This window comes from Cotesia glomerata, linkage group LG1 (genome assembly GCF_020080835.1).
Source record: "Cotesia glomerata isolate CgM1 linkage group LG1, MPM_Cglom_v2.3, whole genome shotgun sequence".
NCBI classification, from domain to species: Eukaryota; Metazoa; Arthropoda; class Insecta; order Hymenoptera; family Braconidae; genus Cotesia; species Cotesia glomerata.
In genome coordinates, this window is record NC_058158.1 from 6730487 (window position 1) to 6846043 (window position 115557).

Sequence of the window (115557 nt, forward strand, 5' to 3'; positions counted from 1 at the left end):
TTGACCGTACCACCGGAATTACTCGTATTCTCAGTTGATACCGCTACTTTAGACTCTCTGCCAGATCCACTTCAAACTAAAGTCTCTTCTTGTCTTCTTTTTTCATTAACCGGATATGTAACCCTTCGATTCGCATTACCAATTGCCACGTTCGACACGAATGGGGTTGGATACCACGTCTCATCTATTTGTTTTAAATCTTATTCATACTGTTTTTATTTCTTTCAATAAAATTAAAAAAAAAAAAAATCCTTAAGACTTTCGACGGACTCTGGGATGTCCACGACGCATGCTTTCGTAATTACTTCAGGGGGTGTAATCAGAACGAAAATCATTTTACATTTGGATTTTAAAAGCTAGTGAGGGATAGTTGGTTTAAAACGAGTACAAATGGGCTAACGATAAAGGGGTAGTAAAAAGTAATGCTGATGGAGAATATTTAAATGGGTATTGTTATTGTTATTAGTTATGGCACTATGTACATACGTATATTAGACGTAACATATATTAGATAACATTTATTGAACGACTAAGCTATCTATAGAGAACGGTTTCTCATGGGCAAGACTAGGTGGTAGGCGAGAGATAATGAAATATGGGAAAGCTTTTAGCTTTTAGCGAATGTCTGATATTGCCCAGAGTACGTAGGTCATTTACTTCCGTTAGCCAATATGTCGCATTACCACCCATTATAAACAATAAACAGCACTCTCACTTCTAAAAAATTTCGCTGAATAATTTATATGCTTTGTTTTATTTTTTATGATGTTAATCTTTGATTCCGTTATCTGTCAAGTTAGTTCTTCTACGAAGAAACAAGGGTTGCAGACTTGTCAATGTTTAGTAGATTATATTTGATCCGAAATTGATAATTGTTAATTTGTTAAAAAAAATTTTTACTGCAATGAGTCTATTTAAATCAACTTACTAATAAAAAAAAATATTACAGAAGATACTCGAGAAAAAAAAAATAAAAATTTTTGACATGGTAATTAATTTTCAAAATTATTTTTTCCATTAAAAATTATTTTATTTTTTATTAAGACTCAATAATTTTAATTATTAATTTAATTTTACCATTTTATCGGTATTGGGTTAATTTTTTTTTAATTCCTCATTCATTTATCTCGTTATTTAAAAAAAAAAAATACTAATCAAGTATCTAAAAGCTTTTATCAATCACCAATCTATTTAATTAATAAATTTTACATTTTATCCAAATGAATAACCATCAAGGGTAATCGAAATGTTAAATTTGTTATTTATGTCGATCTAGAAATTTCAGCATCACTACAACCGTCCACTTGGTTTAACACTTAACCCGAGTGCATCATCGAGTGCATTATCGTGTTCAAAACTTTCGGGGTTTCCGTACTCTATCCTACGGATACGCCTGTACATTAGTAGCGATCTCTTATACTTAATAAAATAAAATTACCATCAGCTCTATTACCTCTATTACTCATGGATATAATTTTACTCATATATTTAATTCATCATAATCCTTGTATCGCATGTCAAATCATTAAAATTTATCGACGTGAAGAATAGAAAAACAAATAGAAATAATAATAATTGGTCACTGAAAAATAAAAAGCGATTTCGACCTGAATTACATAATACTGTACATTATCCATAATAATGATAATAATAACAGCAATAAAAATACATATAGTTGACATTGCAAGTGAGTCATCGTTGTCGAAGTAATATAAAGGGAATAAAAGCGGTATAATATAAGGTGAACAACGGTGCTCGCGTGACGATCGACAAGATCGCTGGCTAGCTCGGAATATAACTGATACCAGTTATTGTTGTCACTCAATTATTCATCGACGTTTCGTCATATACATATGTATATGTAATTCCTGAGTATTTTTTTCCCTTATGTTTTCAGTCCGGGGTACACTGTACACTTATATTAATTTTTTTAACCCTGCACTTGCGTGAGTGCATGAATTATAAGATGCCCAGACTATTAATTTATTTGTCTACGACAAGTATTTTATTTTTATCTCTTTCTTCCACCAAATAAAATTTTTTTTTAAACAATAAAAATTAATAAATCATTTATAATGGACAAATATTTCCATCTGAACTGGTAAAAGCTTTTATGCAATTTAAATGTAATGATAATGATAATTATAGGGATAATAATGGTTAAAAGCCCATAAATTTAAATAAGGAATAGTTTGGACGTTAATGCGCTTGAATACAAAAATCCACATATAATTCCCGTATTTTTTTTTTCTAATAAAATAAATTTACTACCACTTGGAGCTTTTTCTCTTTTTCCCCTTGCCCGGTTAGGCATTTTGCTCTTGCACGTCAACAGTATATACATAGGTGGATTTTTTTCTGGCGGGCGCTCTCGTTTTGCTCCTTACCCACGAAATACGGCACTAATGTGGGTAGTGGGTGCGAGAGTCGAGGAGCGTGTGTCGTTAGATTTATACCTGGCTGGTGAACTCGAGACTTTTGTTCGAGTTAACTGGCGACCTCAAAAGAATTTAATGAAAATACCGTTTGTATAATGGGGTGAAAAGGCATCTACGTGATGATACTTACCTTTTTTGCTTGATATTTGTACTAATAATTTTTATTGCTGTTAGGTGTTGAGTTTATAGTTTATTTGAAGTTTTTAAATGCTTCAGATCAGAGTTAGAATTTATTTTTCTAGTTTCTGTTACTCTAAACTAAATATTTCTGTAATTTAAATAACATATTAATTTATGAAAAAATTTTCTGTTCATTTCTAGTCAAATCAACTACTGAATCATTTTTTGTTTAACATAACAAATTATTTGAAGTATACATTTTTAGAAAACATAAAAAATTATGATTAATTATTTTTTTACTCTTATACAAAACTTGTTATTGTCATATACTTAATTGCAAAATGGCGTTAAATTATGTCTACAATTACTTAAATTTTTCATCTAAAAAATTTGTTACATTTTCTATTGTCACTTTTATTTTTTTAAGTTTACCTACTCAAGTAGTTATAAGGGGATTGATGTAATCCGAATGTTATTTAATTTTTTTTTTTTTTTTTTTCGTTATCTAGTCATTACGAAAATAATTTTAAGAACAATTACTCTGTTAAGATTATTAACCCTGTTAATGGCTGCAACTGTTGAGTTTGGTTGTTTATAAATAAATATATATAACCTGATGGATATATTAAAAAAATTTTTTTACGGTTAGTTATTCTAGCTATTACTTATTCGGCTGAACCCTAAGATTAATATTGATTGTACGTGTAATCAAAAAATCTCAATCTCTTAAATGAATAATATAATTTAAAAAAAGAAAAAAAAGAAATATTAATGACGATAATAACAAGATAAAATTCTTGGACTCGGTTCCCTCTATTCTTGAGTAGAAAAAGAAATAATATAAGTTGGGGCTCGAAATCAGGGTCTGAGTACACAGAGGGTTAGAACTCCGAAGGTAGCAAAGGCACACGTACATCACTAATCCGTCACTAACGAGCCGCCTGATGGGGGCTGCATTGGCGTATTTTCATCCCCGTGTCTCGATAAAATTTTTCTTTCCCTTCAGACTCCGTCGGCTTGTTTCCAATGACGTCAAAAGCTCTATTAACACTCGATTTGAGTCGTTGCTAATAATTGGGCACGGGAGAAGCGTTTCTCTAAATTGAATGGTTAAAATAAGAAGAGTAAGGAATAAAAAAATTGGGAGCCGAGACTCAAAAAATGATGCCCACGGAAGACTACGCCAGTGAGAACCAATCTAAACCAATCCAATCTACACTCTACACTGCGGGTCTGTGGGGCAGAAGGGTGTGTCGAGGGGTTAGCGCCCCTAATTGGCCCCACAGCCACTATCCGTCCATTCCTTACCTTAGTTCATTCCCTTTTCAACCCCTTGTCTTCCTCCTCAGTCTCAGTCACTCGCGACTCTTAACTCTAGTCTCGCGTACACACAAAATCACCGAGATAGAGAGTACAAACGGCTGAGGCGAGCTTATACTCTAACGAGCTCCAAAGTCTGTGGTAGTGCAAACTTACTTTTAGATTTGAGCTTAAATATTCCCCAAAATTATCCCTTGGATTCGTCATAGAATAAAATCAAATTTTTTTTATTTTTTAAACATAGATCTGAAAGTTAAATCTTCAAATTTACATTCCTTTTTATTTTTAATATTATTTTGTTATTATTTTTATCGGTGATTATTTTTTTTCTGAAAATTTACGTGTATGTCGACGAAAAAATTTATAACGATTAATTATTTGTACTTGTTAAATAGATTTATTTAAATATCGAACTATTTTAACCGGTCTTATATCGTAATTTGAAAAAAATTTTTATACAATATGTTTTGTTTTGTCAACTTGAAAATTCATAAATTTCATTTTATGTCATCAAAAATTTAAGAGTGTGTTCTATCTTACGGCTGCCCAATTTTAAAACACAGCAAAATTTTTATACCTAATTTTTTTTAGTATTACTGCATTTCTTATAACTTTTAGACCTTAATTTCGAGTATTTTTTCTTAAAAATATTTATATTCAAGTATTTTCGATTCATAAATTAAATTTTTTATCAATTTGACGCGCAAACTTTTTTTTAATAAGAAAAATTTTTAAAAATCTTGAAATTGTGAGTTACTGTGTTTTAAAATTGGGCAGCCACTTAGCTCCCATGAATTATTTTATTAAATTTAGAAAAAAATTAAAAAGTAAAAATTCTATAATATCAATTACAAGTAATTCGATATATTATCTCTTTAAATGTGAGCCTGTCAATAATAGCAAAATTTTATTTATCATGATAAATTATTTTTTCAAATACATCGACGGGTATGACTTATGAAAAAACAGTTATGATTTTTAATCTCACTTTAATAAAGTTTAATTACAATAGAAATTATGGATCTTCGAAAAACTTATAATCTAATTTATTCCAGATACCAGAAATAAAAAATATCGGTAAGTTTAATTGTAAATAATACCAAAATTGATGTTTAAAAAAAATAAATAAAAAGATCAGGATATTTGACACACAATTCAATAGATTATTCTTTTTATTTTTTTATTTAGCGAAATTCCTCTGGTGAGATCGAGTAGAGACCGAATAAGCGATCGGGGCACGCGCTAACACAATGTCCAACCCTTTTGACCTCTCGTTGTGGCGGCTGCCCCATCGCCACAGCAGTTCCTATCCGCTAGCAGAGCTCGAGCACCAGACCCACGCGCGCTTAACTCCCCCGAGGGTTCTGTGACCCTCATTCACTATACACTGACTCTTTTCTACTATCCTGTCGATATGTGTATTGGTATCGAAGGACGATCGATTCTCACCAATTATTAGTTGGCTAACTGGTTCCGATTGGAAGAATAGGCTTGATAGAAATGCGGCTCTATAGGAAATTAACTCTCATCGATAGTTCGGGGCTCGGTGTCACGTTTTCCACAGTCAGGACATTTTTGTTTCCTAGTCGCTCCGTAAAAACTCTTTCTCTTCTTCCCTCTTAACCCTCGGCACCCCGCGTCCAAAACCTTATATTTTACAGCGTGGTCTATGCTACATACTCCTGCAAACAATCATTCTCTATACACTGTGTCATTTTTGGCTTCTGTTTGTATTTTTTTGTCCAGTTGCCGAAACAAATACCTGATATGATGACTATTATATTGACTTTAACTTTCAATAAAATCCACTTTTTTTTTTCAAATGTAAAAATACGTTGTCACCCATTCTATAAATTTACTTTTTTTGCCTTTGGCTATTTCATATTTTTTATTATCTATTTTGTTTGGTGTTTCAAAAATTGTACCATCGGTTACATTCTGGGAAATTGGAAAAATTATTCTCGCCAATAAAAATTTAAAATAAATCACACACAGTACAATTGATAATAATTATAAATGTTCCAAATTTTCTAACATAAAAAAAAAAATTTATAATATTTTCAAGCGTAATCGAAAATTAGTAAAAATTTTAGTTCAATAATCAATACTTAGTTTCCTCTTAAAAATTGAATAACAATAATTTCAAACAAATACAATTTATATTGCTATCTCTGACTTAAGACAAGTGTATTAAAAATTAAACCACGAAATTACACTCCAAACAAAGTTTAAAATTAAAATATTGATAAAAACAACGGACACTATTTTCTAAATAACTAATTCCATTCATCCATTAAAAATAGCAGTAAAAAAAAAGCAAACAAATTTAGCTAGAGCATAAAAGAGTAATAAAAAAGTAGGAGAAAGTGTCTCCCTAATCCGCGGTAACAGCAGACAAATTGGAGGCATTCTCACCATCAAAGGCCGGCCTTTATCCGGATTTTTTTCCGTATTTTTTTAACACCGCGTATCCTCACATCGCCATTACACCATCATTGACTTGACTTTACAGTTTCGTCGGTGTCTTCTTCTCTCTCTTTCACCCTTTGGTCACACAACTGAGCTGGTAATACGCCAGTCTAACAAGCGTAATGTTCATTAAATCGTGGGCTCTCTGTGTCTTCATATTCACAGCTTCATTTTTTTCTTTTTCTCGACAGCCGTCTCTTTCTCCGTTCTTTGCCGAAACTTTCTCTCGCTTTACTTATTACTCTTTACCCTTGTCTCTGTCTTGATCGTACACATTCATATGCATTCATCTACGAACACATGTATATATGGTCAGAGAAGGTCCTGGAAAATAAGCGGATGAACAAGAGGCATTTGCACACTATTCCTGTACTATACATATGTAGATCTAAAAGGGACATTATTATATTAATCCAGTTCGTTAGTTTGACAGTAATTATCACAACTATGTCCAAAGAGGGTTGACTACTCTTTTAAATATTTGCATTACTCATTTCCTAGGTAATTTTATAATATAAACAATAATAATTATTTAAATTGCTGTACAGAAATAAACATAATTATTTAATTAATTGTATTTATTAAAAATTTTATTAAAGTTGAAGTCTTTGTTTTGGTGTCATTATGCAACTATTTATTTAATTGAGATTTAATTTTTCATTAATAATTTTCAGAAAAATTTCGAATCATTGTCATTTTTGGATATAAAAATTGTCAATTAATCAATGTAAAAAATAAATTAAAAATCAATGCATTGCATAAATATTAAAGCTATTTAAATGTAAATTTTTTTTTAGTTTTTTAAGTGAATTTCTTGAAAATCAATAAAGTTATCAGAAATTGAAATAAAATTTTGAATCATTAATAAAATGATGAAAAAAATAAAAAATTATTATTTATTGAATTTATATTAATATTACTGATAAAGTTTGCGTCAATTAAAAATTTACAACAAATAACCATTAAATTTTGCGCTTAATATATTTTTCTCCATGTCATGTCTAATAAAATAAACTAAACTATAAATATTTCTTATACATGTAGAATTGTAGAAAATAGAGAGAAGTAAAAATATATAAATAAATTTAAGAAATGTCAGGAAGGAGAAACAAGTTTCCGGACGTTAGGTTCCTCCAGGGAAAGCTCGTGTAGGACCGAGTGGACTTAATACGCCTAGTATGTATAGTATAGTGAACTGCTGTACTAGACTACATGCAGATACGGGATAGAGCGAGCGGGAAACTGGAAAAGAAGATATAGTTCGCGGAGATAACGATGTCCAACAAGATCTGGACGGACGACCGCGTCCTGTTATTTCTTTTTGCAATGTGGCCCACGGTATTTTCAAACAATGCCAGTACGGCTGGCTGTTATAATTTGCTTGGACGACTGCTCGGTATAACTGGTGACTTCTCTTCCTTATATTCCAGCCAGCAGATCTCTTAGGAAAATAGTAATGAGCAAGGTAAGGCGATCCGGAGCTGGATTTTCCAATTCCGTATGCGGAAAAGTCCTTCGTGTGTTGTATCATGGAATTTATGTACGACAAACAAATCCATTGGGCATAAAGAGAGTTTTATTTTTAACGACGCAGGTGGAAGATTGTTCTGATGCTGTTTTTTCAATTGAAAATTTTTATTCACGAATATAATAAAATACTCTTGTTCTTTTATTTTATTTCCTTAATATATAAGTAAAGTTAGGACGATAATTAGTAAATTGAAGCAACTGTAAGGACGATAACTTGTGAGAGATGCCCGACGTTTGCGCCCTCTAGCACGTCGGATTCAAACTAACAAAAAAAAATTTTAGAGAAAATAAAAAGGATAATAACTTGTCAGGTAGTTCTGCGTAATCAGCTAGTACACTCGAGTATAAATAAGCAGGAAATAAATATGCAGTAATGATAGAAGTAGGGAATAGATGTTGATGTTGCTGATGGTGTCGAGATACATTATGTCGTGTTTGTAAAAACGTGACGAGGCTTTATAGGTAATAATAAACTGGGGTGAGTTATTGGGGTTGAGGGTAGAAAGAGCTGCCCTGTGCAGCCCTACCAAATGAGAGTGAGATAAGCACGGGGGAGGAAAGTGGCTGAGACGCTCAGATATTGGGACGTAAACGGCCGGGGTCAAAACGGTGGCGAGTCGAGGTAAAATGGGATAGAGACACGAAACTAGCAGCAGCTTCGGACTATTAAGCGCACGCTACTTGGCAATACGAAAAAGATTAAACCACCATGGGGAATAAATCTGAATCGAAATCGAGAGCCCGGCTGGCAAACTTGGGTTGACTGACCTCACTTACTCTGTTTTGTAACTAATGCTTCTTATATACTTTTACTACTATGACTTCCTTCTTTCACTGCTCCGGTTATTTTTATGTTTATTTTATTTTAATAATATGTATTGGTCGATGAAATTCTATTATAATTATTGATATCAGAAAAAAGTTTCAGGATAGTTTTAATTTGTGGAAAATTTATTTATATATCAGGTAAAAAAACAATAATTTCCGTGAAAATATTTTTATACATGGCCTGACATGGTTTTATGTAGCCATTTTTGGCTACTTTTAAAAATAAAAAAATAATTGATTACAAAATAATATATTAACATGTCGTATTAAATAAAAATTAGTTTAGTAGTTGATTAAGCTAAAATCAATGTCAGACAAGCTCCTTAGGAAAATAAAAAAATTAGTTTTATTAGGTCAATACTAAAAAATTCAAATTTATTTTTTAAATTATGATGAGTTTATGAAATATTTTGATTGATCATTTTCTGAACTCAATACAAGATTTAAAAACTTATTTTTAAAGTTTGTTAAATAAAAAAATAACAATTCATAACAAGTTGAAAAAAAGGAAGTGTCGAGAGAAATGCAGCGTCATTGTATAAAAAGACAAATAACAATTTTGAGTGCGGTACTTTTATTTCTCGAGCACGCACGCACTCGGCGCTCGAATTGGCAAAACTTAGTAAATTTATCATGCAACACGTATAAACGTGGGAACATACCGACTATTTGATTTGCATTATCGGATTTATCCAAGCATAGATAATGATACATGGGGTTCGCGTTCCGAGAGAACCTCGGCCTATTCTGTTATACTCCATTCTGTCAGTTTGACAGTCAAATTATACACACATGCATGCAATGCAGGCAGCTTGTCATTGTACTTTGTATCACTAACAAACTGTTTTTTTGTATTCTAGTCAGTTCATTTCATTTAATTAGATTAATTGCTTCTAATCTCTGTCGAAGGTTAGGATCCAAATAATTTATTCTTTCTCTAATTGAAATAAATTTCTCCGGGCATTGTTATCTCCCCTGAAAAACATTCAAATCAAAAGTAAAAGTTTATTTCGTAGAGGGAATAATTTTTTTATTTTTTTAAATTTCAATTGTAGCGGAGAGTAATCAAATAGTCGTTAAAAGAGAGCGGAACAGAAGTAAAGAGCGATCTACTAGTTTTATGTCTCTGGAGAGCAAGCTAAGGGGTTGTTAGCTGACCGTGTAACAGGCCTCTGAGGGATTATCTTCCTCGACACCGTCCCAGACTCTTCTTTTACCCGCAAGGCCAGGGGTAGAAACTACCCCATACTATGCCTCTTTACCTCCTTGACCGTCTAGCCCTTGTGAATCCTTCCCTTGATCGTTCTGTTTTCTACGCGTCAATGCCTACCAAGCATTATTAATTTATTATAATATTAACTGTCAGTTAAGGAGACTAAGGGAAGCTATTATATTGCAGAACCACGATAAGCTACACGTAGAAAAAATTTTGTTAAGATAACTTAAGATATGTTATGGTAACAAATGAATTTGTTAACATACACGGAGAAAAAAATTTTGCTATAGGAACTCTATAGTAGATAGTTAGTTGTAAAAAGTTCCAGTAGGTTAACGTATTCTTATAGTAACAATACCGTTTGGCTCCTGCAACTCTACATCGTTGAGCTCTGAGAGCTAAACGCTATTTACCTCTCACAACTCTACAGGATCGTTCTGAGACTATAACAAATTTTTGGAAGTCTGCTTCATAGATTTTTTTTTACGATTTAGCATTGACAATTTAATAAATACATGCAGCAGAATGAATTTATATTGCCAACAATAATTGTATATGACAAATAAGAATAGTATTATAATAGAAATAAAATAATAATAGAACTTATATTACAAATAAAAATTATTTATAAAATAAAAATATGGTCGTCACAAAATTATCTTATTTTCTTAATTATATCAATAAATATTGGACATAAAATCATTACCGTATATGCACGAGAAAAGATAAATAAATTAAAACAAATTTTATTTTGTGTTAAATTGGGTCTTTTTAATGTATTCCGATAACTTATCACTTATCACAATATATTCAACTAATAAATTAAATTAATAGTCACTGCAAATGAACCTTGAAAAACCATAAATACAAAACTGTTCTAACGAAATTCAATTTGACAAAAAAAAACCTATTTCCTTAAATAAATAAATTGGGAACTTAATTGTCCTCATATATTTTTAATAATATAGATTAGTAACAAAATAATTATGTTTGGCATTTTAGAAGGTTATGAAATATGTCAGCGCACTCTATACTGCGCAACGTAGAGCGCTCTCAACTATACCGTTTGGCTCTGAGAACAATCCCGTAGAGCTCTGAGAGCTCAACAACATTGAGTTATCAGAACTAAATAACATTTTGTTACTGTAACTCTACAACGAACAGTAAACTGTGTATAGTTGTGGTAACTCTAAAGTTACGTTATCAGAACGAAATTTTTTTTTCCGTGTAGGGATAACAAATCATATGTTAAAATAACAAAATTTAGGTTATGACAAATTATTCATATGTTATAAAAACAAAACAGTTTTGTTACTATACTAAAATTTACATAATTATTTAAATAATATTTACTACTATCGAGTTCAGTTAATAGATTTTACCATAACTAGATAGTAAACTCTACTATAAAATTTTCTCCGTGTAGGTATCGCAAGTAATTGTTTCGTCCATGGGATTACTTCGATAATGTATGCAACCTCGAGTTTATTGTTGTTATGGAGCAATTTTCGATAAACAGTACTTAACAGTAAATTTTTTCTGTCACGCTACTTTTATCACGTTTGTTGAATTACTTCTTATTTATTATCACTTTTAAAATAATTATTTAACTTATAGTAAGGTAAACAAATATTTATCAATTTTATTAAGACAACATATATTATTGTTCTGTTATAAATCGTCAGAGATGTAGAGTATCCATGAAGATTATTGATTTACAGATCAGAGTTGTGACAGATGCTTACATAATTTTTTTTTATATTTAATTTTTAATTAATCAGCCAAAATAATTGTTTTGTTAATCAGTTTTTTAATAGACAATTTCACGAAATTAATTAATGAATTTTATTGAAAATTTTAACATATTAAAAATATAACTAATGAATTTTTTTTCTATTTAAAATTTTTCTGTTTTAAAAAAAAATAAATTTTAAAAATTTAATCATTTTATTTTAAACAAATAATATACCTTAATGATCAGTTATCAAAAAGTTTGATCATTTGAATGATAATTATTATCAATTTTATTCGAAATAAAAATAAAAAAATTTTTGAATTAAATAATTTGAAAAAATATTATGAAGTGAAGACTATTAAAATTTTACTTTAACTTCAATTTGATAAGCTTGATATCAATTGATAAATAATAAAATAATTTATTTTAAAAATTCGCCAGGGTCTCAAATGATACCGGAATAATATCCAGCAGTCTTACTTAATTGGGGACAGTCGACCGTTACGTCAACTTATAATGAGTCGTACTTGTAGCGTACGAGAAGAGTGAGTTCGGTCGGGGGCGCCAAAGCCAAGGATACTTGGTGTGAGTTATCCACCGACTCAGCAAAGGGAGCAAGCGGGTGCGTTATACAACTCAAAATCCCGGTTAGTCGCGCTCGCTTTACTTGTATCGCCGAGTACGAGGACAGATATAATATATATATATATATATATATAAGTACCGCTGAGAATACGAGATAATGAGAGAGCAAGAGGTCGCCCGAGATGAATTAAACAGTTGCAAACGATCTCCATTAACGAGGACCCTGTTATGTGGCCCGACTTCTACATTGCGCCAAAAACTCTTTCACCGGTTCGTCGTAAGCTCAAAACCTTTAATGATATCGAGTGTTTCTTTTAATCATTAAAAATTCTCTGTACTTTGAAGTAATATAATTGCTGAACTGTAGTAGTGTCGGATGAAGAGAGAGAGAGAGGGGTTACTGATTCTATTTGAGTGTTAGGTACCTTGGGTAACTAAAATATTATTTAGAGTATTTGTACATATAGAAAATTTCTCTCATCTATTTTTTTAATAAAATATTTTTTTTCGTGAGAGTAATTTGTACACTGATAAAAAATTTAATTTGACTCAAGAGCAAGAATCTTGAACCAAGAACACTATTTTGAAGAAATTGAATTTCTTGAGCCAATAGGAAAAGTTCTTGAGTCAAGAGGAAAAATTCTCAAGTCGAGAAAATTTTTTTGGTTTAAGAATTTTTCTTCTTGCTTCAAAAAATTCATTTTCTACAAAATTGTGTTCTTGGTTAAAGATTCTTGCTCTTGAGACAAGTTAAATTTTCACGAAAAAAAGAAACAGGAATAATTACAGTATAAAATGTAAAATTGGTCCCGTTGTAATCAAAAATAGAAAAATTACAGTTAGAAATAACATTTTTCTAAATTCAATTTTTTATATTCAGAGCTTTCAATGTAAATATTAAATTCTACAATGTAATTCTTATAAAATCTGTAATAATTACAATCTGAAACTGTAATTTTTCCAGTTTTCATCACGGAGCGCCACGTTGCATTATATACTGTAATTTTTCGAGTTTTCTTTTTTTTCCGTGATTTTATCAGTATATTTGAAAGAAAACGGAATAAATTTGATCATTAGTCGGTGGATCAATTTGTTCTCATCTGTTCTGTTACCAAATCCCAAACTACGATATATAATTACACGAGAGTTGGTTGTTACCAAACTATGAAGCGAGATATTCACCGGTCAATAAATTATAACTCGTAAGCCGTTACTGGGTTCTATAAATGCATTTACCGTAGCAGAATCTAGTCTGGTGTTCAAATAGATATGATCATAATAGATATACAGGACATTGTAAAATAGTTTAGCACATACCATTGGTTTAACTCGAGAATTTGGCTCTCTTTATCCCTCACCAGTTACTATCTCATCACTAATATATTTTATCCAACCCTCATATTATCCTTCTCAAATCGGATGTACTGGAGAATCTGCATTATACATTGTAGACATAGATGTAGATATCTATCGTTTCGTTTCATTTTCTCACCCCGATATCTTTCTCATCTTCTCAACTGTGCTCTATAGATAGATCCTGCTCGTTCCAATGTCCGTTATTGCCATCATTATTTAACCAAGCTATAGACTACAATCAAAACTCCTACCACCTCCGCTCGTGAGTGGATTTGGTGGGTATGGCTACGGCTAAATAGTTGTTACTTAACGGTGAAGCTATTCGCACGATAGTTGCATAGAAGCTTTAATTGCATGAGAGATTATGCCACGTGGAATTTTGACTCGACTTGGGGTACGACTAAGCTGTAAACGAACACGATTAGCCGGCGATCTCTCGATCGGGCGTAAGCCGCTGAGTTCGGAGGGTGGAGGACCAGATATAATGCTGAGGAGACTAGAGAGAGGCTTTGAGATCATTATTTAGTTTGTATTCTGGCCCGATGAACAGAGTCCAGGTTCCGGGTAATGGCGAGAGCCAACTTCTTGGACTTGTGCGCAGCATAATGGCTGCTAAGAGAATTATTAGCAAATCTATAAGCAAAAACACCCGAGCCGAGTGCCCGGGAACATAAACTGTAGAAGTATGTTGTGCGAGATATGGCCGGTTGTTAATGGCCAGATGCTTTGAAATTTATAGCATAACCGTTATTAAAGGCTTTGTAGTGGATGATAGTGGAGTTTATGTTTCGGCCTAGGGTCTAACTTGATGCTTCGATCTCAAAATGATGATATTTTTTAGTAACTTTAAGCTTTTAAATTTGGAAAGGTATTAAAGACCTTTTGTAAAGAATATATAAAGCTGGCATTGAAACAATTCAAAAAAATTTTTGAACCAAAAGAAATATTTTGAAAAGCTTAATTGTCTTAAATCAAGACCAAAAATTCTTTAAATAAAATTTCTTAGTTCAAGAATTTTTTTTTTAGTGTTAATTTTTTGTTTTTATAAAAATTTTATTGCTTGATTATCTTACGAAATATTAATAAAAATCCTGGACTGTGATAAGATTAATTATACAGCTGTCAGTATTTTTTATGGAATGAAAAATATAATAATTTTTATTTAAAGAAAATTTAAATGAACGTTTTATTAAATACTCTATGCAACGTCATTAACTACGACTATTTCAAAAGCAAGAATAAAAATAACCATCAGTGGAATATGTGTTGCTAAAAAAATATTTTTTTTTCTATTTAAATTTTATTGTTTTACGCCCGGGAATACATAAAATTTAGTACAAAGCCGAGCTAAAAGTCAGTTCACTAAAAACCAAAAAGCTGAAGCCAAACGAAAAAATAATGGTGCACAGCAGATAGCAGTAGACATTCAAAAATGAAACCCGATATATTTATAAATATTATTTTAATAAAGAACAATTTTGTCAATTGTTACGGCATGGCGGTATTAATAAATGTACGAGGCATCAACGCGTAAAACAAATTGGTATAACGATCACAATATTCAGCCATACGGTCCTAGCGAACCTACCATATCAGCTTTTCTTCATTTTGTGCTCCATTTTAAAAACTGTCTCACATCGTTGTTACTACTCATATTAATACGAAAAAATATTTAACGACATTTCAAATTGAAATAATGCGGTAAATTTTTTTTATGAATCATCGCCTTCATTTAAAAAAAAATGTTTTTCTACTTTTGGTATCACGAGTAAAATTAATTAATTATTTTGTATTTAAAAAAAAACAAAAACAATTTAATGTACGTCTGTGTAATTAAAAATATAAAAACCTAAGCCAAATAGTTTTCTTATTAATTCAGAAAATATTTGCTAATTGCACGGTATTATTGGTCATTATCTCCATCAACGTGACTATTCATAAATATATAGCTGAATACAGATACCATGCATATCTATATAGACAAAGTTTATTCTCATCTGAACTCTCCTCGTTACAACCGTACAACTTGTCTGTTTTTCAACGAACCGTACTCGCTAATGAGTGCCCATTGATTTGAAACAATGAGCACCAACTTTTCATTGTGCTTAATTTGTACAAAGCTTTAATATATTTTCAAATATTATTAATTAGTGTTGTAAACTTCAACTCATTTCAAATATTTTTAAATGTTATTTTAATTAGTTAATTATCTTTATCATTTTTTTCTCTAGCACAAAATAATGAATAACCTCAATAATAAACAACAAAAAAATTTTAATTTTTAATGGAATAAATTTTTCTGAATAAAAATTTGACTTCGAGCAAAATTTATTTAATTTATTTTTTATCAAAAATTTTTCAACTCTCAGATGAATAAAAAATGACAAACTCTTGCGTGCTTACAAACTGTTGAGATCAAAACTCTTATTCATGCATACACACGCGTCTCCAACGAATATCAGTGCATGTATGAAGAGTTTGCGTGCAGGAAAAGGGACTACACATATAACACAAGTATATAAACTAGAAGGCCAGCATTGGACTTAAATTCTCTAGAGCCAATTTGTTCGTAAATAATGAGTTGCGTTGCTAATTGGCTGCGATACTCATTAGAATCATGTTCATTGAGAGCTTTAACCATTAGAGTACATTAATTCATCTAGTTTGATTTAAGAGCTTGTATAATTACTTGTCTGGTGATATTTACCCGAATTTTTTTCACAATGCTTCGTAATAAAAAATTTTACTTATTGTATCTCATTTTTTACTATAGATACATTTTTATTTCAAATAAAAGTAATTGTAAAATGAAATATAATAAATTTTTCCATCAGTGTATCATTAATAATCCTCCACCTTGCGATCTAGTAGCTCACCAGTTCTCTAATTAATTACATTAATTACTAACACTGTTTTACGTAATCAAAAGTCTGAATATTTGCACACTCGAATTATTCAAAAGCTGATACTTGAGATTTTTTCTTCAAAGTAAAGGTCGATGGGTAATTTCAGCGGAATGAGCTTTTTCGAAAAATTAACCGTACAAACAACTTCATCCGGTCAATAATTATAAACCGACCCCGCAGTATGCACACATAAGCCCTTAAGAAAATGAAAAAAATTTTCTTAGCATTGGAATTGCAATGGCGGCTTTCTTCAACCCTTTCAGCAATCGCAAGCGCACTCGAGGACTATTTTACGGTGGTATTACGAGTACGTCGACGGACAACTATTTTTAACTGAATTATGCCGATGCGAGTGCCACTTAGCTTAGAAGTCAAAAATTTTATAATCTTTTAAACGTTGTATTTGCCTCTTTATGTATATTTTATTTTCTATTAAGATTAATATTGATATTGATATTAATTATAGAATAAAATAATCTAATAGGATAAAACGTTTTGTCGAAAAAAGACTTTTTGAACAATAGTTTGGATATTGAGCGGCTTTTAATTCTGTTTTTGTGGACAGAAGACATAAGCAGACGGCGTTTATGTTTATTGCGTCATTGAAATATTAATTCGTGTCTGGGGATGAAGAAATGAATGTTTGCGCAGACCGGCGTAAACGTTAAGGAAAAGTCACGCAAGACTGCATTATTGAATGTTTGTCGGAACGATGAATTTTTTAATTTTACGAGCATGAGATGAAAGTGCTATAAAATGTCAAAGTGGTTATCGCAGTTGACGGTTTCGCTGCATAATTAATGCGCACGTTTATAATATGAGATGCTTTTTTTAACACAACCTCCCATCTGCTAGTGCAAAAAGGGACACTTGGTTTTATTAAAAATAATCGAGGAATTTTAAGAGATTTAATATTAAAATGGGTTATAAAATATTTAAGAGCTTATTTTTAAAAAAATTAAAAAATTTTTTTCAAACTATCCCGAGTTGAAAAAATTAACTTAACTGCTATACTAAAACAATTGATGTAAGCTCATATAAGTTCATTTTTTCGACTCGGGATTCTTTACAAAAAACAGAAATAAAATTTTATTCACAGCATAGAAATAATATTCCGTGAAAAAATAGTCTAATCTAGTCATATATGCTCAAAAAATTAGGAAAATGGTTGATCCTGAAGGCCATCCCTGCAACTTCCCGCTACTTTCGTAATTAAGCGCTCAAAATTGCACTTATTACGTTTTTGAGCTCTTCGAGCTTATAAATATAATTTTCGTGTAGTTTAATAAAACACTATTTTTTGAATTTTCAAACCGCAATAACTTTTGAATGAATGAACCGATTTTCACGTGGTTGGCGGCATTCGACGCAGTTTTTTAAATTCTATGATATACTTTCAAACACAAATTGATCAAACTGAAAATTTCGGTGTAATTCGAAAAAAAAAAACACTTTTTTTCGATTTCTTTCGTCAACGATAACTCACGAACGAATCAACCGATTTCGACCGGCTTGGTGGCGATCGACATGGTTTTTTGATGTTAAGAGCTGATAAGTTTTTGAAATTGATCAGTCAAGCCGTTTGAAGGTTATTAAAAAAAAACTACATTTGAAAAAATTTTTTTTTATCGTTTTTTTGAGATTTCTCAAAATCTACCGGTCCGAATCAGTCCAAACTATATTCAGAATCTAAGTTCAGTCAAGCCCTTTCGAATGGCGCCAACCACGATGAAATCGGTCAAGTTGTTCAAAAGTTATGAGAGGTTTACATACATCCACACATACATACATACGAACACAAACACAAACACACACACACACACACACACACACACACACACACACACACACACACACACATAAACACACACACACACATACATACATACATACATACATACAGACATACAGACACCATCGCGGGAATAGTCAGGGAAGCTTCTTAGGACCTCAAAACGTCGAGATCTGATGAAAACTCGATTTTCGAAAAACGTGGTAATAGTATATTACACTATCAGAGCAGAAAGTTTGAGATTTCTGCACTGCGCACCATGATGCCCGAGGCGTAGCCGAGGGCATCACGGCGCGCAGTTCAGAGCTCTCAAACTTCTGCCCGTGTAGTGTATACTATTTTTCTTTATAGCCGGTTGAAAGTACGTAAAATATTTCATGTACTGTATCGAAAAAAAATTGATGCCTGCCCCCGACATTTGCGGCATGAGCGAAGCGAGTGCTGCTGGTCGGGGGGGAGGGGGGGGGGGCAGGCATCAAATAAAAAAAAATTAATTCAACAAACATAATAAAGATTATTCTCGGTTAAAAATAGAAAAAACGAGCATATTATCTGAAAATTAACAATAATTAATAAAAATCAAATTAAATTGTTGTTACTGCGTACATTTTTCTAAATAGTTCATTAATTAAATAAAGTTGATTCATTTTACACACGTCACTGTCAAACTGAATCTCAGTACAGTACAACCTGGTTATAAAGTTACATCGGATGATCTACTCACTCTTACGACAGTTATATTTTTATCTATATCTCTATCTATATATGAAATATTTCATGTAAGTAGAAGAAAGCAAGAAATATAACCAAGTTGTATTGTACCATCAATCGTAAATGATCAGCGTAAACAAAACATAGTTAGTAACAAATGACTAATGTCAGTCGCGGCAGCGAAAGCATTTGCTTCCGCTGTTATAGAAGGCGAATGTGTAGCTTAATCAATGCACGAATCTTTAACTTTCTGCCGCGAAATAGGTACAAAAGATGCGTACTTTCAACCGAGGTATAAAGAAAAAACAATAACTTCCCGATTTTTGAAAATTTTAAATTTTCTCAGCGGAAAGTTAAAAAAACTAAATACTAAAATTGACGAAACAAAAACTATCTAAATAGTTGTCTATAAAAAAGAATCGATAGCTCACCAGAATAGTGTTGAAATAATTAATGAGTTATTCTACGCACGTGCTCTATTTGAAATCACCGTGAATGAACATTGGTCTTAATCAGATCATAATTCTGTGGGTAATTCCCCGAGATTCCAGGGACAATTTAGGATTCCTAATTTACCCCAGACTCGCCTACTCCCAACTCCGAGGTCGAACAACTGAAGTGCGATCCATAATTTAGTTCGACTCATTCCCTTTTGTAGTCGATGTGACTCGTTCCTCTCTTCATACCATTCTCCATATCTATCGCAACTATCTGTAGCAGCACCGCCGCGACATCACACGTCACGGAGACTAACTCAGGCCTTCTATTACAATCTTTTACACCCCGAGTCGAGTAGAGCAAGGTACCTAACCCCTTCTAGGCTCCTGGCAATACGTGACCGCAGCTACAGCCGTCCCTGCTGAATTTCGCTACCCACATCCCTTTCCAGCCTCTAATTTATCCGCATCCTCATGCGCCATCAGATCATCACCAGTCTGTCTCTATCTCTCTCTTTTTTCTCTCTCTCTAGTCACCATTACCTCTCTTTTCATCCCTCCCATTCGCGTGTACAGTTTTCGTGCAATCAGTTCTCGTAATGCCGCGATTCAGGGTTCATCAGGGTAACCATTTTCTAACACCCCTTATTACCGACATTTTGTTGTCGCTATCGAAAATTTATTTCTTCCATATATTTTTACACTCCTCCCTTCCTCTTTATCGTTTTATTTTTCGTTATAGAAAAAATTTTTTTTAACTTTAAATTGAATTTTAATTTTAAAATAAAACAAAAAATGAATATTTCTTTTACAAAAAATATTTAAAAAAAAATATTAACATGCACTAAAAATTTTTAATTAAATTAAAAAAAAAAAATTTTTTTTTTTAATTTTCACTTATTAATTTATTGCTTTATTGAAATTATTTATCTCGTAAATTTTATCAAAAATCATTGCAATTTTTTAAAATTGATAGAAATTTAAAAAAGTTATAATTTTAAACTGACCAAAATAAAATTTCTGTCAGATGAATTAAAATGTTTAAACCGACATTTAACAGATGAATTTAGTGAATAGTATTAGTGATTAGTACAGGTGCTGACTAGGACTTTGAAACTTTTAAGAACAGATGACAGAATCTGATGTCGTCGACTCAATATATGATAAAGACCAATGCGTTTAACGATGCATTGTTTGCCGTGATAGTACGTAGCTGACTGCGCGGTTCACCGACTGCAGAGTGACAAGTGAGTCAGCATGCGATAGTTTAAGATGATTGTTGATTTGCTGATGAAATCTAGCCGTCTATTAGCTCGACATTGTTCCATTTGTCTAACCAGAATCTAAATCTCCATCTGAAACTCAAAGCTCCCGATTAATCGACAGATAAAGAATGTCAAGAAGTTTATTACGTGAGAATGATAGAGACTTAACTTTTATTTATGGTGAGTGGTTACAAATCTCAAGGAAAATTACCGGACAAATCTAGATCCTAATGCTCTTGTAATCCTGTGAGATCACCGACAAAAACATCTTCTACTTCTTTATCTTTTTATATAATATGTAATAATAATAAAATAAAATGAACTTAATAAGTGATCTTCTGTCTTAACTTTATTTATTTATTTATTTATTTCTAAGGTATTTTTTTTTTTTTTATTAAGACACAAAAATTGTATCTACTAGCTGGCAGTAATTTTTAAAATAAATGGAGATTACAGAAGAGTATTTAATTTGAGCTTCTGAAATAAATTAAATAGACCAGAAAACGAAATGACCAACGGCAATTCAAGCATTTTAAAGTTTAAAATTAAATTTACAATTGTACTCGGTATTGCGGGGTGTCTTGGAGAACTGAGTAAAGACACGACAAAAACCCAATAAAGTGAAATGAAAATAGGGGTTTTCACGAGAGCGAGACCGAGAGGAAAGAAGAAGGTATAGTAGTTGTGCAGAGGCAGCCTCGCGGGAACGGTTTATTTAAGCGACCTACGGTTTAACGGGCCGTCGTTCACCCCATGGAGTGGCATAACAACATGCAGATTGGCTCAACGAAATTAGAAAGATAGATGCAAATTCGCAGGCCACCACCCGTTGAGCCGACACTCCCGAGGAGACATCACAATACGCATAAAGATAAATTAAGAATTAACCGACGGAAAACTAACCCGCCAACCTTTAGTCCACTTTCTTTATAGTTTTTTTTTCTTTTTTTATAATACAAATTAATAATATACACTGCTAGAAAAATTTATTAATTTAAAAAAAAATTAATTTATTGAGAGTAAATTTTTTTATTTATACAAATATTTATTAAATCACTTAACGTTCAAAATCATTTATTAACAGTTAATGAAGGTTATTAATTATAAATAAATCCTTCTATCAGTATAGAATTTGAATGATTATTAATAATTTTATTTTTAATACTACATAGATCATAACAGTCTTATGAAAGATAGCTCTCTGTTAAAATAAAATGAATAGAATAGTTAGAATTGTAATCTCGGTATAGGAAATCAAATTTTATCGAAGTGAACACACAACACTCAGGTTTACACGCGGGAAAAGAGATAGGCATAGAAAACTATTGTGCGAATTTCATGTCAACTGATAAACGAGTCTACTAAATTGAGTCATTCCAACGCCTACACTCTGCTTCGTACATACATCCGCTCTGGGTATTATATTATATAACTCTAGGTATTATATAGTGTGCATACACGTATAGTCATGCATGTATGGAAGAATATAGACAAAGAGTGATGTTGGTTATTTTTTCTCGGCTTAATATTTGATTCACTCTTTCTATTTATTATTTTTGTTTTCATTGTCATTCCTTTTTTTTTTATTTCTATTTACTATTTGAAATACTAGATAGAGAATCATGACTGGTGTGATTTTATTAAACAATAGAAATATAAACTTTCTGTGGGAGTATTGGCAGAAAAGAGCTTATGAATTTTCGATCTGGATCGCGGTTGGATTACAGACTCAATATTATTATTATTATTATTATTTCTTTATTCATCGACCATGAAGTCGAAACTTCCATTGGTTTGGGCAGTCCGATAGATAAGCCATAATTTATAGCTAAATTTGTCATTAAAGACAAATTTTGGGAACTGGGGAAATGAAGGATAAAGGGGGGGGGGACACCTTACTCAGTAGGAATTTTCGGTAACCGAAAAAAATAATTCGGACTGCCTAGACCGGGACTCGAACCCGGATCGTTTGGTTACGCGCCAAAGGCTCTACCAGTTAAGCTATCCGAGACATTGTCCGTAACTACCATTCAGTCACGAAATAGGTATAAATAAAAAACATCCATAAAAGGATGACACGCAAAATCGTGAAGCGTTCCACATTTTTACAAATATAAATAATGCTGTGAAGCAGGAAAGAATAGGAGTTACGGTAATGATTACGGGAAGCATTCCACATTCACGTAACAGGATATTGGTAGGAAAGGATTCAGAAAGAAATGTGGAGAGGATCATCTTAATGTGTTTATAGAATATGCGAGAAAAAATTATTAGATAGCTCGGACTGGGATTCGAACCCAGAACCTTCCGAAGACATGTCGGCTACTCTACCATTTGAGCTATCCAGTCTATACTAAATTTCCTTTCGCTTATTCTATATACATTAAATCACACCGTCCATGTTTATATCTTTATATCCAATTCATCTGTGTTATTGAAAAAATTATATTACATTTATTTCATACTAATTAAGTTAACAATTTATCTAATTTATTTTATTGAAAATTGATTTTTGTAATAGTGACGCACTCTGCAAATTTTTTAGACAAACTAATTTAATTTAAAAAAAAAAAATAATAATAAAGTGGACTTTAAGAATTTCTTTGATTTCAAAATTAAAACAAATGTTGTTTAATATTTATTTATTTTCTGAATTTATCGGTACTTTACTTTATTCATATTTTTTATGTGTTTATTCCTTGAGTCAGCTATAAAAAAGATACAAATCCCGTTTGCGATAGGCGGAGTATTCGATTGCAAACGGGAATAAGTTGAAAGAAGTGTACACGTTTTAATCCAAGTCTTGAATAACATTAGACAAGGACGAAGATAAAAACTAAAGAGAGAATTCGGTATAGAGATATAAACAACAGCGAAAATCTGGTGCAGCAATTTCAGCTCTGCTCTGTTCTGTTTCTCTCGAGATGGGAAACGTAGTAAGGCACCGAACCAGTACAGAAGTACTGAGCTGAGCCAGTAGAGACGATCCAGAGGAAAAAGCGAATCCTGGCGTATTCTGTTCTATAGGCAGAGTAGGTTCAATGGAAAGGGGATTGAGAAACAGTCACTAACAATTCGCGAGGTTTATGCGGGACTGACGTTGGAATGAGATTTACAGAGAAGGACAGCCGAGTTGATAGGGGCCACCCTTATTTAGTGCCGAGTGTACACTTGGTGATAAATTACCCGAGCTTTACTCCAAGCCCTCAACCCTCTAGATGAGACTTAAATGGGCCAAGGGATATATATTTATACATAAATATACAACTACTTTCTCTTCTTTTTTATTTTTTATTATTTATTCCAAGGACATCGCTCCTATCAAATTTTTACTCTAATTACCATAAGTACTTACTTATTATTTATTTATTTATCTCTGCATTTTAATAATACAGTGTCATATATTTTTAATATTTAATATCAACTGTCATCACATTTTTTCTCTAAAATTGATAATAAAAGACAGAAAATTTTTATTTTTAAAATTCGAAAATTAATATTCATTTTTTGAACAACAATTAAAAGTTAAGACATTTTTTGGTAGTTTTTTATGAATTATTTTTATCAATCGGATACTCTGAATTTGTAATTTTAATTATGCAGACAAAACTACCTTAAGTAAAAATTACAAATGTAAATATTTTAAATAACAATTGTATAAACAAAAAATTTTAAAAAATATTTAATATTTAATATTAAAAAAAAACTGAATATTAAAATAAAAATAAATAAAACACAATAATAAAAATTTTACCATTGAATTAAGGAAGATTTGCATTATCAGCACTGGCAATAATAATAAAATAAAATGACAGAGTCCAACATATCTATGGAGTAATCAAGGATAGTTTTAGTGTTTTTATTTTAAGGAGCTGCTACCTCTCTAACAGGAAAGCGTACACATATCGGATCCCCATTTGCCAGATGATCACAGCGCATTTATCCGGATAGGTGAAAGCTCCAAACGGGTAATTTTGTCTGTGGAGTAACGGCTCTTGACGTCAGCAAGTCGTCGGATCACGAAAAGTACCGTAAAGTAGTCGTAGTCCTCTTTGGTATTAGAATCGGAGCAAAAAGTTCAGATATAGAAAGAGCACAGAGCTGAGGAGTAGAAGCACAGTAAGTGTATAAAAGGACCGTTAATACTCGAAATCCGGCGTAGAGAGAACAGAGTAGAGGAAACGCGTGGCATCGGAGCCATAAAAAGGGGTGGAATTTTTTATCTCACTCTCGTTATCTCTCCAATCATCATCACAATCTCCCTCGGCGAGTCGTATTATCCAACGACTTTTGTTAGTCTTGTCGCGGTTTTTTGGCTTCTCGTTCTCGATAAAAAAAAAATCCGATGTCCTACGTCCTACGTCCTGTGGGGCTGTTTTTTATTTTTTACGTTCACCAGAACGAACGTTTCTTGCAAACGGGCGCAGCGACCACGCCTGTCTTGTGTTCTCCGTCGATAGATTGTCTCATCGGATCATTCCAGATTCGATCTACCGAATCCGGCTAAAAAATACAGATCTTTCGCCCCCTGAGCAATCTACTTGGCTTTTCATTCTTCACTACCATCATTTACGTTGTACTCATGAGACAAATTCTAACCGCTGATTTTATCACTCCGTTTTTTTCTCCGTTCTATATGTGAGTTTTATCCACCCCAAGGACTTATAAATGTCTGTCAACATTTTATCATCTATTTTATTTTTATTGAACCTTTGAGTAATCGATCACACTACACTGCATTACAACAATTTCTTGACTCTTAATAAATTCATGTATTAACTCTATAATTTTGCATAATGAAAAATAAGTAACGTACCTGATCTAATGGAATTTTCTAGTGAAGTTATAGGGTAGGAAAAAGTGTCAAAGTTAAATTTTTATGCACACTTTTTATTCAAGGACTCAAACAAACATTTATTAAAAAATAATAAATATTTTTTTAACTATTAACAAATATGTATTGATTGTTAATCAACATTTATTAAACCACTTTTAATGTTAACACTTAATTATTTTTTTTTTTTAATTGAAATAATTAATAAAATTGAAGAAAATGAATCTTTCACTTAAAAAGTATTGAAATTCCATAAAAACATAAAACGGGTAAACAAAAATTAGTTTATCAAAGTTGATATCAGTATGGTTATTGATAAAAATAAAGCCCGGAAGCTTTGGTTGCCGAAGCTTGCACTGCACACTGAAATCGAATCTACGGCTCGTTGAAATTACGTTCAGAATTGACTTTGTGATACGAGAGTGGAAGGAGTGAGAGGCGCGGATGTGATATGTTTGAACGTGTGATTAACGAGGAAACCGCGATGAAAGCTTGGACGAAATACAGACATCAAAACTGCCGGCTAACGAGCGACAGACGATATCGTTCATCTTTCGGTGCGCTTTAATTATCTTGCACTAATTATTGCAGAGCACAGCCCAGTAATTATGCTTTCTGGGCTCGTGTTATCGGAGACTGTTGTCCTGGGAGATAACAATCGTCTCTTGCCATCACAATACCCAGACTATACCGTGTGATATTTAAAACTATCGGAATACATTATTATTAGAGGTGTTAATAATTATCGGTCATTATTAATTATTCATTTTTTTTTTTACACTGTAAGAAATTTTCAAAATGATCAACGGAGAAATATTTTATTTATATTAGTAATGAAAAAAAATCCGCGGGGTGAAATCTTTATTTTTTTTATTGAATAAAAATAAAAAAATGGGTTCTTTTTTTAGAAATTTTAAAATTAATATTTTTTCTTAGTTTGATGGAACAAATAAATTAAATTATTTAAAAAAAATTACATCAATATTTTTCTTTATTTCAATATGTATTATTTTTTGATACATTTTTTTATATAAAACAAAATTACCTTTATAAAAATTTTGTTTGATGCTCCAAAAAGTCAAATTTTTTTGAAAAATATAATTGCTGTTTTCAAATTGAAACTTGACATAAATTTTTTAAAGTATTTGTTAGTAATTTATCATATGAAAAGAAATTTTGCATGTTTATAATTCTGGCTTTTAATCAAAATTTCGCCTAAAAAAAAAAAATATCACGAAATCAATGACAATCTTTTTTGTAAAAATTTGAAATATCCGTAAAAAAATTTCATATAATTTTTTTTCTTCTCAATATTGCCTCAAAAATTCACATACTCGAAAAATTACAAATCGTAGCGTTCAAAATTTTTTAGCAAATCATTTACACCACACCAATACCAAAAAGTTCTCCAATGCATCAGATAATTTTTATCGGGCGTAAGTAATTTGTTCGGGGAGAAAAAGGTTGTTTCAATCAATCAAGCCGGATTGAGGCAACTTCTCCTCAAAAAGTATGAATGGGTAGTCGCGATCGAGGTAAATTTTTATAAATTTAACGATAAAAACCTGGCAATTAATTAGAACGGTCTTTGGATAATTGCTTTTTCTCCCTCGATATCCTCCGGTGGGGAAGCTTCGGGGGAGGAGTGCGGGTGCTGGTGATCGACTAGCTTCTGGGGTAAATCAGAGGTCTATGGCATTTCTACCGGGCGGGCATTGTGGGGAAATCGTGTACGGATATATCAGAAGCGAAAAAAATAAAAAATATGCCCGGGTAAATTGAATGTCGGTTAAATGGATGTACTCTGACGCTAAAAAATCACATGACGAACCAAATTAATTTGGCTGCCGAGATATTAATAATTTTTTTAAATTTACAATTGAGTATAATTTAATTAAATAAAAAATAAAATCTGTTTTTTTTTTTTTTGGATGTACAGTAAGAGATTACATTTAAATATTCTATTGATTGATGTATCGAATGAACTCGGCGGCGTTTAATTTATAAAATGAATTTATTTCAGCCAAGTAAATGGAGGTTGTGGTGAATTAAAGTTAATTTATAGTTATATTGATTGAATGATATTCAGTAATAGTATTTTCATTGGGAATGATGAAGGTTTAGTTCTATTTAGAAAATAGATATCAATTTTTTATTGAAAGTGAATTTTGTCACGGTATTCTCGGAACTGCTATTATAGTACCAGAACACTCGATCGAGTAGTCAAAAAAGAATTTAAGCGCTTGCAATTTTAGATTTCATTAAACTTTCACAAGATAATTCCATTTTTAATACTCAAATATTCGATCGAATTATTCCCGAATATTCAATCGTAAATTTCATTTATTTTTAAGTGACTGAGCTTTTAAGCGTGAAATTTATTTTCGATTAATCATAAATATTGAAGTATTAAAGAGCTAGGATTGTAATTTATAAAGAAGAAATTTTTTTGTAAATTATCCTATTGAATATAATGCAAAATTTAAAATTGATTATTTTATTTTTCGCAAGCAAATGAACGAATGAAAAATATGATGAGTAAATTTATAAATAATGATGCGGGATTTTCCGATTAATATAAAATAGCGGAGCCAGCGTTAATTGAAAAAGACACTGAAGAATGTCACGACAGATGATATGTAGGACTCGAATGCATTTCATAATTATGATACGTGACCCAATGTGTACACACATAACTGTAGTCTCTGTCCCACGCAACATGCTCTCGCTGATGTTGATGGATTGTGCTGCGTTAACGTCGTATTTTATCATTACTTATACCAGCGTGCGTGACACAAAGCATTTGCTAAATAAATCATCATCTTCATTTATTACCGGCCACCAAAGTTATTCATTAATATATATATATAATCATAATTATAATTATCTTTGCTTAGTATGAATCAAATCTCTGCACTGTTAATAATATAAAATCATTTTTTAATTGTTTAATATTGAAAAATAATTAATAGGATTTACTGGTAAAAGGTTTTGAATTATTATTACTACAATAAAATTCTCTATAATAATATTTATATAAGCTTCAAATCTTTTAATCGCTTTTTAACAAGCTATCTCTCAAGTAATATCAACATAAAATTTTATTTCTATATTTTTCATAATACAATAACATCAAGATCGTTTTTAAAGTATGTCTTTATTTTTAATGAATACTTGAAAAATAATGAACTTTTTTATAGATGATTATAATTTTTCAATTTTTTTAAATTGCTGTACATTGATAGTTTGTAGTTATTAGTATAAAAAATTAAAGTCAAGTAGGACTTAACATTTTTAAGGTAAGACTTTATTTTCAACATAATTTTTTACACACAAAAATTGACCCAGAAAAAAGTTTATTTAAATCAAGAAAATTTTAAGGAAAACTGAAGTCACACGGAAAAAAGTAAACTGTAATAAATAACAGCCGATTTATAATAAGTAATGATCAACTGTTAAAAATTACCATTTCAAACAGTAAAATCGTGATTTTACTATTCACTTTATAATATTTACCATTTAAACGTTCCAATTTACTCTTTACATGGAAGAAAATACTATTTCAAACAGTAATATTCGCTATGTAAATGTCTAAAATGTTAAAATATAATTAAGAATTCAGACTTTGATATTCATCATTTTGTACCTAAAAAATGATCTTATGATATGTAAAAAGTATAAAATAAAGTTAGTAAATTTGTAATACAAGCAACGTCAATATTTAAAAAGTAAAATGGTAAATTTTAAACGCAACGCTAAAAATCAAACTGTAATTATTGACTTGCTTGGACTGGTAAAATGTATATTTTAAAAGTATAATTTTTACTGTTTCAAATGTTAAATTCTCCCAGAGTGAGACCCCCTTCTCTTTCATCTAAGTTCCCCTTCTCCTCATAATATGGACTATATATTGAAATGGCAATTTTTACTGTTTGAAACTGTAATTTTTTAAGATGAAAGAGTCGTTATTTACTATAGTGACAGCTACTAATCACTTGTTTTGGATATTAAATTATAAATTGTGGCTTTTATACTTTCTACATTAAGTTCTGTAATATTTATATTTTGCCACCCCGATGTCCGCTTTACTGTTTGAAACTATAAAAATTAACCGGAATCCGAGTGAATATTACATTTTACTTTTTTCTGTGCATTTTGGAGCAAGAAAAAATTTTATTTAAATAAATTTTTGTTTTAAATATTTCCTTAAATCATAAAAAATTATTCTATAGGTAATTATTTTTTTTTCTGTGTACTTATAAGTATAATAGGTCATATAATTTTTTATTTTTTTTCTTTAAAAAATTGACGATTGTAAAAAAGTAAAAAATTAATTTTATCAACATATCAAAAATTCTTCGACTATCATTTAAATAATAACAAATATTTTATTGGAAAAAAATTTTAACATTCAAAATCTCATGCATTTTTCAAAAAATTTGGCTGGTTGAATTTCAGAAAAAATATTAAAGAATTTTTTGTTTAAATTAAAATCAAAATTATTTACCCCGAATTCTATAATTATTCATCAACAGCTAATAGCTGAATAAATAACAACGTGGATATTAGAATTCTTAAGCTAAATCTCGAATGCGAGCTGTGTTTCAAACATAATCTGGGAGTTTTCTGTAGCTGAAACGAGGAACAGACGTAGTGTATTTCACCCTTACTAATGTTCGAGTGGAGATGCATTAGAGCAATTGCAGAGTGGTCCTGAGAGGATAGCCAATATTAGGTGGCGAAGAGAGAAAGAGATACAACATTAATACATCCGTTATACACTCACTATCCTAGCAAATAGCAGCCGACAGAAATAGTAATAGTAGTAGTAGTACTCTTCTCTGCTTAGACCACTTTGCCATTCCACTTCTTTATTATGTATGTCCTTTTACGGATGAAAGGTCACCTTGCAGAATATTTTAGATTGCTTTTACCTTCTTCATGACAAATGGACAATGTTTTATGTCCACTGTCTCATACATCCAATATATTTTTAAAATATACATTTTCTTATTTTCAAGTTTCCTATACAATAAACCGATTCATAAATATAAAACATGAACATAAGTATTAATAATAATCCGGTGTAATTGTTTTAGACAGAGCTGCCATCTCTGATGTCTGACGAAAGTCCGTTCTCTATAATTTCTTCTCAAGTTGAATCAAAAATTTCCGAGTTGAGCCAACGTCGATAAGAGCGCAGCAGTCTTAACCTACAGAAGAAAGTTCCAGCGTTTGATATTCTGGGATTTCCGGGATTGTATTATATCTGCGGAGTATGTTAAAATAACGTGTGCCGTCAGTTGTACAAAAAATTCTCTCATCATAGTTATATTTGTCAGTAAATCCATCGAAGACAAAAGCTGTGATTTTTGGTAGTAGAGTTAAAGTTAACTGTAATAATTGTAAGTATGCTGATTACGATACGACAATTAAGTATCTTGGCGTGTTAATTGATAGCACTCTCACTTGGGAAAATCAGGTTATGAGTGTTAGTAATAGGGCAATGCGGGTTCTGGCGCAGTTGAAGATTAATAATGAAATATTCAACGAAAAACTGCGTATAAAGCTTGTCACCACGTTAATATTCCCAGTGTTTGATTATTGTTGTGTGGCTTACTGCAATATTACTAATTACTCGCAAATGCGATTACAGCGCAAAATGAATTGCTGTGTTCGCTATATCTATAAAATTGCGAGGGCTGAACACATTACTCCGTACTTTAAGAGGCTGCGTTGGTTAAAGCTGAGTGACAGAAGAAACTACTTTATAGCATGCCTATTTCACAAAAAAATATATTTAAATTATCGTCAGCTATTTAAATGTCACTTAGAATTTTTGCCGGTTGCGTTGCGTAGAGGTGATGTAAGGGAAGATTATCTGCGGCTACCTAGATCTAATTGTTGTATGTATGATAACTCGTTTCTTGTTCGTGGTATACGTATCTGGAATGCGCTGCCAGCTTAAATTACAAAAGCCGAAAGTTTCGAAATATTCCGTAGACTGTGCTATGATTATTATTTCCAAAATTATTGATCTGCTATATTGAACGTTTATTACTGCTATTGAAGGTTGTTGAGCTTTGTATAACACAAATATTATTTATAAGCATGATTAACATGTTATTACTGTTAATTACTATATTTATTTTGATTTTATTTTTATGTATCTAAAACTCTGTACATCATACACTAATTATAAATGTATATTTGATGATGGTTCTGAGGGAGCCTAGGCTCCAGAATCCAATAAAATTATTATCTATCTATCTATCTATCTATCTATCTAAATCAAAAAGAGTACTAAGTGCTCAATCTTTGAATTTCCTACAAATTGTAAAATTGCTCTGTGAAATTTATTTTAAGACTTAAGATTGCCTGATTGAAGAAATGGTTAAAGATAAAATCAGAGCGAGTTGAGATTGAAATAAAGACATAAAACTAATAGTAGATTGTCCCCTCGTAAAGTTTTTCACCAATTACACTAATCATATCGCATCAATTTATTCATATCAGAATATCTTTCAGCCAGCATACCAGTAGTAGGGCCTATCAACATAATGACCGTTGTTATTACATCCTATTTGTCTGTTAATTCTCTATACTCTTTATTTAATACCATATACATGTAGTATGCAGCGTAACGTAGTACGTAGTTGTAACTGGGGACGTGTTTGAGGAACTTACTGTTTGAGATTTATATTACAAAGAGCATTGTCAGTCGTGTCAGTTGTCAAGATTCGTTTAGTTATTTCTCTTCCGCAGTAATGTCTCAATCTATATTGTTCCTCTGAAAATTTATCTCAGTAATAAAATTACCTTTTTCTTGAAATTACTTGCAAGGATTTTGAAATGACTTCAGTGAATAACAACTTCTTCGCCTTCGATTTCAAACAGTAGTGATAGTTAAATTTTGTAACATAATATTTTTTAAGTCATTGATTTGTATTGAAAATGGCAAAAGATGACGTTCAAGTACGTGAAGACAACAAAAAGACCCCAAACCGCGGCACGTGGGCGAGTAAAACTGAATTTCTACTCTCGTGTGCTGGATACGCGATTGGTTTAGGAAATGTTTGGAGGTTTCCATATCTCTGTTATCGCAACGGTGGAGGTAAGTTGTAATTTTTAGTTACAAATAATTTAAACTTGAAATTTTTTTCCCGGGTAAAAAAAATTTTTTTTTTAAATCTGTCATCGCTGAATTATGATTGTGTAAAATAAATGTCGGAATATTTATACGTTATTATTATGCGAATTTTCAGGATTATCTCACACTGTATTTAAATTAATGTGATACTATTTTTGACGAAATAAAATTTAATTTATTGAAATTTATTTCACGTACAAGAAAATCAACAATAACAAAATTATTCAAATTAAACCATGTAAATTTTTCAATAGAATATATATTTATCTTGTCACGTCAAGCTAAATATTAATAACAACGTGGTGAAAGTAACGAGTTGCCCATTCATAGGATGTATTTATTATTATTATTACTGTTTTCATTATTATACCCAGAAAATGATTTCCTGTTCAGTTGGGGAGATATTATTAGATGTGATTTATTTATTTTATTAAATAATCTACACTGTTTTATTTTTGGTCTCCACTTGGAGTAACAACTCATTGTTTTTGCTCCACAATAATAACAATAAAAAAATACTGGGCAATAATAAATATAGTGTCGTATAAGTATTTTTAGATTTAAAATAGTCCAATTGAGATCAAGGCTGTAACTGATTATAATTCCCCTTAGGTGCCTTTCTTGTGCCCTACTTACTGATGCTCTTCACATGCGGGATACCCCTGTTCTTCATGGAGTCGTCCTTAGGACAATTCGCGGGAACTGGTTGCATTACTGTTTTTCGTATCAGCCCGATTTTCAAAGGTAAAACCGCAACAATCAAAATTTTATAAATTAATTTCATTAATTTATTTTTTAAAAATACAGGAGCAGGGTTTGCTGTTGTTATTGTTAATGTTATATGCACAATGTACTACAATGTTGTTATAGCCTACCCAATAATGTTTTTGATAATGTCTTTAAGGAGTAAACTGCCTTGGGAAGATTGTGATAATCCTTGGAACACGCCCAATTGCATAAAAGTATTCTTTTAATATTTTTATAGACAATAAAGCGATCCTTAAACGCAGCGCGTTTGGGTGAGCTCTGTTTTCTTACTCAAGGACTATAGATCTTTCAAATAAGATTCGTTTAAAATTTCTGTTTTTGATAATTATTTCAATTTTAAGGGTCAAATTTTTGGAATAATTTAGACAAGGATCTATAATCCTAATAAAATTTTTTTATATTACTTTGATAATTAAATTATAGAAATTTATTTATAGATCAACGATGCTCAGTTTAGGAATACATCAAAAATTACTGGGATACTAAAAAAAGTCAAAACTCCAGCTGAAGAGTTTTTTAAGTAAATTTTTATTTTTTATTTTTCTTTAAATTAATATGTTAATAAAATATTTAACTTACAATTATTTTTAGTTTACAAATACTTCAAATATCATCAGGAGTCCACGAAATGGGTGGAATAGTTTGGCCACTATTTACTGCTAACGCCGTGTCCTGGATAATAGTATTCCTCTGTATCTGTAATGGTGTAAAAAGCGTCGGAAAGGTTGTCTATTTTACAGCAACATTTCCTTTTATAATTTTATTTATTCTGCTAGTAAGAGGTGTCACACTACCCGGAGCGATGGATGGAATACTGTTTTACATCATGCCTAAATGGTCGGAGCTGACAAACTTAAGAGTAAAATTCATTCTAATTACATATTAATAGTTGATTTTGTCATTTTTAAATTTTAATTTATTGAATACAATAAAAAAAATTTTTTGATAGGTATGGGCAGATGCTGCAATACAAATATTTTTTTCTCTTGGCCCAGGATGGGGGGGAATCGTCAATATGGCTAGTTACAACAAGTTCAAGAACGACAATCGTTAGTAAGTGAATAATCAACTATTTTCGCAAAATTTAAACGAATTAAAAAAAATATTATTGACATTCTAGCGATTCCGTTTGGATCCCGATTTTGAACTGTGGTACGAGTATTTTTGCCGGTTTTGTCGTCTTTTCCGTGCTAGGATTCATGTCTTACAGTACAGGTCTTCCGATCCAAGAAGTCGCTACAGGTGGTCCTTCTTTAGCGTTCGAAACTTACCCAGAAGCTTTAACAATGCTTCCGATTCCGCAGTTTTGGTCGATATTGTTTTTCTCGATGCTGTATTTTCTCGGGATGGACAGTTGTGTAAGAAAATAAATTTTTAAAGTAACAAATAATGTAATTTTTATAGACAAAATTACTATATCTTGACTAATAATTTTTCTAAATTTTCAGTTTGTACAAATTGAAGCCATCATATCGAGTATCACAGATGCTTATCCAAAATGCCAAAAACACAAACTCTTAGTTACCATGACATCATTATTTATTTTGTTCCTCGGATCGATCATGTTTGTTACAAATGTAAATTTTTAATTTTTATAAAACAAGAAAGTAATAAATATTTTTTTTGCTCGACGGGCAGAAAGCGTCAACTTTCGGCCCGCTGCGCTAAACGAAGTTGCCGCTTTCTGCCTTCGTCGAGCAAAAAAATAGTATACACTCCACGGGAAGTAAAAAAGAAAGCCTCAGATCACATGTTTGTCAACCTCGGCTTCGCCTCGGCCGACAATTACATGTGATCTGAGACATTTCTTACTTTACTTCCCTAGGTGTGTAATATACTATTCTTACTACGCTGGTTGAAAGTACGGGGTTCCCGCTGCGATTTCACGGCAGAAAGCCTCAGTTTTATGCCGTGATCAAGTCGCGCATGCGCCCCACGACGGGGAGCCGAAATAATGTATTCATGCACTGACAACGAGACACGAGGCGGCAGAAAGTCCGAAAGTCGGTAGTCGCGCTCACTCTATTACTTATGTTTATAAACCTAACCTTACTTGTGATTGTTATGAATGTATCTGTCTTGTTATGTGTCGATGATTTTAGGTTGAAACTAAGTTAATTAGAGAAAATAAATATTTATTTTAATGAAATGAGACTTATTAAATATTTAAATTACAAAAAAAACGAGAAATATTTTTATTCTGATAGACATTTTTTGCCCTCCGGGCAGGAAAGTGACAACTTTCATCCCGCTGCGCTAAACTAAGTTGCCGCTTTCCGCCTTCGTCGGACAAATAGTATATTACACACCTGTGGCAGAAAATGAGAAATGTCTCAGAACACATATATGTTGCCCGAGGCGAAGCCGAGGTCGACATATATGTGATCTGAATATTTATTATTTTCCTGCCATAGGTTTGTATACTATTTTCTGTCCGACAGAGGCGGAAAGCGCAGCACGCGCAGCGGCAGACCGCCACTTTCCGCCTGGGCGCAGAAAAAAATATTATACACTCCACGGGAGTAAATAAAGAAGCCTCAGATCACATGTTTGTTGACCTCGGCTTCGCCTCGGCCAACAATTACATGTGATCTGAGGCTTATTCTACTTTACTTCCCCTAGGTGTGTAATATACTATTCAAATAAATAAATTCATTATTGAACAAATAATTATTTAAAAAAATGCACAAACAGATTTTTTTCTATGCATTTTACGATTATTATTCCATTTTTTTGTTTTTTTCTATTCTTAAAATCAGAGTTAATTTATAATATATTTATAACTTTAAATTTATTAAATTAAATTAAGATCTTTTCTCAAAAGAAAGTAGTAATATGATAGATTATAAATTAATATCTTTATTGACAGGTGTATTTCATGCCTGCCCCCTCGACCAGCAGCACTCGCTTCGTTCGTGCCGCAAATGTCGGGGGCAGGCATCAATTTTTTTTCAAAGCAATTTTTTGCGTACTTTCGATCGGATAGCAAGAAAACTAGTATACACTACACGTCAGAAATTTGAGAGAATCTCCACTTTCTGCCCTTGTAGTGTAATATACTATTATTACTAACTTTTTTTTTATAAATCAATTTTCCAGGGTGGAATGTATCTGCTGCAAGTGTTTGACTGGTATGCAGCTTCAATTTCCGTAATATCTATTTGTCTCGCTGAAGTAATAATCGTCGGATGGATCTACGGTAATATAAATATATAAATTAATTAAATTCAAGTTTTTTGCGCCTATTGGTCAAGTGACTAGTAAATCTAATTGAAGCCAACAGGTGGACATTCCATCTTTCCTATTGGTCAAGAGACATCCTCTCTTTACATAAGTTCGATGGGGATCCATCGAACTTGAATACTAGTAAAGCTAGACCAATAGGGAAGATGGAATGTCCATTTAATAATTTAAATAATGCTGTGAAGCGGGAAAGAATAGGAGTTACGGTAATTATTACGTGAAGCGTTCCACATTCACGTAACAGGATAATTGGTAGGAAAGGATTGAGAAAGGAATGTGGAGAGGATCATCTTAATGTGAGTTTATAGAATATGCGAGAAAAAATTATTAGATAGCTAGGACTGGGATTCGAACCCAGAACCTTCCGAAGACATGTCGGCTACTCTACTTTTTTGATTTGATTTGAAAAAGGTTATTTATTTTTAAAATATTCTCATTTTACATGGTTAAGTAATAAATACCTTATAAAAACTTAATAATTAATTTTGTTTATAAATATTCAAGTGGTCTTCTTATTGAAGCATCTCTCCTGAAAACTGTTAATTTAAAAATAGAAAGTTTAAATTAAATTATTATTATCAAGTAACGATCTTTTAAATAGATAATGATGGTAAAAAAAATAAAATTTTAAATATAAAAAAACCATCTCACAGTTTTATGCAAAGTCGGCTACTCTACCATTTGAGCTATCCGGTCTATATTAAATTTCACTTTCGCTTATTCTATATACATTAAGCCACACTGTCCATCTTATGACAAGCATTTTTACAAATTTAAATAATGCTGTGAAGCGGGAAAGAATAGGAGTTACGGTAATTATTACGTGAAGCGTTCATCTGTTGGCTTGAATTTGATTTACTAGTCACTTGACCAATAGGCGCAAAAACTTTCATTTATATATACAAGCGGTCGAAAAAATAATTGTTAATATAAATTAATATTTTTTTCAATTTTATAATTTTTTAACGAATGCCGTTTTTTATTACCTTAGTATAAAATATTAATTGAAGTTTATTTCCTTCATCAGGCTGCGACAACTTCGTCCGAGATCTCGAATTTATGCTCGGTAAAAAAATACATCCTTGGTGGCCTTTCGCGTGGAAATATGTCACGCCAATAATTTTATCTGTAAGTCAATATATAATAAAGAAGTATTAATTCCCCGATTCCCGACTCGAAGCATGTGATCTGACTTATAAACAAAAATCAATCTAACCTAACCTTGTAATGAAATTTGAGCAATAAACCAAAACTCGTCACATGAAACCCTCATTGCAATGATTTTATTTTTATTTCTAGTTCATTTTCGCAACGACGATAATATTCAACACCCGAATCACGTACCGTGGCGTCCCGTATCCAGAATGGGCAGTTTATATCGGGTGGTGCTCTTGTATGGCCAGCATGCTCTGCATCCCCGGATATGCAATTTATCATTTCATCACCGCCAAGGTATCTATAACTTTTAAATTTAAAAATTCATTAGTTCCCGCTGGATCAATTTTCGATCTATGATTTTGTAATTAGTTACAAAATTAGCGCATACATACATACATAGATACATAGATTGAATCGATTAAAAAGTTATGAGTTATAAATTAGTTCGGTAGTAGCTTAGATCAAAGTGAATATTTCTGCCGAATTAAACTGTTTAATTATTTCCTGTAATTAGGGAACCTTCAAAGAAAGATTCGAGGCCGGCATAAGTCCGACTCCCGAGTGGGGACCTCGAGAAAAGCTCGACTTCGACGAATGGAAAAAATTCATCTCCAGGAGCCAAGATAATCCCTCTCAGCTAGCGGACATCAATGTTAATGTCTACAAAGTCACGAATCTCTAATTCAATTATTCACCAGCCAAAATTTAATAATTTTTCGATCTATTAATTAATTTAAGCTGCTTCTTTAAAAAAAAAAAAACATCTGACACGTCAATTTTTTTATTGTTTATTGTTTCGTTTATTTATAGACCGATCCCATTTTCCTCGGCAATTAATTTGTTTGTTTATTAGATAAATTTCTGTTTAATTATAAACTTATCCAATATTTCTAATATTTAAAACTTTCAACAGTCATTATTGCGTTTTTTACAAAATGTCAGAGCTTGAATTTACAGTGCAGAAAAAAAATAAATCTATATTCAGTTCGAGTGTTGATTTATACGACAGACCTTTGAGGTGGTGGGAGAAAAAACCTATTAAATATGCGTAAGTGAATGAAAAAATTTAAATAAAAAATTATCGTGAGTTACCTTAAAGTAGGTAGTACATTTAAAGAAGTTATTCTTTGAAAATTGAATTTACTTTATTAAGTGATGATGAAGTTAATTGAATTGAAGTATCACTATAAGTTATGAAAATTATTACAGAGTATTAAAGTTTATCTGTGATTTAAAAATTTAGTGTGATTAATTTTTGAACACGTCAATCAGTAGGCAGAAAATTGCCGAGATATCACGGTCACGGAAGGCTTTTATTTATGTATAAGATCTAGATATAGATATGCATGAGAGCTTAAGCTTCAAGTCATACTATTAACTATTAGGAGTTTAATTCTCTCGTGCTGTACTGTGCTACTGGCTGCATTCACGAGTTAAGTGTAAACGATAAATATAGAGTATGAGGCGACTACAACTACGACATCACAGACGAAAACGGAAAGTACGAGTGAAGAGGCGCGAGTAGGAGTTAAGCTTGCATGGAATATTATTCATACCTCCACTCTGTGAATCGATGATATCCTACCTATACTCGGATTTTCCCGACAATACTTCATTTATTCACTACTGTAGCATATATTATACCAAATGCACATTTTCAAGTTTGTTGGCTTTAAATTAATCACGCGAACCTTTTTATTGCAAAAAACTCGCGTTCTTGAGTGGCTTAAGGACTTCCTTAAGTTCTTACGTTTTAGTAATTTAGACTATTTACGTTCATTTAATAAAACACTTGTATGTCCATCACTTTGATTTTATTTCGCATTAATTAATTAGTTTTTTATTCTATAATAAAATTAATAAAAATTTATTTTTCTTACAGAATTTTTGAATCAAGAGACTTTTTCTGTTAAAACTGGATGCAGAAAATTAAGTTTTAATTATTTCAGCTCCAAAATTTGTCAGAAAATTTTTTTCCTTGAACAAAGTTTAAAAAATAAATGTTTTTTATGTTCACTGATAAAAATATTATTTTATAAAGCTAATTCTTATGAAATATTAACAAATTCTTTAATCAGTGCATGAAAAAACAAATTAATTCAACTAGGGTTCGATCCTTGGACCTCTGAAAATTTTTTATTGAACTTAAATACCCAAATATTAGAATTCTAAATATGAGAATTGTAGCCACCTAGCGGAGACTTTTTGAACTAGCTGATATATGAATTTATCGAATCATCCAACATTAAAATATTATTTATTAACAATAAATGAAGTTTATTAAAATTATTTTAAAATCCTTTTATCAGTACACTGAAAAAAAAATTAAGTTAATTCAAGAGAAAAATTCTTGAACCAAGAATATAATTTTGAAGAGGGTAATTGTCTTGAATAGAGACGAAAAATTCTTGAATCAAGTAAAATTTTCTTAAATCAAGAATTTTTCTACTCAAATCAAGAATATTAAGTTCTTCGAAATTATACACTGAAAAAAAAGTTTTTTTCTACCAAGGAAATGTTTCCTTATGGATAAAAAATTGGTATTCTTATGATTAGAATACGAAAGTTTTTTAACTATAAGAATACAGTTTTCTCACTGTCAAAAAACTAGCTTTATAATACAACGTGGTATTTTAAGGTTAAGAATACCTGTTTTTTTAAACCAAGAAAACTCGAGTAAAAAAAATTTAGTATTCTAGGTGGAAAAATTTTTTTTTTTCAGTGCACTGAAAAAAATTTTTCGTGATTTTATTAAGTGTAAAAATGTTTGTGTAGAATTTAACATTTTAGTATATTGATTCAACACAATAGAGTGTTGATTCAACACAGATTGTGTAAAAGAAGTCATCAACACAAATTTTTGTGTTAAATTTGACGAAAAATTTTTTACTGTGTGTATGCTTGATTCAAGAACATTTTTTATTTTCTGTGTATGCACAATAATAATAAGTTTCTTATCTTAAGACCAAAAAAAAAAAAAATAAAATAAAATATAGCGTATATTGTAGTTTTTAAATACTGCTCTTTTATTCAAACTTTTTGAAGTAACCGTGGCAAAGAAACATTTGTTATAAAAAAATATTGCTATGGCCCGTCTTGTGGTATCGAAATTTGAAATTTTGCCACGCGATTCTAAACCGACTTGGGTGTTATTCAACCACTTTCATACGAATATAAATCTACGTATATCGATTATACATCTGAATAAGAAAATAGTAATTCACAGCATAGGTATATGCGAGCACGCAGAGATTGTGCAAAATGACAAGCACAATCGCGTGCCGTGACCGGTTGTCATGTCGAGTCTTCTCTGTCTGTATCACATCTATACCATTAGTGATATAGTGACTATTATATCTACCCATCTTCTTATCTATCTACACGTATATGTGCGTGACAGCGAGAGTAATAGTTGTAGCTGTAGTTGTAGTGGTAGTTTAGTGACTAGATTGTAGGCTCATTGCTGTGAATTGCCTGTCGAGGGAGTTGCCTGTTTCTAAAGTCTCACTTCTGATTGCTTTGTTGTGGGTGTGATTATTTGTGAGTCAGGGGCTTGCTGTTGTAGTGGTAATAGTCGAACCAGTTCACCGAAATTTCAAAACTTGTTGTCTTACTCGTAAGCTCACTCTCGTGCTTCTCATTCACTGTACTCGTCATTATTCTCTCTGGAATTGAATTTTAATTTAATTACTCTAATTCGGATCATTTTTATCGGTTATATGATTATTATTATTATTTTTGTTGTTTAGTTTTTAGAATGTGGTGAAAATTTTAGTGAAATAAATTTTTTTTGTCGGAAAAATGAATCAAACTTTCGGAGAGGGGTTTTGGGCGACTGTTGAACTGCTCGTGAGCGATATAAAAGACAGTGGAACTGTTAGTCCATTTAATGATGATATTGAAGAGTGGTTGGATACGATGGCTCATAAAGTCAAGCAGCAGCGCGAACGGGCCAGAAGAAAACAGGAAAATAAATCGAATTTTAGTGATGATACTAGTAGTCTTGATTACGGATCTTTGATTGAATGCAGGTAGTTTTTTTTGGTAATAAATTTTTGATTTTTTTTTTTAATGATAAATTATAGAAAAATCTATTTTAAAATTAAATTTTTTTTTAATGAATTTATTGGATGAAAAAAAATGTGAAAATTTTTTAATAAATAATTGACAAATTAAATATTTTTTACATGATCAATAAATAAATTTATTCATTAATAAATTAATAAATAGTTGACAAAAAAAAATAATTTTATGAAAAAGAAAAGAAACAATTAAATTATTTCTCCACCAATTTTATAGTAAAAAAAATTCCAGTACTGTAAATAACTTTTTTTTTTAACTAGATTAAATAATAAAAAAAAAAAAAAATTTTTATTAAAAAATTTTTTTAATTAATTGCTTACTGATTAAATAATATAATTAATTTTTGATTAATATTAAAATCATTGAAGGTACAATGAAATTTTGGCAGACGAAAAAAAATTATTAAGTGGAAACATCGGCTGTTTAGTCAGACATCTACCGCGCAAAAAATCTACTTTACCGAATAGAACCTACACAAAAAGAGAACTTCCCTTTCCTCTAGTTATCTTGAGATGACAAATATATTCAGCTAAATTTATCATTTCCTCTGTCCTGGTGAAATGAGTTGAATGACTGAGGTCATTGTCTATCGGTGTAGCAAAAAGTAACTAAACACTTAACTCTGTCTCACAAAATTTTTCACATAAAATCTTCCTCCGCAGTCAATGACTTCCAGATGAGTAATGGTGCACGAAAAATATTCAAACATATAATATTCATTCATAGAATATTCATACGGAGAATTTAACTCCCTGAAAATTTATCTTTGTCCTTCCAGATCATTCACTCCCTGATAATAATTGTAATAATAGAAATTTCATTACAGTTTGACAACCGAGAAAGGGTAAGTATTCGTCTTTGTGTTTGTATTTACGTAAATAAAGTCAAACCCCGAAATTGATCGATGGATAATTTTCTTTATTGACAAAAATACATCCATATTTTATTTTTAACAAAAAATCAATCGTAATAAAAATTTGAAGCCAGTCCCATGGCTAAGCGGTATAATGCTTGTCATGCTTGCTTGGGACTGGTGAGGCGTGGGTTCGAATCCCGGTGTGAGCTGAAATTTAATTTTCAGTGAACATCGGTGCTCGTAACTCACGCCGGGCTGTACAGGTTTGGGTTTTTCGATGGTTTCCCCAAGCCCTGTGCTACCGGTGGGGCACAGGCAAATGCGTGCAGTTTCCCCAAAGTCGGCCCATCGCCGCATTACTCTCCAGGCTGAAAATGTATGTAATACCGCCAAAACTTATTCTGCCAAAACTTAATGTACCGATCAGCCTGGAGTCCCCTTCCGGTCTCGGCCGGACCCCCATCGAGACAGAAGTCTGAAAAGCGGGGTTAAAAAAAAAAAAAAAAAATAAAAATTTGATGTTAGAAAATTTATTGAAAAAACAATAAATGAAATAAAATTCGTTGGCTAAATTAAAAGTGACAATTTTCATGACATAAAAAGCACATAATCCAGGTTAATACTAGTAACATTGAAACATAACATTTTTACGTCTAGTTCGTACAGTGAAAATCCAGTAAATGTCAGCTTGCTTTTTCAGTAAATTAACCTCCTGCCCACTCAACTTCGCTTTACTTCCCAGATTCTCTGGATAGGATCGCAGACGTAATATACATTATCCCCAACAGTTCTATTCTATTGATCAAAAAATACTTCCTTCAAACGAAAGCAATAAATAAATAAATAAATATTAATTATAACAAGTTCGATAAATTTTGCGGTGAATATTAACACAAAAAGTTGAATTGCTTTTTCAAATCTTAAGATCCACTTTGTCACTTATTATTTGTTCATTGATCTTTAATTATTCATAAATCACGGCGCTTCCTTCCTAACCCCAGTGGTTTTTTTTTTTTATGAAGATTACAGAGATAAAAAAAGATTCCTACAGACTTATAGTTGATGACTTGCGATATTTATAGTTTACTTTATTATTTCTTTCACCACGGACCATACCACCACACGCTGTAATAATATATTTATTGATCAAATGATACACACGGGAAAGTTTCAGTTTGCGGGGGTGAATAACTTTTACACTTAATGTGATATTTTATCATGGGATTTTTTACAAATTTTTAACATGACAATAATCTTATTGTCTCTTTCGTTTTTATGAACTATAAAAATTTTCTAATGTTTTATCTTATTATAAAACACGTAAAAAATCTTTGGTAAATCCAAATGTGCATACCTTAACTTAAGCGTTCATATTATACGTAAGCTTTTCAAAGTAGTTTAAATATAATAAAAATAATAATAGTCATAAAACAAAAGTTATCTCAGTAAATTTTCATTAAAATTAACTTTTAATGATTGTTTTAATCTTTCTGCGAGTTGAACGCCCCCATGAATAGTAACAGTTTATTACAAATTACAGGAAAACACCTGCGCACATTGGCTCCATAAGAAACTCTATTTACAAAAAATATAATAACAAATGATGATAGATAATTAGAATATAAACGTAAATAAAAACGGTATTGATCTTTAGATATATATGAACTTGAATATAACAATGATAATAACAATATCAATGGAATCATTAGAAATTCAAAGGCTAGTATATTTATTTCATATTAAAATAATGTATTTAGATCCGTTAAGTGTTTCACTTGTTGAGTGTCATAATAATAATGATAATATCAGGAATTATAATCTCGAAATATAAACTACGATTTATTCAAAATGTTCTCATTATCATCTATTAAGAGTAAATTTATTTTCGTATAATGTTATACTGTTTTAAATTTTTTTATAAAAAAAAAAAAAAAACAATTGTATCTTGACTTTACGAATCGAATATTCAATGAACGAAAGTTAAAAAGAAGAATGTTTATACTTTTTCCTTTACATTCAATCAATCTAAAAAAATCACTGACTAATGATATTTTCGGATTATTACGAAAAAAGTTTTGTATAATGATATATAAATGTACATAATGCCTATCGACTTTTCATTGTTCGCGAAGCGGGCAAGTTCTGCTAGTCTATAGACTATTATAATATTTATAATATAAAAAAAAAAAAAGAGAACTTTAACTTGGGCTCCCACGTTCTGCAGTCATAAAGCGAAGGTAAATTATGCGAAGAAATGAAATTTGTGACGTACTTTACGAGGAAGATACATAGTACTACGCACATATTCCACAGGTGCCATTCCCTTCCGTATGTAATGCCACTAAATAAAAGTAACTATCGTCATTACTAGGATACGTAGGATACGGCACGTGGAATCGATATTCAATTCCCCATGGCACTTACCCTCTATCATACCCCGCAGTTTGTGGCTCTACATCTACACCTATATCCACTTTCCATTTATAGTTTACGGCCGCCATGCACTTTTCACATAAACTAATTTACATAAATTAAGTGCATCCATTTAGTTATTTAGCTTTATAGAAATAACTGTATTTATTATATATTTCCTTTATTAATCATTACTTAACAGTATCCTTGATTCTATTCAGATATATTTAAAATTTTTCGATTTTTCCAAATTGAATAAAATTAAATTATTAATTAAAATACTTCTCTCGTTATAAAACTTCAATAACTTCACTACAAGGACAATTTAACTGTCCAATTATCACAAATTTCAAGGAATTCAAATTACATAACTTTTTATATAACATGAACCTTGAATTTAATTTTATTAGTACGTCAAATTGTCAGTAATTATCATTGATTGAATCTCATTCAAGGCTTTATTACATTTAAAAAAAGCTTATCTCTTCAAAATTTTATTATATTATTAGAAAAAGAAAACAATTTTGTAATTTATTTCAACCACTGTTTTAAAATTAATTTTATTTTCTTTATATTTTTATAAGAAAATTATTAATGTACTTGACCTAATTGAAGTTTCTAGTGAAGTTATTGGGTTACAGAAAGTGTTTCTCCAGAGAAGAGAAAATTGCTGATGAAGAGTAAAGAAGGAATAATTTATTTTAAATTATAACATTCAAAGATCTTATCAATTTGTATATTTTTCAAGTACACTTTTATTATGTGTAATGCAAAAACAATAAAAATTGTCTGTCCTGAATCTTAATTTTGTGCTGTATAGAAAACATCAACGTAAAATTATTATACTCACTTTTAATTCAAGGGTATCAACAAATATTTATTAATTGCAATTAACAAATAATTCATTAACTGTTTCTAAATATTTAGTAAGTAATCTAATATTAAAAAATAATTTATTAACAGTTTATAAAGTTAATCAAATAATGCAAAATTTGATTTTTTTGTTAAATCTATTTCAGAAAAAATAAATTGCGATCACATGCCCCCATTTTGATCTTTCTACACAAAAACTTGATACCTAATATCAGTATATATATTTTTATCTTTTGTCACACTCGCAAAGGAATGCAGTGAGAGACATCGTGCCTCTCCTCAGTTGGTTCCACCTAGTTTACCACCACCCTCACCCCAACTATTACTACAACTACATCAGAAATCCTACAAATTCTCCGTTTAGATTTTTCAATTTTTTTTTATTACTTTTGTAAGCCCGATACGACTTTTTCCAGTTGTTACTGTTGTCATTGCTGATATTTGTCGAGCGGTATTTTGTATGCAGCCTTACATGACTGTTGGAGTAAACGCAAATAAAAAATTCAGTTTTACGGAGTTCATATCAACGTTTGCATCATGGTCGATTTACACGACTTTCTATGTCTAACCTGGTGGTACGCTTTAAATTATCAGTGGTCCTTCTTCTATTTTAAAATAATTAAAATAATCCAATTACTCGATAAATAATTAATTGAAAATAATGCTTAAAAAAGAATAAAAAATATGACTATTAAAATATTCCGCGACTCGTTAAAAAATAAATTATTTATTCAATTAAAAATTTTAAAAAAAATGTGATGTATTGACGTGAAAATTTATTTTTAAAATTTTTTAATTGGAAAAAATATATTAATTTCCTGTCCACTCAAATAATTTCTGTCATCGACATGTGATAAATTTTTAACGTCAATTAAACAAACAACCCAGTTCACTATTTTATTGAACGATGAACTTCACCTGACATCCAATCACTAACTTTAATTATCTTTCATACTTGAAAGTTGTTAATCGAGAATTTAAAAAACACAAAACTAACGAATAAAAGTATCATACCCACATGTTTAATCTTATTTGACGTACCAGACGGGTAATTACTTCATTTAACACAAGTTAATCTCAATAAATTGTTGTCTGAGCGTTTAATTCGCGACTTAAAGCAATTAAACTTTAGAATTAACACTCCCGCGACTTTTACGTACCTCAAAATTTTTAAACGTCTCAATTTTTTGTCATTAAAAAATCTACATTTATTATTTATACTTAAAATTATAAATATAAATTATTGACTCTTGCTTGCTCCAGAAATCCCTTCAAGAAGTTGTGATGTCTTGGTATAAACTGTAACGTCAGTCACGAAACGTTGTTTTCGGTGGATTTATATCCGACCCTTATACGATTCAGTCAAGCTTGGTAGTTCATCCGATCAAGACTATTGATAATATAAACATATAAATACGTATAATACTTCAGTAGTGTGCAAAAAATGTGTGCTTTGTGTTTTTATATTAATTGTTAATGTTTATTTAATTTTATATTTAATTGTTAATCGATTTTTGTATTTTTTTAATCGTTGATTTTTATTTGTTTCATAGCTTCAGCAGCCCACAAGTCAGGTCTCGCCTGGAGTTGTTGATGGGAAGCAATGTTGTTCGGTTGACTGATCGTAAGTATATGCTCAGGCTGATGGCTAAATTACGACAGGATTTTGAAAGCAAACAACTCTATCGCATTGAAGAGAGAAAGGTAAATAAATCTGCTCAATTATTCACAAATAAGTTAAACTTGAAATTTTTGTCTCTCGGACTTTCGTTTTAAAAGTTGTATTGTTATATCAATACTTTAAAAACTTCAATAAAGTTTTTTTTTTAGAAAAAAAATTAAAATAAAATAAGTGAATAAGAAAAATATTTCTTTAGAAAATTATTTTGTTACTGCATTATTGCTCAAAAAATTTTTTAACATTTTACTTCAATCTAGGTTTTAAATTTATTAATATTGTTTTAATAACAAAATAAATTATTTAAAGCACTTATAATTTAGAAAAATTAATATTAATTTAAACATAATTAATTTTTATTGCCAAAATAAAATTAAAAAATTATTATTTACACTTTTTAGACAATAATTATTTTACAACTAAATCTAACAACTAATTTTCGTTTTACCATATTTGTTTTTTTTTTTTTTTTTATTTTTACGTAAACATGATCCCTTGTATTAAAAAATATTCAAAAATTTTTTTCAGTCAAACTCAAGAAAAAATTTTCGGCTTTTCGTCAAAAAAATAATTTTTAAAAATATGAATAAGTATTCTTCAATTGCAGCAATGCATAAACAGAAATAATTTAAAAAAAGTAATATTTAATATTAAAAAAAAATTTTCTTTTTAAATTTCTTTAAAAAAGAAACAGTAAAATATTTTCAAAGGTCAAATAGAAGAATAAATAAAATAAATTATTATTCCTATAAATCGATACCCAGTTATCTAAAAAGCAAGCATGCATATAAGAAGCCACTGGATTTGTGGAGCAGTAAAATTTGAATTTAAAAAGAAAAAGTAAATAAAAATTTAAATTGCATGAGTTAGGGCCATTTTCTCGCGTTTTGTGCCCCATCAACAAGGCCTTGACTACAACCGTCATTTCGTTGCATCGCGCAATCTCGCGAGTATGTGGCCAATGCGATGTATATGCAAGCAAAATTGTTCGAAAGCTAATATAAGCACATAGATTAATGCTCTATAATACCGTACGAAGAGTACATAATGTACATAATACAGTACATAATAAACAATTCATTGGAATAGGAAATAAGGTATCTGAATAATCGCGTGTCGTTATCAACACGAAGGCTGCGTGAATCGGTCGCGCGACCAAAAATCGACATTTAGCTTGTATATTGTATTGGAACTCGCGGGTGCAGCTCAACTATCATCTCATGCTTATCAGTTATCAGAAACTCTGGTTTTGTTTATCTACCAATAAATAAAACAGCCAACACACACAAGATATAATTCCGTCACCAATTTATCCTATTATTGAGGTACATGTACATGATTATTTTTTATGCACGAATATTACTCAGAGCAGTAATAATCTACACGATTGTAATACAATATCTGATGGTAGGCGATAATATAATCACATAATATCGTTACAAATTCGTTTTAGTGTTCAGACAATTTACAAATTTAATTTCAACATGCAACTGATGATTCTTCTAACTTTATACTCAAATTCATATGTACCAATGCGTTATATCACCAAATACAGTATTTTTTTTTTTTTCAAGGACCATTTATTTTTTTTTTATACCGTAACTTGATGAGCTGAGTCTCTTGTCTTTAGTATGAAGTAACAATTGATAAAAATAGCCGGTAAATTGCATGAGTAACGCCACTCATTGATCTACGACTGGATTATTCGTGTTAGAGAAGACAAGTACTTCTTTTACTGATATTTTATAAGGGATTTATTCAACTGGCGCGTCTGACCGGCGCTATTTTTTTAAATTAAAATTAGAATTGGCGAGTTGGAATGAAGAAATACTATTTTTTTATAAAGGAAAGTCTATTATACAAAAAAATATTGTTTTAGATTTAAAATTTAGATTTTTAAATATTTAAATTACAGAATGAATATTATATTTAAATAAGTACAATTATACTTACACATCAGAAAAAACCAATTGTGAGAGAGACAAAAATTTTGTTTCATTCAAAATAAATTATTCTAATCAAGAATTTCTATTTCTATGTATAAAAATTTTTTTTTTCACTGAATTAAAAATTTTCATTAACATAATAAATAAATAAATTTTTTTTTTATTCAGAATAATGAATTGATGCGAACAAAGATGATGATTCTAAACCGTTTGATATCTGTGAATGAAGCTCCGGCTGAAATACGTCAATATCCACTATTTCAATTGTACCTCTACTGTGATGCTATTGTGGAGCAAAAACGGATGAAGGTATTAACTATTTATATCAAATATACATTTATCATTTATCGTCCTACTGATAAACAGCTAATAAAGATTCATAGCTATTCTTTAAATATTTTATCTATTCTAAATATATTAATAAAATTTCTCATTCCCTAAACCTATTTTCAGCATTCGTACAAAAAACGTAAAATAGCGTCATCCTTGTACCACATTCTCTATCCTGACGCAAAGACCGAAAAAAAAATTAGCGATGATGAGAAAGAAGTCTACATGAAGCGGGTTTATGTCGACGGAGTTCCTGAATTGGTAAAAAATTTTTTCATTCTTTAAATCAGAAAAATGTTTTCGTGTTTAATTATTATCGCCTTACATAAATAATTCAAAATTACAGAAAATTATTTTTGTATATAAAACTAATTATAGTTGGCAAATTATCAACTTAATGGTGTTTAATTATGTGCAATCGCTACAACTTTTATAATTATTATTATTATTTCTTTTTATTTTTATCAATTCTATTATTTTTTGTTTTGGTTTGCAATTGCTAACACATCAATGGTATACTCATTTAGCAATCCATCTATTAAATTAATGTTCTATTTATAAGTCATCTTGTTATACATTATAAAGTTTTTTTTTTTTTTTTTATACTAACTATTATAACTATTAACCCTGTTAATGGCGTAAGCAGTTGGATTTATTTGTTTAAATAAATAAATAAATAAATAAATAAATAAATAATTAGTTAATTTTCAATAATTAAATTACAAGGTGCCAATGACTGAAGAAGAAGTCGTAGCAGCGAAGCTCGAGTTGGAAACCATTAAAGATATTGAAGAGGGATACGCACTAACGCAAAAAGAATACGATCGACTTCATTACGAAACCGATGCAATAAAGGAGCTTCGAAAGACGCAGGTACATTTACGTCACTGCGTACAAAACTATTTGCTGCTTGTAATTCAAATAAACGAGTACTGGCCAGTAGTTCAATTAATTAATTTACTACTTGCGTTGGTGGCACTGTTAACATTTTGTATACTTAGTATTGATTTTATAATTTCATTTACTTCGTAGTAGTATTTGTTTATTGATATTACATAATTTGATCGATAAAATCAAAAGTTTTAGTCTGAAGAATTTAACATTGAATCTGTCGATATTAATAAAAATTTGATTCACACAGAAAGTCGAAGAAATGTACGCGAAAGCCCACGATATTCTCGGTATTCTCTACTCGTATGTGGACGATGGTCGATATGACATAGAAGATCAAGTTAATAAGGTGTCAGACTCGTCAGCAACGACAAACCAATTAGACGACCTACCAGATGAAGATAAACATCAAGATTAAATTCGCTATTTATTAAATCAAGAAAATGCCTGGAAATATTAGACAGCGCTTTAAAGGGATACATATTTCTTAATTAATTTTATACATGACTTTCTGAGGAGCATCAAGCATCAGTTAAGCCAGAACCTCATTAATTTTTTTTGTAAGAAATTTGGTTGATTAACACGTCATTTAAGTTGTTATTATTTACGTGTAAATAATGTGTTTGGATTACAATTTTAATTTAAATTTATTAAAAAAATTTTTTTAGCTTTTCTTTTGGACGATTTTGTCTTGTTTAGTTCAGATTATAATAATTACACTTATAATAATTATCCTGTGAAAATTTATAATAAAAAATTATTCATTTTTGTATAATTGATTTATTTAGACAAAAATTTTTTTATTTATTAAAATTTAGGTTTTTTAATTTAAAAAATTAAATTGATTAATCTAGTATACAAACTTGTTTCAATAAACACTATATTTGATATAAAATATTAATTAAAGTAACTTATTTCTCAGTATGTTAAAATTTTTCAGTGATTAATTAATTAATATTTGAATAAGTTATTTTAAGATCAAGAGAAAATATTGTGTTGATTTTTATATTTAACTAGACGACCCGGTGAACTTCGTATCACCTACATATATTTGTGAAAAGTATAGTCAAAATTTAATACAAAATTCTTATTTACATTCAATGCAACATAGTTATACACTTAATCAATTTAAAGCTTTTTGATGGACTACATTTTTTATCTATTTTTGCGGTGCGTAAATATATAAAGATGATGGCTTTACGATTCACGAACACAGGACGTATAATTTCCCATGCACGAAATAGGGAAACTCCGATTTGATTCCGTAAATTTTCAACGACTGGCCTGGCGATTTATTTATGATCGTCAGTGCGGTTTGAACGTGAGATAGCTCGTCCCACATCTCATTAACTGGCATGACCTTAGTCAGGTTGTCTTCTCCTTGGTATTTTGAAACAATAACAATCAAAAAGTTCTTACGCACTGACAAACTGATAATAGATAAATAGATTTTATTAATCGGCTTGAAATTAATAATCAAGTGTTTGAAAAATGCATTCATTTTCAACCGTTACATTTCCGCAATCATAAAATCAATTAATTAGTTATGTGATTAGCAAAAATAACATGTATAAAAAATTCTTAGTCCGTTGACGGAATAACTACATGTCATGTTAAGTTTTGAAAACCTTACAATGACTTTTTCCCCGCTGCCAAAGAGACGATTATTCTAAGGAAATTTTTATTAAATGTTATTGAAGTTTAATAGATATGTCCTTAATTTCATGTCTCAAAAAGTCTTAGTTTATGAACAAAAATATTTCTTACATTCTACTCACCACTCTGACACAACCTACATATCAATTGAATTATTACGAAATTCGTTTTTGGTTGAAATCTAATCATTGACTAAGAAAAATATTTAAATCGGTTGACCTTGAAGGCCATCCCTGTAATTTCCTGTATTTCTTGAGATTCTTTAAATTTTATATCTGTAGGAACTGTATTTGAAGAATATGAATTTTTTGACAATTATCACTTCCGCACTCTTATGCGGGGGAAGAATTTCATAAGATCCTATTCGAGATGATGTCTACATTGTAAATAAAAGATTCCAACAAAACTTCGAGTCCATAAAAACTATCGATCGGAAATGAGAAATTTTCATGGCTAACGCCCCCGCAATCCCTTTTGAGGTTAGAATTTGATGAAATCCACTCTTAGCTGAACTTAACATCATACACGAAGATTCCTACTAAATTTGGAGTCTGTAGAAGTTACAGTTTGAAAATGAAAACTTAACATTCTAACACCCACCCCCGTAATCCTTATTAGGGGTGGGTTGTAAAATCCGCTCTTAGATCATTTCCGCATCACATATGAAAGACTCTACCTAAATTTGACGTCTGTAGGATCTACAATTTGAAAGTTAAAAATTTTCATTGTCAATATCCACCCCCGCAACTCCCTGTGGAGCGAGCTATCGTAAAATTCGTTCATAGATTATTTCTATATCTCTTACAAAAGATTCCTACCAAATTTGGGAACTATAGGAGCTATAGTTCAAAAACCGGAATAATTCATTGTTAACGCTCCCGCAATCCCCTTTGGGGGAAAATTTTTTAAGAATTTTTTTACATACAAACCTTCTCCTAACAATTCTGACGATAACAAAAAAAAATTTAGCTCAATCGGTCCAGCCATTCTCAAGTGATGCGTGGACATACATGCGGCATTTTATTTTTATTTATATAGATTAAAAAAATGAAGAGATTGGAATAAATTTAAATACAAATAAATTTCTTTTTAATAAACAAGATTCTTTGAGGTCGTAGAAATTTATATATACCTTACAAAATTGTAAAGAGAAAAAAGCTGTTACCAGCAAAAATATTAATGAATAAATAATTTACATTAATTAATTAAAATTTAAAATTTATTCTCGAAGAAAAATGCAAGAGACAATATTATCATACGCAATAGATACAAAATCATAATTATCGTAAATTAATTGAAATGTCACTGTTATTGGCGCAAATGGTAACCATACGCTAATTACCCCACAGCAGCGTTGAAATATTATGTGAAGTCTCGTAGGTGTAATTGATGTACAGTTTCAACAAATCATATTCACATTTTGTATTCCGTTTAATTTATTCCATGATAATTTTACATTTCATTTTAATTCTAAAATAGTAACAAGTAATTTATATGTAATTGTCATGTTAATTTTGTCGGCAATATATATAGCCACAAAATAATACTCAATTTGGAATAAAAAATTTTTAAAACTTTTATTAATTTTATTTTTAAAAAAGTTATTTCTCATTGCCTAATTAATTATTAATATTTGTTAAATTATTTACACATGATCTAATTATTGTAACGCATGAATGATCACGAAGTTATTGTTGCATAACTTCATTGTTTTATACGTAAATTATTTAATACTTAATCAGATACTCTGAATAATTGAAAACTGTTGATTAGTTAAAATTATTTTAACCCGCTTAGTTAACGTGTAATATAAAATTTTTCGAAAAAAATTAGTTTGATTACGGTAGTATTGCACTAAATTTTTTTGGGGTGTTTAATCTTCAATAATTAGATTAATTAGGACGTTATATTAGCTTAGTATTATTTATATTTATCTAGTGCTAGAAATTTGAATAGCGCGCTACGCGCGCGCCTAAATTTTAACCATTAATGAATCGTGGCCCGTTTTTTGCGAGTTTCGACCTTTGACTAACTTAGGTATTATTTCTAAGCTTGTGATTCTTAATTTAATTACTTTTATCGAAAAATTTATGTATTTTAAGTGGAAGTAGATTTCTTTCAACTAAACTTTTTGAATTTTCAAGCAGTCAACTTCAAACTATGATTGAAGGGGTAAAAATTAAAAGTAAAAAATCTAACAATCTTATCAGCTTTACAGCGAAATTCCTTATAATAATTTTATTTTTATAAATTAAGTTAATTTTTTCATCAATGTAGAAATTAAGAAAAATATTAATTTTTGTTTTCAAAAAAAAACTTAGTAAGATTTTAATAATTTATCTGGAAATATTTTAATAATTATTTATTTATTTATATTAGATTATATTTAGATGATATATTAAAGGGTTGGAAAATGTAAATATAATTTCTGATAATAAAAAAAGTTACATTACGCATGATTTACGTTTACGTGTTAACCCATGGAATATCTGCGGTCTTCTCCCCCAACCCCTACAGAGGGTTGTATGGATACGCTATATAAAGCGTCGCGACGCTGACAGAACGTCAGAAATTCAACATACCTCAACTGAGTCGGTTAATATTTGTGAATAGTCTCTATTTATACGAGAAAATATCTAATAATTACTTGCAAAAGTTATTTGATATAAAATATAGTTTCAAAATAATTTGGTGAACTATTTTATTAATAAACAATTCAGTGAGTGTTCATCAACTATCACTTCTTTGGTTTGATTCTTATTCAAGGTAAATTTAATTTTGATATTTGATCACTAAAGTTTACTCTCATTACATATTATTAATATCAAATTGCTAATAATCCGCTTTAACATCTTAAATAACGTCCAGTGATAAATTATATAGTCCAGCGATATTATATAGTTCTCGAGCAACAAGTTTCCGATCAGTGTAATAGAAACCCGATAAACGTTTCTGCAAGTTGTAGAAGAGTTTGCACTCAATTAATTTATTTTTTTTGCTACTACTTTTTCTTCATTTATTTTTATTGCTTAATTAAGAATTAAAACTTATTTTATTTAAATATAATTAAAGCTAGAAAAAATTTTTAATTCATGTTTAAAGTGTGAAAAAAATTCTTATTCATAATCATCGTGAAGATTAAAATTGTTATGAATATTTTCGTTCGTGGTTACTTCAATTACAAAAATATAACATTATATTTTTATTATATTGAAAAATCCATTTTATGTGATTTAAAAATTAATAACTTCATTACAAAGTTCAATTTTTAATAGTTTCTTTTTTTTTTTAAATCGTATGTTATCTTTTATCAGTTTGAATTTATCTGAAATGTTTTTGTTTGTGTGAAAAATAAATTGACCAAAAAGTTTCTATCAAAATCAATTATTAAATTTCAAAAATCTTAAACATTTTAATAATTTTTTACATTTATGTTCATTATATTTTTAATAATTTTTAATTTTAAAAAATTCTTATGAAATAAAAAAAAACAATCGATTGAAAAATTTCGTTCAATTTATGAAAAAAAAAAAAAAATATTTTTTTAATAAAATTTTATTTAATAATTCTATAAATTTTGCATTTTTTGTACTAAAATAAAATGACATTAAAAAGATATGATCTAAATAAAATCTAAAAATAATTCAATAAATAATCAAACAAAAAAAAAAGCTAGCAACAGAAATTAAAAAACAGTAAACAATGAAATTACAATAGATAGAGAGATAAATCTGGATCAAGGTCCACCAACGGAATCAGATACAGAAGGACATTTGAGTTGGAACGATCAATGGACTATCTTCGCTACCCTCTTCTCGGCAATTGCCAGTCAATCTAGCCGTCGAATCCCACAATCTGACCCTCACACACAATAAATGTCACCACAAAATTCTCGGAGTTAGTTAAATGTTCAGTAATGAAATTTTGTGTTTCAGATGTGGCTTAGTTTCTCTCTGCTCGCGACTCTAATAAACGTAGGAGTATCGTTAAGCGAATCTGCGGAGTACGAGCAAAACGAGCTGTTATCACCTTCAGTGAATAGAAACCAAAACAATGCGTTCATAAATAATAAAAATGAATTGCCTACAAAACTCAAACAAAGAGCTTTTGAAAAAATAAAGGATCATTCAAACTGGGACAAATTTAATTATAAAGTTGATCAAAACCTTCGGAGCATCCCTGCTAATACAGAACCACTCGATGACACAATATTCGATTATTTAGGTATGTAAAAGTTTAACTCACTCTTAAAGAAACTTGGACGCGTTATTAGTACAAACTATTATTATAAAATATTTCGATGTAAGAAATTCAATTTTTTTACTCGGCTTTTGTGCAGTATTAAATTTTAAACTCACTATAAAAATTTAGTAAACTTTCTTGAGCATTTTTACATATCATACACTGATAGAAGGATTTATTTGTATTAAAAAATATTTGTTAATAGTTAACAAATCATTTATTAGAGACCACTTTTTAATATTAAACAAATATTTCTTAATATTTAAAATGATTTATTTGTATTTAATAAATCTGATATCCATTTATTAAATATTAATAAATCTTTTTAAATACTAAGAAATATTTGTTAAGAACTAAAAAGTGGCCTCTAATAAATGATTTGTTAAATACTAACAAATATTTTTAACTATAAACAAATCCTTTTATCAGTGTACTATAATCTTCAACGTACAAACAATAAACATGGAAGTTGGAATTATTCATTATTATATTTTAAAATTTAGACATTTAAGTATTTATTATTATTTGAATAGTATTTATTATAAATCAATTATTATTCAGTTTAGTTTAGTTTTTTCCGTGTACGGACATCCACGGAGAACTTTTTTTTTATTCATTTTTTATTTCCTGTAAAAAAGTTGAGGTTAAATGTCAAATATTTCAAAGAAAAGTATATTGTGTTTATGACCCAAGCTGCGGGAAGAACGATAAATCCTGCAGCCGCATAAAATATAATAACAAGCGTCGGGTAGTAACGTTCATTCAAGAGACTTAAAAACACAATACGAGCTTCAAGCCTGATGGTAACCTTATTGACAGAGCTTTAATGGTCCCTTTGATAAGCTTTCATTGATGTAATATCCTGCTAGAAATATCCTGCTTCGCTCTAAATAGCTGAGTACGCACTATCAAAGATGTGTACTTTTATGATAATTAATTAAAATATTTAAATTGCTAGCGATGAGTGTTTTAATGAAGCCACGTATTTTTGATGAGAGAAATCCTTTAGAAAAATTAATGGGAAAAATTTTTTTCCAATTACGCCCTTTTGGTTTTAAAAAAAAAAAAATTTTTAAGCCCAAAGGGCGTATATAAAAAAAATTTTATTTATATTTTCTGGCTTTCTGCTAAAAAAATTAAACTTCTGGTTATAAACTTTTTGAACTTCCGGTTATAAAATGATTTTTTTTTTTTAATTCAATTGGGCGTAGCTTAAAAAAATTGTATTTCTCGTTTTTTCGAAGAATAAATCTTTCTTTTTTTTTATTTCTATATTTATTGATATTGTATAGATTTTTTGCACGCCTCATAGCGCGAAGCGCGTGAGGTTGTGCTTTATACTCGACTAGTCAAGGTCAAGCAATTTTGTGATCTTTAAATGCCTCTATCCCAATCATATTACACTTATACAATGATATAAGTAGATGTACACCGGAAAAACACTTAAATTAAACCATCTTTTACTTTCTAAAATCATTTCATGTTGCTATTTTGGAAAAAAAAAACGTTTTGAAAAAAATTTTACATGAACGTCCAGATGTCACCCCATTTAGGATGTACCAACGATTACTCCCGAACAAATTGATATTTCAAGACCGGACCTTTTTTATTAGTTTAAGAATTCGATTAACTGGGTCCGTATTTCATATCAGTGGTCTAGTTTATGTATTTTTTTTTTAATTGAATTTTTATTAAAATTCACTATCACTACGCGATACAACCGTACAAAGCCAAACGAACTTTTCTTATTTGTCACGTGGAAACTATGGCGCCACTTGATCAAGCTAGATTTTTTTAGACTGCGTGCGCATATGACAAGAAAAAAGGGCGCCGATATTTAAAAAAAAAATATAAAATACTCTGTAAGAAACTACTTAATTATAATTTTTTTTTTTTTAATCAATTACACAATTAATTTTTTTCTTAAAAAATGAATGAGCGTCATGAGGCGTGCACTTTTGGATTTTCCAAACTTTTTTTTTAATTTATCTAATTTATCGATTTAATAATATCCACAGAGTAGTATTGATAATACTGATGAATAATTATTTATTTTTCATTACTGCAGATGAATTACAAACAGACGAGCTGGATGAGGCGACATTAAATCAACTGTCAAACTATCTGTCATCACTTCTTTCCCAGCCGATATGGAACACACCGTTAGTTATCGTTGAGGACCCGCTGCTGCTTGACGAGGCAGAAGACTCAAGTGAGCTTGACATGATGCCTTCTGTTAACAAGAGATCAAGATATTATCGCCGCTATCCGTGGAAGCGTCAACACTCGAGGTAATTTATTGTTATTACTGAACAAATAAAAAAAAATACACTGTTAAAAAAAAAAAAAATTAACAGGCCTGGAAATTCACTCGACTACGAATCATTGCACCTATGCACACCCTCCCGAAACGATATCTATCAACTGTTGGTAGCTCTTCACCAAGTACGCAACGGAGAAAAACAAGCGACTGTTAACTTCTGCAAACGCCGTCGACCTGTCAGCAAAGTCTTCACCAGCATTCGATTCCTCGGACGAAGGAAGTAATTGGTTTATCTATTATTGATTAATTTAATCAGAAAAGTAAACTCTTCTCTTAGCTCGATAATCGCAGCTCAAATTGTCCGTTTATTTAACTTTAATAATCTTTTTATTTATTTTTAAATAAAAGTATACCTAACAGCAGAGACAAATCAATTTTATTTATTTTTAATAATTATTAATTAGTTGTTTATTCATTTATTTATTATTATTATTATTATTATTATTATTATTATTATTATTATTATACTGTGCAATAACAAATATTTTTGTAAACTTCTACATTAAATTTTACACTGGATTTTATCATTGATAAATCTATAGTGTATGTCTGAAATAATTCTATCTGAAATAAAAAAATATCTTCACAGACAATGAAATAATTATTTAAAATGGTTATAATAAAATGATGATATTTAATATAAATAATCCGTACCTCTGTAAATGTGCCAATAAGTGTTAAGTAATGAAAATATGATAATTGATCGAAATAACTAATTATTTATTTATATAAATCTCAAAAAACTAATATAATTATTTATCTTTATGTAATTAAATAATAAACGTTAATGGCATTATTGAATTTTTGATTAGTTTCATTTATTTATTACAATTATAACAATAATTAAGTATAAAATAAGTTTTAAAAAAATATAAACTCTTAATTGCACGGAAAAACGCTTGAAAAATTACAGTTTTAAATGATTTTATAAATTTTAAGTTTAATTTAATTTTCAATGTATTTTTTTATTAAAACTCAAACTATATTAATTCACTAGGTACTATAATTTTCTCCGCATTTTCCATATTCAAGTTTAATAATATTAATAACGACAGAGTATATATTTGATTATCATGCCAATTAATTGACACATTGATTATCCAAGCGTACATGAAACTTGTGAGAATGCGATGTTAAAGCCTCTTGCTGTACCATATGAATCCGTGACGAATCTTACGTCAATTATGTCGCTACGTGGAAAACTCAGGAGCGCTAAAAATACAATTTTATTATTTAATTATAATAAATACAATTTACCATTGTTACTGTAATTGTTCTTATTTATTTAATATTAAAGTGGATCGGATATTACGACAATGTAAAAATGAAAAGCTGCATTTCTATTACGTTGTTAATCGATACTAAGTACATATGAAATAATTATTAAGAAATAAAATCTAACGAAGAGTTTTTGAAGAATTAATTATTAAAAATTAGACATTTAATATGCAGTCTTTAATAAATGCTAGCCGAATACATTAATTATATAAAATTTCATCGAATTTACTAGAGATAAAAAATTAAAAAACTTTTATTTACATTAATCGCTTCTCGTGAATTTTTTTCAAAATTAAAAAAAAATATTCTGACGGAGATCTTGATTAAATTTTTAATAAAAAAAATTTTCTTACTTTTGCTTCCAGCAACAGATCGTCCGCAATATCTAGTGAATTGGTTTCCAAAAATCACGAAATCTTTGATGCAATTGAGACTGTTCTCCAAATCAAAGTCTAAAATAGACATCTGAAGTCTGCAGTGGTTTGGCGCGCGGACAAATCGGTAGCAAACGTTCAAATTATTTTGATAATCCGACGGGTACAGCGGTGACGATATTATTCCCTCTTTAAAACTAACTAGCTTGCATTTCCCAGAGGGGGCTCCGTTTCCTGAGTTTGGATAATTTGGGACCACTGGCACTGGCGGTACGTCGATATTTTCATTATTGTTCGGATAATTTGGTCCTGGGGGCAAATATCCGGGATTTGTCGGTGGATTTATGGGCCCAGGTAAATTGTTCGTCGGTAAACAATTAATATTCGCGGGCAAACAATTATTTTGTGGCAAGCAATTGTTATTCGGTGGCAAACAATTATTATTTTGAGGCAAACAATTATTATTCGGAGGCAAGCAACCATTATTTCCGCCATTCGGATCCAATACCACCCCGGGAAGTCCATTTCCATTGTTCCAAAAACATCTAGCTCCTCTTGCATAAACTTCTTTGCTCGCTACCGTCCAGCTCGCGAAATTTAACGCCAAACAAGCTACATGAGACACAAATCCGTGGACAACATTGTCTATTTCTCGGTGACCTGGTACGTGTTCATTGAAAACAATGTTTGGCTTTGGGTAAAAGTACCCCAACTCCCGCTTCGTCCTTCCTATGCTCAAAATTTCTGTTTTCGTCAAATTTTCCGCGGACTTTTTGCTACGGGACAAGTATGGGTAATTATTGTAAGGCCCTGAAGAAAATTCCTGCGTGACTTCAAGGACAAACCCACCAAATTTGGTCCTTGGATACCCGCTGTAGTGCACGCGAATAAATTTAGGCTGATAATTGAAGACATTAATCACTAAAGACAATCCCGTTTTGCAGCCGCAGTATTTTCTACCGTCAATTTCGACGAATCCATTTGCGCAATAAGCCTCATCGAGTCCATGGTTGAAATACTTAAAGTTAATTCGCAATCTGCATGCATTAGGTAGTGGGTTTATTGTGTAAATACAATCGTAGTAATTAGACGAGTAGAACGTTGACGGAAAACCGGGGCTTGTTATCAGAAACCTTGGGGAGTTGTACTGGTTGTTGCAGCATTGACGAACTTCTGGCGCGCCCACGATGTTTGTTGACGGAATGAAATTGTTATTATTATTGTTATTGATATTACTATTAATAATATTAACATTATCGTCAAAGTTTGGTCGTGGAGTAATTAAAAATGGGTCACGGAAGCCGTTATCGTTGTAATTAATGTCAGTGGGGTTGAACGGGACATTAGCAATCGGTGGTGGCGGAATTGGTGATCCAGGAGCGCCATAAGTTGTCGCAGGATACGAATTTATTCCCGGTGAAACAACACTAGGATAATTGTCGTCAAATACAGGTGGGTTGTCAAACGGCTGTTCAGATAATGGGTTTCCAATATTGGGAATATTTACTTTACCATCGCAATCAATATTATCTCTTTCTATTTCTGACACTTCACCCGTCTGAATTTGCGCCGGCGAGAAGCCCGGCAATGGCGCGTAGGGCTTTCCCGCTGGTACACCGTATGAATTGTATGGCACTATCAACTTTTCATTAACTTTTCTGTTATTATCAACACTGCTTTTTGACTTTGTCAACTTGGTTAAGTTCTGTATGTTTGTATAATACGCACTTTCTGGCTTTGGAAGCGACTCGAGGGTGGATGGTGTCAATTTTTCACTCCTATCACCGGAGTATAATTCCGGAGCTTCGTAAAAGTAGGCGGTTACTTTTGGAGATACTCCTATATTATTGATTGATTTAACATCTTTCGTACTGAACACGTTGTTTGATCGGTAAACTGGGTACACTTTTTCGTAATCGATGCTCGGGTGGTTGGTAACAGATTCCGCAAATTTGGTCGTAGGTTGTTTAGGCGTGACTTTGTGCAGAGAATTTGGAGATGTTAAACATGGCAATGTTGTGATGAGCAGCTTGAATCCCTTGTCAGAGCCGTTGTCACTATGGAATCGAAGTTTCAGAGTGTTATTTTTGCTGGAGAAACTCTTAACTCCCATGACACTGCCGCAAAAAAAGCTGCGGTCGTCAATGCTGAGATAATCTTGCTGGCAATTTTTGGACGAACGCAGGGTGAAGTTCAAAAACTGCACGTGAAATATTTGATTGCACTTGGCGAACGGGCTGCCGTGTAACTCGTAAACACAGTCTTGATTCTCTGAGTAATTATTAGGGTAATTTGGACTTGTTATGGTGTACTGGTACCCGGTAAACTCTCCTCCGCAAGTGTCAAAATTCTCTAATCGCGACAGAATAACTTCGGACGCGTGTATATTATTGATTAAGAAAATTAATGAGAGGAATATCAACAATGATAGATTGAATATCTTTTTTCTCGGTGACATTTTTAAGAACTCGGTCTGATCACGAGGAACGAAAAAACGGCACTGAATCTAAATGCAGTCGACTCGCTCTTAAGTCTTGTGCTTATGACATCTCAGTATTTGTGGCAGTCAAATATTTTCAAGTTTCACTTTGGCTTAGACGTGTGATGATGTTTGTAGAGTGATGAGTCGCCGTGTTAAAACGGGCGTGTCAAAGGATGTATGTAGAAATCGGGCGTGGACAAAAAACAAATTCCATATGAATTGGGACATAAGGTATAGTATTATGAGTTATAGGTTTTTTTCTTTAGGCTTAAGTGATTCATTTTTTTATTTTTCCTGCCGTTATTATTCTAAGCAGAGTATAAGTAACGTTTAATTTATTTGAGTTTACGTTTATCGTGGCTCAGAAGTATTGAAATTATTTTTTAGCTTACTTATTGTTATAGTTTTTATATTAGATAATTAAAATATAATTTTTTGTCAAAAAGAATTGGCACTCAAAATTTTGCTTCATTAAAAAAATTCTGTTTTATGAAGCTTAATTTTTGATACAATATTATTTTATAAATAATTAATGCAGGTAAATTTTTTCAATAAAATAATATTATAAATTAAGCTTCATAATTTATAATACCAGCAAAATTTTGTTCTTTTCAAATAAATCGACTTGAATTTAATTGTACCCGAATTTACCATAAAGATCTTATCGGTGATTACCGTAATCAGATTTAAATTATCAGTAAAGATTTTTTCCAACTTTTATATGAGATTAATTTTTTTAGAACACAATAAGAAAGTAATATTTACATCCTGCTATCTCTAAATAAAGAGTTATGTTATCAGTAATGAAAATAAAAAAAATGAAGTGAACAATTATATATTCAAATGATAGCAAAGTGATCTATTCACTCGGAAACAAAGGTCTAAATAAATCCCAGACTAAAAAATGATCGAACAATCAATTTAATGCAATTACATAATTAAGTCTGGTTTCCGAATAATCCAATTGCAGACGAGGAAGATTAAGTTCAACAGATACAATTGTTGAAATGTAATGAGCATGATTTTGATAGTTCCTCGATCTTACATAACGTTGTTTCATAATCAAAGACCGGTCAAATCTCAAAAGGAAGTGGTTAAAATATTACAGCCAAGTTATTAACACTAGCTCGATATTAATTATTATCATAAATATTTATTATCACACATAAGCTTAATAATTAAAATACATTCACATATGATTCAGAAAATACTGCACTTACAACTAAAACAATTTCTATTTTACCACTCTGTCAATACCATAAAAGAGTGTACAAATATCCGTTGTTACCCAAGAGGTATTTAAATAAATAAAAAAAGTATTGTAGAAAAGTTATAACACTCTTCAAACAGGTATTTCCATGATATGATTCCTCTCTACTCCTTTCCGGAAACGTGGGCTCTCTCACATCTTCTCTTTGTGTTGTATTTTTTTGTCGAAAACTCGATTTTTAATGTTTTACATCACATAACATTAGACTTCACTGACTAGAGCCTTGAGGTAAGATCTTTTCTATTGAGTTGCGCATAAATAATTCCCGAGGGCTTGTCAACTGGCAGATACACTTCTTTGTTCTCTCCGTCCACCAGCTTCGGAAATTTGCTCATGTCAAGATCAAAATAATGTTTATTCGGCATTCGCATTTCAATGCTCTTGATCTGCAAATATTCAAGTAATCGTCATATTATGCAAATTATCAATAACAGTAACTTATTAATTTAACAATAATTTATATAAATTAATTCAATTTTGTATTTTTTTCTGTTTATTTCCGTAAAAATGTTTTAATTAATTAGAAACTTATTTTCAAGAAACGTAATGAAATTTAATAAAAAATTAATATAACAAGCCAAAAAAAAAAAATTTTTTTCAATGTAGACTCACTGCAATATTTTATAACTACAAGATTAAAAAGTATTACAATAATTATTTAGATAAAAATATTAATTTTATAATGATACAAATCAAAAATTAATTTTTAAATTTAAATTAAAAGTTGAATATTTTATTGAAAAATCAATGTAAAAAATCTCTATGAAAATACAATTTCGAATTAATTAAAATTTTTATGGTTGATTATAAAAAATTGACAATTGAAACAAACGTATTAATTATTCGATTATATTGACAATTATTTTTTAAATCTATTAAAAAAACAATTACCTGATCAACCTTGTCTAAAATAGATTTTTCGGCTAAATAGAGAGTGTTTTGCACACTGGGTGACGAAATTCCCGTCAAAGGAGACCCTGCAAATTTTTCCAAAATAGAATCTTTGACAGTAGTCCAAACACTGTCAAAATTAACGTCTATGGCAGTCGAAAAGTCCCAAGACGCCGTGACAACTGTGCTAAATATTCTGTCATTGGCATCGGGAAGAGTTCGATAGTCATCTTGTATGAAATCAACGAATGAACTCTGCGTTGTTTTCAACACTCGCATGTTTTTCAAGCCACCGCGGATTCTAGGCGACTCTAAATTAAATAATACCAAGTTAAAAAGTGAAATCTCGGTCACGAACTATCTTACTACGAAGGAGGAAACAAGGAACCTAAAAAAAGTTAAGTAAACAATAAAAGTGTTTTACCATTTCTGAGTTGTGTAACGTGACAATATCTCGTGGCTAAAGGATTGAAAATGAAAGCGTGGTTGTGGGGAACTCCATTAACAGCATGACGCATCCACGGGTACTCTTCAATGTTTACATGAACCTCCTCGACGTGCTTGTAAGTGTAGAGGTAATGGGCGCACAGTAAAATTCCAAACTCTTCTGGGGATTTTATTCCGTACTTTTTTGCGAGTATGTACACAGTATTTTTTTGGCTGTCTGTCGCTATTATGTCACGATTGTCCCCCTCTAAATAGTCTTTTTGACTTCCCAATCGCAGGTGAGTGTCAACTTCATACTCGCGGATCTCATGGCGGTATGCGTTTTCGCGTTTTACGTATAATAATTTGACGTTGTTTTTTCCGTAACCGTAAGCTCCGATTTCATATTTGTCACTGAAAAATAAGATTATTAACTAACTCTGCATTGATAGAAGGATTTTTTTAATATTTAATAAGCTATATTCACTGTTAATAAACAATTTTTTAACATTTGACGATTTAATAAATTTTTATTAACAGTCAATTAATATTTATTCAGGCTGTTGAATGAAAAGTGAGCATAAAAATTTTATTTTGATGCTTTTTATAACCCCATAACTTCAATGAAAATTCTATCAGATCGGAAAAATTAATTATTTTTTAAAAAAAGGTAAAAAAAATAAAATTAATATTAAAATAATGGTTGTAATTAACTATAGAATTTTTTTCAGTGGAAATTATCAGCGTATCACACTTTTACTATAAAAAATTATTTGTTTATGAATGATCTTTACAACGCACTGATGTAAATAAACAAGACTTATTTACTCCAAAAAAATATTGATTAAATTAAAAAAAAAAAATATTATTTTTTGCTTAACAAATCAATAAATTGTTTCCAGCACAATTAATTTACTAATAATTAATAATTTCTTCTATTAATGTGATTTTAATTTAACTTGAAACAATTTTCAGTAAATAAATTTGAAATACTCACAAATTGTCATCGTGCTTGGAGACAGGATTCAATTGAACACCAGCCCAAGCGTTTGAATTATTTTTAATTTTATTAGAATCAATAACTTTTTTTTTCGAAACAGGGTTACTATAAATCTTGATCCCGTCCATTATCGACAATGAATTGTCGGCTAAAGCTCCCAATTTGCTCATTGTTGTTTAAATTAATTTAATTGACTGCCTGTCTATTAAACACTTAATATATAAATAACGAGAAAACTTTAATGCGGTACTTTAATTTTATTAGAGTATTTATTGGTGTAATGAACGGAGCTCTAGTTGTTAGCTAATTTTCGAATAGACAATAAGTCCTTTGGGTAAAACAAGGGGTTTAAATGTATATATAAACGTGCGATTATCCCTTCTTTATATAAATTAATGACCCCAAATAATGACGATAGATTCAATCGAGACGACATATTGACCCCGGAACATACTCTTCGTATCTATCGTTTTTATGTAAAAGTTTTTTTCTTGCACTTTTTATATTATAAGATAGTATTCTCGCAAGTTGCGGCGTTCTGCTGGCTGTAATAATAGACGATTGATTAGAATTAGATGCTGCAAAATGCGTTATCAGTTAACTTATATATACTTTGTATAGTTGTAACAATTCTAAGTGATAATTTATTATTAATAGTATATAATCAATAAAGGTTTTATAAATAATACACGAACAAAGTTCGTATACGCTCGGCACGCGCACACGATAAATTAATCATTGTTTAATAAAGTTAAAAATTTGATAATCTGAGAAATAACCGGTTATTACTAGTTTGTATTTATTTAAACATGAAGATTATTTAATTTAAGTCATACATTTTAAGAAATTTATCGTAATGTTTATTAATTTTTTTTTTCATATTTTTACTAACGGAAGTAATTTTATCGTACAATTTATTTTGAAACTTTAGTTAAAATTATTATCTTAAATATTGTACGGAGTATTATTGTGACTAAAAATTAACTTAAAAATAATTATTGCTGCTAGATGAGCTTAGAGTTATTGCAAAAATTAATAGTTTTGTAAAAAAATAATTTTTACTGTGATAATAAATTAATTTCTTCGAAGTTTATATATAAATAAGTTCTCTGTAAATTCAATGTCATAAAAATACACTATTTTATGACGCGATTATTATGTATATGAAGTAAGTAAACATTTCTCGGATCTACTTATTTTTATAAGTGACGTACAATTGCGTGTAATTATTTGAGATAAAAATTTAAAAAGTTGTCTACGACGAAAATGACACGCAATGAGACAATAATAAAAAAATTTATTTATCTGTCTATTAATAATAATAAATAATAATTAAGTTATCATGGAACTTTATTTAAATATTTCAATGAATGTTGAAATTTACTAGAGATTTATATAGTAAATATTTTTGTTTGTCAATAAATTTTTTTCTAATTAATTTTTTTGTGTTATTTGTTATCAATACCCGTGCAAAAATGGATTGATAAATAATTGATCTCTACGTTTAATAATGATAAAATGTTTAATTTGTTTGAAAACAATTTATTAATTCACATTAAAAACTGTGAATTTCTAAATTTGTTAATCGTTTATTTAAATAACTTCGCTTTATAAGTTAAATTTCAAATTTATAAGTAAAAGTGGTTTTACTTAGATAATATACTAGCCGTTTCCCACCCGCTTCGCTGGGCGAATTAAAAAAGGAAATGAATTGAATCTTATGTTTCATGTTTATTTTTTTTTTTTATATTTTTATTATTCTCCTTTTTTTTTTATTTTTGTATGAACATAAATATGCCCCGCGGATAGAACTGTAAGCATTGATATTGTTTAGACTTGCACAAATTCCAAATTCCATCGAATTAGTCTGTATCTTTCATCCATGTGATTTTTCTATCTAATATTCATTGTAACTTTCAATGTGCAATCATTATAACATTTTCGTGGCTTTCTTTCAAGAATTAATAATAATTGACACGAAGAAAAAAATTTGAAATGAGTATTGAAAGTTTTAGTTAAAGTCATTGCAAGTCTCATATGTGAAGTTGAAATCTGTCTAAGTTCAAGTGCGACGAATTTTCTGTTAAATAAAATTTTCTCCGTGACATCAATTTTTTATAGAAAATTAATTGTTCATGTTTTTTATGAATTTTATTGGAATAAGTAGCTAAATTTCTTTTCCACATCTCAAGTGCTTGGAAAATGCATTCATTTTAATCTGCACTGATAGAAGGATTTATTTGTATTAAAAAATATTTGTTAATAGTTAACAAATCATTTATTAGAGACCATTTTTTAGTATTAAGCAAATATTTCTTAGTATTTAAAATCATTCGTTTGTATTTAATAAATCTGATATTCATTTATTAAATATTAATAAATCTTTTTAAATACTAAAAAATATTTGTTAAGGACTAAAAAGTGGTCTCTAATAAATGATTTGTTAAATATTAACAAATATTTTTAACTATAAACAAATCCTTCTATCAGTGTGTTACATTTCCGCGATCCCGCAATAAAAGAATTCATCGGTTATGTGATCTGCAATCGTAAAATGAATGTAAAATTCTTAGTCCGTTCATTGGATAGCTACATGTAAAGTTAAGTTTTGGAAACCTCTCAATGACTTTTTCTCCGCTGCCAAAGAGACGATTGTTGTAAGAAAATACAGTAATATCCCCACATACACGAAGAGCCTCACCAAATTTGGAGTCTGTAGAAGTTACAGGTTGGAAATTAAAATTTTAGATATTAACACCCAGCCCCGCAATTCCTGTCGGAAGTAGACTTTATTGAAATCCAGTTTGAGATGATCTTTACATGAATAATAAAAAATTCGTACCATATTTAGAATTTTTAGAAGCTATATTTTGAAATTAAAATTTTTTATTAACACCCACCCCCGCGAACCTTATTGGAGGTGATTCATTGTAAAATCCGCTCTTAGATCATAACTATGTTACATATAGAAGACTCTTACTAAATTGGGAGTCTGTAGGAGCTATAGTTTGGAAATTGAAAATTTTTATTGTTAACGCCCTCGCAATCTTCTTTGGGGTGGGATATCGTAAAATTCTTTCATAAATCATTTTTACATCACTCATAGAAAATTCCTACAAAATTTGGAGCCTGTAGGAGCTTTAGCTGGAGAATTAAAAATTTTAATTGTTAATACCCACCCCTGCAACGCCCTATGGAGTGAGCTATTGTAAAATTCGTTCATAGACTATTTCTACATCTCTTACAGAAGATTCCTATCAAATTTGAAGTCTATAGGAGCTATAGTTTAAAAACGGGAACTGTTCATTGTTAACACCCCCGCAATCCCCTTTGGGGGATGAATTTCTTAAAATCCGTTCTTAGCTGACCTCTACATAGCAAAAGTAATATTCCTACCAAGTTTCACGTTTCTAAGTCCTATGGTTCCCGAGATTTCGTGATGAGGACTATATAGATGGGAATCCTTCGATCATCATCGAAATTTTTAACTTCTTAGCGGACTTTTTTAAAATTTTCTTACCTACAAAACTTTCTCCTGACAATTCTGAAGATGAAAAAAAAAATAGCCCAATCGGTCCAGCCGATCGCAAGTAAATTAAAAAAAAATTAATTGAAAAAAAAATTAATAAAATTTCTAATCTAAAAATAAAAATATTTATTTAATCCTATAGCATTAATTATATGCATTGAATTCTTATAAGATGGCCGGTGGAGTTCATAAAAAAATTTGTTTTTCATCAGTTAATTCATTGGGTATAAGTGAGAGTGATTGGGTGGGAGTGAGCGAGTGGGTGCGCGGGAGTGTGTGAGTAGATTTTTAGCTGAATGTAAAAGAACATAATCCGTTTAATATACTCCGTTGAAATCCATGAAAACAAAAGAATCAAGAGAAAATTCTTGTCTTCTGTTTTTATTAGCGGGATAAATGTTATAAATGTTCATAAAAGTAAAACAGCAATACAGTCAACGCTCTCTGTATTTGACTCGCCCGTACAGGACCATTCTCTGTATTTGACTCGTCCTTGTCCATAAGAGCTGTGTAAAATCGTCAAATACAGAGGAAGAATGTGGTCAAATACAGAGAGGTCCAATACAGAGAGCGTCGACTGTAAAAAAATGAAGGAACGTTTGAATTCGAAAAATAAATAGCCATAAACCATCTGGGAAAAATTTTGCATCGAATGGTCGTAGTTTCATGTCGATACGATCAGTGGTTTAGGCATGATTGAGCCTCAAACGAAGACCATTTTCACTATATATATATATATATATATAGATTAAGTTAAAAATTAAAATTTAATTAAATATCAATAAAATTAATAAGCTTTCGGTAGCTTTTAAAATTAAGAATTTGAATAAAAAGTTATCTTTGTAAAAAAAAATTAAAAAATGGTCAAGTGACTGCTAACTTTAGTGTAATTTTTAATGGAAATTAATGCAACAGATATTCAATAATTTTAAGAATTTTTTTAACAAATAAATTATGGCAAACAAAAATTATAAAAAAAAAATTTTTATTTAATTTTTTCAAAATAAATTTATTATTCTATTTATTTATTCATTCATTTAATTTATATGCCAAGGCATTAAGCCTAATGATAAGTACAAAATATGTAACAGATTTATTCAATCACATAAGTATTATAATATATATTTAGAACATAAAAGAAAAAATTATATGTTCAGTAAAAAGAAAGAAAAAATAACGTAATACATAAAGGTACATAATCTAAATGATATTATGCAAAGTTAATATAAATTTATACAGAGAAACAATAGTATATACAATATTCAAATAGTAAGAAGTTGCAAACATAATAATTGTCAAAAATTTGCTTTTTTATTCATTAAAAATTCATATGCTTTATTTTTGAAAAAAATTGCTTTATTTTATTCCCAAAAAAAAAAATTTTTAAAAAATGGTGAAGTGACTGCTAACTTTAATGTAATTTTTATTATTTTAAAAATTTTGAAAAGCCCGCTATTAAAATTTATTACCTACAACAAGTGTTTAGTACCGTAAATACCAGCTGTCAACAATAACGAGGTCAATTATCGACCGCTTTGAACATCTCAGCATACCGTACATTATATACTTACCTGTATTCACATAACATCACCATTTTCTTACCCAAACTCAAAGTGAATAGTTCGTGAAATATGGCTAGCTCAAGGTAAATAAATAAATGCCTGTTTATATTATCATAAACTGTTTTTACAAATTGAGTGATGATTAAAATAAATTTACTAAATGACTGCTCTATTAATTAACCTAAATTGTCATACCTACCAATCGATTCAAGGTTCAAGTATTTCATCACTAACCCACTTTAATTGATTCGCCTTTGTTACAATTTACTCTCTATAAAACTTAGATAATTTAATTTATCAATAGAATTAATTTTTAAAAATTTATTATTTTATTTTCCACTTTAATGTCATCCAATCCTTTAAATATTTTTAAATAGACAAATATATCATGGCACATAAATTAATTAATAGGTTATGTTTTGTTTTTATTTTTTCTTACACTTGAAATATTTTTTTATTTTTTGTCACATTGATTTGAAAGTGTCATAATTAATAATAATAAAACTCTTAACAATTAAGTAATTGATCAATTATTTTTTATTACTTACAGCTAATAACACATTGCAGACTTCTCATATTTTTTATTTTAATTAAATCGCTCTAAAAAAATCGCTCAAAAAAAAAAAACAATTTATAAAATTTGTGTTAGAATTAATAATTTTTTTTTAGATGAACATTATTAATTTATAAATTTAAATAAATATTTTATGCTTATTATAAGATTTATAATTTTTATGATATTAATTAGTAGTCACTTGACAATTTTTTAATTTTATTTAACAAAAAAATTTGTTCCAAAAAATAATTAAACAATTGCATTTTTAATTCTTTAAAATTTCTACATGTCACTTTTTTTTCTTATTTTTTTTACCATAATTTATTTGTTAAAAATATAATTAAAATTATCAAATGTTTGCTTAATTAATTTTAATATAATTAAAAAAAAAAATAGCTGTTTATAATTTTATACTTTACAGTACTAAAATTAAGTAGATATTTGAAAATTTTTACATTTTATTCAGTAAATTATAACTAAGAAAATTGTTTTTAAAAAATTGCATTCATAATTTTTTTTCTTTTCTAATTTTCGTATCAATTAAAAAAAAATTTTTTATAGTAATTTATTGTTTAAAAAAATTCTAAAATTGATGAGTCTCTTAATTTTAGTATTATAATATTTTTATTTATGGGCTGTTAAATTTATAATAAAAATTATTATTATTATTACCTTTATTCTCGAAATTTTTTGAATTTAATAAGGAAAAAAAAAAACTATTAAAGTTAAAAAAAGTCTGATCAATAAAAATGAATTATTTTATTACCACAATTGCTGTAACTAACGAATATAATCTAATTAAAGGAACGAAGCTAACAAAGTTTGCTGCTACGAGCATCCAGATGATCCTCTGATAGAAGATTACCGCGCTGGTGATATGATATGTTCTAAATGCGGACTTGTAGTCGGTGACAGGTAAAAATAAATCCACTTAATTAAATTATATTTTCATATTTTGACTATTTTGAATGAAGACATCCATTCAGCTCTGGAAATACTTTTAGCGAGTATTAATATCCACTTACTCGTACCCTAAATTCCAGTTTTCCAAAATTCTAGGCTTTAAAATTTCGCTTGAATAAAGCCGAGTTATATTTTGGATAGAAGAACGTCAACATGAACATTACAAATATGTATATTTGTAATCGCAACTCGTTATTTTATATATTTCAATTATCTCTCACGCTTCTGCTTATTTGTTATCACTCTTAGGAATTTATTTTGTTTCAAGTTCACATTTATTTTTTATTTAAAAATTATTCAAAGTTATTCAAAACCCGAAGTAAATTTACTTGGATCGGGTTTGATTTTAATTAATTAATAAAATATTTACTTACCAAAATGACGAAATTATTTTTACAGAAGCTGAAAATTGAAAAATATTTTTTCTTAGTAAATAATAATATTTTTTATAATAAATAAGATTTTAAAAAATCATGTAGATCGATATTTCCACAAGTCATAATATAAAAAATATAACTGTTTATTTATCAAAATATTAATTTTAGATTAAATTTCTAGCTTATCTAACAGGTAATTATTTTAAGTATACTGATAAGTAATTATGATGAATTTGATGATTTATTATCATAGCAATTATTATCGCCATTTCTTTTATTCAAATCCAAAATTAATTTTTAATAATTTGTAAGTAAATATAATTATTATCTGAAATTTTAAAAATTTATTAATGCAACATAAATTTTATTATTGTACATAATTCATTGATATTATTGTATATTTTTTTAAAGATAAATACGTGATCAAAATAACAATAATAAATAAGGAAACATTGCAATTAATCAATAAAAAAATTAAATTTTATTTTATTCTATCAAAAAAAAAATTACATTTTTAATTTTAATGTTTTTAAATTTCTTTAATAAAAACAATAAATTTTTTTTTTTTACAGCAATTGTTTGAGAATACATATTCTATTCTATAACAATGTGACTTTGGTATAAGCTTATACATAAGTAGTTTCAATTTATATTGCACTATGCTATCATAGTTTCATCTTAAATATTTTAAATTATAATTTATCAATCTTATAGTTACACAGTTTTTCAAGTAATTAAATTAAATTAAGTTAATTCAAATTATAGTTTAAATGAGTATTGTCTCTGATAATAATTAAAATAATGAAATATTTATCAATAATAAGCTTAGACAAATATAATTAATAAGCAGTTTAAAATTAAGGTAGATTTGAGGTAACTTCAGTTATAGTATTATATTAAAAATTAGGATAGATAAAAAGTAAAAAAAAATAAAAAGTACGGACTTGCTCCATGAAGCAGTTGATGATAGGAGTATATCTGGTTTTAAGGTTTCAACAACAAATTCTCTTAGTAGAGCTATGTGCTTGGTAACCGGGTTCTATATCCCCGACAAAATATCCTTAAGACAAAAAATCCACCGGATAAAATATTCATGGATAAAAAATCCGTGGAAAAATATTCTTAAGTTCAATAATATTTTTAATTTAATAATAATATTTTTAATATTAAAAATGTGTTAAATTGAGGTCTATCAAGCTAGCATGGACTCACCCATCAGGCATTGACTTGTTATTCAAGCAACAATTAGTATATTACACATCTAGGGCAGTAAAATAAGAAATGTCTCAGATCTCATGTAATTGTTGTCCGAGGCGAAGCCGAGGTCAATAAACATGTGATCTGAGGCTTTCTTATTTACTGCCCGTGGTTTGTATACTATTTTTCTTCTCGACGGAGGCGGAAAGCGGTATTTTCGTTTAGCGCAGCGGGAGGAAAATTGACGCTTTCCGCCCGGAGGTGAGAAAAATTTATTTGTGGTGCTAAATTCGTTGCTCTATTTAGAATATTGTTGCTTGTTTAGATTCCGAGAAATCAATGATAATATCCGTCCAAGATGGGTTTTGCCGCTGCTAGCTTGATACGCCTGTTAAATGGACCCTCAATTATTTATTGAAAATCTGTTAAGAACATGTAGGACAGAGAATATTCAAATTTTGGACAAAATACTGAGACGCTTTTTGACTAAATAATTTTTGAACAAAAAATCATTAAACTTGGCAGGAGTATGTTAATAATAGTCCTTCGTAAATTGATTCTTCTATTTTTAAATTTAATCATTGAAAAAAAAATAACAAAATGATAAATAAATAGGTAGAGTTCGCGCGTAAAACTGCCTTATCTCCGGGCCCATCACATATTCAAGTAAATAAACTTTACTATAAAGAAATTACTCATAAACTTACAACCAACATAATCTTTGAGATTGATTTAATTTTTTGGTTAATCTTTACTTTAGTTTAGATTACTTATAAGACAGAATTATTAAAATGCAACTAGGTTTGAATAGAAAACTAATTATCAACAAAAAATTTCATTTACTATAGTAAATAAACTATAGTTTAATTTTTTTGAACAGTGTTGGAAGTATTGACAGTCAGCCTGATAATCTTCAGTGCATTTTATGTGTTTCAAATAAACAATCCGATATATTCAATTGGCATTTGTTATCACTAGTCCAAACTGAATTACCGACAACAGACTGTATTACATGCTCTTAATGTCGAAAAAACACACCCCAAAACCCATGTAAAGTCATAGAACCATATGCTTGAATGGTTCTCTGGTCAAAAACAATAAATTAACAATATGATTTATTTTTAACAGAGTAATTGATGTTGGTTCCGAATGGAGGACATTCAGTAATGAAAAATCGGGAGTAGATCCATCTCGTGTTGGTGGTCCCGAAAATCCTCTGCTCAGTGGTTCAGATTTGTCAACAATGATCGGTCCTGGAACGGGTGCCGCTTCATTTGATGCATTCGGATCTCCACGTTATCAAAACAGACGCTCTGTAAGTACAATTGCAATAAAAATAATTAAAAAAATAAGCGATAAAAAAAGTTTGATTGATTAATAAAAAAATTTTACAGATTAGCAGCTCCGATCGCGCACTAATAAACGCGTTCCGTGAGATAAACGGTATGGCGGACCGAATAAACCTGCAGAAAGTGATAGTGGACCGGGCGGAGACGCTCTTCAAGCAAGTCCACGACGGAAAGAACCTGAAAGGTCGCTCAAACGATGCCATCGCCTCTGCCTGCTTGTACATCGCGTGTCGGCAAGCTGGCGTGCCGCGAACCTTCAAAGAAATCTGTGCCGTGAGCAAAATAAGCAAGAAGGAAATCGGCAGATGCTTCAAGCTCATCCTTAAGGCGCTGGAAACCAGTGTCGATCTGATTACCACCGGGGACTTCATGTCGCGATTCTGCGCGAATCTCCAGTTGCCGAACTCGGTCCAGAAAGCCGCGACGTACATCGCCAAGAAAGCCGTCGAGCTCGATATTGTTCCCGGTAGATCTCCGATCTCAGTCGCTGCCGCAGCTATCTATATGGCTTCACAAGCTTCGGAAGACAAGAAATCTCAAAAAGAGATCGGTGATATCGCGGGAGTCGCTGATGTTACCATTAGACAATCTTATAAATTAATGTATCCATACGCGGCAAAACTCTTCCCCGAAGATTTCAAATTTGTGACGCCTATCGATCAATTACCCCAAATGTAGAATTATTTACATTTTCGAATGTGTCTTAATCATTTTTTTTTTTTTTTTTATGTACTAACATAATAATTATAAGGTAAAAGACCCCATTAGTGACACCTCTAAGCCCTATTAGTGGCACTTTTTTTTTCAATGAAAAAATGTTCTACTTGGAATAAAAATTAAAAATTTTTTTAATCTATTTCTAATTTCTATTTCTAATCTTTAAGACATTAAGATATCTTAAAAATTAGAAATAATATCACGTTACAGATGCTATAAGGGCGTATAATAGAAATTTAATTTTTTTTCCAAGTCTAAAAAAAATTTTTAGTTTGGAGAATTTTTTTTTTTTTATTTCTGCACGTTTCATTCAAAAATAAGTTGATTCCCGAAAAAAAAATTTTTTTATGGCATCCGAGGTGGGTCCCGGATGTCATAAGGACGTATAAAAAATTTTTTTTTCGGGAATCAACTTATTTTTGAATGAAGTGTGCAGAAATGCAAAAAAAAAATTTTTTTCAAACTAAAAATTTTTTTTGGACTTAGACAAAAGAACATAATTTTTTTTTATACGCCTTTATGGCTTTTCACTGGGACGTTTTGCCAATTTACGCCCTTATGGTATTTGGAACGCGATATATTTATAATAGAAATTAATGATTTAATTTATTGAATTAATACCAAAATCAAAGAAAGTGTCAGTAATGCGGTCTTTTACCCTAATTATTCTTTTTGTGAGTAAATGATTCAATCTACTTATTAATTTTATTTTCTTTTAAGATATTCCTTTGAAAATAATTTTTATTGTTGATCACAAAATATTTTAGACTGTTGAAAAAAAATACTGACAAAATTGACCTTAATTTATAATTTTTTACAGAAAATTTTTAATGAAATTTGAATTAGAATTGAAATAAAATTATGAGAAGTTAAAATAAAATTTTTTTTCAAGGAATACTTTAATATTCATTTTTACACTGAAAAAAAATTTATTGAAGAAAAAAAAGAGGGTCAATTTTTTTTCTTTTTTTTTTTAGTGTATTATTATTTAGTATATGATAATTAATTAGTATTCGTCTCTAGAATAATTTTATAACAGCAAGTTTCATATTCTCCAGTGAATAAATTTATCGGAATAAAATTTTATAAAATAAATTTTTGAAGGGATGGATTGAATAACAATTAATTTATTGTATCTAAATTAAGATAAAAAAAAATTGAAGATTTCAATTATGATTATTATTAATTATTATAAGTAGATAAATACTCGTTTAATTTATTGTTCTAACAATCCAACATTCCCGATCGTCAGATGGCATTGAGATATAAAAATTAATCTAAATTTATCGGGAACGATTTATTAGACTGATGATAAATTGACAGTAACATTACCAAAATTGGTAATAATTATCGAAAAGGCTAATGTTAATTGTATTAAAAAAATAAAAAAGAGTTTTAAGAGGAATTTATACTGTAGAGAAGAGTCGAAGGGTGGAATTAAATAATTTAATATTTTACAAACCCTCCATTGTATTTTTGAATAGTTAGGATTAAAAAATAGTTGATAAGTATAAGCCAGTGTCTTATATATCAGTACCATGATAAATTAATTATCATATTTATGGTAACGGGATTTAATTTAAGTTCTTCCCTATATATTAGATTACTTACTACGATCTTAGAGTATTTAATAATTTTTTAAGTGAAAATTTATGCTACGCCTTTTCAGTGTTACTTTTCAAATGTAACGAGATAAAATATAACTTTTTAAATATCAATATATGTATTTATTTTCCCTCCAATTCGATTTATTTTCTTCAGCTGGTATTTTATCAACACTACAGTAAGTGAACAACCAATCTATTTAAATATGCTAACAATTAAATCGGATTATATTGATAGACTAAAATAAATTTTGAGTATATTTAGAGTCTTATTGTAGTTTACATTCTTAGTTGCTTCAATGACGTCGTATTTTTACTTGTCAATATTAGTGAAAATATTTTTTTAATTATACATTTATTTATAAAAATGTAGTGTTAATTAATTAATACGTAAATTATTTAACATACATAGTTATAGTCTTTGTTGTTAATTTTTTCGGCCATAGGATTCTTTGTGATTGGTACAAATAAATTATTTATTTTGTTCATAAAAAATCTAATATTCACTTAAAAATTATTTTTTATTTTTTTTATTATTTTACCAACAGTTATTTAACTTCTTTATTATTTATTTATTTTATTATTATTATTTATTTATTTTATTTTACGGTCAAAAAATTAATGTGCTAAGAAGTTAGTTTTTTTTTATGTACTAAAAATAATTGCTTAAAAAAATTAATTAAATTTTTTTTACACGAAAAACACTAATTTTAATATAAAATATTTTTTTTTTTTTTTTTTTTTTTTTTTTTAACAAGACCGAGTAAAAATGCCTCCATGCCAAGATATCAAGCGTCAAGACTCAACACAAATAAAAAACTTATATAAAAACATCCTTGAAAAAAAAATCATCACAGTTCCAGAAACCGGAAAATCAAAATGGCTAATCAACCTGACAAACAAGCAAATCCCTGTAGAAGTCCTAGAACTGGCCAGCCTGGGGAAGAACTTCGGGCTTCCTCACAAAAACAGACAAATTCCACTGGAGCGTCTGATGACTAGCCTAGAGCTGAGTATCTTGGACTTACCGCGTGAAGACTCGTTCGCGGTGCGAGCTGCTTATTTAGATGTAATAAATAACTATTTACGACAACCAGAGACCCCGATTGAGCTTCAAAGAAAGATTCACACGACTTCTAAATTTATAAAGCGAAACCCCGACATTATATTTCTGAAAGCTGACAAAGGAAACGTTACTGTGATAATCAGCCGGGACTTATACATTTCAAAAATGATGAATATACTCAGCGACCCTTACACATACTGCCCTATAAAATACGACCCAACGAAGCACCTCCAGTGGCACGTCAACAAGTTAGTGATGTCCTGGTGGAAAAAGGAATATATCCCCAGATCGATCGGAAGGCGCTTGCAATCAAAAAGCGGAACAATCGCCCGCGCTTACGGTCTTCCAAAAATCCACAAAAAGGACGTTCCTTTTCGCATAATCGTTTCCTTCGTCAACACTCCGACTTATAATCTAGCGAAATACTTGCAAGATATCTTGAAGACGGCTTTGAAACACCCTTCGCCTGGGCTTGACGCTCTCGAGAAGAAAAACCTTCGGAAAATTAAATTCAAGGCAATAAATAGTTTGGAATTGAAGAAAATACTGACGAGCGCAGATTTACCCAAAGACTATTTGATGATTTCTATGGATGTAGTCTCGTTATTTACAAACGTACCTTTGGAATTGGTGAAACAAGGGATTAGAAAGCGATGGAACGTGATAAAACGCTACACTGACATAGATTTGGAATCGTTTATCGAAGCGATCGAGCTGTGCTTCACTTCTTCTGCTTTTCTGTTCAACAAGTTTTTCTACCAGCAAATATTTGGCGCGGCAATGGGCTCGCCGTTATCGTCAGTAGCAGCCGACATCGTAATGGAAGATTTGGAGGACGAGTGTCTCTGTAAACTGGCTCCAGATATCTTCTTTTACGTGAGATACGTCGACGACATTTTGGCTTTTCTGCCGAAAAACAAAGTTGAGTCTGCGTTAAGAACTTTCAATAGCTTCCACAACAGGCTGCGGTTTACTGTCGAGCGCGAGGAAAATTCCCGGATTAATTTTTTGGAGCTTACTTTAATCCGCACTGACACTGGCAGGATTGAGTTTGACTGGTACAGAAAACCTACGGCCTCTGGGAGATACTTGAATTACGAGTCTCATCATCCCTTGGTGCAGAAAGTCAGCATGATGCGGGGATTAATTGACAAGGCTGTTTTGCTGGCTGAGGACAAGTTTCACTTGAAAAATTTGGCGTTCGTGAGACAGTCGCTACTCAACAATAACTATCCGATAAAATTGATCAAGGATGTTATTAACAGACGGGTCACGCAATTGAGATTTCGTTCTCGAAATTTAGGAGTTAAAGAAATCGACAATGCCGCTCTTGTCGAGAAGGATAAGCTTGTAAAAGTGGAGAAGAAATCCGTCTGCTTGCCATATATTAAGTATTTGTCAGAGTCACTGAAGATAGCGATACGCAAATTCAATATTCGCCTCAGTTTTAAAAACTCTTATAATTTGTCCTGGCTTTTTAGAGGACACAAAGATTCGCTTCCGGCTTATGAAAAATCCTGCGTTATTTATGCAGTTCCTTGTTCTGAGTGCGATTATGTCTTCGTGGGACATACGAAGTACAAGTTGAAAACTGCTTTGATGAAACACTGGCAAGATTTGAACTATCCGATCACAATTGTTGATGACGCGCTCATTGAACACGCGTTCGGTTGCAAACATTATTTTGATCTTAAAGGAACTAAAATTTTGGACTCTGAGCCAGTTTCTTGGATAAGAGATTATCTAGCCGAGTTTTATCGGGTTAAATTGAACAATTATTATTGTTATGAGTCATACGATCTCAAATAAATGTTAAAAATTTTTTCCATATTTTTTTATATATTTTATAAAAATTTTTTGTTAAAATAATGTTATTTTGAAATTTTTATAGTTTGTTTAAAAAATTTTTGTAAGCATATTTTGTTGATATATTAAACATATTAATAGATTATAATGAAATTTTCAAAATTATCTCCGTATATATTTATATTTTTTATAAAAATTTTTGTTAAAATAATGTTATTTTGAAATTTTTATTTCAATATTTTTATAGTTTGTTTAAAAAATTTTTGTAAGCATATTTTGTTGATATATTTAAAATATCAATAGATTATAATTAAATTTTTTGTATTTAATTATTTAAATAAATCAGCAATTTGAATTTCAGGAAATGTGAGTAATTATTTTTGAAATAATAAAAGCTTGATTTTTTTCAAAAAAATGATTTAAATTAATAAAATTTTTATCCAACAAATTAGATAAAATTGAAAAGGTAACATGCAATAAAAAATAATTGTTTAACAAAAATGATTTATATATAATATAAATGAATTCTTGCGAGCCGTTTATCAACGCAGCGTCTATTCACTGCTTGAATGGAAATAAACTAAAGAGATCCGATGAAGATTAATCAGATAGCATTGTACATTTGTCTTAGATTGCATTTAAATAAATCTGAATGTCAAAGCAACAAGTGACAAACTAAACAGTCCATTTTAACTTGACTATAATTCCATTCAACTTCGGCTTTATACAAAATAAAAATAATAAACATTCATCATCTATCATCACCATTATCGTCAACTATTACCACATAATATATATGCAAAAAATATTTTCAGCAACGTAAAAAAAAAAAATACATACAAGTTAAAAAATTTTATAAATTTAGAAACATTTTAGTATACAAATTAAATTTTTAAATTAAATATCGAGTTTACGAAAAAAAAATTAATAATTAATGCATAGTAAAAATTACATTATTTTTTAAGTTTAAAATCAATTTATTAAAATTAATCACTTTTTTTTACAAAATAAAAAACCAAATTTTTTAGAAAAAATTTTCGTAATCTTAAAACAAATTTGCGGAGTTTTAGTAGATAAAATGATATTTTTAATTCAAACCGTCTTTTATATTTTTACACAGCTAAATTTGTAAAATTATATGACGTCCATTTACAAAGATAAAAAATTATTTAAATAAATTCATTACCAGACATATATTATTATTAAAAAAGTAAAATATCGTCACAGAAATTTGCTTCGAATAATTAGTAAAAAAAAATAGCTTCTTTTTTTTTAACAGCGTACTCACATACAATATGAATAACCCAAACAAAATAAATAATAGCTCCAGGCTACTGGTATCTAGTACATCTGCAGTTGCATACACAGCTGTCACGTACAAATCTGTAATCTGTAACTTGATAATCTAATATTTAAATACACATGTCATTGGGCATTATTCACGTCTGAAATTAATAAGTTTTTTGTTAAATTTATTCCTTTGTGCTTTATTCTTTAACCACTGCTGCACATTCAAGTACATTTTAAATTATATCGAGTTTTTGAAACTGAAAACAATTAAATTTAAAATGAAACAAGGTCATGAATCACTTGAGATCTGTAGCGAATTCGAACACAAGGGCATCAATGACTAGTGACTCATTAAATATTTATTTGAGTAACATTACTACATAATAATAACTAAAAAAATCTTATCTACATTGACCAGTGAAAGTAATATTGTATTATATTCTCGAGCCCCTCCTGATGTTTATTAAATATATATACATGCTCTCTCGCACCTCTCATGTAACTAAACGTTTTGTACATGTCTACGATAGACTCCAAATCGTCCAGTCTCGTCCTCTTCCTCTTAGGCGCGAGTCGAGTCAATCCACATTAAATTCAAACTTCAGACCACGTGTCTTAAATTCAAAAATTTTTAATAAATACTAATATTTATCTGTGAAAATTAGTGAGTAATTAACAATAATTACCAATAATAATAAATATGCTGATTAATTAATCTCTGATCTCATTTGTCTTCCTGTTAATAAAAGTGACAAGTTGCAAAATAATGTGCAATAAATTTATTTTTTCCTTTGTATGATTTTATAAAATTCAATATTTTTGCAATATTAATTCAAGAAATTACAATGAGAGTTTTGACGTTTATGTCGACGCTGGTAAGGATTAATTAATTATTACTGTGAGTGATTAGATGGAGAGGCTCTTGGGGTTTGTTGCAGATATAGAGGCAGCGGAGCAGAGCGTTATTGCGCATTAGAATTGATGGTTATCAATGTATTTTTTGAAAGTACATGAAAGTCTACTTATGGCTTTGTATTTATCTTTATTTTTTTTTTTTTTTATTATTAAGGCTGTTTGTTTGTGAGTCGGCTGTACGATAATAGAGCCAGTGATTGTGCTGACTTCTGACGAACGTGTTAATCGTTCTATACGCGATTAGATGGATTGCGGGTTTTAAAAAGCCTGCGGTCTATTATATATAATATGCAATTTTTTTTTATTTTATTTGGTAGAGAGAGTTAATTTTATTTTTTTTATTTTTATATTACTCGAGTTTGATACCAATCTCTTGATGAAATTACATTTCAATTATTTCTACATCATTGGAGTTTAGATTTATAATTACGGTTGTAAAGTATAATTGGTGTTATTTATTAAGCAATATTTAATTTTAGTAATTGATATTTTTATAAGGGGATAATGAGTCCCGTTGGTATGAAAGAGTAGAAAATTAATTATTTACGATAAATTAATCTCCTTTTTTATGATTATAAAAAAACGGAGCTTTAGTAAATTTATTGTAAAGAAAAATAGATAATAATTAATTGAGAAAAATTTAATTTTTTTTGTCGGTAAGAAAAATTATGTTTGTATGTGATTGATTTGTTGAAATTTAATAATTTAAATTATGTAAAAAAATAATTATGAAGTTTGTACACTACAAAAATTTATATAGTTAAAATTTGTCTATTATATGGATAAAAGTTGAGTTCAATTTAAAATAAAAATTCTTAAACAAAAATCAAGTAAAATTAACTTGAAACAAAAAAAATTAATTAGTTAAATTTTTTTTCTTGAATCAAAATTATTAAACTCTTCAAAATAATTTTCTGTGTTCAATAATTTTAATCTCAAGTCGTTTAATTTTTTTTAGTGTACTAAATTTCGATAATTTATAACAGTTGAAAATCTATAAAAAGAGAAGCTTTTTTTTAACTGATTTTTTTTTATATTGAATTCAAAATTTTTGATTGTAAATTATTGACAAAAATTCATGCAATATATATTTGAAAACTAAAATTTTTAGAGTAAAAAAAATTATGTTTCAAATTAAAAAAAAAAGATATTAATAAGGATTAAAAAAAGCTACGATAAATTTTATGAATAGGAGCTGAATCATAACCTCTTAAATTTAACAAATAAAAATCAATACCCAATTGTCTTACAAGCAATTACAATTACACCAATAATAAAAGGGTCCAGTAAATAGTTGAAATAATAACAGGTATTGATAATAAAATAGTGCGCTGATGAAACAATAAACATAATCCGATGTAATAGCAGTAATTTAATAGATAACAAGCGAAAATAATTTAAACGTGTCTTTAATTTGTCGACGGTAATGATCTTAATTCCTCGGCGAAAATTTATGCTCAGCTGAGCACAATCACGCAACTTTTCTCCGGTACTAGATGTACTCCAACTACCTACTTGTTTTCTTGGATGACTGACTGCTGTATATTTAATAGTAAAGTACTGAACTATCCGTTACATTACGTGTTACAGATGCTGGTGGCGAACGTCGCGAGGGGCAATTGGCGGCAACCCTGCGACTCCTACGGGTGTCCCTATCAACCTCGTTACGAGCCCTTCGTGCCTGCACCGCCTGGGCATACGCCTCGCTGCGCCAAGCCTGGACAAACCTTCTGCGAGTCGCTCGATCATTATCCTCAGTAATATAACTTCACTATTTTTATTTATTTTTTCCAACATATACACTGTAAAAAATCAGGATTGAATTTTACTCTCATCACTCGGAGTACGGAATTGAAGCAATAAAATGCTTCGTGTAAGGAGTGAGTCGAGAGTTTTTTTTCAACGAAGTGATTTCGGAGTAAATGTGGATTTTAAGCAAAAAAAAATCCGAGTACGGAATTTTTGGATAAAAAAATTTTTATTTAACTGAAACAAGTTTTATGAGTCAATTTTTTTGATCTGTATAAGAATATTCAAATAAAAAAAAATTTTTCTTCATTCAATATAGGAAAAATTCAAGTTTTGAAAAATATTAAATTTTCAAAAAAAATAAAAAAAAAAATACGCATTTTACAATTTTTAAACGATAAAAAATTAGTTTTTTTTTTTTTGTTTTTTTATTAAAAATATAAATAAAATGCTTTTCGGAGTGAATTTGACTAAAAATTCAAAATAATCTATTCGGCAAATTTTTTACAGTGTGATATAATAAAAAACTATTTAATTTTAATTACTTCGTCTGATAATTTTAATTTATCGCAATTAAAATTAAATAATATTCTTAAGTAGGTTAGTGCTAGCACCTGTTCCTCAATTGCCAAAAACAGTTCTTTAATTACTGCGTGATGATGTCACAGGTGGTTAAGCTCTCTGTTGCCCGCATTTATTATTATTTCTTTTGATTCACTTATTAAACTTGATTTATTTTTCTCTAAAAAATTTATATATTCGAGAAACGTAGATTTTATTCATTGTACCAAATGTAATGAGGTAAGCGCATGTATAATAAGAAGAAAGGTAGAATGTTGTGTGTTTTATTATATTTATGTGTTGCGAATAAATAAAAACAACATTTAAATTGGAGGTCATGTCCATTTAGACTAGAAATATATTTACTTTATTTATGCTGATTCAAAAATAAAATAGACTAAAATATACTACAGAAGTTTTTAAATGGTATGATAATATATTAGACCAGTATAGCGGAAGATGTGTATTTATAAATAACAGTTAACGCGAATTAGAAAACAAGCGTGGATTATGAATTAAACATGTGAATTACGACCTATTGACGTGATTCTGTCTCCTGAGTATCCAGAGAAAGTTTGTTTTTAAAGACAAACTCTATTACTACTTTTTTATTTTATTTATAAGCTTTTATCCTCGATTGTAATGAGTAGTCGTCAGTCGTTCAAATTTACATTACCGATTACCAAGAATTTTTAATAATTAACTTCACTTTCTTAACTTGCATTTTTTTTTTAATTTTTATGTCATAGTTTTGAATAATTCTTTTACAGAATTTTAAAATAAATTTTTTTGTTTTGATTTTAAAAGTCAATAATACAAAATTTTTTAATACAGGCAATTGATTAAATTTTTGGTCGAAAAATGCACCTACAACTTTGCAACAATACTCGGAGATGAAGCGCAGAATGACTTTATTACAAACCAACTGAAGCCTGAGTACAGTGGGTACGATTATCCAAAACCAGAAGTCCAAAATTTTTACCAACCTGTCACTTTATTAGCACCTCAATATCCGTTTCCTTCTCAGCCAACTAATTCTTCTGACAAGGGGTAAGTTTTATTGATAAAAAATTTAATTTGATTAAAAAAAAAATCTTTTGAACCAAAAATATCCCTTCGAAAATTTGAGTCATTTTAAATTAAAAAGAAAATGATTGAATCAAAGAAAATCAACTAAATTTGTTAGTTTAGAAAAATTTCTGCTTGATTCAAAATGACGTTCTTTGTTCTAGATTTTTTTCTTTTGAATTAAATTAATTTTTTAACAATGTATATTTAACTTTTATCAATGATATAATTTTTACTTTAATTAAATTTATAATTCTAATTATTATAATCTGACTTATTTTCAGGTACATGTACCCTCTACCTGTACCTCAAATAAACCAATTTACCGCAGATGCTACCGAGAAAGAGGAAACAGAAAACTCCAGGCAGTCAAATTCTTACGAATTCAATCAGGAGCCTTGGGCGCCAGTTGGGTAATTTTTGCTACCATTAAAAATAACAATAATATTAATTTCATTTTTATTCACTGAATATTTTCAGACAAGATCACCAAACTGGGCGTTCAATTCGCGAAAATTCCTTTTTAGATGTCGCTCAAAAAAATTTCAAGAAACGACAAGCGAACCCCAAAGACATAGATCTTTGTCCCACTGAGTCGAATTACATTACACCACGAGCTGGATTGAATAATAAAGGGAATTGGATGTACATCGTAAATATTCCTCATACACGTGACAATTATTCGCAATTAATTAAAAGTGAAATTTGCCGGTAAGTTTTTTGTTTGATAATTAAAATTTTATTCTCGTTTTATAGAATCGATACAAATGATTACGACAATATTTCGGCAATTTTGATTGATATAAAAAAAAAAAAATGAATTAGCCTTAGTTCAATTTTTAGTACTTATTTTATAATTTCATTTGTTTTGTTACATTTTTTCAGTGTAAACATATATAAAATAGAGCAATTAAGTAACTAAAACCAATAATTAGACTATGACGATACATTATTTTTGTCGGCTCAAGTACAATAATATTTGAACAGCAGTAATAGGACAGCTGTACCTAAAAAATTCATTGTATTCTTTTAATATAACGAAACCACAATAATACATGCGCTTAAAAAAGATTGCTAGCAATTATGTTAATAACTTAAAAAAAAAAATTAATTTGTGTTCAATTTTTGATAATTTACTACAAATCAAGCTTGTGTATTATTTAATATAAAAATTTGACATTTTTTATTTAAAATAAAATTAATAATTATAATTAACTAAATTATGAATTTTTTTAAATGTATTTCAATTATTAATATTTAAAATAAACTCATTAATTAAATTTTATTAATTATAAATTAAGAAAAAGCTTTAATTATTAATTTTTAAATAAAAATGAATAAATTTCGCCAATTTACATGATGCACTTTTAAAAAACATTATAAATTCAATTAATTTTCAATTAACGATCTATAATATAATTATTAATTAAATAAAAAAATTACTTATCAGAAAAATCTATTTTTGGCAACCCTGCTGCAAATTAAAGTTATTTAAAAATTTTCAGAACAACAACCTGCAATGGAATATGCAGCTTGCCATTAGGATACACCAGCAAGTGTGAGCAAAAGTACGTCCAAAAACGTCTAGTAGCTTTAGAAGGTTCCGGCGATCGCCTTTACACAGACGTCTTCTGGATTCCTCACGGCTGTTCGTGTCTAATTACTCCTAACTTTTAACAATAACTTCACCATTTATTATTACTATAATTGTAAATTTAAATGTAAATTTATTCCCGAAAAGCTGGCTCAGAAATTCCGGAGTCCACAGCCGAAACGCCAGAAAATTTATTCCGTCCAAAAAAAAAGTAAAATTACATAATGACCATTTTTATCGTTCCCTTTTTGTTTTATTTTTTTAAATGCATTTCCGGCCGAACGTGTTCCTGCAAAGTGTGAAGCAGACAGTGCAATGACTCGCGGATATCTGGGCCCAAGAGAAAGGTGTTGAGCGGAAGATGAATAATACATGAGTGATGACACTGAACCGGTTGCTTTCTTGCAATAAGTCTGCTATTACTTGAATTATTTCAACGTTCGCTCTATTGTTGAAATTTATCTGAGTAACATTCATAATAATAATTATTATTATTGTATAATAACAAAAATAGTAATAATAATTCTCGAGCATTAGGCTGACTCGACAACTTTTCGCCAACAAAAACAGTCATAATTTGTATTTGTAATGAGTCACTCTACAAGTCAATATCCAAACTGATGTGTCATCAATCATTTTACTTTTATTTTATTCATTATTAATTTTTTTTATGTTTATATTTGTAAGTTAAGTGCTCTACAAGCATAAATAAATTAAGATGTTGCTTTCAGTTCTGAGCAAATAATAATTTTTAATATTGCCATTATAAAAAATGAAAGTTATTTTTTATTACAGTTTTTTGAGCAAGCTTTGAAAAATATAAATATTTTACAGTAATAATAATATTTTCTTTCAATGTATAAAACAAACTTTTTAATGTAATAAAATTAATTATTAAGAAAATTTAATTCTTTGAACAATCAATTCTTACATTTTACAATTCTTAGAATTATGATGATAAGTCAACCGAAGAATTTTAATCATGTGTTGTGTATTTAAAAAAAAAAAAATTGCTGTTTTAAATAAGTAGCAAACAATAACCAATGATTGTAAAATTATACTATTAAAAATAAAAAATTAATTATTAAAATCACAATCTTAATAATTGGAGTAGAATTTATTACAGATTGGTCATTATTTATGATATTTAACTTTTTCCCTGTGGAATTTAAATTCTTCTGAGAAAAAAAAAATACTTTTATCAAGAAAATTTTCTTGATACAAGAATTCATGTTCTTGAAAATTTTCAAGAATATATATTCTTAGCTCAAAAACTTGTTAAATTGATTGAAATAATTTTTACTTAATTTAAATAAAGCTATTCTCTTGTTTATTTACTATTCAAAGATAAATATTGATGCTCTTCTCTTCAGAAATTAATAATTAATAATAATAATATATTTGATCGTCATTGAATTTCTTAAACCAAGAAATTGTTAATTTAGAAAAAGTATTTTCTTTTCTCAGTGTAGATGATTATAAATTATTATCGGATAAATAATTTTTACTGTTTTTAATTTAAGAAACTGTAATTTTCTTTTTTTTTTCAATGAAAAAGCTCCGTCTAAATATTTTTATTACTTCTGTTTTATCATGAGCAAAACAAATTGGCGAAAATTTTTTAATATACCCTGATAGCCATCCAATTATAAAAGTTAACGTTAAATTGCAATCCAACTTTTATACAATCTAGGGCTGGAAATTGACTTTAACTTTTATCAAAATGTTGTAGTAAAAGTCTTGATGTGAACTTTTAGTGAAGTTGGACAAAACGAGTGAAAATACTCATTAATATGGCAGGTTATCAGAATTTGTCTCTTTTTTACATCGGTAGGTAATTTATCGGTAAAAAAACGAAGCACAGTAAAAATTTTTTACTACTGACGTGACAAAAAAATCAATAATTGATGGTTAAACCGGGGAGTTGAACCCGAATTGTCTGGTTACGAGCGAAGCTCATTATCAAATGAGCCATCTGAGACAGACGTCGAGATTATGTTTTTAGTCACTTATAAGGTAAAAGCCCCAATAGATGATCATGTACCAGTATATGACCACTCCATGTATTTGTATACCTATATATAAGTATACTTGTGAATATAGATATACAGATACATGGAGTGATCATATACTGGTACGTGATCATCTATTGGGGCTTTTACCTTACCTGACACAATATTTCTATAATGTATAAAATGTAAAATTGTATTTGCAATTATGAATATAAAGTGAGTGAATTGAATTAATTTAATAGTTTTTTGTTTTTAGCTATGACATTGAAGTTAGCAATCACTTGACTATTTTGTAATTTTTTTTTAACAAATAAATTTGTTCCAAAAAATTATTTATAAAAAATTGCATTTTTAATTTTTATAAATTTCTACATGTCAATTTTTTTTTCTAATTATTTTTTACCATAATTTACTTGTTAAAAAAAAATTCCTAAAATTATCAAATGCCAGCTAAATTAATTTTCATTTTTAGCTTTAAAAATGTAAAAAAATGTTTTAATAATTTATTAATAAAAATAAATATCTGAAATTATGTGATGTTTAATTTTCTTGAATATAGAAATACTCTGAAACCTTTTATAAAATTATTTACAAAGCATTAAAATTTTTTTGATCGTCCTATTATTTTTCATTAGTTTTTTATAAGAAGTGATTGACAATTAACTTGCAAAAAACTTTTTTAAATCATGGTTTGCTAATCAACTTGAAGGTCCAAATAAATATAACTTAAAGTAACATTAATTTTTCTATGAATTTTACAGTAATTTTTTATTAAAAAATCATTCTAACTTAACAATAACTTTTTTATAGATTAAAAGTTGGTTAAAACTTGGATTCAAATTGCGGCAGTAGATTAACGTTAAGTTACTATACAACTTCAACACAAATTGTATATAACTTTTACTGTACAAGTTTTGGAGTGAACTTAACGTTAACTTTGACCAAACTTTCTATACTACAAGTATTTTTATAGTAAGTGTGGCTATCAGGGTAAACCCAACTTGGTAGCGCCATTTAGAACTATCTGATATTTTGCCGGATGGTAAAACTTATTCGGGTGATACTGACCACAACCTACAGATGGAGTTGAAGTTCTTTTGTAATATTTTCCATCATCTCATTACATAAAATATTTTTTAAAATAATAAAAAGTTTCTACAGCGCAAAAACTGTGACAAAAAACTATTAAAACTTTTTCATAATTACATATAAACATATTTATAAATTGTCTTTTATGTTAATTAACCAATAAATGAATGACTAATATGTGAAAATTTTTTATGCACTGAAATTAAAAATAGAATAGATAAAAAACCGGGTTAAGTTTTCTCGTACGGAAAAACTCGGTGAACGATAAAATTCACTTAGAAGATAGAAAAAGAGGAAACGAGTGACACATAACTTAAACTACTTATTATTATTATTGCTTTTATGGACGTATGTATGTATGTATGTATGCGGCGGGGAAAATGGTGGTGGTGAAAGAACCCCAGCTTGCTTTTATTTTATTTATTACGCATCGGTCACCTCCGCGATTCCGTGGTAGAGCTTTACTTTGGCGACCCTCGCCGTTTTCCACTAGATGGGCGCCCAAGCTCGAGAGTCCGGGTCGCAACGATGCCACTTCACTCGCACAATCTTTTTTATCCCGACGTACACGCAACCAAGGACTCTGCATAGCACGTAGTAGAGTAGAGCCTCTACTCTCTACTGAGTATGAGGCACTGCAGAGAACTGTACAGAATAACAGGGCAGGGGATCACCGCGGATACAGTGTTGGAGCTTTAAGAATGAGGTGAACAAACCAATGAGCATCATCATCAAAGGCTTGGAAAATAGGACGATTTACTCTCGAGTTAAAAATACACAACTCGACTATTACTTTCTTTGCCTTTGCAAGTCATTTTTTTATTTTAATTAACGATAACAAACTTTTCTTCAATTTAATTACAAATTAATCACTTTTCATTTTTTGTACAATTTTTAAAAATTTATGATTTAAATAGTTCTTTTTTAAATTATTATACTTTTCACAAATTAAATTCATTTCAAAACATAATCAGACGGAAAAAAGAAAACAGGAATAATTACAGTATAAAATGTAAAATCGGTCCCGTCGTAATCAAAACTAGAAAAATTACAGTTCGAAATAACATTTTTCTAAATTCAAACTTTGAATATTAATTTTCAGAGCTTTCAATGTAAATATTACATTCTATAATGTCATTCTTATAAAATATGTAGGGGAAGGACGGGCAAAACGGATATGTTAATTTAAAAATAAAATAACAAATATATATTATAATCATATCCATTCTTAACTTTGGCTAATAATTTTTTGGGTAACTGAAGTTTATAATTAAAGTAAAATAAAAATGATAACAAAGAAATTCTTCTTCGAAATTAAAAAAAAAAAAAAAGTCAACATTATCCGTTTTGCCCTACCAGGGCAGGCAAAATGAATACTCAGGTCGCGTAAAACGAATACTGATTGGAAAATACATTTCAATCAAAACAATCGTCGCAAAAATATCAACCGCGTCCTGAATATGAAGAAAAAAATCAAATCTGCATCGTCCTTAACAACATTAAAATTATTACTGTATACTTACGATTTAAAATTTTATTTTTTTTCTTAAATTTCAATATTTATAAAAAAAAATTCCCACAAATATGCAAATCAATGCTTTATCGATAACGATAAGTGTAGTTACATAATAGATTGATAGATTGCAGTCTAAAATGTTTCTATCGACCGACCAGCGATTTAAAACGATTATTCATTTTACCCGCCGCCCTCTCCGTCTTGCCCGTCCGTCCCCTAATAATTATAATCTAAAACTGTAATTTTTCCAGTTTTCATCACGGAGCGCCACGTTGCACTATATACTGTAATTTTTCGAGTTTTCTTTTTTCCGTGCATTGAAATTTCTAAAATTTTTTTCTTTCATTGTTTTTTAATAAAAAGGTTTACACTTTAAATTAATAAAAATAAAATATGTTAACAAAAAAATTTTTGTCGAAAAAAATATTAAATTATGTTTAATTAATTAAAAAGCACTAAAAAATGCAACAATAACAGAAAAAAAGTCTAAGCCTTCATAAAATAAAATATTTATCATTAAAATATTTTATTAAAAGAAATAGCTATAATTAATACATCGGTAAAACTGTATCCTCATTAAAAAATCATTAATTCTCAGAAAAAGTCTATTTTAATTTAAAAAAAAAAAAAAAAAAAAAAAAAAGCATCAAGGGTAAAAACTCGTAAAAAGCTATCGGTTGCAATTGAATGCGTTTTTCCATAGAAGTACTTCAATACTTATACCTGATTCATATGCACACATGCTCGTGCAGCGTGGATATATTTATGCACTTTTGGTATTAATCAGAAAGCCCTCCCCTTTGGTATCCCCCACCTGCCGAAGGGCGGATTCAGTGTGCGAGGGTAAGTACGCATACCACAGTAAGTGAAAAAACTTGTGACGTACATTGATCATCGTTAGGACAGTGATAGTAATAGCTCGCAATGCACGTGCTCTGTACATATATGCAGTGTATCATGCATATAATAGAAATGTGTGAATATGTATATAGATTGATTTAACAGTGTGCATATGGGTGAATATACCCTGGACGAGGTAAAGGGGTTGGAGGGCAAGGATGCCTGAAGGGCTTCTATTATATTATATGCGTTCGCGCACCCCTACGCAATACTCCAGAACACTCTGTAGAGCGAGACCGAATGAGTCCTGAGATATTTTTCGCTCTGCTCTATCGCGCTAATAGGCTCTACCGGGTTACGCACTTTGTGTACCTATATATATGTATGTACAATTACGTCCTGCAAGTTCTGGTATGGAGTGTCCCCGCAAGTCGAGAGGAGGAATAAATATACAGATGTAGGATGTAGGACGTGATGTGAGAGGACTTTTGCTTGTTCTTACAGCGTAAGAGCGTATTTTTCGAGGACCCTTGTGCGCGAGCGCGTTCATTTCTACTTCGAGCTCTTGTTTTATAAGTTCCCGGAGCTTTCTCGGGTACAAGAACTTTTTTCAGTGAGACTTTAAGTCGCTTCCAGCTCGAGCACTTGTTACAGGCACACCAACAAAGAGTAACTCACGTGAAATTAATTTCTTAAGAATTGTTGAGTTTTATTCTTCTTATGGAGATCTGGCAACCTCAGCTTCATTCTTATCCTTTAGTCTTATTCTTACACTTAAAATAGAATTAACTTAACTCAAGATAAAAATTCTTTAATCAAAAAAATTCATCTTAAAGAGTTTTATCGTTTTGATTTAAATGGAAAATTCAATAATTTTTTATGTTAATTAACAACAAACTCTTCAGAATAATTTTTTGGCTCTAGAATTTTCATCTTAAATCGAATTCACTTTATTTTTTCAGTGTGCTCATAGCTCACGAATTATTCAATGCTTTTAAATTAACAATTTTAATTAAAAATGCTCATGAATAAATTATTTCACTACTCATTTATTATTAAATATTGATATAAAAAGAGAGAAAGAAGAGAAGGAGGGGGATGAAAAAAGGCAAATAGGAAAAAAAAGCTCGATAAATTTTTTAATATTTATTGTTTCCAGGAGGAAAAATACCGGTAATAAATCCGACAAGTTGTAGGAGAGTGAAAAAGTAAATCGTCGGAGTTCGGAGCAAGATACAGATGACATTGGCACGGGATGAGCGTTATATGTATTAGGTGGTTGAATATTTGGGTTAAGCCGTGAATGACAGCGAAACTGCGTCGATCTCTTCTCTCGGAATTCCCGTTCAAGGATATCACGAGAGGATAAGAGAAATGAGAATAGGAAAAAGGCTGTAGCGAGAAAAATTCAACTCAACTTCGCGTGAGGGTCAGAAATAAGAGGGAGCATGATGAAATAATATATTGCACTGAATATATATATATATATATATATATATATATATATATATTTCTCTACCTACGCAGTTGTTTTGTTGTTTATTATTGCGTAATAATATAAGTAGTGCTTGCGATCAATTGGCTTTATTGAAAATAATTCGAGGTGATAAGATGAATCATTTTTTGTGTATTTACTCAATTTAGTAACCTCTTGTTTGTTAGACATACTGAAGAGTCATTGTGATACAAATAAGATCAATTTTATGAAATAATTGTTGAGGACATTAGTCTTGTATAAATTGAATTAATTAGCAAAAAATGAGTAATTTAAAAGTAAATCCTATAGATTTACTAAATTTTTAATATATTTATTTAAAAACTACTAATTTTGATGTAATTGTCCATATTTACTATTTTAATATGTTAAAATTTTGCTAATTTAATTTTCGGGAGTAAGTTAAGCATAACAGTTTTGTAACTAATTATTTATCAAATTCTTAATAATTATTTTCTTGAATAAACACTGAAAAAAATTAACTTGATCTATAAAAAAAAAAACATTTTCAAACCAAGAATTATTTTTAATAATAATTAAAAAGAAAAGTTTTTGCAATAATTAAAGACAATAATAAATTTCTGAACTAATTAAATTTTATTAAAATCAACAAAAATTTCGCAGTTCTAGAATTCTTCTGGTTGATTCAAGAGAAAGAATTTTGATCAAAATTCTTTCTCTTAAATCAAGTCAATTTTATTCCGTAAAAATTTTCTCTAACTAAAACAATTTTTCATCAATAACTTGTTAATTTAAAGTGAATTTTACCAAAAGCTGAATTTTTGAGCATCTAATTGATACCGATCATCGCGACACCGCTGATTGCCGATCACATCCAGCAGGCGGGAGCTACTAAAAAGTTTATTTGTCCGTTGTCCATCATACCAAGCAAGCGTCTGGGTTAAGCGTCGATCAGAGCATAATAGAATCGCAGCTTGTATTAACCGTCAGCGTCAGACAACACTAGCAGCGCAAAGGGTTATATTACTCGGGTGTAACTATACTAGTCCCTGTGCTGAGATTAAAAGGAAGTCATCTCCTGCCCCTCGCTCTTTGCCGCCCCTTCCTCTCTTTCCGTCTTTCCATCAATCACAATTATATCCTCTCTTTACCCTACCTACTATCGTTCATAATTACTGCTTGTGACTTTATCACAACTGATGCTGGTGTTTGTGGAGGAGAGAAGAGGAACCACCGATCTTCACTCGGCGCACCAACACGACTACATACTTCGAGCTGCCCATTTAAAAAACTACCAGCAGCTTTAGTTGTCGTCTATTAAAATACACCCGGTATTTATATATTAATCAATTGTGGTTGTCGATTGTAGTAGCATGATAAAAATAAACAACCAATTTATATTTATATTAATAAATGAGAGAACAAACAACTGTTTGTTGCTAATTAATGTTGACCAGAACCAAAGACAAAAATATCCGAGTTATTTAATTTGATTTCATTTCTCCGAAATTGACACGGAAGCTGGATTAATAAAAGTATGGATTCAATCTATAAATTTTTATTGACGTCCGTCGATTGTTTACTATCGAGCCCAGCGGCCACAAAATAAAAACACCCTACTGAATGTCCACGTGGTCTCTTCGTAGTAGAAATTTGCGGGGCATCGATCGCCGTAGTACCAGCGAACTCTGTGCCCACGCGCCCTGTATCGCCCATGACATTTGTTCTTGACATTCACTCTATTCCCGAAACTGATGCTTGCTCTTTCCTTGCTATATTGTATACTCTACACCCCAATGTCCATCACTAAATGTATACAACGTACATACATATTACACTCGACAATTTATCAATAAATTCTGACGCACTAATTTTTGTTGTATTTACGAAGAGATTCAGTCTATTATTACTTTCGACCTAAAATAACTCTGTGCTCAATTTCTTTTTGGGATTAAGATTAAGAATAGACAGTTTTTGTTGTTTTTGTTTCACAGAGCTTACAATTAGATTTATTTGATTGGACTCTATAGCGGAAAATTTGTAAACAAAGTCCTGCATAAATTAAAATGTAAGAAAGTGAATAAATTGTCCTTCGATCGATACCCTTTCTGGTTTCTTGTACAATACATTAAACGCATTGCGCCGTGCTAATGTCCTGATCTTACTATTATTACGCTGTTCATTGGGAAATTTAGTGGGAAGATGGTACCGAAATTTTATCTTGACGTTAAAATTTACGGTGTGAAATTTAATTTTTGTTAATATATTTTCTAAATTAACAATCTAAAATGATAATAATTTCTGTTTTAATTAAAATTTTGTCTAAAATATAACAAAATTGGTGATGAGATTTTTGATATAAAATTTAATTTTATACAAAAAATCTCTCTTATTAATTTTTATGTTTTCTCATTATTTAATCTAGAATTTTAAATTTTTGAAAAAAGTTTTTTCGAAAAATTTGTCTTAAGAATTAAAGATAAAAAAAAAATTCATAATATTTTTTTTTCTGTACAAAATTAATTCCTCAAAAAAAACTAAAATTTATTACAATTTTTTTCTCAAATATTGTATCCGAAATTCCAATTTTAAACTCTCAAAAAATAAATTGAATTCAATTTGCTCTTAAAAAAATAAAAAATATCAAGACTAAAAATTCTTCCAGCAGCATATACCCGAGTGTAAATCAGTTCTTTGGAAGTATATAGCCAGGACATAGAGTTCCCGGGGGATGATTTCGTGAACTTTGATCTCAAATTCCCGAAGTGCGCGCGCAAGCTTTTAAAACTTGCAATAAACTTAAAAATCCAGGAAACAGGAAGCGGCGGTACAAAGACCGTGCGTTTACTAAGTATTATATCAAACATTATTCCTACATATATACTTCATATACGACAAATAAAACTATATAATATCATATGAAGAGAGACGGCGTGAAGTTTTAGTTGAGGTCGAGAGTAATGTATTTTTTTATTGCGTACACGCATGATGCTGTGCGAGCCGAAACCCGATAGGATATATACGATATAATACGAACGTTTTCTCTTAACTTGGCGCACGACGTTGCGTTACGCGCACGGTTGCCATGGCAACATCGTGGCTACGCATTGATCGCAGAATCCCAGCGCGTTCTGTGACGAACACTAGTAATAGAGAGAGAGAAAGAGAGAGGGAGAAGAGAGAGACGGAAAAGCGAAGAGTGAGCGAAACTTGGCCGTGTATCTACACTACCACAGACTTTAACTGATGAACAGAGAGGAAAGCAACCAACTAAGGGGAGGTATTTTATGTCTGTACATGTATATTTAATATAAGGGTGAAAGAGTACGCACACCAGTTGCAGACCTTCTTTACGCACGTACGCAATAGTCAAAATGGCGCGTTCATATGTATGCGTTTACTTCCGAGGATTTTTTTAAGTTTAAAAAGTTATGAGAGTATGTTATGATATGCAAGATGTGTGGCCTTATATGTATATATATATATATACTTTTTTTTTTTATGTATATGTATGGATGTTATATATATTTCAATGCGTTGAACGTGACTGACTCCTTTACTTCTTTCACCCCATCGAGAAATTTAGACGAAGATAGAGTAAGTGTTGCGGAGGACGGGGGTGGTTGTGCGGGTGTGCGTACGCCTCGGAAAAAAAAATCATTATGAGTGACTTAGAACTACTTGATTTACTACGCAGTTGCGTCGTTTGCGGAATTTTATTTTTTTTGACGTAAAATATTGAATGGTTTTTTTTACTTTATGTTTTATAGATACAGATATAGATATATAAAACTTTTTTTAGAGAAGAAAAGTAAAGCCTGGGTTTCGAGTATTCTACCGTATATACGATGGGAACATAATATTTTACGGAAGCTTTACGTTTATACAGTATTTTCGACTTCATTTACTATCACTGGTATATTTATTATGTAATTTTGTATATGATAATGCGAGTATGTAGATACGGAGACTCAATATGAACCTGAAATATTGAGTGTAAAAGTTGGAAGGGTATAATAATAATAATAATTATTTTTTATTTTTTTTTCTAAAAACGATCTGGGAATTTATTTGAATAGTTTTACTCATGAATTTTCATAAGCGTTTTTTTAATTTTCAAATTTGTTTACAAATCAGGGATTTTGATGGAAAACTACGAGTGGAATATAATTTTGAAAAGTTTTGTCGAGGAATTATTATCAGGCGTGGAAAAAAATTTTAGTTTGAGAATTACAAAAATTATTATTAAAATTATAAACTTTTTGGATTAAAAATCCGTTTGTTATTTTGGTAAAAAATTGTCTAGTACAAAAATAAATTTTGTACTAAACTGTGTTTTATTTACAATTATAATTTAGTATTATTATATATATATAATTTATTACAAAAAAATTTATAAAACTTAAATTTTTTAATTCCCAATTTTCCGACTCAAAATTTAATTTTTTTTAATTTTTACAGCATCTATTTGCCTGAGCTTCAGGGTGTGAAAAACATGGATCGATAATATTTGTCCGTACTTATTATCAGAAGCGATCGATATAAGCCGACAATTCTTTTCAGTTGTACGGCCGCGTTGCAGGAGCGTACCATAAATATCAAACCCTGGGGCTTTGGTTGCCAAAATAAAGCCTCCTGCGATTAAACATGTTTAAAAGACGAAAGAAGATTTTCGATATTCGATATAATGTTGCTACTAAGTACGAGTATTTACGATTTATTCAAAGTAAAAGTAAAAGTCTGACGGATATAGATGAGTAAAAAGTATATGAGATCCTCGGATACCCAGCAGGATATCCCAGAAGTATTATTATATATGTTTACTTCTTACAATAGGTATATTCATGCACTTTGCCAGGGATCAGTCTCGGGAAATGATGTCCATTTACTCTGGATGGATAAATCTCAGCATTTCCCAATTGTCAAGCACAAAATGACTCGGCAGCAGATCCTTGTGTCCTCGAGGATACTTTGACCTTCTATTTAAACATTTAAGCGCTTTATTTTGTGAGATTTTGTAAAAGTGTAAACATTAAAGTCGCAGCTGAAAAAAATTTTTTCTCATCTCGTGATATTAGATCTAGAGCCATATTTTTTTTTTTTTTTTTTTTTTTTTTCAATAAAGATCAGAGCCTAAATAAATATTTAATTTAATAATTTAAAAGATTAAGCATGAAAAAAAATTTACGATAAAAATCATAATAATTACACGATAAAATTAAATTTTAGTAATTAATATAGGATTTATAATAAATATTAATCAATTGATAAAAAATATTACTTTAAATAGTTAATTTATGATATTTATTATTCAAATGATACAATTTAATAATTATAACGAAAAAAATAACATTTAAAAATTTAATATTGATTTAAATGAATGTTAAAAAAGTTTAAGTTTAATAATTAATAATTTCAATTTGAATTTGTATGATTTTTTCAATATTTAATATTGGCTTTAATACTTTTTCACATTATGTTTCTACCCCGGACTCTGATGTACCATTTAAACACTAAAATATAATCAAAATCTGAATAAATTTTACGATTTTGTTTTTTCTGTATAAAAATATATGATTTCTGTTTGTTTATATTTACATTTATATAAATGGGTTAATTTCTGCGTAACATAGGTCACTTTCGACCCTCGCACTCTACCCGTACAGGGATCTTCTATATAACACATAACATCGGCGAGTTGGGGGTTTAATTCCTGTTACCTCACTAAACCGCCAGCTACCGGTCGGCGTGTGCTTGAGTAAGGTAACCTTGAGGAAGAAAAATAGTTGGGTGGAAAGCTCGTGAAAATTCGGGCAGCTGGGAAAGCACGGGAGAGTAAGTATATAGGTAAGCGGTGTAGGTGGGGCCATTTGCTGTATATAGCTGTATATAGTAGATGTGCGGCACGAATAGAAAGAGGAAAACGGTGAGAGAGCAACGTGTGTCCTTGTTGGCGCGGAAAATACGGCACGTGGCACGTGGAACTCGATACCACACTACTATACCGTATTAGGAATTTTTGGCCTTCAGGGATAATTCGAGCTGTCACTGAGCCACCTACGCACTTTCTTCTTTCTTTTACTCACTCCCTTTTCCCGTGTAGTGTCCTTTATACGGAGCTCTACGTCAACTGGATCATTCTTTTTACTTTCTCTGGCAGTTTGTTTGTTAGTATATCAGTTCATTAAGCTATACGCATATATATTCATTCAATTATGATTGTAAGTAATGATGTAATAAATAATAAAAAAATTTTATTATGCGGAAATCGTTTGGGATTAATGATTCACTATATACTTTTGGTTATGAAAAATTCAAATTTTTTTCAAGCTATTACTTGATTTATAACAAATTTTAAAATACATTATTTATATAAGGGAAATTTTGAAAATAATTTTCTTTACACAGAAAAAAATTCCTTGATTCAAAAAAATATTTATGAATTATGAAGAAAATAATTATCTTGGAAGAAATTAAATTTTTGTTTCAAGTCTTTTTTGGTCTTAATTTTCTTCGTTTAAGTAAAACGTTTTTCTTGTAATAAAAAAAAAATTCCCGACGATTAAAAAAAAAATCATATTACAAAAATTACAAACAAAAATGACCGGAGTGTAAAATTTTCTAATATAAAAATTTAATTTACTTTTTTATATTGATTTATGAAATCACATTCTCAAAAATTCTAAAGACTAAGATAATATAAAAATAAAAAATTCTTGATACTTTAATTTTTCGATGTATTTACGGTCAAAAATAGATTTGAAATTTCTTCTGATAAAAAATTTTTAATTAAATAAATATGTAACACTTGAAAGTAAATCAATATTACATAAGGTTACATATTTACTGAAAATAGGGCAATAATGCGGTAGTTGTAAAGGCGGACAATGATAATGTTAAAGCCCTTAGCATCACCACACTATCCGTGTTACAGGGTGATCATCCCCTATTACCGTCCAGCGCCCTTGGCCTTTGCCTCGAATCAACACCCTCGCAAGACCCAGAGCGAGTGTCTGCTGTAACACACTTCGTCGACCGTCCATTCACAACATAACCCGCCAAGAAAGGACAGACCCAACCGACCCCGTGTCACTACTCTGTCTCCACTCCTGTTGTAGGATCCAAGTCCTTCTTGTCCTTATATTATATCACGCTGTCCATCGCCCGCCACCGTAGAGGTCGGAGAACCGAACTTTAACTCTTTTCGTCCTCAATCTTAATTGCAATTACGCTGACCGCTGACCTTTTACGCTGCTTTCCCGCAATAGGGATATCAAAGTCTCGCACAAAGTAATTATTATTATTATTTTTATTTTTATTAATTTTGCTATCAGTTTGATTTTTATTTTTATACACGGAAAAAATTAACTTTATTCAAAAAAAATTTTTTTGACATATCAACCGTGAAAGTTGGATTTTCAAGTAACATACAGGGCGCAAAGAATACGATTTCTGACACTCTATAGTTTATTTAATTTATCTCGTACTAGTATCGAAAAGTAATTTCTCTCTCTCTATCTATCTCTACATTTCTGCACGGCTGCTAAAATACGCTATAGATGAGTCTAATTATTTTTTAATTCGACAAACGTCCGCTGGGTGGAGTAAAAGTCGCAAAAAAAATCTTAGCGATAGTTGAATCTTGTAAACGACTTCAACATATACGTAGATTTAATCCGTCGCTATTTAATCTCGTGTGACAGGCTTTGTGTTTAAATTATAAAGTTATTAATAAAAATAAGTGAACTATTAACAAAAACATTAACTCCACCTAATTTAACTACTATAACAATTACTTTAAATAAAATAAACAATGATAAACATTTTTCACGGTTCTTTCAAATCCAATTTTCACAATTGATATGACAAAAAATTATGTTCGATACTTTATGCTCAAAGGTAGGGATCCTGACAAACTTGAAGTGAAGGCACGCGTTTGAGACTATGGTACATTCTCATCAAGACCTTGTACTATATCCGGACTCGCTACGCTCGTCCGGATAAATAACTCTGTCTTGATAAGAATGCGCCATAGCCTCAAACTCGTGACGTCACTTCAAGCCGTCAAAATCCCTGCCTTTGCGCATACGTATCGAAAATAACTATTTTGGACTGAGAAAATTCGCAAACCAAAAAAAAATTTTTTTAGGTTAAATTAAAATTTAAACACTAGATGGCGCGTCAGTAAGTTACAGGCGTATTGTTAATAACACTCGTCATTTTTTTTTTATTTGTTTTAAGTTGTAAAATCTCCATCCAAGAGTTATAATTTTCTTTAATTTAGAAACAAGACTGAAATTTTTTAGAAAAATATTTACTCGAACCAAGTTATTTTTTTTCTATGTATCAATGAAACGGATAATTTTTCGTACTGCTGAGCTATGATAGAGATGGAGATGACGATGACGGTGTAGATGCGATCGATAATAAGAATAAATGAAATGAAATGAACGTGTTACAATGTAATGGTTGAAATTCTCGTAACGCTTGAATTTTACCCCCGAGAATACGGCAGATGTTCGGAACGAGCTTCGCCGATACCTTGGAGACTGTCAACAACTAACGTTATAACTATCGATCGCGATAAGTCGATCTTACAACACATAAACCGGTGTAATGTTTCCGAGTACGAGCCACCAGCTAAGTTAGAGAGAAACACCCGGAGATGATAACTTCAATTGTGAAAATAAAATAAAAAGATGTCGCATTTCATTACTTTTATCTCAGAATTTTTATCTGGGCTAACATTATCTCGCTGTTGTTTTCTGTTCTGGTGGTATATTACATTGTATTATGGGTAATGGTAAATCTTTTATATAATGTAATATAATAATGTTACGGAGTAAAAAAATGTAAAGGTGATAGCGTTTGGAGAACAATACATAATAAAAGAAAGTATAGCACCGAACATGTGTTGAAGAAAAAAATTAAATACGGTCATCTCAGGTCAAAAACACGGAGGTAACAACGCCCTAATTATTTGGATTTTCTAAAAACCCGGCACACTTTATTACTGGTAACAAAAGACGCTGAATTATAGCTACAGATGTTACTTCGGCCCGAGTTTCAAATTTTTATTAAATAAATTATCCATCATCCCAAGTCGTTAAATTTATCGCGTCTGTAGTCTGTAGCAGTAACTAACAAGTTTATATAAAAGTCAAAATAATTATCATTTTTTAATTGATTTTAGTATTTTTAACGATTTATGATTGTAAAGATTTTTAATGTTTTTTTAAGTAAATTTTTTAAGGAATATTATATACAGGGTTGATATTACAAAAAAATGTGAATCTTTGATTATTTTAAAAAGTAGGGATGATGAATTTGGTCACGTAAATATATTAATTTTTTTTTATAAGTATGACCATGTAATTTTTACGTGCCCGTTCCTATAATTTTGGACTAAGTATCGTCCCATCGACTGTAATCCTTTTGGGTTTTATTACTTGCAGGAAAAACCAGGCTGTAAAAAGACAGCTGTTGGGAAAGTCATGGGTTTGCGAAGTGTTCAAGGATTTTAGAGCAAAACTAATTATACACATGCATATTTTTTTAATTTATTTTAATAAATTGTAATAATAATTAACATTTTTATAATATGTATCCAATGATTAAAGATATTAATTGTTGTATATTTTTTTGTAATTATTAAGAAAAATATTAATACACTGATAGATGAATTTACTAACGATAAATAAATATTCATTAAATCATCTACTGTTAAAAAATAATTTATTAACAGTAAATAAAGCTTATTAAATATTAATAAATCTTTTTATCATTGTATGAATTCAAGCAAAGAAGAATATCAAGATGCAAAAGCAAAAAGTCAAGAGCCTTGTTCACAATTTAAAATTCTCTTTTTCTCAATAGACGTGTGTATAAAATAAAACATAAACGTCTGTGAGTAGTACAGAGGGTTCTAAAGAGACCAAGAAAAACGTTTTTCAGCACAACCATACCAATAGCAATAGTAATAATAACAATAATAATAGAGGTAATAATAACAGCAGCTCCAGGTGCAATTGAGTGTGGAGTGCAGACTGAAGACTTCAGACGAATTTGCGTGCGTGTGAGCTTTTGCGAATGTGTGCCGAATTAACGATGTACGTGGATGTGGAAGAGGTGAACGATTAGTAGACTAGTACAGTGACGAAATGAAAAGGGGTGACTGGAGTCCACATGGCACCTTGCTTCGGCTCTTGCGTAATCTACATGAGTATAAGGACTTACTATTACGGCATGTCGGTGGTTTAGTCTGTTGTGGGCTCTGGAAAAAGGGTGCGGCATGCCAGCAACAGGCTCGACACTATCCAGTGTAATGTGTAATGTGTATACGGGTCGCATTAGGTCTACTCAGGAGTCAGTGGAACCCTGCGAAGGACCCCTGGGCACGGCGAGGGTGACTCTCCGAGTATCGTGGTACACCGGAAACTCAGCTCCTGCTCCTGCTACTCTAGGTGTTCAGACACTACTCTGCCCTGCTCTCGATCGGGGATCGCGCGGCCCCCAATTTTTACACGCGTGCCCTCTTCAATCGAGAGCGACTCAGTTTCTCAATGCCGACACTGTTCCCCATTTCTCTGAGGGGTTGCTCATTTTTATCCTTACTTTTTTTTTTTATTTTCGGGCTAATATTCTGGCCACCCACATCTTTAAAAGGGTTTGTTGCTCTTCTTTATTGAATGTCAATTTTTTTATACGAAACTAGCAAACCTTGTCTATTTTGTTTCTCGTTGACAGTTAAATTTTTTTTAATTAGAAGCAAAATTTCTAAAAATTGTAATTATACTGATAAAAATTTTAACTTGACTCAAGAGCAAAAATCTTGAACCAAGAACACCAATTGGAAGAAAATGAATTTCTTGAGCCAAGAGGAAAAATTCTTGAGTCAAGATATATTTTCTTAATTCAAAATAGTGTAGAGATAGTCTAAATATTTAATAATATACTTGAATTTTTAATGTAGTATTCATATAAATTAATTGAAAAATTCTCAGATTATACTTAAGGTTAAATTTTAAAAGCTAAATCTAAAAAGAAAAATAATGACCGTGTTTAATAATGTTTTTTTTTTTACTCAGTTCATTACTCAGGTCCATATTCCACGTTAAATATAAATTGACATCAGGTTAATCAGACCAAAATTGTAGTTTATGTTGATTTATTTATTTCACTTTCATGCAACGTTTCGTTGGTTATCACCAACTTCTTCAGGCACATCTAAATGGGTATAATCATATTACATTAAGTCATTAATTAATTAGTTATAGGGTAGAAGTACCGTTTTTGGCCAGTTAACATTTGAATTAATTTATAAAAAATTATAATATTATAACCATATTTTTGCTGAGTTTTAAAAAATTTTTATTAAAACAAATTGAGTTTGTAATGGTTTAGTAATATAAATTCATTTCTATTGTTTATTTGAACAATAAATGGCCATAAACGGCACAGTGGCCACAAACGGTACTTCTACCCTAATCATACTATCATCCTATCAATATATACAATTTCCATACACATTAAAATATATTCTTACCGTAAACATTTTCTCAACACAACATTGTTAACAACGTGCCTGAAGAAGTTGGTGATAACCAACGAAACGTTGCATGAAAGTGAAATAAATAAATCAACATAAACAACAATTTTGGTCTGATTAACCTGATGTTAATTTATGTTTTTTTTTTTATTTTTTTAATTTTATTTTATTGATTCATTAGTATTTTGTATAAATCTTAACAAAAACAAAAAAAAAATTAACTTGATTCAATAAAAAAATTCATAAACTGAAAAATTTTTCTTGATTTAAGTAAATTTTACTGGATTTAAAATATTTTTTTCAATGCAGACATTATCATTGAAAATTTTCTTAAATTCTAACTGTCACTGATTTTGGATTTAATGATTTGATATTTATATTAAATTCCTAAAAAATAATTGAAATTCGATCTCAATTTTCTGATTGCTGACCCTCTTAATTATTTTATCAAAAATTTCCAATCGAATATAACAATGAAAACATTCGATTAAAAATAAATCTAATTTCCCCTTGGACGAAAAGAAAAAAAAACTCATATTTTCTCTACGAACCCCTAAACAATAAAAATTATAAATAAAAAAGTGATAGCCGAAGAGTGAGTTGATAAACTGAGAAGATCGATTATACAGGACCCAACAGCAGCCAAGGGGGTCTAGTCTCAGGAGCTCTGCAGGCAGCCGCTTCTATTTTTTCATCTTCCCACTTCCAGTATCCTTTTTGAATAAGCTTTACTTCATCGTATCGCAACTGAAAGCGTATTCGAAAGAACTACCGCCACTTTTTCATCTCCATCTCCATCTCCACTCTCCACCTCTATTATTAATTTAAAATCCAGAATGTGAAAACACAAACTCGTATCGATAGGAGCAAAGAACTGAGCATCTCCCAAGCAGTTGCTGTTGGATCACTATATTATATACCGTATCCTCGGCAGTGGTACACCAGTACCAGGTGAACGTGCTGGACGATTTTTCATTCGGTTGCCATGAAACTTCGACAATGGACGCGTGTCACGAGACCGATGGTGTGCTACAACAGCAACAGCAGTACCAGTAGCTCTGCAGCTGCTTTATTTGCCACTACACTACGTTTACTTTTGTACACTCATACACATTAACATTGACATCAACATTTATAAATAAATATATAAGTACAGTGTTTGTCGCACACACATGCCGATTATTTTGTGCAAGATCTCGTCACAAGATCAGAGCCTTCCCCAATGCAATGTTAAATGTACGATGGACATGCACAACTCCGAGCTTAAAAGTTGAATCCATTGCCAACACAATATTCACTGATGGATGGATTTGTTAATATTTAATAAGCCTTATTAATTGTTAATGAATGATTTTTTACTTTCACAGATTTATTAAATATATTTAAACTGAAAAAAAAAATTAACTTGAATCAAGAGAAAAATTCTTTAATTAATTAAAATTTACTTGAACCAAGAGAAATTTCTTAGTTTAAGAATTTTTCTATTCAAATCAAGATGATAAGTTCAAAAAAATTATTTACTTAATTCAAGTAAAATTTTTTTCTGTGTAATAACAGTTAATAAATTACTTATTAAACACAATTTACTAATCTATATTATTAAAAGAATAAGCAAAATTTTGTGGCCACAGTGTAATTATATGATAAAATGGGTTTTTATGATTAAATTTGGTATCGTTGAAAAAGTCTTGACCTGAAGTTGTGTCTTTTCATGGTTTCATATCATTCTCACCAATAATAAATTTATGATGATAAGTATTTAAGCTACGTTCGAAAATGCTCTATTTTTAGATACATAATTGAGAAATGCCCTTGTATCTTGTGAACTATTGAAATTTTTAAAGATATAAGCTCATATTGATGTTATACTTATCGAGACCTTTCATTTGAGTACCCACATCAATTTTTCATATATATATATATATATATATATATATATATATATATATATATATATATATATATATATATATATATATATATATATATATGTATATATGAAAAATATATGAAAATGCATGTGGGTACTCAATGAAAGCTCTTGATGAGTGTAACATCGGGATGAGTTTATATCTTTAAAAACGTCAATTGTTTAAAAAGAACATTGCAATTTAACAAAAATCATTATTTAATAAAGCAAAATTTTATTTATTAATAGTTCACAAGTCCCGGCAGTCACGTAGTGACTGCAAGGTTGCTAGTTGTTAATAAAAATCTATTAACTTTTAATAAATTTTTTTATGTGTGTACAGAAAAAACAATTTATATATTATCACAAGAACAATATTCTTTTTAAATTATCGAGTCCTGGACGTTAGAATAAAAATGTTTTTTAGACAAATTTTTAAATAAAAAAATTTTTGAAGACCAAAATGTTCTTGGTTTGAATTGAAATTTTTTCTGTATATATTTAATGTATGTTCAATGTCTGCTCAATCACACATACTATTTAATCTACAATAAAATAATTCTTCTTTGAACTAAACTTGCTTGTAAAAAAAATTCACTATCTAAAATATCCATCCATACGTTTATGCATTATTACAATGTACATCACATATATAAAGTACAGTAACAATAATAAATACATTATTGTGCAAAATAAGGGAAAGAACGGAGGCAAAGGCTATTATAAATGAATAGGAACAGGTGATGGCGAACAGCGAATGGCAACGTGTAACGAGTTTCACCGAATAATTATTTGCTATCTTCACTATCAATATTTTTTGGCATGTATAATTTAATCTTGGAATGAAATTTTGAATGGATATGCAGCAGATCGAGTTTTTGCCCGCTGTGATTTGCTCTCACTTGGTGTAAGAGTAAGTGAAGTAAAGTGAAGTTTTTTTGGCATGGTCTGAATCGAGAATTAACGGATAGTATATGTAGATTGTAGATGTATGTGTATAGTAGTACTGGCTAAGTCTGAGACCGTGAGATATAGAGCCTGATCCGGATCCTATCCTGTAATCCGCGGGCCAGGCTGTCGATAAATAAAATAGTCTGGGAGTTTTTTTATAAAAATATTTTTTTCAGGCCGGCAGCTGCATTGTCAACTAGCGGGCCTTTATACACTTGTATTAAATAATCGATATTTCGAAAGGATCTTACGACAGATAAAAATCTCATGGGCTACCGCCTAGCTATAGTATATATGCTACGATTGTTGGAACAGGCGAGATGTCAGGTATAAATGCCCAAGTGTCCGGGAAGGTCAGTTTGTAAGGGACATTAAGGGTTTTTTGTAAAATTAGAGATTTTATTGGGATTATGCAATTTTTTGGTGGGTAAATTTGCAAAAAGTGTTTTAATTGTAAGTTGAATTATTTTAACAATTAATTTTATGATTGAAATTTGTAATTTAGATCAAAAAAATATTATCACTAATTGTTCCAATTAAAAATAGAAATTTTCAATTTTTTTCCAACAAAATATAAAATTTTAAAGCAACAAATTTAAATTATAATGAGAAAATTTTAGTTTTTGATTTTCTCATTTTTCAATATAGATTTATTCCGCCCCAGATTTTTCTAAAATAATTTCCTCAGCTGCACATCCAAATTTTACGGTGTGCATTTATGATACAATATATAAATTACCAAAAACCTAAAAAGTTCCATTTTTCAGGGGCATTTGTTGGTAACACAATCATTAGATCTAATATATATACTTATATTTTTATTTTTGTCCAATAATTAATTCTTAAATTGCACACTTCAAACATAGAGAAAATTTCAAAAATTAAACTTACTACAGGCTTAAAAAGCATAACCACATAAAATAAAATTATTTTTACACACAAAATTTGGCAGTTCACACAAACTTTCAATGCACTTAATATAAAAAAATTTCCTCCAAAACTTTTGTCAGATTAAAAATAAATTGTTAGTGAACAAAGATAGTTTAAATTTAGATAGTTATCCCCAGAAATAGCTTAAGCGATAAGATCACCGTAAACTTTTTCAAGTAAAAGTCACGTACTTTTATCGATCTTATTTTTTCGTTACAAATAAATATATATATCTATGCGTCTATATAAACAATTACACACATTTCAATTCGACCTGCAAGAAGTAATCACCGTTGTGTTTTTTTCTCTTTATTTCTATAGTTTACTACACACCACCCACACTAGGGTAGAAAAGTTTTCTTAGACTCGGCCAATAATTCAATCTCCCTCGTATTTTTCTCTTTCTTTACTCATTTTCTCTCGATCCCCGACTACTTTATACTCCACTATTTCATAACTCGTAATTTCTAAAACAAAAATTCTGTCCTGCAACTTTATATTCCGACTGTAAATAAAGAAAAAAATAATTTTTTTTTTTTTTTCATATATATTTATTTCACTGTTCTGCCATCCAGTAATTTTTCTATCAGCCGAATTTATTAAATTCCGCAGGGATTTAATTTTTTTCGGCAACTGTCTTGTTTGTTAGCTAATAATAATAATAATAATAATAACAATAATAATGATAATAATAGTAATAATAACGTGTATGTAGGGAACCGCTGGTCCCGCGAGTACGTGATATACAATATATACAATAGCATCGAGACACTAGTGTACTGTGGACATAGGTTTCCTTTTTCCTACCTGGTCGCCTCGATAAACTGATTTATTTCAGCATCATTGTATCCCTCACATCTGTCCGGATTTTGCCAGTGAATTTCTATACAACATCAAGCGCAATAAACTCTCCAACGTTTTATATTCTCTCACACTATACATTATCAAAACTCTATACTGTATTTTGCCGAAACCTCGCCCATTAATTGCAACTTTATACCTTTGTACTTATATATTACCTCCATCTGAGGCAATAATTCTTGATATAAGTCAGCAATTGACCCTTACAATTAGAAATTATAATTTAATTTGAATTTGAATTTCGTGGAAATGAAAACGAACTAATTGGAAATATTTAAACTTTCTTTCTTTATTTTATTTTTTTTTAAATTACACTTTCTCATTTATACTTTACTCGAGTATTAAATTTAAAACAACTCACCCTGACTGCGCGAATACATCCAAGTATTCAACCCCTCATTTTCTTATTGCCCTAACAAACTTTCCAAGTAGAGCCCAGTATATTCAACAATAGTCATTTAAAACTTGCGCTGGATTAACAGATTTTAGAGGAACTAATTTTTTTTATAAATTTATTGCTTTTTAAAAAATTTTATCGTTAAGACTAAATTGGACTTAACATTTATTATTTTTCGCTTATAAATCCTACTATACAAATAAGTTTTGATATTAAAGTTAAAATTTTTTGAAAATGTTGATCATTTTTGTAACTATTCAAATGTATTTTTTTAAAAAGAAAATTAAAAAAACATTACTTTATGATCTGACCTAATGTTTAAATACAAATTATAATAATAATACTAATTTTTTAAAAATTTATTAATATCAAAAATTCCGTCATAAATGGATATCATCAGTACGTAATAAAAAATTTTTATTGTTTTCTTACTCCGTCTGAAAACACTACAATTTTCAAAAATATTGCCATGAAAAAACAACAACAAAATTACATAAAAAATTCAATAGCTTTTATTAAATTTTCTATGTCAAATAAAATTTGAACTCTTAGAATTTTCAAATAATATCATTTACCAAAAAAATTAATAAATAAATATTAATCTAACAAAACTTAACAAATTACATCCTATTTTTCGAAAAAAAAAATCAATAACATAATTTATATAACACAGCTGGCACAACAAAATAATATTAAATTCCTCAGTAAACACATACCCCCAACACAGGCGTACATGCTTTGAGGTAATATTTCAAAAAATCCTAAATTATTAATGCGTTTCCAACAGCTAGTTTACAACCGAACTAAGGGGTAGCACAAGACACGCATAAGTATTATAATGAGAAGATAATCTATAATTGCGATGCATAGGGTGTAAGCGTGACACAAACAGAGTGAGACGGCGTATTACCTACCGAATATCCTATTAATGTCCTGAGATGGCTCAAGGAGCCGAGCCGAGCCGGGTCTTATTAGCGTCCGTCGCCAATATTGGCTTGCGATCTCAATTGACAGCTCTCCTGGCAGGCATTTCGATCTGCGATCTCCGATCTCCGATGTGCATGTAGGCACGTCGCTTCATTACATCCCGGTCCGCACATATGTATATGTGTGCATGACGACGACATTAACAGGTATAACGTGACAATATTAATACCTCCTTGAATATTATCATTATCATTATCATTATCATCATCATCATCATCATCATCATTATTACTCCATAAGCTCTAAGCTGTATTATCGCTTAATGTATAATTAAAATTACATAACTCTATTGCGTTAATTATTCTTCTTATTAATTACTAATTACTGTTATATATCAATATTTATATACAGAAAAAAAATTAACTTGATTCAAGAAAAATATTTTTGAGCTAAGAAAACTCTGATTTTATGATTAAACACGAAAAAAAATCATCCCTAGTTGTAGACTGATAGAAAAACAATCTTGATTCAAGAAATATCTTTTTTTCAAAAGTTGATTTTTGTTTCAAAATTTCTAGCTGTCTTAATTCAAGAAATAAACTCTTGAGACTAGATGTAGAAATATTTCATTCAAGAATTTTTTTCTCTTGGTTCAAGATAGGCGATAACATGATCCAAGATATTACCGACTTGTGTTAAGAATGGCTTTTATTTTTAATCATTAATGATTAATTAATTAATTAATTAATTTACTATGCGAATTTCTATAAATTTATGTAATAATATTTAATTATAATATTACTATATTTTCACAATTATGTTAAATCGAAAATCTATAAAAAAAAAATTTTATTTACTTCAATAACATTTTGAATAAAGAAATCATTATTTAAACCAAAAATTTAAAGTTTTTTAAACGATAATGTTATTTTGATTGAAAAACTTAAATGTATTGATTGAAGATAATATAGTTTTGAGTAAATATACAAGACTTATCCAACGGAGACATACATTTCTTAAGTCAAGAAAATCTAAACCAAGACAAGAAATTCTTGAAGCAAAATAATCATTTGTCTTCCAAAATAAATTTTGAGATCAAAAAAATATTTCTTGAGTCAACATAAATTTTCTATCAGTGTAGATAAATTTTCAGAAAAAATATCTCTGCAACCAACTGCAGAAATGAATTTAAATATTCATTACTCGTCTTATTATATTATTCTTACTCGTTCTCAGAGCTCACGCGAGCGCTTAAAAATTTTTATTTTCGAGATGCAGATCTTTGATCGTAGGATAAGTCGGGACAATTATGAGCATTCGGGCGCAATTAATCCTCAGTTACGTGTGAACTTGATACAGATAAGCCCCGATACGAGCCCGAAGATGTGAAAGGCGATGGATGACAGAGTGAAAGAGTCCGACATTAAAGAATTACACTTGGACATAAAAAATATCTATATACACAAAGAGAGAATGAAAGACGAGTCTGATGCATCTCCTGTCACTCTCAACAGTGGCAGCAAAGCCGCAACGACGTACGTCAACCCCCTGGTCGAGAATACGCATTAATTTATATCTGCATACGCCGGCATTGTTATGATAATAACAACCAGGGTGTCCGACAACGACAACACACTCATACATGCACACTGCAGTGGACCAGATATCTTTCTTTCCTTTATTTTATTTTTTTTTATTAATTCCTCGTCTCGCTTTAACCTCCGCCGATGCTCATATCAAAGAGACAACTTTGGACGTATTTGTTTGCGTATGTGAATTTATATTGTATATTGTATATTATATATTTTAAATAAAGATGTATATGCGTGTCTCCTCTCTATCTGAGTGTGCATGCGTGACCGAATGTCGGCCGTTAAAAATATGCGGCCGGGAAAATCTACCTGGGAAAATCGGGCTTCGAGTTTAGCTTTTATTTCTGCCGAGGCGTCCGAGCGCACACATGTGCGCACTCGGTTTACCGAGCATCAACTGTACTACTGCACTGTACCCCAAGAGTCGAGGTTAAGCAATGGAATCTAATTTATATCACACGAAGTTTTTTTCATTTTTTTACTTAAACACTTTTTTTTACTCTTTATTCCGCGCCAACACACACACACTCTTTTATGTTAAAAACACGTCCGGATGCAAGGTATAATTTTTTTACTTAACGTCGCGTCGCTGTTAATTATTATTGCCAACATATACACGCTCTTTGTATTTATTTTTAAGCTCATTGTACCAAATAAAAAGTTGTGTTAAATAAATATTAATTACGGACATTTCTTCGATATTATTCATTCTATTTATAAATCCTTTCAATGCAAAGTATCATTTTTTTTATAA

At 29.9% G+C, this 115557-nt stretch overlaps 8 protein-coding genes across 10 annotated transcripts; 6 read left to right on the forward strand and 2 right to left on the reverse strand.

Moving 5' to 3' along the window:
* The first annotated feature begins 31915 nt into the window (after positions 1 to 31915).
* Positions 31916 to 38607, forward strand: LOC123262154 (sodium- and chloride-dependent glycine transporter 1-like). The gene is made up of 12 exons (XM_044724272.1): positions 31916 to 32656; positions 33305 to 33436; positions 33500 to 33654; positions 33898 to 33980; positions 34052 to 34319; positions 34410 to 34513; positions 34581 to 34818; positions 34909 to 35037; positions 36560 to 36659; positions 37731 to 37831; positions 38003 to 38155; positions 38376 to 38607. The coding sequence occupies exons 1-12, from the start codon at positions 32497 to 32499 to the stop codon at positions 38541 to 38543; spliced, it is 1791 nt and encodes a 596-aa protein (XP_044580207.1). The 5' UTR covers positions 31916 to 32496; the 3' UTR covers positions 38544 to 38607.
* A 2651-nt stretch (positions 38608 to 41258) lies between these two features.
* Positions 41259 to 51624, forward strand: LOC123262161. Its single transcript, XM_044724285.1, has 6 exons — positions 41259 to 41892; positions 47639 to 47789; positions 49878 to 50018; positions 50163 to 50300; positions 50766 to 50912; positions 51181 to 51624. Exons 1-6 carry the CDS (start codon positions 41663 to 41665, stop codon positions 51346 to 51348), a joined length of 975 nt encoding a protein of 324 aa, XP_044580220.1. The 5' UTR covers positions 41259 to 41662; the 3' UTR covers positions 51349 to 51624.
* Positions 51625 to 55138: 3514 nt separating this feature from the next.
* On the forward strand, positions 55139 to 59518 carry LOC123261013. Its single transcript, XM_044722463.1, has 4 exons — positions 55139 to 55352; positions 56522 to 56810; positions 58897 to 59119; positions 59186 to 59518. The coding sequence occupies exons 2-4, from the start codon at positions 56522 to 56524 to the stop codon at positions 59373 to 59375; spliced, it is 702 nt and encodes a 233-aa protein (XP_044578398.1). The 5' UTR covers positions 55139 to 55352; the 3' UTR covers positions 59376 to 59518.
* A 622-nt stretch (positions 59519 to 60140) lies between these two features.
* Positions 60141 to 63569, reverse strand: LOC123271030. The gene is made up of 2 exons (XM_044737263.1): positions 60783 to 63569; positions 60141 to 60363 (listed from the first exon to the last, which is right to left on the reverse strand). Exons 1-2 carry the CDS (start codon positions 63259 to 63261, stop codon positions 60248 to 60250), a joined length of 2595 nt encoding a protein of 864 aa, XP_044593198.1. The 5' UTR covers positions 63262 to 63569; the 3' UTR covers positions 60141 to 60247.
* An 849-nt stretch (positions 63570 to 64418) lies between these two features.
* On the reverse strand, positions 64419 to 67360 carry LOC123264328 (uricase). The gene is made up of 4 exons (XM_044727566.1): positions 66870 to 67360; positions 65871 to 66286; positions 65447 to 65757; positions 64419 to 64941 (listed from the first exon to the last, which is right to left on the reverse strand). The coding sequence occupies exons 1-4, from the start codon at positions 67040 to 67042 to the stop codon at positions 64771 to 64773; spliced, it is 1071 nt and encodes a 356-aa protein (XP_044583501.1). The 5' UTR covers positions 67043 to 67360; the 3' UTR covers positions 64419 to 64770.
* A 4589-nt stretch (positions 67361 to 71949) lies between these two features.
* Positions 71950 to 77156, forward strand: LOC123264338 (transcription initiation factor IIB). Its single transcript, XM_044727579.1, has 4 exons — positions 71950 to 72046; positions 73324 to 73434; positions 76185 to 76371; positions 76451 to 77156. The coding sequence occupies exons 1-4, from the start codon at positions 72033 to 72035 to the stop codon at positions 77081 to 77083; spliced, it is 945 nt and encodes a 314-aa protein (XP_044583514.1). The 5' UTR covers positions 71950 to 72032; the 3' UTR covers positions 77084 to 77156.
* Positions 77157 to 79003: 1847 nt separating this feature from the next.
* LOC123264931 lies at positions 79004 to 81610 on the forward strand. Of its 2 annotated transcripts, none has more exons than XM_044728467.1 (2): positions 79004 to 79116; positions 79485 to 81610. In XM_044728467.1, exon 2 carries the CDS (start codon positions 79496 to 79498, stop codon positions 81599 to 81601), a length of 2106 nt encoding a protein of 701 aa, XP_044584402.1. In that variant the 5' UTR covers positions 79004 to 79116; positions 79485 to 79495; the 3' UTR covers positions 81602 to 81610. The 2 variants fall into 2 exon arrangements, with proteins under 2 accessions (XP_044584402.1, XP_044584406.1); XM_044728471.1 differs by having other exon boundaries at positions 79029 to 79095.
* Positions 81611 to 83245: 1635 nt separating this feature from the next.
* On the forward strand, positions 83246 to 89568 carry LOC123264948 (protein spaetzle 5). 2 transcript variants are annotated; one of them, XM_044728482.1, is made up of 6 exons: positions 83246 to 83763; positions 85394 to 85560; positions 86948 to 87163; positions 87466 to 87594; positions 87662 to 87892; positions 88687 to 89568. In XM_044728482.1, exons 1-6 carry the CDS (start codon positions 83734 to 83736, stop codon positions 88856 to 88858), a joined length of 945 nt encoding a protein of 314 aa, XP_044584417.1. In that variant the 5' UTR covers positions 83246 to 83733; the 3' UTR covers positions 88859 to 89568. The 2 variants fall into 2 exon arrangements, with proteins under 2 accessions (XP_044584417.1, XP_044584427.1); XM_044728492.1 differs by lacking the exon at positions 83246 to 83763 and adding an exon at positions 85022 to 85206.
* Positions 89569 to 115557: the final 25989 nt, after the last annotated feature.

Bases quoted from the DNA above. Each gene is read 5' to 3' on its own strand.
- LOC123262154 (XM_044724272.1), top strand. From the start codon at position 32,497: ATGGCAAAAGATGACGTTCAAGTACGTGAAGACAACAAAAAGACCCCA. The intron at 32,657-33,304 runs GTAAGTTGTAAT...AATTCCCCTTAG, and splicing joins CTGTTATCGCAACGGTGGAG to GTGCCTTTCTTGTGCCCTAC. The intron at 34,819-34,908 runs GTAAGAAAATAA...CTAAATTTTCAG, and splicing joins TTCTCGGGATGGACAGTTGT to TTTGTACAAATTGAAGCCAT.
- LOC123264328 (XM_044727566.1), bottom strand. From the start codon at position 67,042: ATGAGCAAATTGGGAGCTTTAGCCGACAATTCATTGTCGATAATGGAC. The intron at 65,758-65,870 runs GTAAAACACTTT...TATTTAATTTAG, and splicing joins CGTTACACAACTCAGAAATG to AGTCGCCTAGAATCCGCGGT. The intron at 64,942-65,446 runs GTAATTGTTTTT...GAATATTTGCAG, and splicing joins TTTTAGACAAGGTTGATCAG to ATCAAGAGCATTGAAATGCG.
- LOC123264338 (XM_044727579.1), top strand. The intron at 73,435-76,184 runs GTAAAAATAAAT...TATTTTTAACAG, and splicing joins GGACTTGTAGTCGGTGACAG to AGTAATTGATGTTGGTTCCG. The intron at 76,372-76,450 runs GTAAGTACAATT...AAAATTTTACAG, and splicing joins GTTATCAAAACAGACGCTCT to ATTAGCAGCTCCGATCGCGC.
- LOC123264931 (XM_044728467.1), top strand. From the start codon at position 79,496: ATGCCTCCATGCCAAGATATCAAGCGTCAAGACTCAACACAAATAAAA.
- LOC123262161 (XM_044724285.1), top strand. From the start codon at position 41,663: ATGAATCAAACTTTCGGAGAGGGGTTTTGGGCGACTGTTGAACTGCTC. The intron at 50,019-50,162 runs GTATTAACTATT...ACCTATTTTCAG, and splicing joins TGGAGCAAAAACGGATGAAG to CATTCGTACAAAAAACGTAA. The intron at 50,301-50,765 runs GTAAAAAATTTT...TTAAATTACAAG, and splicing joins TCGACGGAGTTCCTGAATTG to GTGCCAATGACTGAAGAAGA.
- LOC123261013 (XM_044722463.1), top strand. From the start codon at position 56,522: ATGTGGCTTAGTTTCTCTCTGCTCGCGACTCTAATAAACGTAGGAGTA. The intron at 56,811-58,896 runs GTATGTAAAAGT...TCATTACTGCAG, and splicing joins CACAATATTCGATTATTTAG to ATGAATTACAAACAGACGAG. The intron at 59,120-59,185 runs GTAATTTATTGT...AAAAATTAACAG, and splicing joins TGGAAGCGTCAACACTCGAG to GCCTGGAAATTCACTCGACT.
- LOC123264948 (XM_044728482.1), top strand. From the start codon at position 83,734: ATGAGAGTTTTGACGTTTATGTCGACGCTG. The intron at 87,595-87,661 runs GTAATTTTTGCT...GAATATTTTCAG, and splicing joins GAGCCTTGGGCGCCAGTTGG to ACAAGATCACCAAACTGGGC. The intron at 87,893-88,686 runs GTAAGTTTTTTG...AAAAATTTTCAG, and splicing joins ATTAAAAGTGAAATTTGCCG to AACAACAACCTGCAATGGAA.
- LOC123271030 (XM_044737263.1), bottom strand. From the start codon at position 63,261: ATGTCACCGAGAAAAAAGATATTCAATCTATCATTGTTGATATTCCTC. The intron at 60,364-60,782 runs GTAAGAAAATTT...TTGTATTTTTAG, and splicing joins ATCTGTTGCTGGAAGCAAAA to CGCTCCTGAGTTTTCCACGT.